We start from the raw sequence: 144,179 nt of genomic DNA on the forward strand, positions 1-144,179 counted from the left end.
TACTGGCACTTCCCCTGGATGACCAATCTAAATCCCTCACTACTTTCTGCACATTCCTGGGTCTGTTTCAGATCACCGTTTCAGGTGCACATGCTCCCTTCCAGCGGCTGATGGACTGGGTGTTACAAGGCTATGAGGACTACAGTGTGGCCTATCTAGGTTGTCTACGGCCAGACATGGACAGAGCATCTGGACCATCTGCGCAGGGTCCTGGGGAATATTCATGCTGCCAGTCTCGCTGTCAATCTACAAAAATGTGAGAGTACGAAAAGGAAAACCAGATACCTTGGCTACCATTTGGGACATGGAGAGGCACAAGCACAGGTGGACAATGTGGAAACGATGTGCAACAGCCCTCAACCTCGCACCAAGAAGGAAGTGAAACCCTTCCTGGAACTGGCAAGGTGGTATGCCAGCTTCATTCCCCAATTTGCCACTCCGGCCATACCTCTGCCTAATCTTACTGAGAAGCTTGTAGACATCCCAGTGACATGGACAAGTGAGTTGTGAAAATGCTTTTCAAGTCCTTGGGGCCCCCGTGTGTTCTTCACCTGTTCTTCAGAGCCCAGATGGTTCCTTGTCCAGGTGAATGCCTCAGGAGTAGGCATTGGAGCTGCACTGGCACAAGGAGAATGTGGATAAGAGTGGCCTGCCCTTTACCTGAGCCCAAAACAACTCCCAAGGGAAACCAGGTGTTCTACCTTTGGAAAGGAGAGTCTGACCGTTCAGTGGTCCATTGACAGCCTCCGGTACTACCTCCTTGGCAGGGAGTTTGACCTTGACACAGACCACAGAGCATTGACATGGATACAGACAATGAAGAACCGAAATGCCAAAATGACACAGTGGTACCTGGAGCTCAAACCCTTCAAATTCTGTGTCCACCATAAAGTAGGGCTATATCCTGTCTTGGCTGCTGAACATTGTCCCTGCAGAAGAGGGGAATGGTAATATGATGGAGTGCACTTGGCAAAATCATTCCTTACACATGTATGTTTACACACACACACAAGCATTGCCTTGCCATTCGACTGTCATAATGCTGAGTGCGTGCACCATTGTCTATCCCGGTATAATCACATTGTGGGCTCTAAACCAAGCTGATGTGCTCAGGTTGGCTTTATGGTGCCTTTCCTGCCAAACGTGCTGGAATATTCTATTCCTTTAGTAGTGGGGATTTATAGATATGTATATATTGTTGTTATCCTGTACTTAAGGTAGGTACTTCTGCTCACTTTGTAATATGATTGTAACTCTATTGTGGGTGTATCATATTCTAATTCATGTGTAGTTGTAAGTTAACTTTGTGCATAATTAACGTTGTATATCCTGGAGACTAATTAACAGGGCTCATTGCTCTCAGTGGGAGAGAGAGATCACAGCTGCCAAGAATTCACATTGGACAAAATATGGGGCTATTATTGTGTTTTCTGGTAGATGTCGTTTTGTAAGTATTGGTGATTTTCTTTTTGCTATTTTCACTAATTTTTTTGTAAGTTCGATATTTGACAACACTTTTAATAAATACCCTTGCCCTATAGTGCTAAGTGAATCCAGCCATATTTCTCTTTGGTTATAACCCATTTATCTAACAATCTCCAATCAAGCTTTACTTGTCTCATCCAACTGTGGCCTCACAATGCTGGCCCTCCTGTTTATACCACGTACAAGCCTAGTGTGGCTTGTTGATGTGGCATTTCTCTGTTATGAATGTCATTCGCACAGGAGTTATCTTTTCCCCAGTACAAGTTCTTATTTGGATATCTGCAGGCTTCAATTCAGTATCTTTGACACATCATTCAAACTCATTTTGTGAAATGACTGAAACAGCCGAGACAGTGTCCAATTCCATTTTAATTAATTTGTTGTTCACTTCTGGTGTAAGCCATATTGCTGATCTCTTGTTAGTTTTCACATCAAAAATCCTGAGGCTAGCCAGTCCTGTGTCACTCTCATCATTACAGATTTTTCATCAAGAGCATGCAGATTAGTGCACTTTTTGAAACTACAACTTGACTTTTTTATCTGTGCAGTTCATTTAATTTTATCTGGCTGACATGTTTTGTATGTGTCCTACTTTGTTGCATTTTCTGCAAGCTTCACCTTTAAGCCTTCATTGGCTCCTGCCACAATGGTAACAATTTGTTCAGCCAGGCCAGTTTCTGTTTAGATGTTGCATATTTGTTCATGCTCACTTTCATTCCTGACTGCAGCTTAATTGTGACTCTGACTACTGTTTCAATTGATACCGCAATTTCAACTGCTCTTTTAAATATGAGTTGTGTTTCAGTTAGGAAGTGTTTTTGAATGCTCTCTTGTAAGATTCCACAAACTAAATGAACTCTCAGTGCATCATTAAGCCCATTACTGAACTACAATGCTCAGATACTTTCTTCAATTCAGTCATATACACTGAAATGGATTCTCCTTCCTTTTGATTCTGCTTATTAAACCTAAAATGTTCTCCAATCAGCAGTGCTTTTGCTTCTAAATGTTCCTGCATTATGTTCATAATATCAGCAAGACTCATTTTGACTGGTTTGGTTCGAGCAATTAAACTTTGAAGCAAACTGTATGTTCTTCCACATATTACACTCAGTGACACTGACACTCACTTTTTATAGGCTATTCCATTTGCTTTAAAATACTGCTCAATTCGTTTGGTATACATAATCCAGTTATCTATTATGCAATCAAACACATCTACCTCTCTGATGCAGCCAGCCATTGCTGCTTTTTTGTTGTTATTTATAATTATTATCACCCAGTACTCACATTACCACAAGAATTTTGTCTGTTTTCTGCCTTTTTTTTTAAACTCAACCTTTGTGAAAAAAATGTGCTGTACTTTAACAGATAGGTAGTCATCTTGGGTTCATTTTAAAACTTATTCATCACCACTGTTATGTTTTGTAACTTCTAAACATAAAACTAATTGAAAGAAAAACACAGGAGCTGTGTTTCTCTTTAGTAAGGCATGCATATATGACATGGTGGCATAATGATGTATGTCTTTCACGTACTTTTACATTTAACATGTATTTAATTATGTAAGCAACAAAGAATGCTTAATCAGGCAATATATTTACAATATTACTCAAATATTACTGAATATTAGATACACAAAAACGTACACCCAAAGTTTCCTTATAGCAAATATTCTTGGGAGGCCCAGAATCCTTTCCAACAAGTCAGCTGCCATCTTCCTGATTATTTCTGAACTACTAATCTGCTGCCAAAGCAACCTCTCTCCCTACAAAATCATCTTTCCTTGATTGTTTCCTTCCTTCCATGAGCTCATGCTTCACGCAAAGTTTGTGCCATTGCACAAGCGATTGGCTTTGTGTATGACAAGATGAGGGCCTCTTACAGAGCCAACATTTCACCCCAGTATTGGACCCCTCACACCTGCATCATGCCACTTTAGATTACTCAGCTTACAACTTTTATTCTTCTAATATGCAATGCTCAAAAATAAAATTCTGTGCAAGCGGTGAAAACAAGTCACCATGGACAGCAAAGCATAAACGGCTAATTTCATCTAATTATTGAACAATGCCATTACCCAGTGAGAATCGCCTGAGGATATAATGCATTTACTAAGGCACTGCAAGCAGTCATCACAAAGCCATTAAGTTGTGCAAAGAATTTTCAAATCTTGGAACACAAAGGAGTCTTTTCAGTAATTTCAAAAGGCTATCCAATTTAATGTCATTTTATAAATCGGTTCTCATGAAATACATATCCAAATGCATTTTGAATGTTTATATGATATTGGGAGGGGGTGGGCTGTACTCCATTAGATTTTAAAATCCTAGTACATGTAAATAAACTTCTTTCACTTACATACATATATTCATATTATTTAAATCTGTGACTTATGATTACCACTTCATGTACTTGAGAAAACAGTTTCACCGCACTTTTCTGTCAAATCTTCCATAATATTAAAAATTATGATTCCTTTATCCTATTTTCTTCTTCTTTAACTCTATGTCCAGTTTGTGATTAGGCTAAAGGGTGTTCGGACACTTTACTAGATAAAACTCCAAAGTATCTGATGATTTATAAAATGGCAATGTCCATATACACACGATGAGTAAATGCATAACTGTAGTTAAAATGTTAACAAAGTACCCAAAGGGATAAATTTGCATATGTAAATAATCTACAACCTTTGCTCTTCTGAGAACGCACACTGAGCACCAGAGATTACTACCATTGTTTGAAATAAATACTATGTGAGAAGCAGTTTGAGATGAAGACATCAGGTACTAGGATGGAGCATAGCAATGATTTCAACTGTTAAAGGGCCTTATCCTGATAAGTTATTTAGCCAAATACATCAATAATGCCTGCTTTCAAATAGAAGCTGTTAATGTACAACATAGAACATAGAATAGTACAGCACAGTACAGGCCCTTCGGCCCACAATGTTGTGCCGACCCTCAAACCCTGCCTCCCATATAAGCCCCCACCTTAAATTCCTCCATATACCTGTCTAGTAGTCTCTTAAACTTCACTAGTGTATCTGCCTCCACCACTGACTCAGGTAGTGCATTCCATGCACCAACCACACACTGAGTAAAAAAACCTTCCTCTAATATCCCCCTTGAACTTCCCACCCCTTACCTTAAAGCCATGTCCTCTTGTATTGAGCAGTAGTGCCCTGGGGAAGAGGCGCTGGCTATCCACTCTATCTATTCCTCTTATTATCTTGTAGACCTCTATCATGTCTCCTCTCATCCTCCTTCTCTCCAAAGAGTAGAGCCCTAGCTCCCTTAATCTCTGATCATAATGCATTCTTTCTAAACCAGGCAACATCCTGGTAAATCTCCTCTGTACCCTTTCCAATGCTTCCATATCCTTCCTAAAGTGAGGTGACCAGAACTAGACACAGTACTCCAAGTGTGGCCTAACCAGAGTTTTATAGAGCTGTATCATTACATCGCGACTCTTAAACTCTATCCCTCGACTTATGAAAGCTAACACCCCATAAGCTTTCTTAACTACCCTATCCACCTGTGAGGCAACTTTCAGGGATCTGTGGACATGTACCTCGAGATCCCTCTGCTCCTCCACACTACCGAGTATCCTGCCATTTACTTTGTACTCTGCCTTGGAGTTTGTCCTTCCAAAGTGTACCACCTCACACTTCTCCGAGTTGAACTCTATCTGCCACTTCTCAGCCGACTTTTGCATCCTATCAATGTCTCTCTGCAATCTTTGACAATCCTCTACACTATCTACAACACCACCAACCTTTGTGTTGTCTGCAAACTTGCCAACCCACCCTTCTACCCCCACATCCAGGTCGTTAATAAAAATCACGAAAAGTAGAGGTCCCAGAACGGATCCTTGTGGGACACCACTAGTCACAACCCTCCAATCTGAATGTACTTCCTCCACCATGACACTCTGCCTTCTGCAGGCAAGCCAATTCCGAATCCACCTGGCCAAACTTCCCTGGATCCCATGCCTTCTGATTTTCAGAATAAGCCTACCGTGTGGAACCTTGTCAAATGCCTTATTAAAATCCATATAGATCACATCCACTGCACTACCCTCATCTATGTGCCTTGTCACCTCCTCAAAGAACTCTCTCAAGCTTGTTAGACATGATCTGCCCTTCACAAAGCTATGCTGACTGTCCCTGATCAGACCACGATTCTCTAAATGCCCATAGATCCTATCTCTAAGAATCTTTTCCAAGCTTTCCCACCACAGACGTAAGGCTCATTGGTCTATAATTACCCGGACTATCCCTACTACCTTTTTTGAACAAGGGAACAACATTCGCCTCCCTCCAATCCTGCGATACCATTCCCATGGACAACGAGGACATAAAGATCCTAGCCAGAGGCTCAGCAATCTCTTCCCTCGCCTCATGGAGCAGCCTGGGGAATATTCCGTCAGGCCCCGGGGACTTATCTGTCCTAATGTATTTTAACAACTCCAACACCTCCTCTCCATTGATAGCAACTTGCTCCAGAATATCAACTTCACTCATACTGTCCTCACCATCATCAAGTTCCCTCTCATTGGTGAATACCGAAGAGAAGTAAATGAAGAAAATATTCCATTTTCTATGAATATTTAATGTGATGTCATACTGATGATTCTGTTTATACTGCATGTACAAATAAAACATAATTTCATCCAAAAGCTAGTAATATGTCAAACTGTAAATAATTTTATTGAAAAGTGGTCATTTGCCTGAACCCAGTTGTTCCTGTGTTTCCTTGATATTACAGAATGCTTTTCTCCTGAGATGGCTGATAAGCAGTTAACATTAAGTCTTATCCTTGCATTAGGTAATAATGCCATGGAGAGATGGATAAATAGGATTTTATTTGTGTTATTCTATTTTAAACTTTCTCTCCATTTTGGGTGACTCAATATAACACATTTATTACACTTCTGCTCTGCTTGCTCAGCACATTGGCGCAGACAACTGCAAAACAAAGCATGAAATGTCTTTCTCCAGGTATGTTCTTTGGAGAAGTGAGCTCATTTCACCCTTCTGCCACCTTTTACAACAATGTTATAGAAACCTTGAGTAGCTGCTATGTCCAAGATGAAAGAATTCCACTTGTCTCTGATTATTTGAAGGATTCTTGGTGAAAGTAATGTATTGTAATGTACTTTTGGTATTCATCATTATTTTTTAAAGTCAGTTTTCTAAGGTCCATTTCTATAATCTGAAAATACATACACCGGCTGTCTATTAATGCCTCTCAGAATTGAACACATCTCTATCGTCTCAAATCTTCTGCCGCTTCAGAGAAAACAACCAGAGTTTATCCAGCCTCCCCTCCAGGTGTTTTGGCAATGCAGAAGCAAATGCACATATATAGTGGAAGATCATGGCAGAGCTGCATGTGAAGGGTGAAGGGACTGCAGGTTGGGAGGTGGGAGACAGGGTCAGTGAACTGGAGTGGTGCGGTAGCATTGTGGTTAATACAATGCTTTACAGTACCAACAACCCGTTTTCAATTCCAGACATTGTCTGTAAGGAGTTTGTTTATTCTCCCTATGACTGCGTGGATTTTCTCTGGGTGCTCCAATTTCCTCTCCCAGTTGGTACATTAATTAGTCATTGTAAATTGTCCCATGATTAGGCTAGGGTTGCTGGACAACATGGTTTGATGGGCCGGCAGGGCACATTCTGAGCAGTATCTCAATAAATTTAAAGGATGTAGCAATATAGTTAAAAAAGTTGCTGACTGGTGTTTAAAATCAGCAAATAACAATCATCTTCAGAGTTGCAAGTCATCAAAATGAAAGAAATCAATACTGATTAGTGTGACTATTGAACACTTTTTGGATCTGAATATTTGTTCCTTGGGCTCGGTTCTAACAACATGACACAGCTTCAGAAGAACTCCTGCACACCAGATGCTTTAAATTCCCATTAGCTTTTCTGAGTATTTAGTGTCAATTTGTATAGGTATATTATATCCGATTATTGTGTTGCTATGGAATGGTGGCCAATTTATTGCAGTGATGTTTAAATGGGAGTGTATGAATTGTTTATGAAAAAAATTATGTTTTTACTTTGTTTTACCTTTGAACTATAAAGCATGATGTAATACTGCATGGTGAATAGAAAGCAATAGAAAGGCTGCATTTATTTTTCGTTGCTGGGAGCACAGAGAAAGGGGCCATGAATCATACCATATGGAGATAAGTTACAATCAAAGGACAATTAATGATCTTAACAACATTTTAATCCATTCACTTCATGCATAAATCAGAATCTTGGGTCGGAGACTTTGTTCATGAGAATTTTTTATTAATGTGACCACAACATGGTGGTGGTGGTGGTGGGGGTAGGGGGGTGAAGAAAGCAAGTTTTGGGCTGTGGCTCAGTCTTTATCAAGAATCACTACACATTTGCTGAGACAGACAAAGGTTCTATCCTTTCCATTTTTTAATAAACTTATGCACCTATAAATGCTATCTGGATATTATTACATCATAGCAGATCATAAAAACTGAACACGTTTTATAGTAGCTTTATGAGAAAATCATACATAACATTTGACCCTTACAAATATCTCACTAAATGTTATGTTTGTAAGAATGCTTTCGCTTACCCCGGTAGCACTCTAAACTGGGCATTGGGCTGACTGCAGAGGCTTGCAACAGATCAGGATCTTCCTCAACACAGAATCTAGACAGACAATCTAATACTGTAACAAGCGATTTGTGGTTGACGTTATGAATTAGTTGTAGAAGCTATTTCTCAGATGAGAAACTAAACCAAAGACCCATGTGGATAACAAAAATCACGGAAGAACGTAAGACCTGGAAACAGTTAAAGTTCTCATGCCTAGTTCATCATTCAATCATGGCTGATCTATTACGAACTTTATCTTGCATTTTGAAATCTTGAAATAGTTCATAATCCCCTAAAAATCCAAAACTCCAAATTGAAGATAACCAGTCTAAGCAAAGAATTCCAAAGACTCATTACATTCTAAGTGAAGAAATTTCTCTTCTTAAAATTCCTGTGCAAAAATATTCATCTTTCCTCATTGTTTGCATATTATTTTAAATCTAGCTGCACAAAAAAAATTTGTTACCTTTTTTTTGGAAAGCTCTCCATAATTCAAAAATCCTGAATGGTCAACATTGCTCAGGTTATCGTAACCAGGGAAATCAAGACGTTTTGGAATTTTGTTTGATTCAATTAAATCTTTTCACGTTCTTCTAAACTCAAGAGAGCACAGGCGCATGGTAAAGGTCTCATGGACTAATTAAAAAAAGAAAGCAAGGCTATTTCCTCCAAATGTTGTGTTGAACATTTGGTGACCAATTTCATGATCATGATTATTACATGTCCCTACTGCCTGCCATAGGGAAAGTCACTCTGCAGGAACCCTCAACTGGCTCCTCCCATTGTTTGAGGCAGTTCTTCCAGAATCACATGAGTATTCCACAATGAGAGATTATGGAGTGGACAAACCAGACCATAAACCAACCCACCTTGTTGAGCACTAACTGTTCCAACTGAGGCAGCTTCTATATTTTCGGCCACTTCAGAACCCACACTAGAGGGTCTGCTAAAAATTAATTTACTTAGAAATTGATTGTACCCATTAATTGTAGAATTATGGAAAAACTATACCACAGTACAAATTTAAATCAATACAAAATAAGCTGTCCAATTCAATCCTAATTTCCAACACGAGGTCCCCATGCAAGTTCTTTCAGTACACATTCAGGTTCTTTTCGAAACAAGATAATGTTTTATGACTCTACTATTATACTTAGAAAGGTGAGGATTTGGGATGTGGAAAAAAATTATGTCAGAAAAGGGTTTACAAACTTGCAGATAATTAATTGGGAAAGTTTCATCATATTACATATTTGTAGTACAGATTAAGACCATTTCAGATCAGATTTAAAACAGAAGATCAGATGCTGGTATCAGAGAGAAATAATCAATTCCATTGCTTCTGGAAAAAAATATAGCTGCAGGATATATAGATTCAAATAACATTCTTGAAATGCCAATGAAAAATATTATCACTATTAAAATTTGAAATCGATTTTCTCTGCAAGAGTAGCTTTTATTGTTTGAAAGCAGCATATTTCTGTCCAAAATGATAATGCTCAACATGCAGTTGATAATTCCCAAGAACATATACTTCAGATCCAATATAAAGGAAAGAACAAGAAGCATGAATGAGGCAACATTCAGAAAATCATTATTTTAGCTTCCAGTGACCATTGCAGTCATTGTACTCCCAGTAACTGACCACTTTAAGGCAGATCAGGCAGAGTTCTTTTTGCTACAATGTCAGTTACAGATTCCGCTGGACAATTTAACCAAAAACACAAAAAGTTATATTTTCTGCAGGTTTCCCTCTTTAAAAACATTACAGTACTAGATTCTCAATACAGCATTAACTTTATTATTAACCTATAATACACATCATTTTAGGAAGACAGATGCAGTCAACTCGACCAAGGTACAACAATCTCAATATCTTAGCCAAAGGAAGTCAAAACAGACTTTCAATTAAATATGGACACTTGGTATTAAATCTAGAAACCAAAATAATTCAGATGGTTCAATTAAAAATTTAACAAGGTTACCAAACAACATAAAGACTAGCTTTAAAACTGGAATAATCAAACATCCTTTTAATTAGCTGATGTATCCTTCATGACATTTTTAAGTGAGACAAGTTGTTATGTGTGCATACACTACGAAATTCAGGGTCAGATTTAATATAGGCCATGTACATACACCAGCACTTAACTCCATTGGCCAGTATTTCTTCCAAGCACCTCCAGGACAGTTCATGAGAGTAGTGATGAGGTGTTCAGTTCTTCTATAGAAAGAAAACATCTTCTGATCTTAATCCTCGTTGAGTGATCTTGCAAAATATATCGTTCCATTCAGAGTCAAGGTCAACTTTGGACTGCTGGTGTTATTTAATAAACAGAACATAAACACCTGTGACAAGGCAAGAGAGTGCAACTGGTACATGAAGCCTTGTTCCTATTACTGCAGCTGTAACGAAACATAGATTAATTTAGTAATTCATGCAATGATACAAACTATTTTGTTTATATGCTGTTTACAAGCATGCAAATTTGAACAAACTACAATCACGTTCAGGAATATCTCAAAACCCATGTCCTATTGATGACTAGAACTTGATGTCCATGATATACCCACATTGCTGAGTTTGGGAGAAGTTTTAGTCTTTTATGATTGAGTAGCAGTTCATAAATTAACTTTGCCCATGGGTCTAAAGAATTGTGCAGAGTAATACTAGTCAAAGTTATCTGCTCTTTTTTCTTGATTGAGAACAATAGATGGCCTGAAGTCAGCAAAATCATAATATTGATGAAACAAAGAATAAATCAAATCCCCATCATTTCACTTAATCATTTAAAAATAAATTCTTCCTTCATTCAAAAGAAATGAAATAGAACTACAGTAAATATATCTAATATTCAATACAGACTTTCGCAAAAATGTTACTCAAAAACTTGCTTTATCATTTTTCTCTAAGGATAATACTCATTCTATATTTTTACTAACATGATATACCTATACGATCAAATTTGGTACACAAGTCAATTTACCTTTGTAAAATACACCCCACACCCCTTTCTTTTCAGAAAGTAACCATTTATTCAGACGTGGAACTTTCTTTAAATATGCACAAGTGCATATAAAAAGCAAGCCAAAAACCAGGAGCCCGTCGAAAGAATATACTGTAAAACACAAGAGGGTTAGTTAAAAATGAAGAATCATGCACTGCACAAGAGTATGACAGACATTTGAGTGAATTATACTAAGAATTCTCATATACAAGCAGACTGTCTACGTATTACACCACTTAACAGTGCCAAGAAAATACAAAGCCCACAGAAAATACTGTTAATCTTCTATTAATATTGTTGACTTATCATATGCCACAAACAGCACAAGGGTAGCCCATACTGCAGAAAAATAATCGATTTAAACTTAACAGGTGACATTGCTCCAAACTTCAGTGGAATGAAAATTGCAAATAAATGTGACAATTCATTAAGAACACAAATGATGGCAATGGAATATTTAACACATTCAAAGAAAGAATCTAGGAAGAAAAAAAAATCTTGGATTTACAATTAGATTTTTTGGTGTTTAAAAAGAAAACTTTGCTTTCAGTTTCATTTTTCTGTGATTTATGGGGAACAACTGCATGGTTTAAAAAATTAATGTGAATGTCAAACTTCCTTGTTCAGAAAATTTTTATAAAATTTGGCTTTAGTTTCCCATAATGGCCCAAGGAATATACAGGATATTGGAATAATTTGACATAATAATCCAACAAGCTGAAGATATTATCCATTATGTGTTGAAAAATTATTTTTAAGAAGATCAAATGATCAGACATGCTGGTCTGCATCATTTTTGTAGGTTTCAGAGGATTACCAAGCAATTTGGTGAATCTGTCTATGATTGTTTGGCTGACGTAATGTATGCAGGTGACCACCACGTTACTGGGGAGAGGGTGGGTGAGGATTGCATTGTGTTCTTATTTCTCTGCAAATGAATGCAGAAATTTGTCTTTTTCCATTTGTTGTATACAGTAACAGCATGCAAACCAGGATACTAACAACAGAATAAAACCCAGTGAAAATTGGTAATGAACAAGGCTCTACTTTGCACCAGTGTTTTTCTCAACAATTTCTCATTGTGGTGCAGCCCCTCCCTGCCAACAAACATCTGGCAGAAAAAGAACTAATCATCAGAATCGGGACTATTATCGCTAACATATATAATGAAATGTTTTTGTTTTTGAGACAGCAGTACAGTGCAAGACATAATAAATTACTCTGTTATAATAATGAAAATAATAAAATAGTGAATAAAGAGGAATAATGAGGTAGTCTTCATCGGTTAATGGAGCATTCACAAAAATTAAGGTAGGAGAGTGTAAGCTGTTCCTAAAACATGTGTGCATCTTAGACTGATCTTAGCTGGATCTTTGACGTCCTCACCGGAGACCACAATCTATGTGGATTGGAAATAACATCTCCTCCTCCTGTCAACACTGGTGCACCTGAAGGATGTGTGATTAGCACACTGTTCTACTCTCTCCTCACCCACAATTGTGTGGCTAGGCACAGCTTAAGCGCCATCTATAAACTTGCTCATGACACAACTATTGTTGACAGAATTTAAGATGATGACAAGGAGATGTTCGGAATGAGACGGATGATGTCGCAGCAACAGCCTTGCACTCAATCTCAATAAGACCATAGAACTGATTATGGACTTCAGGAAAGGGAAATCAAGGGAACACACACCAATCCTCGTCGACAGATCTGAAGTGGCAAGAGAGAGCAGTTACAAGTTCCTGGGTGTCAACGTCTCTTAAGATCTACCCTGGGCTCAAAATATTATGCATTTACAAAGAAAGCATGCCAGCAGCCATATTTCATTAGGAGTTTGAGGAGAATTGGTGTATCAACAAAGACACTCCCAAATTTCTAAAGATGTACCGTGGAGAACATTCTAAATGGTTGCATCACACTCTGGCAAGGGAGGGGCACTGCACAGGATTGGAAAAACCTGCAGAAAGATGTAAACTCAGCCAGGTTTATCTTGGGTAATAACCTTCCCAGCATCTAGGACACCTTCGAAAGGGAATGCCTCAAAAAGGTGGCATCCCACATTAAGGACCCTCATAACCCAGGACATCCGCTCTTCTGATTGCTACCATCAAGGTGGAGGTGCAGGAGCCTGAAGGTACACACTCAATGTTTCAGGAACAGCTTCTTCCCTTCCACCATGAGATTTCAGAATGGACAATGAACCCATGAACACCACCTCACTATTTCTGCACTACTTATTTAATTTTCTTATATATATATATATATATATATATATATATATATATATTTCTATTGTAATTTATAGTTATTGCAATGTACTGCTGCCACAAAGCAACAAAGTTTATGAAAAATGCTAGTGATATTAAATCTGATTCTGATTCTAGTGTAGACTAAAAAGTTGATACAACAATGTGGGCCAAAGGGCCCGTACTATGCTATACAGTTCTATGTAGCTGTGACATATGCGCATGCGTCAAGAGATGTGATATGAAAAGAAGTATTTGTTTACTTTCTTTCCCCACATAAATTCTGCTGCAGCAAATCTTATTCCAAATCTCAAATTTTGGGTGTTCGCAAATGGTATGTTTAATGGTCATAACTCAAATGTATATCACAGCACTAGAAAGTGTTGAACATAAAGTAGCAGCATTGCATTCAGAATTAATTATTATAGCAAAATGCACTGTTAAGCAAAAGTTTATTATAGTTATATTTAAGTACATATTTATGTTCTTGGTTATTTAGTAGTTTATCTTGCCAAGTACTATCTTGGGAGATGCTGGCAGAACAAAAATCTGATGAGGTGTTGAATTATATATTTTTTTAAAAATAGTGCATTAAATGTAATACACTGGCTCCCATCTATTCTCAGGATTCCAGATTGCAGGCTGAAATCCTGCCCTCCGCTCAATCACAAGATATTCCGGATAGACATGCTGTGGGTAATAAAATGAATGGGAAAAAATAATTTTGGTACTCATAAACATTCAATGTAATGGTAGCTCTGACTGCTTCCAAACATGGGGGTAGGGCAGCAGTTAAAGCCGTTCTACCGGACAGAAACTAAACACATGTTCAGAAAGGCTCAGCATAGTACACGGCTATCCAATCAGCTACGTGCTGGCACTCTGGTCTATGACAATGCACTATTAAAGCTGGACTGTCTTTTAAAAAGTCATGTCTACCATTATGTTTAATTGGTGGGCCAGCAACTTCTAGCACCTAAGCATGTAGATATAGCATACTAACAAAAGTTCAGTGTAGTATTTTTCAATACCACATGATACTTTCAGTTGTTGTATGAGAAAATACAGAGCATATTAATAGTGACACAAGTGATATTTATATGGTAGTCAAGGAAGAAAAATACAGAAAATCTCAAATGAATCCACAGCTGGCAAGTAGTATTTAATCAGAATCAGGTTAAGTATCACTGGCATATTTTGTGAAACTTGTTAAATTTGTGGCAGCAGTACAATGCAATACATGATAAATATAGAAAAAAACTGAGTTACAGTAAGTATATGTCTATTAAGTACTTAAAATAAGTAGTGCAAAATAAAAAAATAAAAAAGTAGTGAGGTAGTATTCGTGGGTTCAATATTCATTCAGAAATTGGATGGCAGAGGGAAAGAAGCTGATCCTGAAATGCTGAGTGTGTGCCTTCAAGCTTCTGTACCCCCTTCCTGATGGTAACAATGAGAAGAGGGCATGGCCTGGGTGATGGGGGTCCTTAATGATGAATGCTACCTTTCTTACCTTCTTTGTAGCTGCATATGTTAGTAATTTATGTAAATGTAACTGCATGTGTGGACATGACCGAAGTGCAAAAGACACCCAAGATACAGTATACAACTACAGACATTGTTCTAAACAGCCTTGATCAGTGCCAAGAAACAAAATAAATGACTGTTACTAAAGGGGATTCTGAGGGATAAGATATATGTACATCTGGAAGGCTAGGAGTTTATTAGTGGTAGATAGTATGGCTTTGGGAGAGCGCGTCTTAAGGACTTGATGAGGTGAAGAAAAAGCTTGATGAGGGCAGGGTGATAGATGGTTCATATGGATTTCAGTAAGGCATTTAAGGTTCCACATGGTTGGCTGTTCCGGAAGGCTAAATCACATAGAATCCAGGGAAAATTGGCTAACTGGATACACAATTGGGTTAACAGTAGAAAGGAGAGGGTGATGGTAGAAGACTATTTTTTGGACTGGAGACCTGTGCCCCAGGGCCCATTGTTGTTTGTCATCCATATCAATGATTTGGATGAGAATGTACAGGGTATAGTTAGACAGGTACAAAGATAGGAAAGGTTTAGAACAGGGGTCGGCAACCTTTTTGCCTCTGTGAGCTGGATAGCTTATTAATGAGCAGATGGTGGGTCAGATAAATGCCATAAAAAACTTGAAATATGGGAATTATCTATTTAAATACATCTAGTTATGTTTTGCCTCAAATTAATGAATAATGCATACTAGAAAATCATTTGTGCTTAAGGTTGCCTACCCCTGGTTTAGAAAGTTATGGGCCAAATGCTGGAAAATGGTGCTAACTTGGATGGGGCATCTTGATCAGCATGGGCCAGTGGGCATGTTTTGTGCTACGTGATTCTATGACTCCAAATGAACATGCATTGCCCAGAACAATGGTATATAAATAAAATATTTCTATAATGATTTGCTGTGGTTCCATTTGGTCCTCTTAAAATAGTGGGTGATGTAAAGGCCCTTAGAATGTACTAGTAATTTGACCGTAACTTTATAGATTCCTGAATAGTCCCCGTTGCTGCCTGTAAGGAGTTTGTACATTCTCCCTGTGACCATTTGGGTTGCCTTCAGTTTCCTCCTAAAGATGTACCATTTGGTAGGTTAATTAGATGCTACAAGTTGTCCCATTATTAGGCTAGGCTTAAATTGGGGGATTACTGGGCAGCAAGTCTCGAAGGGCTGGAAGGCCCTATTCTGCTGTGTATTTCCATAAATAAATAATTTGAAAATGGGCTTTGTGAACTTGTTCGAAGAATTGCACTAGACAATGAAAGAACAAAGAAATTATATGTGCAGATCATTAATGAATTATAAAAATAATCTTTCTGTCCCAGAAATAAAACCCACAAGGGCAAAAAAATTATGTATTTGTCACTATATATTTGGACTGCTTGAGGAGCATTAATGTCTCTGTCCCTGGACTCAATGGAGTTCAGAAGGAGGAGGGACATCTCATTGAAATCTACTGAAAAACCTAGATGTGGAAAGGAGGTTTCCTTTATCGGGCAGGATTGAACGGCAGAGAGATTCAATGGGCCAAATTGACCAATTCTGATCTATATATAATGCTCATATTTTGGTTAATACAAATCACTTTTCTTTAAACATTCCTTCTATGACCAACACAAAATACCATGGCCTATACTTAGTGTTCAGAGTAGTACTGACAGTAATGGTCAGCACAAAACCAACAATAGCATTAAAGTTATCTATGGTATTTTTTTTTAATAAAACGCCACATTTCTTGAGGGAATTATGAATTTAATGAATCCAACCACAACAGCAAGTCAATTCAGTGCAGCTTGATCTTTATAGGCATCCGTTAGTCTCATGAGACCATGGATTTGCGCCTTGGAAGGTTTCCAGGGCACAGGCCTGGGCAAGGTTGTATGGAAGACAGGCAGTTGCCCATGCTGCAAGTCTCCCCTCTCCACGGCACCAATGTTGTCCAAGGGAAGGGCATTAGGGCCGATACAGCTTGGCATATATATGGTAAAGTGCCTTGCTCAAGGACACAACACACTGCCTCAGCGAAAGCTCGAACTAGTGGCCTTCAAATCACTAGACGAACACCTTAACCACTTGGTCATGCGCCAACACTTGATCTAATAAGCAGGAAATGGAACACAAATACTCTTCTGATATAATCCCTAATAAGGTGCTTGATTGGCACTTACACAATGGTTACACCTTAAAGGATATCACAGGGGGTAAAATCAATGAAAAGAGTTTAAAGTGCCAGTTTTTTTGTAGACTTACAAATTTGGATTTTATAGAGCTTAACTAATTGCTAATAAAAAAAGGTTTTCTAAATACACATCAAGCAGTTTTTTCCTGATGGTAGGATGGGAAAGTGGATTGATATTTAAACCCGCCTTCCCAGCAATCTGGGCTACCATTGGCAAAAGAGAGCCAAGTTGAGAGGCAAGCCGCTCGTCTATTCGGCGACAGGGCCGCCACTCAGCCTACGCCACCACACACTCTTCCGCAATCAACTTCGGTTTACCATGCAACTCAGGCCAAAGCTAAAAGCCCAAGGCGGGAGGGGACGGTTCCTGTCGGGCGGCGGGTCCGTAGCAGAAGGAGGAATATCGGCGGCGGCTCAACTTGTAGCCCCGACCGTCCGCTTCCCGCGAAGGGGCCTAACTCTCTGTCGGGTGGCCACGTCCTCAGTCCCCCAGCTGGCCGACGCCTCACGGCAGCCACCTCAACCCCAGGCCAGGGGGACTGATAGGGGGTGAAGGGAGCGGAATTACCGTTGGTCATGCTGACAGTCCAGCCCGCCTCCGCGCACTCTCTTCTCGCCCTTTTATCACGCACTCATGATCCGGCTTGTTCCTCGGCTAGTCCGGAGTAAATACACAGGGAGAAGTAATCAAACCCGTCCACCAGGCTGCATCGATCCTGCGACGCTCGCTTATTCTGCGAAGGATTGCGCTTGTCTTTTAGAGATAATTAAAATACTGAACCAGGTTCAATGGAGGAGTTGCAAAAACTTTTAAACACAACAGAATGGGATGTCTCTTTAAAAATGAGATGCACAGTTTCTTCAGTAAGAGTGCGATGAATCTGTGGAATTGTTGCTGTGGAGTGTTGTCGAGTATTTGAGGCAGAGATTGATAGTTCCTTGATATATGGGATGTTGAAGGTTATGGAGAGAAAGTGGGTGAATGGGGTTGATAAAAAGTTAGCCGTAGATTGAATGATGAAACAGACACATAAGCCAAATGTCCTAGTTCCGATCCATTCCTTAACGTCTGTTCTGTTTTCTATTTGTGTCTTTTGCTTTGTTCTGTTTTGATTCTGGTAAATGTATAAGCACTTAATAAATTGAGTGGGAAAGGCAAAATGTGCAGAAGATATGGAGAGTCTGCAGAGAGATATAGATAGGTTAAGTGAGTGGACAAGGTTTCTGGGAGATGGAGTACAATGTTGGTAAATGCCAGGTCGTCCAATTTGAAAGGAAAAATGAAAGTGCAGATTATTATTTAAATGGTAAAAATTGCAACATGCTTTTGTGCAGAAGGACTTGGGAGTGCTTGTGCATGAATCTCAAAAGGTTGGTTTGCAGGTGCAGCAGGCTATCAAGGCAAATGGAATGTTGGCCTTCATTGCTAAACGAATTAAATTTAAGAGCAGAGAGGTTATGCTGCAACTGTACAGGGTACTGGTGAGGCTACACCTGGTGTACTACGTGCAGTTCTGGTCTCCTCACTTGAGAAAGGATATACTGGCTTTGGAGGCAGTGCAGAGGAGGTTCACCAGGTTGATTCCAGAGATGAAGGGGTTAGACTGTGAGGAGAGATTGAGTCACCTGGGACTGTACTCACTGGAATTCAGAAGAATGAGAGGAGATCTTATAGAAACATATAAGATTATGAAAGGGATAGATAAGGTAAGGGCAGGAAAGTTGATTCCACTGGTAGGTGAGACTAGAACTGGGGGACATAAGATTCAGGGAGAGTAGATTTAGGATGGAGATGAAGAGAAACTGCTTTACCCAAAGAGTAGTGATTATGTGGAATTCTCTGCCCAATGCAGCAATGGAGGCTACCTCAGTTAGTATATTTAAAACAAGGTTGGATAGATTTTTGCACAGTAGGGAATTTAAGGGTTATGAGGAAAAGGAAGGTAGGTGGAGATGAGTCTATGGCCAGATCAGCCAGGATCTTATTGAATGGCAGAGCAAGCTCGATGGGCCAGATGGCCTACTCCTGCTCCTATTTCTTGTGTTAACTTCTGGAAAAGATTATTAGATTGAGCAGCATAGAATTATGAAAGGGAAGCTATCTTTGGTTAATCTAGTAAGTTATTTGAGGATGGTACAAGTAGAATAGATAAGAGGAAACCAGTAGATGTGTATATAGATTCTTGATAAGATCCCATGAAAAAGGCTCTTCTATAAGGATAATGCATGGGTTGGATGTGATCTACTGCATGGATTGAGAATTGTCTAACAGACAGAAAACAGTGAGTATAAGGGAGTCTCTCTTAGGCTGGCAGAATAATGGGGTATCACAGAAATCAGGGCATGGAGTCAGGTTATTCAATTTCTGTATCAACAATTTTGGCTGAGTAGAACAAATCACATATTTTGTACAGGCTGGGAGAACATTTCGCTGAACACCTACACTCTGTCTGCCAGTGAAAGCAGGATCTCCCAGTGGCCACACATTTTAATTTCACGTCCCATTCCCATTCTGATATGTCTATCCATGGCCTCCTCTACTGTAAAGATGAAGCCACACTCAGGTTGGAGGAATAACACCTTTTAATCCATCTGGGTAGCCTCCAACCTGATGGCATGAACATTGACTTATCTAGCTTCGGTTAATGCCTGTCCTCCCCTTCTTACCTCATTCCTTCTTTATTTATTTTTTTCCCTTTTCTCTCTCTTTCTCTTTTCTCCCTCTGTCCCTCTCACTATAACTCCTTGCCTGCTCTCCATCTTCCTCTGGGCTCCCCTCCCCTAGGCTTCCCGTCCCATGATCTTCTCCCTTCTCCAGCCTCATATCCCTTTTGCCAATCAACTTTCCAGCTCTTAGCTCCGTCACTCCCCCTCCTGTCTTCTCCTATCATTTTGGATCTCCCCCTCCCACTTTCAACTCTCTTACTATCTCTTCTTTCAGTTAGTCCTGACGAAGGGTCTCGGCCTGAAACTGTACCTCTTCCAGAAGATGCTGCCTGGCCTGCTGCATTCACCAGCATTTTGTGTGTGTTACATATTTTGTTGATGGGATAAAGCCAGGTGCTCACCAACCCAACAGCAACCCCAGAGTGACTACCATGATCAGAACAATAGCAGGAGCTGAGGAAATTGACTCACCTTTTCGAGGATAATTAGTAATGAACAATATATTTGCATTGTAAGCCCACATGTGAAATAAAAAGAATGAAACAGAAAAATTGAAAGGAATTGCTGGAAAAGAGGAAGCAGATAGAGCTGAATGAACTACATGGCTAAAACAAAGCTCTGGGACAAGTACAGGAGGATGGATAACTTCAATCTATGCTGTGAAGTGTAACTGTATGTATAAATCAGTGAATCATTTTGCTCATGTTTAATATTAATTGTTCTGCTGTTCTCTGATTTCACAGCCTTGAGTTAATTCTTAGTAACTATGTACCTGTTTTATAAAAAGTAAAAAAAAGCAATATTTATTTTTGTAAACATGAGAAATTCTGCAAATGCTGGAAATCTGAAGCAACGCACATAAGATGCTGGAGGAACTCAGCAGGGCAGGCAGCATCTATAGTTGATGTTTCAGGCTGAGGTCCTTCTTCAGGACTGGAAAGAAAGGGGGAAGATGCCAGAATAAAAAGATGGGGAGAGGGGAAGGAGGATAGCTAAGTGATGTGTGAAGCCAGGTGGGTAGGAAAGGTACAGGGAGGAATGTGATAGGAGAGGAGAGTAGGAAGGAGGAGGGGACCCAGGGGCAGGTGAGAAGAGGTAAGAGGCCAGAATATGGAACAGAAGAAGGGGGAGAGGAAAAGAAAAAACTTAGCAGAATGAGAAATTGATATTCATGCCATCAAGTTGGAAACCAAATGGAATATAAGGTGCTGCTCTTGCACCCTAAGGATGGCACAAGAGGAGGCCATGGACTGATATGCCGGAATGGGAATGTTTGGCCACTGGGAAGTTCCACTTTTGGTGGATGGAGCGGAGGTGCTCAACAAAGCAGTCCCTCAATTTACGATGGGTCTCACCAATGTAGAGGAGGCTGCATTGGGAGCACTGGGCACAATAGACAACCCCAGCAAATTTGCAGATGAGGTATTGCCTCACCTGGAAGAACTGTTTGGGGCCCTGAGTGGAGGTGAATGGGAAGGTGTAGCACTTTAGCTGCTTGTTGGGATAAGTGCCAGGAGGGAGATTAGTGGGGAGAGACAAATGGACAAAGGAATCACGGAGGGAGCAATCCCTGTGGCAAATGGAGAATTGAGGATGTAAGTATATGTTTGGTGGTAGGATCTCTTTGGCGATGGTGGAAGTTGCAGAGAATGATGTGTTGGATGTGGAAACTCATGGGGTGGTAGGTAAAGACAAGAGGAACTCTATCACTGTTAAGGCGGCGGGAAGATAGGGTGAGTGTGGATGTTCGGGAAATGGAGATGTGGGTGAGGTCAGCATCAACGGTGAAGGAAGAGAAACCCCATTCTTTGATGAAGGAGATCATCTCTGATATCCTGGAAAGAAAATCTTCAGCCTGAGGATAGATGCAGTGGAGATGAAGGAACTGAGAAAAGGGAATAACATTTTTACAGGAGACAGGGTGGGAAGAGGTATAGTCAAGATAACCATGAGAGCCTTCAGGTTTATAAAAGATGTTGGTTGACAGTTTCTCCCCAGAGAAGGAAAATGCAAGATCAAGAAATGGGAAGGAGGTGGCAGAAATGGACCAAGTGGATTTAAGGGCAGGGTGGAAGTTGGAGGCAAAGTTGATAAAATTGAGGAGTCCAGCATGGGTGCATGAAGCACCAGCAATGCAGTTGTTAATGTAGCGGAGGAAGAACAGGGGAGCATTACAGAGGAAGGCTTGGAACATGGACTGTTATGTGTAACCAACAAAAAGACGGGCATAGCTGGAGCCCGCGTGGGTTCCCGTGGCTACCCCTCGAGTCTGGAGAAAGTGAGTGGTGCCAAAAGAGAAATTGTTGAGGCTGAGGACCAGTTCTCCCAAACAGAGGAGACTGATGGTGGAGGGGAACGGGTTGGTCTTTGAATTGAGAAAGAAGCAGAGGGCTTTCAGACCTTCTTGATGGGGGATAGAAGTGTACGGGTGAAAATGAGGCAGACAGGGCCAGGGAATTGAAAGTTAGTAAGGATATTGAGAGCTTGAGAAGTGTCATGGATGTAGGTGGGAAGGGACTGAACCAAGGGGGATCGAGTGGATTTGAGATCTGAGGACATGAATTCAGTGGGGCAGAAGCAGACAGAGACAATGGGCCTACCCAGACAGTCAGGTTTTATTGTGCTCTGGGCACCATTTCTCTCCATCAAAATTCTGCTACCTGCAGAAAATAATCAGCTGTTAATTTTATTTCATTTGATTTCCGTTCTTCTGATTTAGTGCTGCAATTGAACCAGCTGATTGTCACTAACCGTATTAAAAGGCTGACCATCCTGGCACAAAGCAGCTTATATAAACTGCTCATGTAATCCCAGCTCACAGCCCTGCAGTGGCTCTGCCAGGAGACGAGGGGCAAGCCTACTTAATTATGAAGTGACTCATTTCAAATGACATTTGTGGTTATGGATGTGAGCAAAGGAACTCTCAACCCAAATTTTACAAGTGGCTGAAAATGGAGACCGACTTCCTGTCGTATCGCCTTGAAAAATATTTCCCTCACTCTCAACTTGTGGTGCATCTAAATGCTGTAGTTAAGAGATCATTTTAACCTTATTCTTTGGGCAAAATGACCAACAATCACTTCTGTTCCGACAGAGCACACATTTAACCTGGCCTGAGTAGCTGAGACAGACATCCATTATTAATTGTTTCTCTAAATCCTACTTAAGGGGGGAAAATTCTCTGACCCTTGATGACAGTTCAAGCTTCCCCTGTGGAGATCGTATTGCTTCCTCATAATTACCCATAATTCCTGCAGCTGTTCCCCTTCTGTTTGACCGTGAAATCTATAGTCTCAAAACTCTCTGTACAAAGAAGCTTTTCTGACCTTTGTTTGAAATTCCTCATATTTAATCAATTGTACTTCATACTTGATACCCTACTTCCTGGAAACACGATTGTTCTATCAACCCTATTCTTTTCTTCGTTATTTTAAGTTCATAAATATAAATATTGCCTTGTTATCTGGTTCTCAAAAAGACTGTTCCCTTTAATTTCATATTCATATTTGTAATTATTCAATGAGTGAATTGAAACATTTTTGTTTACTTTGCTAATTTATCAGATGTTCAATCTTTTAGTTAAATTATATGCATCAGTTAACTTTAATCTGCAAACCTGTGCTACTAACAAGATCACATTGCTTTTATATTTCTGACATCTTCCATCTTTTCATTTATGGAATTAATTAGTTATAACATAAATATCTTGGGAGTGAAAAAGAGAAAAATGTAGATTTCCGTGAGGTTATTACTGGGTGTCCAATGAATAAATATTTGTATAGTTTTATCCTGAAACACTATGAATTGGTGTATGGCTTATGAGAGTCTTGCAGTTGATGATTTCTGTGCACCATGGTGATGACTTGTCCTGTCATGGACAATTAACATAATCCCAGTGTGTTTGTGCATCCACTGAATAGAACAGATGTACTGAAATGATGTGGCTGAGCTAATGCGATTACAGTCAATGCACACTGTCTAGCAATACATGTTGATCATACTGAGGGACCCGCTGACCCATATCGAAGTTAGGCTTCAGACATAACATACAAACCTACTCTGCATTGGATGAAGAAACAGTTTTCATACAAGTAATTGTTTATAGATAAAACTTTTTTTTTGCCTTCTCTAGTCAAGGTTGTTTACCAGATCATGGACAGCTAAATACTGGATAAGTATAAAAGAAACTGATGAATAAATCTTTTGATGGAAGGTTTAGTACCAAGGTAGAAGCAAAAATAACTCCAAGGCATGGGAGGATCCCAAGGCAAAAAGGTAAATTAGTGGAGGTTATTCAAAGCTGATTAATTTTACTGTTGTGTAGAATACTGTTTTAACTCGGTAAATGCTATAAGTTTATTATTTCCATTTAGTTATTTATTTACTTAACTGAGACATGGTTGGCATTATTTTTCATTCGTTTCTTATATTATTTATTGTGATAATATGAAAAAGAAGAGTTTATTTAGACAATTAGTCATTTTATATAAGTAAACAAAAGTCTGCATTCCATATCTGCTGCTTTTAATATTTTTATTCATCAGAGCTTCATCTTTATAGCTTTACTTCAACCATTCAATATAAAATCATGTAAGCTCACGGAAATAATGTGCAGAAGAAAACTTTATATAAAGTATTTGAGCAGAACTACCAATGCCAAATAAATTGCTGGCATGCTTGTCACATGGTTTTACCTGAGTATAGATATGTTATGAGAATCTGGTGAAATCTGGACAGATAAATCTTATAACTTGTCTTTATCAGTGTATTTCCAGCTGTATCTCACTTATATAATTATAACCAGATATTATTTAAACCATTGTTTACTAAACTGGATTTGCCATGAAAATATTATGGCAAATTATGGTCGTAAAGATATTATGGTTATAATGATGTTGCTATAAAAATCAATCTAATATTTTTGATGTGGACATTGCAGGGTCATCATTGAGAGAAGATCACAGCTGTGATTTTAACATCCAAGGACAGACATTGTATAGAAAAAACAGGTGGGGGGGGGAGGTTTGGCTTTGTCGGTGAAAAATTAAATCAAATCAAATTCTTGGAAAGAATTGACATAGAATCGGAAGATATAGAATCCTTGTGAGTAGAATTAAGAAACTGCAAGGGTAAAAAGACCCAGATGTGAGTTATATACAAGCCTTTGAATAGTAGCTGGAATGTGGGGTACAATTGACAAAAGGAGATAGAGAAGGCAGTGACGGTGATGGGGAACTTCAAGATGTATATAGATTCGGAAAGTCAGTTTGCCTACAAGACAGTTTTTTAGAGCGGCCTGTGGTCAAGCTCACCAGGGAAAAGGCAATTCTGGATGAGGTGTTGTATAATGAACCAGATTTAATTAGGGAGCTTAAGGCAAACTAACCCTTAGGAGGCAGTGATCATAATATGATAGAATTCACTCTGCAGTTTGAGAGAGAACAGCTAAAATCAGATGAATAGGTATCAGAATTGAGTAAAGGTGACTACAGAAACAGGAGAGAGGAGGTGGTCAAAGCTGATTTGAAGGGATGATGGTAGAGCAGTCAAGGCTGAAGTTTCTGAGAGTTGAAGCATCCTACTGGGAGATGAGGCAACCATAGCAGGCAAGGGAAGTCAACGACAGCGTGAAGGAAAAGAGAGGGCATGCAATATAGGAAAAATTAGTGGAAAGCTGGAGGATTGGGAAGCTTTTAAAAAGCAACAGAAGGCAACTAAAAAAGCAATAAGGAGAGAAAAGAAGGGATATAAAGGTAAGCTGGGCAATAATATACAAGAGTATACCAAAGGCCTATTTCAGATAAAGTCTAAAAAAAGAGACAAAAAGCAAGGGTGGACATTGGATTGTTGGAAAATGATGCTGGAGAGGTAGTAATGGGGAACAAGAAACTGAGCATTTTCTATCAGTCTTCATTGTACAAGACACTAGCAGCCTGCCTGGAACTTGAAAGTGTAAGGGCAGAAATGAACGTAGTCGCTCTTACTAAGGAGAAGTAATTCATAACAGTTGTTTGTTATACGTTATGTGGTATTTTGCAAATTTCAAACAAACTTTATTTGGAAAGGAAATATAAAAAGTAAGCAAACTGATATCAGGCAATATCTGTGTAGAAATATAAATCTGTTGTAGAAGTTGTATATGTGGAAGGCTGTCGAAGAGAAGAATTCCATTTGGCACATTCTACCTTATCCTTTTATCCTTTTACTCCTTTGCCCCTTCCCACTTTGGAATATATTTTATAACTATTCCACAGTTTTCATCTCATCTCATTTTTGTTTTAAGTAACCTTCGTTCTATTCCGTCTAGTTACCAACATCTTATCATTGGAAACAAATTCTCCTTATTTCAAGTATGAAACTCTTCCTTAGGAACCAGAGTCTGGAAGTAAAACCATCTCATTTTTAGAATTCTTATCTAATCTGCTGCTTTTTTAAAATGCTTTTTGTTTCAGGTTTTTAGCTCCAAAGTGTTTTGCTTCTTGTAAAACCACATCACTTAGAGGAGCTTTAATTGAACTAGTTCTGAATGTTGCACCATCAGCTCTAATCATTTGGTGGAATTAAAAAGCTGTGAGTTAGATATTGAATATTATGTAAGCAGTTCTATTTTGTTTTCCAGTCTTGAAGCCTGAGGCAAAGATAAATTCTTTCTCTGATCAATACTTCTATTTCACTCTTTTTAAACTATCCATTGCATCATGCTCTCTAGAGTACAAGATTTCCTGTATAAATGAAAAATTGTAATAATAAAGTGGTTGAAATAGAGAAATCCTCTCATTCTCTAAGTAATTTTACTGTATACTCCAATACATTGATTAAATAAGGAATTTGCTTGAAGGTAGCCATATTAATCTCAAGAAACATCTGGTGTTTTTCTTTTAAATTTATTCAAGCTAACAGAATCTACCCAATTAATTAATTGACTTTGAAAAAGGCTGACAAGTACAAAACGTAATCAGTTTTAAAATTCTCTTGAGGTAACATTGTGTTTAGCTGATTTTCAGGCAGGGAGACAATAAAGCTGCCACCATTGCAGCCTGCAATTTGTGTGTACACTCAGTGGCCACTTTATTAGGTACTTCTGGTTTGTGGTCTTCTGATGCTGTAGTCCATCCACTTCAAGATTACTATGAGTGTTCGGAGATAGTCTTCTGCATAGCAATGTTGTGTCGTGTGGTTATTTGAGTTTCTGTTGCCTTCCTGTCAGCTTGAACCAGTCTGGCCTTTTTCTCCTGACCTCTCTGATGAACAAGGTGTGTTTGCCCATCAAAGTGCTGCTCACTGGATGTTTCCTGTATCCTGTACCATTATCTGTAAACTCTAGAGACTCTTGTGTGTGAAAATCCCAGGAGATCAGCAGCTTCTGAGATACTAAAAGCACTTTGTCTGGGACCAACACACATTCCATGATCAAAGTCACTTAGATCACATTTTTTCCTCATTCTGATGTTTGGTCTGAACAAAAACTGAGCCTCTTGACTATGCCTGCATGCTTTTATGGATTGAGTTTCCATCACAAGATTGGTTGATTAGGTATTGATGAGCAGGTGCAAAGGTGTACCTAATAAAATGGCCACTGAGTATATCCTCAAGTAAATGCAAAGAGGTTTCTTGCATGCATTAAAGCCAAGGAGTATAACTTTGAAAAATGAGAAACCTATTCTAAAGACAATTTCACGTGGCTTCAGATGTGAAACAAGGATACACATGTGTGAAGTCATATTTTAAGAATTCTAATTTGGGGAATCAGGAATTTATTTTATAGCTGTATAGTCACAGTACATCAAAATATAAAAAAAATCTGGACAAAAACATGAGAAGGTTCACCTGGTTCTTCTACCTTTGAGTTAGCCATAGGATTCAAAGCTAATATAGTGGAAGACTAACCAAGTGAATTAATGTCTGTCAATTCATTTACAAGTGATCCAGTCATGAGGCAAAGAAATCTTATAGTGTGAACCGCAGGCTCATGTCACCTGCTCTTCTCAAATGCCAAATTGCTCACATACTCTTTATCTAAATATTATTTTCTGAAAGAAGATTTTTGAATTCATATTTAAATCCATCAACTCCCTCTGTTACCTTCATCTCCCAAGGAAGCTCAGGTTTACCATTTCCTCATTAAGATAGAACAAATCTGACTTCTATTTGGTCACAACAAATAGGAGTTGAGGAGGGAATTAGGACACTTCTTGAGAACACATTCAAAGTTCAAAGTAAATTTTATTATCTAAGCACGTAGATGTCACCATATATAGCCGTGAGAATCATTTTTCTGGTCATCATACTCAATAAGTGTATGGAATAATAACCATAACAGAACCAGTGAAAGACCACCCAGCTACAGTGTTCAAGCAGAGTGCAGAAGACAACAAACTGTGCAAATACAAAAAGAAGAAATATTAATATAAAATGAGCAAGCAATAAATATTGAGAACATGAGATGAACAGCCCTTGAAAATGAACTCATTGATTGTAGGAACATTTCAATGATAGGGCAAGTAACTTTGAAGGAAGTTATCCCTTTTGGTTCAAGACCCTGATTGCTGAGGGATAATAACTATTCCTGAACCTGGTGGTGTGAGTCCTGAGACTCCTGTACCTTTTTCCTGATGGCAGCAGAGAGAAGACCGCATGTCCTGGGAGGTGGGGGTCCCTGATGATAGGTGCTGCTTTCCCGTGTCAGCATTTCATGTAGTTGTGCTCAATTAGACACTGAATTGCAAACGCTTCTAAAGAACATAAAAGCAATGACATACCGCTGTAACTTTTTAGAGTGTTAAGCAGACTATATTTGGAATATTGTGAACAATTTTGGACCCTTTATCTAAAGTAAGGTGTGTGGGCTCCGTAGATGATCCAAAGGAGGTTCACAAGAACGATCCCAGGAATGGAAAGGCTTAACATATGAAGAGTGTTTGATGTCTCTCGACCTGTTCTAAATGGAATTCAGAAGGATATGAGGGGATCTCATTGAAACTATCGAATGTTGGAAGGCCTGGATAGAGTGGACATGAAGAGGATGTTTCCACCAAATGAAGAGTCTAGGATCTGAGGGCACAGCCTCAGAATAAAGGGACATTCCCTTAAAACAGAGCTGAGAAAGAATTACTTCAGCCGGAGGGTGATGATTGTGTGGAATTCATTGCCATAGAGGGCAGTGAAGGCCAAATCATTGGGTATATTTAAGGCAGCGAGTTCTTGATTGGTAAAGGGGTTAAGAGCTCTGGCAAAATGTAGTTGAAAAAACAATCAGTCATGATTGAATGGCGGAGCAGATTCAAATGGGCTGAATGGCCTAATTCTGCTCCTATCTTATGGACTTATATGTTCAAAGTTGAATGAACCATCATTTATCTTACTCCAATTTACCCAATCCATCCCTGCAGTTAAAATTCCTTTCAAAGTTCTCTGCAAATTAGTTTATCCCTTCAGGTATGGGCTGTGTCTTCATGTTCTACTCCACTGAACAAGGTGAAATAACTTGTCATGGTCTGCTCTATCTAATCTGTTCAGAATTGCAAGCACAATAATTTATTTTCAAGTGAGAACACTTCCATTTCACAAATTCTGCTCTCTATTTGATCCCAATTGAGTTTACGACTCCTTAATCTGCTAAACTGCGGAAATCGTATCCTTCTATCCTGTCTTAATGACTGCATTTACATCTAATTCTATCCATCAGTGCTGCTTAAACATTGTACTTGCAAACCCTAGAAGACATTTTTGCCAATTGCACAGGGTTTTATCTGTTGACACAGATAAAAGCATGCTTCACTTAAATCAGAATATGCCTCTAATCCAGCCCAGTATCTCTTTCACCAATCAACTCCCCAGCTCTTTACTTCATCCCTCTCCCCACTCCTGGTTTCACCTATCACCTTGTGTTTCTTTCTCCCCTCCACCCACCCTCCAAGTCCGACTCCTCATCTTTTTTTCTCCAGCCCTGATGAAGGGTCTCAGCCTGAAACATCGGCTATACTGTTTTCCATAGATGCTAACCGGCCTGCTGAGTTCCTCCAGCATTTTGTTTGCGCTGTTTGGATTTCCAGCATCCGCAGATTTTCTCTTGTATATGCGTCTAATGGTTTGTTCTGGTCCTAGAAGTACTGTCTAGCCTATAAATAGAACCAAGAACCAGCAATGCGATGCAATTTAGTACTAAAATTAATCAGAAAATCTGGAATTAGCGGTTTAAAGTTAAGTGGACCAAATCAGATATTATTTGAGAGTCATGGAGCACTATAGCACAGAAGCAGGCTCTTTGGGCCATCTCATCTGTGCCACACTGGTGGTGTGAGTCCTGAGGCTCCTGTGCCGCCTTTCAGCAGCGAGAAGAGAGCATGGTCTGGATGCTGGGAGTCCTTGATGATGGACACTGCTTTCATGTACATGTGCTCACTAGTGGGGGGGGGGGTCGGTCTTTACCCATTGGTCTAGGCCGTACGCACTACTTTTTGTCGGATTTTCTGTTCAAGGGCATTGGTGTTTCCATACCAGGCCATGATCCAACAGACAATATACTCTCCACTACACGTCTATAGAAGTTTGGCAAAGTTTTAGAAGTCATGCCAAATCTTCGCAAACGTCTAAGAAAGTGGAGGTGCTGACGTGCTTTCTTCATAATGGCACTTACATGCCGCTACTCAGGACAGAGCCTCCGGAATGATAGCACCAAGGAATTTAAAGATGCTGACCCTCTCCATCTCTGATCTCCTGATAAGAACTGGCTCATGGATCTCTGGCTGCCTCCTCCTAAAGTCAATAATCAGCTCCTTGGTTTACTGACACTGAGTAAGAGTTTGTTGTTGTGGCACCACTCAGCCAGATTTTCAATTTCCTTCCTATTTGCTAATTCATCACCACCTTTGATTTGACCGATGACGGTGGTGTTGTGCTTAGCCTTACAGTCATAAATATAAAGTGAGCAGAGCAAAGGGATCAAAGGGCGAAGCACACAACCTTGTGTTGCAGCCGTGCTGATGGAGACTGTGGAAGAGATGTTGTTGCCAATCTGAACTGAAGTTTGCCACTTTGCATGTGAGATTGTTTTTCTGAGATTGTAACTGGTCCTCTTGTATTTTACTTGGTTCCCAGACTTGAATACCTTTGATCTGGCCCTCAGTAGAATGCCAATATTATGGTTCCAATGCACAGCAGTCTGATGATCCAATTAACATTAGCAATTAATTTCCAAGCTTACTATATTATAAGTTTGAGACACATCATATGATTAGGAATAGTCAGCATAGCTTTGTTAAAGGCAGGTCATGCCTTATGAGGCTGATTTAATTTTTTGAGGATGTGACTAAACACATTAATGAAGGTAGAGCAGTAGATATAGTGTATATGGATTTCAACAAGGCATTTGATAAGGTACCCCATGCAAGGCTTATTGAGAAAGAAAGGAGGCATGGGATCCAAGGGGACCTTGCTTTGTGAATCAAGAATGGCTTGCTCACAGAAAACAAAGAGTGGTTGTAGCTGGGTCATATTCTGCATGGTGGTCGGTGACCAGTGATGTGCATCAGGGATCTGTTCTGGGACCCCTTCTCTTTGTGATTTTTATAAATGACCTGGATGAGGGAGTGGAGGGATGGGTTAGTAAATTTGCTGATGACACAAAAGTTGGGGGTGTTGTGGATAGTGTGGAGGGGACATCGATAGGATGCAAAACTGGGCTGAGAAGTGACAGATGGACCAACCCAGATAAGGGTGAGGTGGTTCATTTTGGTCAGTCAAATATGATGGCAGAATATAGTATTAATGGTAAGTCTCTTGGTGGTCTGGAGGATCAGAGGGATCTAAGGGTCTGAGTCCATAGGACACTAAAGCTCCTGCGCAGGTTGACTCTGTGGTTAAGAAGGCATATAGTGTATTGGCCTTCATCAACCATGGGACTGAGTTTAAGAGCTGAGAGGTAATGTTATAGCTGTATAGGACCCTGGTCAGATCAGACCCCACTTGGAGTACTGTGCTCAGTTCTGGTCGCCTCACTATAGGAAGGATGAGGAAACTATAGAAAGAGTTCAGAGGAGATTTACAAGGATGTTGCCTGGCTTGGGGAGCATACCTTATGAGAATAGGTTGAGTGAACACGGAATTTTGTTCTTGGAGTGGCAGAGGATGAGAGGTGACCTGATAGAGGTATATAAGATGATGAGAGGCATTGATCATGTGGATAGTCAGTGGCTTTTTCCCAGGGCTGAAATGGCTAACACGAGAGGACACAGGTTTAAGGTGCTAGGAAGTAGGTACAGAGGAGATGTCAGGGGTAAGTTTTTTATGCAGAGAGTGGTGAATGTATGGAATGGGCTGCCGAGGACAGTGGTGGAAGCGGATATGATAGGGTCTTTTAAGAGATTCCTGGATGGGTGCATGGAACTTAGAAAAATAGAGGGCTATGGGTAAGCCTAGGTAATTTCTAAAGTAAGTACATGTTCGGCACAGCATTGTGGGCCAAAGGGCCTGTATTGTGTTGTAGGTTTTCCATGTTTCAGTTAAAACTGACATGTAAAATTAGATTGCATATTAGGCTGGCCTAATGAAAATTAGATTGAAAATTATGCTGGCCTAATGAACTTGCAGTCAATGAGCCACAAAAGCTACTTGACCCTACCTTTCTGCCAGCATCCTCTTTACCAATAACTCCCTTCCCCATTCTCTTTCCAATCTTTTCTGTGTCTACTGTAACCTATCTTATGACTACTAACCACTGAATTATCTCCACTCTCCCATCCAGTTTGGCAATCTATCTTGTGACCAACGTCCAGCCCAGTCCTTTACTGAATCCTGGTCTACTCCATCTACTGAAGGAGTTGATCCACCCCTGGCCCCACCATTTCTGATACCCATCTACCCATGTCTACAGCCTTCTGTTCATTTGGTCTTGGGCTTCTTCCTCCCCTGGACCTTAGGTATGAATTTAGTCCAAATGTATTTTCTTTATAAATTTTGCGATTACAGTATGATGTATGTAGAGAAGAAATATGGCATGCTTACCTTTCATAGTCAAGATACTGATTGGATTCAGTTCTGGTCACCCTTTTATAGGAAGGATGTAGAGGCTTTGAAGAGGGTGCAGAAGTGGTTTACCAGGATGCTGAATAGATTAGAGGAGAAATTACAGTGTAAAGACAAGTTGGATAAACTAGTGTCAGTTTCTTTGGAGCCAGCAGAGGCTGAGGGGAGACCTGATAGAAGTGTATAAGATTATGAGTGGCATAGATAAGTGTAAGTAGACAGCCAGTTTATTTATTCCAGGGTTGAAATGTCTTAACAACAGACTGTGTGCATTTTAGGTGAGAAGGAGCAAGTCCAGAGTTGATGATGGACCAGTTTTATTTACAGAGGGAGTGATGGGGGCTGGAATACACTGTAATGCTGCTGCAGAATGACACATTTCACACCATGTCAGTGATACTAAACTTGATTCTGATGCTGTTGTACTGTCAGGGGTGGTGGAGGCTGATATGGTAAAGGCCTTTAAGAGGCTCTCAGATAGACACGCAAGGATGTAGAGAACAGAGGGACATGGATCATCGCAAGCAAAAGGAATTAGTTTAATTAGGCATCATTAGCATAATTAGTTTGGCACATCATCATAGGCTGACAGACCTGTTCCTGTGTTGTGCTGTTAGATGTTACGAATCGGTCTTTCCTTGTACAAGGCTTGTTCACTGTCATATTTTAACCTTTATTTCCGATTGTGCTTTCTCTCTTTGTGGCATCCCAGTGTTTTGTACTATTCTCTGTGTTTAGTGTTGTATTTGTGATTACTATGCATACTGTTTCCTCTGTGAGCTTCATGCAAGTAAGAATTAAATTGTACCCTGGTGTATAAGACAATAAATGAATCTAATTTTAACAAACAGTCTAAATTAAAAAGCTTGGCAGGCCCTCAAGGTATTTGTTGGTGATCCATGCTGGATTGACTAATGTTACAGATTAGATCTGTTGGCCAAGAATATTTTGTTTGTGTTCTTTTAATGCTCTGCATCTAAAAATAACTTTTTCCCAGTGGAAAGTGATTAGGGCTATTTGAGCCAGTCTGAACGCTAGACAGGCCTGTGACTAAATTGGAAACCAACGTACCCAGGTAAGAACTTTGTACTGTAACTTTCAGGATGCTTATTAAATTTTCAGTGATGATGTTGTTATTCATTCTCCTCAATAGGTGGTGATGCAAATAAATTTATAAATTCTCTGACCAAGTCCTTCACTGAATTGCTTAAGTTCCCTTTATAATAGCAATATTCATTCACAGATATCAGTAATCTACTGGTTACCAAGGTTGCAACATCGATGAAGCCCATGAGTGCAAGTTAATCAAGCATGCAGAATTAAGATCAGAGTGCAGAGACAGAGGATGGAAGGTCTCATGCTATCCATTTGAAGTAGGCTGCCATGGGTTTATTGTGTTCACTTTCCAGAAGTGGCTGCGTGACCTTGGCTTCACTAGAAGAGAGATCAATCAACTAGCAGGGCTGTAGCTGAGGCAGCAGAGAAAGGATCAGCATGGGTGTGGACCAAGTATGTCCAGAGGGGCAGATAGTCGGACAGTGTATACATCTTTGCAAGCCCTTCAGTAGTTGCATAGACAGCTGAAGAGTAGATTATCTGTTGGACGGAAGCGACCAACAACTCTGATAGAGGCAGATGCCAGGTTTTTAAGCCCACCAGTGGGAGGTGGTGCTTTAGCACTGCTGGCCCACCACCTCGAGGGAGTCTCATCATAAGCAGGCCAAAGCTCCTGAAGACAGGTGGCAGATCAACACATCTTTCCCTCCCCCCTCTCTCTGCATTCCGCAGGGATCGCTCCCTACACAACTCCCTTGTCCATTCGTCCCCCCCATCCCTCCCCACTGATCTCCCTCCTTGCACTTATCCGTGTAAGCGGAACAAGTGCTACACATGCCCTTACACTTCCTCCCTTACCACCATTCAGGGCCCCAAACAGTCCTTCCAGGTGAGGCATCATTTCACCTGTGAGTCGACTGGGGTGATATACTGCGTCCGGTGCTCCCGATGTGGCCATTTATATATTGGTGAGACCCGACGCAGACTGGGAGACCGCTTTGCTGAACATCTACGCTCTGTCCGCCAGAGAAAGCAGGATCTCCCAGTGGCCACACATTTTAATTCCACATCCCATTCCCATTCTGACATCTATCCACGGCCTCCTCTACTGTAAAGATGAAGCCACACTCAGGTTGGAGGAACAACACCTTATATTCCGTCTGGGTAGCCTCCAACCTGATGGCATGAACATTGACTTCTCTAACTTCCGCTAGGCCCCACCTCCCCCTCGTACCCCATCTGTTACTCATTTTTATGCACACATTCTTTCTCTCACTCTCCTTTTTCTCCCTCTGTCCCTCTGAATATACCTCTTGCCCATCCTCTGGGTCACCCCCCCCCCGTCTTTCTTCCTGGACCTCCTGTCCCATGATCCTCTCGTATCCCCTTTTACCTATCACCTGTCCAGCTCTCGGCTCTATCCCTCCCCCTCCTGTCTTCTCCTATCATTTTGCATCTCCCCCTCCCCCTCCAGCTTTCAAATCCCTTACTCACTCTTCCTTCAGTTAGTCCTGACGAAGGGTCTCGGCCTGAAACGTCAACTGCGCCTCTTCCTATAGATGCTGCTTGGCCTGCTGCGTTCACCAGCAACTTTGATGTGTGTTGATAAAGTAATAGAACTTAATTTTTTCTTGCTTTAGTCAATATGTATTTGTACATTTGCAAGTTGTAGTCTTATGCATTTTTGTTAAAATAGCCAAAATGGATTAACCACATATGATTTGTATTTTTAATAGGAATGTTAAGTCCATCAACTGTAAATAACTGAATTTTAAATACTGAAAATGAGTAAAAATCTGAACTGATTGTTTTATTAAATTTGTTACTGGGCATAAACCAATTTCACAGTAAATCAAGTATATTTTAATGTTTAAAAAACCTGCTCTGGGTGTCAATTTAAAAGAAATAGTTTCACTTAAAGAACTTACTGAAACAGATGCAGTCGGTTGAAACTTGTTATGTTCATTATACGGATTTGGGACCAACCAATTTTATAGGCAAGACTTGCTGTAAGCAAAGTGCTTTAAAGGCATAAATTTAAAAAGAAATATTCTGGGGGTAACTTGAGTTCAGCATTTCAAAAGCCTTTGAAAATTTGATAGTTTTGCAAAGGGTATCAGCAGCAATTAGAGCTAATGTTAGGAGTAATTCAAGCAGTCTAATTTTCCCTTTTCTGTTTGTTACCCACCACAGATTGGGTTCAAAAGCATGAGAGATGGGACAAAATCTGGTAAGCACTAAGTTATGTTTTCAAAAAAGGAGAGACACAAAATACAGCAAATGCTGGAATCAGTTGGTGGAACTCGGCAGGTTTAATAGCATCTTTTTGGGGATGGAGATGGAGGTGGGAAGGAATTATCAATGCTTTAGGTCAAGATCAAACCTTCAAAGGTTTAACTTGAATGCAAAAAAAATATTTTTTATCCTTTTATTAAAATCCAATTCCAAACAATAATCTCTTATTAATGTATTTCATGAGGAATCTTTATTTGTATTCAAATTCCAAGACTGGAATTATTCTCCTTCAAAAAAACTTGATGTGCAATCATTTTAAGTGGTTATATGTGATTAAAGTAAATGAGGATTTATATGCCAATCTTGATCTTTTTCTTTGCACTACATTGCAAAATCTCTTCAAGGGATGCCTACCCTGAAGAAGTTCAAATTTTCCTTTCGACGGGAGTTCTGTGATAGTCTCCCTCACTGTTCCCCCTCTGTGATCTCCCCAGCCCTCTGACTCTTCACCTTGTACTTCTTACTCCCCTCCCCCCACCTTCTTACTCTGACTTCTCATCCTCTTTTCCGAGTCCTGATGAAGGGTCTCGGCCTGAAACGTTGACTGTTTACTCTTTTCCATAGATGCTGCCTGGCCTGCCGAGCTCCTCCAGCATTTTGTGTGTGTTGCTGCTTCTTCTTTGTTGCCTGATTTTTCAAAAAGACCAACGCTTGTATGGTACAATAAGTGATCATCAGAAAGTACCTTTGAGAAAGATGGCAGTGAAATTTCTATAAACTATGACATGATCAGAGCTGGGGAGTCCATTTCCTAAAAGTTGTTCATGTTAAGGAGATTGGCACCAACGATGAATTTGAATGTGGATTCATGATGAATTCATAATGACTTGATTTGATTACTTGGCTTCTTCAAAAAAAGAGAAGAAATTGGTCACTGCCATTGGGTCTGGTTCTGGGAAGAAATCTGAAGTTAGATGAAGCAGCTCTTGTGTGTAACAGACGATGGCTTCCAAGTGTTCAGGGAGCCACTAAAACAGTTATTCATCTGTATGATTATGCTATAATCACATTTAGCTGTGTTAAGTTTGTGTGCTTCTCTCTCTGCTCTACTTGCTTTACACTTGATTATGTGGCTAAGTACAGCTCCAAAGCCGTATTTATATTTGCTAACAGCACCACTGTTATTTGCCAAATCAAATGTGGTGACAAATGGGCATAAAGGAGGGAAATAAAAATGTAGTTGAATGGTGTCACTGTGACAAACTCTAATTGAATGTGAACAAAACCAATGAGCTGATTATTGACTTCAGGAGGAAGAAGCAGAAGGTCCATGATCCGGTGCTCATTAGGGGAACAGAGGTGGAGACGGTCAGTAACTTTAAATTTCTTGGTGTTACCATATAAGAGTATCTGTCCTGGAACAAAGGCACAACAGCACCTCTACTTTCATAATAGTCTGTGCAGATTTGGCCTGCCACCTAAAACTTTGACAAACTTCTCTTGATACACAGTGGGGAATATCCTAACTGGTTGAAACACAACCTGGTATGGAAACACGAATGGCCAGGAATAGAAAGGTCTACAGAGTATAGTGAACACAGCCTAGTCCATCAGAGGTAAATGTTTCCACAGCATTGAGGGTATTTACAATGAGCACTGCCATTCAAAAGGACCCCACTATGCAGGTCATGCTGTCTTCTCACTGCTTTCATCGGGTAAGAGGTACAGAAGCCTTAGGTCCCACACCTCCAGGTTCAGGAAGAGTTATTACTCTACAACCATCAGACTCCTGAACCAGCATGGACAACTTCACTCTCCTCAACCCTCAACTGATTCCACAACCTACAGACTCACTTTTGAGGACTCTATAACTCATATTCTCAGTATTATGTTTTTCTATTTGCACAGTTTGTCTTTTTTTTTTGCACATTTTCATTCTTTGTTTATGTATAGATTTAAAAAATTCAATTGTATTTCTTTGTTTTCATATAAATGCCTGCTGGAAAATGAATCTCAACATTGTATATGGCAACATATATGTACTTTGATAATAAACTTAGTTCAAATTTCAAAAATCAAAGCAAATTTATTTCAGAGTACATATATGTCACCATATACAACCCTGAGATTCATTTCTTGAGGGCATTGACAATAAATACAAGAACCACAATAGATTCAATGAAAGACTGCAACCAACAGGAAGGTCAAACAACCAATGTGCAAAAGGCAACAAGCTGTGCAAATACTAAACAAATAATAATAACAAGTAATAGTAATAAATAAGCAATGAATATCAAGAACATGAAATGAAGAGTCCTTGAAAGTGAGTCTATAAGATGTGGAAACAGTTCAGTGATGGGGCGAGAGAAGTTATCCTCTCTGGTTTAAGAGCCTGACGGTTGAGAGGTAATAACTGATCCGAAACCTGGTGGTACGGGTCCAGAGGCTCCTGAACTATCTTCCTAATGGCAACAGAGAGAGGAGAGCGTGGCCTGGGGGTGTGGGTCCTTGATGATGGATGCTGCTTTGTTGCAGAAGCGTTCCATGTGGATGTGCTCAATGGTGGGGAGGGCTTTACCCGTGATGGACTGAGCCATATATGTACACCATACTTTGTAGGATTTTCCTTTCAAGGGCATTGGCATTCCCACACCAGGCTGTGATGCAGCCAATCAATATACTCTCCACTACACATCTATAGACATTTGTCAAAGTTTTAGATGTCATGCTGAATATTTGCAAACTTCTAAGAAAGTAGAGGCGCTGATGTGCTTGTTTCATAATGGCCCTTACATTCTGAACCCAGGACAATCCTCAGAAATGATAAATCTGAGGAATTTAAAGCTGCTGATCGTCTCCATCTCTGATACCACGATGGAGACTGGCCCATAGACTTCTAGTTTCCTCCTCCTGAAGTCAATAATTAGCTCCTTAGTCTGGCTGACATTGAATTAGAGGTCATTGGTGTGGCACCAGTTAGCTAGATTTTCAATCTCCCTCCTATATGCTGATTCATCACCACAATTGATTCAGCCAATGACAGTGGTGCTGTCAGCAAACGTAAATGGAGCTGTGCTTAGCCTCACAGTCATAACTAAGACACAGATTGAGCAGGTTGCTAAACACACAGCCTTGTGGTACATCTGTGTTAATGTTGATTGTGGAGGAGATGTTGTAGGATAATGTACATAATTCACAACCACCGTCACTTGAAGAGGCTGGTCTGACGCATTGACGTTGTTACTTAAGGATTATTAGCGCATTTTATTTGTGCTTAGGTTTTGGAGTTCAATAAAATGTGCTATGGGTTTCATTAAACATAAAACGCCTCACTTCAATATATTTGCAAAACCTACACTGGTGACGCCAATGCTCGAGGACGATTCCAGAGTTATTGAATATGTCGGCCAATGCAGTTGCTTTAAAACTACTGGAGTTTTGCGAGCAAGATGCCATCGCTTGGTTCGTATAAGACTTTTCGACAAGTTTAACCGGAAAGTTAATTTTTTTCCAAAGTCGATCTAGTAAGTGGCTGCCATCTGGTGCCTGTGTGCTCAGAGGACATTCCCAAAACAGCTGTGATAACCCCGTTTGGCCTTTCTGAGTTTCTGCACATGTCGTTTGGACTGAAGAATGCAACACAGACTTTACAGCAGCTGATCTTGAAAGACTTAGATTTTCTTTTTGTTTACCTGGATGACATGCTTGTCACCAGTGCACTGAATCTGAACACATATCTCATTGCATACTTTTCGAGCACTAAAGCTGATAGGGGTTGATTATTAATCCTGCTAACTGCCAATTTGGGTTGTCAACCATTAACTTTTTTGGGTGTCGCATCCCCGCAGACGGTGTGAAACCTCTCCCATCAAAATTATGGGTTTCCCACTGTCCCACACTACTAAAAAAACTACAGGAGTTTTTAGGTATGGCAAATTTCTATCACCACTTCATTTCACGAGCTGCTGAACTTACGCTCCCCCTGTATAGTGAGCTTAAAGACAATACCCCAAATCAGGTGATTGACTGATCAGCGGACATTTGATGATACCAAACAAGCTCTTCCTAATGTGACCCTTCTGGCCCACCTGCTCCCCAATGCACCCATAGCCATTACTACCGATACCTCAGACTTTGCTGTGGGTGCTGTTCATGAACAGTTGGTCGGAGGCATGTGGCAGCCACTCATCTTCTTCAGCCAGCACCTCCACACCTCCACACCCCTGAAAGGAAGTGCAGTACGTTTGACCATGAGCTTCCTGTTCTCTACTTGGCCATCCGCCATTTTCTTCTAGATGGTCGCCATTTCACAGAGTTCATTAACCGCAAACCCCTTGTGCAAGCGATGGCCCATAACCTCGGTGTTAGGCTACATCACATCGCAGTGCATCACCCACAGTCCAATGGCCTGTGTGAGCGGTTTTGCCGCTCTTTAAAGGCTGCTCTGAGAGCTTCGCTGACAATGCGTGTTGGCAGAAGCTTCTCTCGTGGGTCCTGTTGGGGCTCAGAACAGCTCCAAAAGAGGACCTGCAGGCATGCACAGCTGAGTCAGTATGCGGGCAGCCGTTACGAGAGCCAAGCGATTTCATTCCTGGCACCACAACCACCTGGTTAGCCTCTCAACAGTGTTCCACCCTCCTCAGTAAATTCAATTCCTTTTCACCTGTTCCTACCTCCCATGCTCTTGGGTCCCTGTGGTCCTACATTCCGCCTCGTTTCCTTTTGTCCGCCATGACGCACACCAACATTCCCTTGGGGCCCCCTTATGATGGCCTGTTCTGCATTTTGGAACAGGGAGAAAAGACTTTTATCAAAAATAAGAGGGGTAAACCTGAATGTTTTTTTGGTACATATCCTTAGACTGGCCCACCAAGACTGGGAGGAATCCACTGCCATGCCCCTGGCGTCACAACATGACCATCAGAGTGTCTACACACCTTTGGACGAGCTAGAGGCACCTGCGGCTCCTTCACCTCGGGACACAGGACCCGAGCAGGGCAGCTAGTCCGAGCTCCAGACAGGTTCACAATGCTAGTTTTAGTGAATTCTGTGGAGGGTTGGGGGAGGCACCTGTGTAAGGTAACGTAATTAGGAGAAATGTACATAATTCACAACCACCGACACTGAGTTGGAGTGTCACTGAATTTGGATATGGCCCAAGTGCAGAGCAGGAGACATCGAAGCGGGATCACAGACTTTAACTCAAAAAGAGTTAGAGGGAAACGAAAACAATAAACCACTGGGCCAAACAGGGCTATTAACTAAAACTCTCAAATGGAAAACAAAGCCAACACAGCAGCTGAAAGGAATAACTAAGTATAAAATGAATACCGCTAGTCTTCAGAGTCAGTTGACTCGACAGTCCAATTTTCTCAGGCAAGGCTGAATGCAAGTAGGCCACAAAATGTTGCTGTGCTTTGCTCAAGTCTCGACAAGCACAATGACGAAAAGAATGGAGTTAAATGCCATCACAATGAAATAGCAATTAGCTGACACGTGTATATTCACGAGTGCAACTGCCATATCTGCTGCGCTGCTGAATCCGTGGTTGTGACATGGGGTTTCACTTTAACAGGCTGGTCTGACGTGTTGACGTTGTTACGTTAAGGATTTTAGTGCATTTTTTGTGTTTAGATTTTGAAATTCAATAAAATGTGTTGGGGGTTTCATTAAACGTAAAACACCTCACTTCAATTTATTTGTGAAAACCTATAGTTATGCCAAACCAAACTTACTGGGGTCTGCGAGTGAGGAAGGGATTTTTATCTCTTTGCACTTTACTGCTGTCAAAGCAACAAATTTCATGTCATATTTCAGACTAATCAGGGGCTCGTATCTGTTTGCTTCGTGATTTGAACCATGTTACTCATGCGCTATAAATGCTCCACTTCACTTTACCAGATCTCTCGTGACTTAAACTTGATAGAAGAGAGAAGCTCCCCCCAGTTTGTTTCAGCCACATCCACTGTTTCCCTCATTCCTACCACAATCCTTCATGGAACAACCCTAATCAGTGTGGTGAAACTTCCTTTCACTCCTGTCCCCAAGGCAGAAAGGCCAGATCTAAGTGCAGAAATCAGTCTCAGAATCAGATCTATTATCTTCATCGTATGGCATGAAACTTGTTTCTTTGTGGCAGCAGTACAGTGCAAAAGCTAAAAACCTACAAATGACAAAAAATAGTAAATAGTGCAAAAATGAATAATGGGTTGTTCATTGGTTCCATAACTGTTCAGAAATCTGATGGTGGGTGGGAATAAGCTGTCTCTGATTCATTAATAATTAATAAATAAATTACTATTTAATTATTTATGGTACAACTGTAACAAAAACCAATTTCCCCCAGGATCAATAAAGTATGACTATGACTATTAAGTATGCATGTGGGTCTTCTCCCTGATGAGTGAGGGTGCTTAATGGTGGATGTCAGATTTTGAGGCACACCTCTTGAAGATCTCCTCAATACTGGGGAGAATTTTGTCTGTGATGGAGCTGGCTGACTCTACAGCCCTTTCCAGTCTTTTGCGATCCTGTGCATTGGAAGCCCCAAATCAGGCTGTGATACAACCACTCAAAATGCTCTTCACATCTATAGAAGTATGTAAGAATCTTTGGTGACAATTTCCCCAAACTCCTGATGAAATAGATCCATTGTGATGACGTTCTTTGTGATTGCATTAATGTTTTAGGCCCTGTGTGGTTCTTACATGATGTTGATGACTAGGAACTTGAAGTTGCTCACCATTTCCACCTCTGACCCATCAATAAGGACTTGGGGCTTGTCCTCCTAACTTTCCCTTCCTCAAATCCACAATCAATACCTTGGTCTTGCTGATGCTGAGTGTGAAGACACCACTCAAAAGGCAGATTTATCTCACTCCTGTAAGCACTCTCAACACTGTCTGAGACTCCACCAACAAAAGCGTGTCTTTGGTGAGTTTATAAATGGCGTTTGAGCTGTGGTTAGCTTCACATGATGAGTGTAGAGAGAGTAGAGAAGTGGGCTAAGCATGCGTCTGTGAAGTCTGCCTGTATTGATGATCAGTGAGCAAGAGATGTTATTACTGATCTGCACTGACTTAGGTCTTCCAATATTCCAGGTATGGACTGACCATATAAATGTCATAAGATCTCTTTATACGGGGAGTCGCATTGTCCTGCCATCATAGCAAATCTACCATCTATCTTCCTAATTCCTTGCTGCACCTAACAAACCATCAGCGATTCATGTTAAGTGAATCAAGGTTCACCTGAATGCAACATACTTCAGTCTTTCAACATTTAAACACAAAAAAAAATACTCTTTGTATTTTTTCTGTCACTTTATTTTTAACAATTTACATGGACTTTTTACATCTTTTGAAGCCTACATCCTTCTCATAAGCTCTGCCCCCCAGCTCGGTTTCATTAGAACTAAGCTATTTAAAACAAAGATATATTGTTTTTGGTTCCTCATTCATATCATTTGAAATGCATTCTGAACAAATGTGGCCATAATACTGAACACTGAAGCAAGTCACAGCCTCTCAGCCTGACAAAGGCCCATTAATTGTAATGTTATTTTGACCGATCCTCAATCCACCCCAGTATGTCACCTAGTCCTGCATTTTTAAATTTTGTTCAGCAATCTCTTGCATGGCATTTTATTGAAAGGCTTCTGAAAGTCCAAATACACCATATCAGCTAGTTTAACCATACCTACTGCACTAGCCACACCCTCAAAAAATTCCTTCAGATTTGCCCAAAATGATTTCCCTTTCAGAAACCAATGTCCCCTCTGCAGTCTAATTGTTATTTTCTAAAGTTCCTTTTGCTATTTCCTTAATAGCTTCCAACATTTTCCCAAATACTGATGTCAGGATAAACTGGTCAGTAGTTCCTAATTTTCTCTCTCCCTTTGCTAGCTGGTGATTTTTTGGGGAACCATTCTAGGTTCTGTTGGGTCTTGGTAGATGAGAACCAGTGAGTCCACTATATTTGCAGTCATCCCTTTTCAAAGCCTTTGATCATTAGATCCAGGGAGTAATTCAGTTCCAATTATTTCTCCAATATTTCTTTTTCACAAACTAACTTCTCATTCCTCATTTACTCTAGACATGCAGTTTTCTGCTATCCCTGAATAGTTGTTCAATATCTGCACCATATCCTTATTCCCTGAAATAACTTATCCTGCCTCACTCAGAATTAGAATCAGGTTTAATATGGCCGGCATAGATTGTGACAGCAGCAGCAGCAGTCCAAAGCAATACATGACAAATATAGAGAAAAAATAAATGAATTACAGTAAATATATATATATGTATATTAAATAAATACATTTTAAAATAGTAGTGCAAAAACAGAAACAATTAAAAAAGTGAGGGAGTGTTCATGGGTTCAGAGTCCATTTTGAAATCGGATGGCAGAGGGGAAGAAGCTATTCCTGAATCACTGAGTGTGTGCCTTCAGGCTTCTGAACCTCCTACCTGATGGTAACAATGAGAAGAGGGCTTGTCCTGGGCGGTGGGGGTCTCGCCGCTTCGAGTTCGCTGTTGAAGTAGTTAAAACCCACATTAACCTTTTTATTTACCTTTTCTCATATCTAGAGATTTTCCAGTTTGCAAGGTTATTACTTTATTCTGCTTTCCATTTCCTTATCAATTTATTAGTCCTCCATTGTGGTGAAAAATCTTTAAGGAGCTGAGAGAGATGAAGAAGCAGAGGGAATTAATTTACAGTGTGTGAAGTCTCCTGCACTTGAAGCCCAACCACCAGCAGGTGGAGCTAAAGTGCTTGAGTAGATGTGAAGAGGAAGAGGCAGAGTTTATATTTGGAGGGGAATTTTAAATTGAAAGCACCAGGGGATCAGAATTCAAAGTCAAGCAGAAAAGCTAAGTGATATACTGAGGGTGCTGATGAAGTGGAGTAAACCAGGAATATAGGAAACTAAGGGTTTTAGTTTAAATGGGCAGTTCAAACAGCTCCCATTGTTCTCCAGCCAAATTTTACAAAGGTTGGCTGAAACACTTAAGCAAAAAGTAGTATGTTTTGGAGCAGGAGTCCAATTTATTTTTAATACTGTTCCAAAGCTAAATTAAGTTAAAATATGAAAGTCAATCTCTTGCTGTCGCAAATCATACTTGTGCAGATCAAATATTTTATGTGAAAGATGCATACTCAATGACATCTTTACTTATACAAAGTAGGTCATTATATGTTGGTAACCAAGCTTGGTGGTAATGGTGATGTAACGTGAAGTTATGTCCATATGTGAGCACAGTTACCCCATAATACTGAGGCCAACCTTCATTTCTCTTCTAACAAAGACAAATATGAAGTCCTGTAGATTACTAGGTTAGAAACATACATTTATTTCAATTTAAACATTCTAGAGTTTCTGCATGAGATAATCATCCCACTTCGGCTGACAACATAGAGTACAATACTCAGAACTTCTCGTCCATTCTAATCCTTGGACATTATTTTCTGTAAATAATATTACAGCAAAAACCTAGCATCACTTCATTAAATTTCTTATGAACTGAAAAATGCATCGTTATATTTTCACTGTGTTATTGCGTGCAGATTTATTAAGATGATAATACATATCTCACCTCATAACCTCAGAAAATAACACATGACCAAACCAATTTCTTTTGAAATAACACCCCGAAGGAAGTAGAAAAGATAGTTTATATGTTTGGTTTATTGTGCTGCACTACCTGAAAGCAAATTTTAAAAAATTTAATCATTTCATTTTTTCTTCAATAAGTTCTGACAGCCATTGAAGGGTTTTCAATTCTTAGTCACATTTCACGTGAATGGAAATGGAATACAAAATGGTCACAGGATTCCCATTGAATTACACATCCATATTGTCTTAAAAATGAAGAAAATTTTAAAAAATGGTTACTGAAAGACCTAACTGTAAGTCAAATTTTGCTAATTTGTGAATCAGGTTTTTACTCAGTGGCATTAACACGTCCTCTGTTTTAAGGAAAATAATAGGGAAAATTCCATTTTATATTCATTATATATCCTGTGCAGAAATCTGTGCAAAAAGAGTTCTGCTGTGATCTGGTGAAGTACATTTGCAAATCAAATACAGAGGGAAATTGTTTCCTAGCTGAGGGACATCAGCTAGTTTTGCAAGCTAGTGTGTTAGAACTAGATCAAGACTCTTTTTCATTACACTGATTTAATCCACTCCTAGATGAATTTATAATTATGCTCTGTTGATATCAATCTTTATTTCTAATTTATGCAACTACTACCTCATAATATTTTTATGTACAGTTTTACAGGCAAATGATATATCCCAAAGTGGAACACCCTATTCCTTTCTGGTTTTCCTAGGGCAAATATTTTTCGCGATGAATGAGCTCATGTCTCCTGTGAGACATATATTATTCTAATAAACAAAGTGTCCTTAAAAGCAGAGAAAAATTGGTCATTTCCAATTTAGGATTAATGAATAAATACCAATCTGACAGAGAATATTTGCGAAACTACTGTCATGTCATGAATTGCTAAGAAGTAAATACAGCAAATGCAAAAGTTAATTGAATATATAGCGTTGATATACTTAGTATAAAATATCTGACATAATGAAACATAGTTCAGCAGAGTTGAATTTTCATCTCTCAGGGACAACATCCCTTCCTGCCATAACCTTCCTCCTGCTCCCTCTTTTTCCATCCTCCCCTTCATTTCCCTTTTCCTCTAGAATGACATTTCAATCAACTTATGGCTTAAGTAGAAAAGGCACAATAATGTACCCAAAAGCAATTCAATATGAAAGGACTCAAAGACCCTGCAAAAAAAAGCTATTCAATTAATGCCTCATAATCAACTTGGCAACATCTAATCAACAAGATTGTCCCCAGTGCCTGGTCTACCATGGACTTCACCATAAATACCATCTAAGGACTTTCATCTTCATAGGATGAGATTCATTTTCCAGTTTTAATGAAGGATCTTCAGCTTTAAGCTCTGCTCTTCTTTCCATGAATGCTGCCTCACCTGCTGACCTTTCCCAGAATTTTCTATTTTTATTTCAAATTTTCACTATCAGCAGTTTATCCCTAGATTTCTTTAATTGATGAGATGTTATCATTGAATAACATTTAAAGTAAAGTCAATTCAATCCAAGAAAAGGAGGAGAGAAAAACACAAGCTGCAAAACAAACTCAGTTTATTAAATACCTTATTACATTTATTTCCGTGATATATATATATAAAATGTTTAATAATATCACTTCTGCTTTCAGACTATTTCCTGGTTATAATTAAAGCAATAGACGACAGCTATATCTCTTTCTCCTGCTCCGTGCGTGTCTCTGTGCGTTTAGTTTTGTATGTGAAGCATGTATGTGTGCGTAAGTGCATGCTTGCACTTGTATCATTTTTCCTTCCTTTCTTCTGAAATATATTCAGAAATTATCTTTCAAATAAGAGCTTTCAGCTCTCATGTGGTTGAGTCAAAAGTTTTGATGTATATATTTTGAGGGTGTATCTTGGGTGGACTTAGGCAGACAGAAGAGCAAAAGGTAACTTTTGAAATGTCTCATCTGCATGCTCCAATGGACGTGAAGAAGCTATGACACAATTTGAATAAGAGTCAACTTGTTCTCCTTCTGCCCCAACCAGTATCGATTCCTCATCCAGCAGCTCTGCCAACAGATAATAAACACTAGAGATTCTGCAGATGCTGGAAATCCAGAGCAGCACACACAAAATGCTGGAGGAACTCAGCTGGTCAGGCAGCATCTATGGAGAGGAATAAACAGTCAATATTTCAGGCTGAGACCCTATTTATTCCTCTCCATAGCTGCCGCCAGATCTGCTGAATTCTGCCAACAGATTATCAGGTCTTAACTTAGTTGGAGACTTTGCACAACTTGCAGCAACACTTGTCTATGTGACTATGTTTTCCCTTTAAAAGTAATGCACTGCTAGAGAACACAAAAAGCAAGGTAAATGTTTGACATACTGCATTTCCCGGCTCCTTCATTTGGGGTCGACAGGAATCAAGACTGGCTTGGGAGGTCTTGCAGTGAATAACACTGGGTCACACCAATATTTTATATTTACACTTTGTTTCAATAAATTAATATTAATTCTTAGTTATTAGTGATGTTAATTAAATGCAAGTTAAACAACTTTCATAAACAGAATTGAGCTAATGTGATTAAAGTTATTACTAAATCTTCCATCTATATAAATTATTTTAACTAATTCAAGATTCAAAAAACTTCATTGTCATTCTAACCATACATCAGCTCTGCAGGGCAGAATGAGACAGCATTTCCCAGAAGCAGTGCAATCTATAGTAACCAACGTTCAGTGGTAACATGTGGGTAACAAAGGTTCCCTATCTCTGCTTAACACTAGTTCTTCATACAGGATACGCCTGGAGTGGTAACAGGGAAGCAGAATTGGGGTTCAAGAAAGCTAATGTAACTCAGCCTGATGGAAAGACTGAGCTCATTAGACCCCAGAAGCTCAATAATCCTGTGAAGGATTCCAAGAGTTATCGCGCTCTGCATCGTGAACTGGTGTTAAGTCACAAGAGGTGAGTCCTGCTTCCTAGATGATTTTGAAAATAATTTCATAGGAAGTTTATTTCTGTTCTGTGATTGTCTTCCTGTTAAGCAAAGTAATTGCCTTTGGTCCTTGCCACAGTTTGCACAAGTGCCTCAGATACGGTTATCAGTAGATTTGACACTGTTGTGTGAACAAAGTCACTGGAGAAACACAGTTGGTAGGTATGAAAAGTAGTCTTTTATTTGATACAGACACTCACAAATAAACTGACAGCCTTTTGGAGTCACGAGAGAGAGTGTGTGTGACAGAGAGAGACCCCTTTCAGAGCAAGAGGTCTGCTTGACCCAACACTACAGCACATTTTATATGCTAATTGTCAAAGTTCAGGACAATTCCAAATTTACAATGTTTCCTTTGAACTACATACCACCTTTACACTTCCCTCTTCGCACCCATACAATAGACACAAATAGCAAATTTAAATTTGCGATGTCTGGTCTTTCAATTATCTGCGGTGTTTTCCATTAACTTGGATCACAGTTTTTAGGAGCCTATTGTTCTTAGCTGCATTTTAGATTTAATCCACAGTTATTTGCTATATGTGCTAATCCCCAAAAAACCTCCAATAAATGATAAATCAGGCAATACTATTAACAGTGAGAAGAAGAGGACTTCACACAAGAAGTAAGTAAAAAATTCAGAATTTGAATTTCATTGGCAAACAAATTTTCATGAAGCAAACTTCAAAATGTGTAGAAGAAGGATAAATACTAAATTCATCTGGGTGGGGGTGCAAAGGGGACATTCATAAGTCACTTAATGTGGAGATGTAGGCTATACAATCGTAGGGAAGGAAAACTAACCACTATTTGAAGAAGCGAACGGCTATCGTTGTAGCGGCCATTGTCGGAGTGGACTGAGTCAGAGTGGAACGGCTTTGGCTCAACAGGCTTCAGCATAAACAGGCAGAGGCGAGGGTAGGTTCTGAATTTTAGTCCTGAGTATGACTCTAAACTGCAACCGTTGATGAGGCTCTGACTGGGGACTTTCAGAGCTTTGGGGAAAGTGGCCCTTAGTCATTCATTGCTCCCAGGGCCGCTCTGACCCAGAATGGTAGCACCTGCAAGGGTTCCTGCTCAGGATACGAGCGAAGGCCAACGGCAGATCCGGCAGGTTCAGTAACTGAACTTATGATGGAGAAGGTGGATGAGCTATGACTTCAAATGTTAACGGCTATAGTATAGGTGGATGAACATTTGGGAAAAGAAATGGCGATTTCTTTAGTTCGCCCAATGGTAGGCAATAGCAAACCACCATTGCTATTTGCTAAGAAAACCATGGTCAAACTCACAAAATGTATCACACAACAACAGTGTCAGGAGGATCTTCAAGACAACTCCGAGGATGCTTCGCTCGGTAGGGTTGATTCTGGCCAGCAGGGGATCCCTGACCGTCATCAAGCTACTGGTCATAAAACTCATGTAACCCACGAAAAAAATTATTGCCACTTGGAATGTAAGAACCCTATATCAAGCAAGAAGATTGGACAATGTGACAAATGAAATGGAAAGACTAAAGATTAACATCATAGGAATTAGCGAAGTTCATTGGATAGGTGCTGGAACATGTCAGATTAGGAATAAAACACTAGTTTATTCTTGTGGAACATCCCATACTAATGGAATAGGAGTTCTAATGGATGAAAACATGGCAAAAAGTGTTTTAGGACATTGGGCAATATCGGAAAAAGTGCTCCTTGTTAGATTCAGAGGACAACCATTTGACTTAGCAATTATACAGATATATGCACCAAAAACAGATGGAACAAATGAAGATATAGATAAATTCTATGAAGAGCTTGAAAAAGCAAAGAATGGATGCAAATCTCAAGATATTATTATTGTCATGGGAGATCTAATTACTAAAGTAGGACAAGGTGCTGATGGAAATAGCATAGGAAAATTTGGACTAGGGGAAAGAAATGAAAGAGGTGAGAAATGGGTAGAATGGTGCAAGATGAATAATCAGGTCATTATGAATACCTACTTTAAAAACCATCCAAGTCGCTTGTGGACCTGCAAAAAGTGCAGGTGATAACACTAGAAATCAAATTGACTTTATTACTATAAACCAAAGATTTAGAAACTCAGTGACTCAAAGCAAAACATATCCATGTGCAGACTGTAATAGTGACCATAATCCAGTAGTATGTCATGTAAAAGTAAAACTTAAAAAAGTAAAGAAGCAAAAACCAGAACAATCCCTTGACTACTTGAAATTAATTAAAAAAGAAAACTTAAGACAAAAATTTACATTTGAAGTAAGGAATAGATTTCAAAGTCGAGAAATAGCATCTGTTGAAGGTGCTAGCAATCATGTAGAAATGAAATTTAACTCTCTAAAGGATGCCTTGGTAGAATCAGCAAAGTTAGTGATTCCTAAAAAGGAAAAAAGCACAAAGAATAAATGGATGATAGATGAAATCAAAAATCTAATGGAAGAAAGGAGACAGAAGAAAGCAAATCCTATAGAATATAAATCCTTAGATTAAAATGTTAAAAGTTTATGTCAAAAAGCCAAAGAAGAATGGTTAAACTAGGAATGTGAGCAAATAGAAAGAATCCCTATTACTGATCCAAAAAGGTCACATCAACAAATCAAGAATATCACTGGTAAAAAGCTCCTCTGTTCTTCAGTTGGATGTTTAAAAGCAAAGGATGGTACCATTATCATGGAAAAAGATGAGATTATGAACAGATGGACTGAGTATATTCAAGAATTGTTTGAAGATGATCGAGGCGAAAAACGAGAAATTAAGAAAAACATTGAAGGTCCAAGTATTTTAAAATCTGAAGTTCGTAATGCAATAAATAAGATGAAGAAAAGAAAGGCAGCAGATCCTGATGAATTAGCGATAGAACAAATTATTGCCCTTGAAGATTATGGAATTGAAAAACTTACTGATTTAATCAATGAAATTTATGGGACTGGAATAATACTAGAAGAGGTGAAAAAACCAGTATTTATCACTCTTCCTAAGAAAGCTGGAACAATAGAATGTGAATTACATAGGACCATAAGTTTAATGAGCCATATCACCAAGATTCTTCTAAGAATTTTGATGACAAAAGCTAAAAGTAAGGCACAAGCTGATATAGGCAAAGAACAATGTGGTTTTGTGAAAGACAAAGGTACAAGAAATGCAATATTGATGTTAAGGATACTATCAGAACGAGCTATTCAAGTGCAAAAGATTTGTTTATTTTATCGACTACACAAAAGCATTTGATAAAGTGAACCACAATAAGTTATTTGAACTATTACAGGAAACTAGATCTAGATTCGAAAGACCTCCGCCTAATCAGAAATCTGTACTGGAAACAAACTGCCGCTATAAGAATAGATTTTCAGTTTACAAAAATAAAGAGAGGCGTTAGACAAGGGTGTGTTTTCTCCCCTGATTTATTTAATGTGTACAGTGAAACAATATTACAAAAAATAAGAGACATCTTGGGAATCAAAGTTGGTGGTGAAAACATCAATAATTTCAGATATGCATTTTTGCAAGTACGGAGGAAGAACTGAAAAACTTAATTGATATAATTGTTGAAGAAAGTGCAAAAATGGGACTATCTATCAATTGCAAAAAGACAGAATGTATGGTGATATCCAAAAAGAAGGAGGATCCTATATGCAGGCTGAGAATAAATTGGGAAGACATAAAACAAGTACAGAACTATTGCTACTTAGGAAGCTGGGTGACATCAGATGGCAGATGTGACTTGGACATCAAAAGAAAAATAGAGATGGCAAAAGACACCTTTACAAGAATGAAGAGTATACTGACCAATACTAAACTAGGTATGACAACCCACCTCAGAGTACTGAAATGTTACGTTTATCCAGTTATGTTATATGGCTCAGAATGTTGGACAATAGCTAGTAACATGTGGAAACGAATTGTAGCAGCAGAGATGTGGTTTTTGAGGAGGATGCAAAGAATATCATGGACGAAATGAATATCTAATGAGGATGTCATGAACAGAGCAAACACAAAAAGAGAAATAATGTATGAGATCATGAAAAGGCAATGTAACTTCATTGGACATGTGATTAGGAAAGAGGAGTTAGAATGCACGGTAATTATGGGAAAGATTGAAGGGAAGAAAGCAAGAGGAAGACAAAGACAAATGATGATGGAAACAGCAGCCAGAGAACTGGAAATGAATACCAATGAATTGATCCACTTGACCCGAAACAGGAGTATGTGGGCCATGGCAGTCAAAGCTCAAACTAGGCATGGCACCTGATCATGATGATGATGATGATGATGATGTTGATTTGCAGAAAATAAAACTAGGAAATTTGTGTTAAATTTGGCTGGGTCAGTGATGCAGTTCTGTGAAAGGGTTCTAACTTGTACATTATAAAAAGTATAGAAAGTCAATAAATACAGACATCTGAGAGATTAGAAACATTGGAAAGATTGAAGAGGTCTTATACTTTCTTTTGAAAGGAACTGGTTGAGGAGTGATGTAACAAAAAGCCTTTTATGATGCGGAACCTGGAAGTAATATTTCCATCTGTGGTGTGGGCTAAAACCAGAGGCTATAAATATTTATGAATAAATTATGTGGAGAATTGAGAAAAAGTTTCTGATCAAAGAATGGTCGGAATATACAATAAAAACACCAATCTCCTTACTTGGTATTGACACTAAAATCCTATCCAAAGTTTTGGCTCGTAGGATTGAAAATATTTTACCATCTATCATTTCTGACGATCAGACTGGATTTATTAAAAATCGATATTCCCACTTTAATATTAGTCACTTATTAAATGTTATTTATTCTCTTTCTAAAGAGATATGGAATGCATGATATCCTTAGGTGCTAAGAAAGCTTTTGATTAGGTTGAATGGAATTATTTATTTAAAACCTTAGAAAAATTTAATTTTGGGCCAATTTTATTCAATGGATTAAATTACTTTATTTATCTCCCTCTACTCGGGTTCTTACTAACTCTCAGAATTCCAAGCCATTTAAACTTCAACGTGGAACTAGACAAGGTTGTCCTTTGAGCCCTTTGCTTTTTGATCTGGCCTTAGAACCCTTAGCTATTGCTTTTCGAGGATCTAATGATATCACTGGTATTTTAAGGAGGGGTATTATTCACAAAGTTTCGCATTATGCTGATGACATATTGCTTTATGTTTCTAATGTTGAGACTTCATTACCTTCCGTACTTTCCTTACTCTCCTGTTTTGGTCAGTTCTCAGGACATAAAAAAAAATTTCATAAGAGTGAACTTTTTCCTTTGAATAATTTGGTATCAATTAATACTAACCTTCCTTTTAAAATTGTAAGAAATCAATTTACTTATTTGGGTGTAACAATTACTAAGAATTATAAATATTTAATTAAAGCAAATTTTTTTACCCTACTGAATTATGTAAAAAGGGCGCTATCAAAGTGGTTGCCCCCTTTCATTATTGTTGATTGGCCGAATTAATTCTATTAAAATGAATATCTTGCCTAAATTTTTATACCCTTTTCAGGCCTTACACGTTTTTATTCCTAAATCCTTTTTTGATTCTCTTGATTCTATCATATCTTCATATATATGAAGAAATGAACTTTCTTGACCAAATAAAGTTTGTCTTCAAAAAGCTAAAAAGAATGGAGGTTTAGCTTTACCAGATTTTAGGTTTTATTCCTGGGCAGTCAATATACGGAGCCTCACATTTTGGTCATATTATATTAACCGAGAGGACTGTCCGGTTTGGGTTTCTTTAGAAGCTAACTCTGTTAATAAATTTTTCTATCATCTCACTTCTCAGATCCTCAATTCCTTTAATTTTAAGTAAACTAACTGATAGTTTTGTAGTTAAACATACTTTGAGGATTTGGGTACAATTTAGAAAATATTTTGGTTTATTGAGATTTTCTCTTTGAAATCCATTTTTTCTAACTATTTTTTAAACCTTCTATGACTGATTTAGTTTTCAAAGATTAGGATAGACTGGGTATTAAATGCTTCCAGGATTTGTTTATTGGAGGAAGTCTCTTTTCATTTGAGCAGTAGTCAACTAAATATAGCTTACCAAAACCCACTTTTTTCAATATTTACAAATTAGAGACTTTCTGCAATCTCAATTACATACATTTCCTAACAGTCCCGATAAGAATTTATTAGATGTAATTTTTAATTTAAAACTTTTTCATAATGGATCAATATCTAATATTTATGGTATGTTGTTGGGAATGAGAAACACTCCTTTAGACAAAATTAAAAATCTCTGGGAACAAGACTTACAGACTTCAATTTCTGAGGAAACTTGGAATGAAATTTTTAAATTGGTTAATACCTCATCATTATGTGCCTGTCATTCCCTCTTACAATTTAAAGTGGTCCATGGGGCCCACATGACTAAAGATAAGCTGTCTCGTTTTTATTCGGATATATCTCCCTGTTGTTACAGATGTGATAATGGAGAAGCTTCATTAATTCATATGTTCTAGACATGCCCAAGTCTTGAAAAATATTGGAAGGAAGTATTCCAAACTTTTTCTGTACTTTTCAAAGTAAATTTTAAACCTAACCCTTTGACTGCTTTATTCGGTATTGTTGGAGGAAAAGATATTATCTTGGAGACACCTGATTTGCACATTTTGGCTTTTATTTCTCTTATAGCTAGGAGGACATTGTTGCTTAAGTGGAAGGATGTTGCTCCGCCTATTCATGCTCAATGGTTAAAGGATGTTATGTCATGCTTAAATTTAGGGAAGATTCGTTGTTCAATTTCTGAATCTAGACAAGACTTTCTAATTTTGTGGGGACCATTTTTGAATTATTTTCAAAATTTTTGATTTGTTATTATGTACAGATGTTGGCTAATAATACGTTTTACTACATGATAAGGATTTTTTTCCTTTTTTCTTTCTTTACCAAACAGCTTTTCTTGGTAGTGGGTTTAGATTTTTTTTGTATGAATAAGATTATTACTTTTCAATACTACGATTCAATTTAATGAGACAATAAGTGTGATTTAAATATATTGTAATTGATATATACTATATATCCTCCTGTACTCTGTATTCTTTTATTAAGAAATCAATAAAAATATTGAAAAGAAAAGGAATATACAATAAAAACAGAAAATGCTAGAGATTCTTCGCAGGTTGGGCTGTAACTGGAAAGCAAAAGAGTTAACATTTTAAGTTCAAGGCACTTTATGAGTCATGAAACATTAATTGTTTCTTCTGCTTTTGCTGCTTGTTGTGTATTTAATAGTTCAATAATAGCTGAGTTATCTTATATACATTTTGGTTTCACAGCCACAAGTTTCACTTGCCAAGCAGAGTGATCCTCCTTGTCAGGAAAAACGTTATTCCACAGGAATAAGACATCTTCCACAGCGATTAAATTTTTAGACCTGAATGCAACAATTGAAAATGTGCTCTGCTGTGACCTGCTGAGGCTTTTCCAGCACTCTTGTTTTTATTTCAGATTTCCAGAATCTGCAGCATGAGTTTCGTTTACTGTAGTGGGGTCCGAAAGGCATGTTCTGCTGTTGTACTGGCCTAATATACAATGTGCAAAGTTGAGGCAAAATGTATGGATGCTTTGAATAGAAAGTCAGAAAAGAACAAGCAGGAGAAAGTATTTGCTGATAAGGTTGGTTGTAGAGAGGATACAGTAGGCAGGTGTGGAGCATAAACACAAAGAGGACTAATTGGTGCCGAAATGGAGAGATCAATTGGATTAATGTGACAGTTAGAAACAGATTTTCTGCTCCTTCGTCTCTGTTATGTATTGTGAATAGCAGGGCTGTGGGACGTGCTCGTTAGGTGAGGATATACAAGAAGAAGGAATGGTACTGAGTCAAAATCACAAATAGGTAACTGGCAGAAAGAAAGAGCAAGTTACTGTAATATTGGGGAATACAGTACTATGTCTGGAAGTCTGTAATGTGCTCAGACAAAAGACGAGGTGCCGTCTCTCAGGCTAGTGTGTTGTGCCTCTTTGTGACGTTGCAGGTGGCTGCTGGCACAAAGGTGAGAGTGGGGGCGGGATGGAGAATTAAAGTGCCAGGCTTAGAGCGACTCCAGCAGACTAAATTCAGGTGCTCTGCAAAGTTATCAGCCAAGCTGCATTTTGTTTTTCCGCTCCAGAGGAGACCACATTGTCAACAGGAAATGCAGTACTCTGGATTGAAAGAAGCACAGGTGAATCTCTGCTTCACCTGGAATGATCTGGATGGTGGGAAGGGAAGAAGTGAAAGGACAGGTGTAGCATTTCCTGGCTCCCATGGGAACGTATGGTAAGGTGAGGAGTCGCTGGTGGGAACTGAAGAGCCAACAACAGAGCAGTGAAAGGAAGGGGTAGAGGAATATATGTCTGGTGGGTGGAGTTTTGTTGGAGCTGGCAGGCATTGTGAAAGATGTCTTGGTTAGATATTTGTTAATCCTCGTTCTTGGCGAGAAGATGCACTAGGAGCCTCTTATAAATAATGGAGTAGATTTTCCACAACCCTGAGAATCTTGGCCACCTGCCTATGGATTTAACGTTTGATTTTCATTTAATAGCTAAAGAATAAGGACCAAAGAAATTCAAAAAGCACTCTTCTTGAATGGCCCCACATGTACCCTTCTGCTGGGAGCTGGCTCCCAGACCCAGTGCGGCATAGGGCAACGCAGGGCTTCTACTGGAGGAAGTGGCCAGCTGCGCCCACAGATGGCAATACTCTACGCGAGGCTTACTCACTGTGAAACTGAATGTTACTGTCCTTGATTCCTGAGAAACAGAGAAAAATAATGGTAGAGTGTGGTTTTGTTACTGATGGAATAAACAATCTATGGACTTTATGTTATTGTTCAACGTTTAAATGTCCTTTAAATATAGAAGTATGCAATGTTACCGTGTAACTTAATGTTCACCTGAGAAAAACTGAACTTAGACTTAAAGAGTCCACTGAAGCAAAGCACTTTGGAAGTTTCTATATAAAACAGATTAACATTTTTATACTCCTCCTCAGAGGCTTTGCACTTCCGAGAAAACCTGAACTCCAACGGGTAATGGAACAAAGAAAATATAATTTATTAAGGGAACAGGAAAAAGCCCAGAGACCCAAAACAGACTTTGAACAAGAACTTAATAAGTGGCACCAGAAACTAGAGCAGGTATGTTTGGACCCTTTGTATCATTTTGCTAAATTTAATATCAATAATCTAGTATCAATTATTCAAAATTTCGAGAGTAATGCATTCAAGTACAATTACTGATAAAGCACAGGTGTGCTGTAGCTACATATGTCTATACATTTATAGAGATTTGGTAAAAAATTGGCAGCATTCCCAACCACACAGTAAAATAAATGTGTTTCTCAAGTGTATGCTTAACCATCTGAATCTTTCACTAAGCAATTATTAAATAATCAAAGGAAATCTATTTGCATGTGTATTGCATTGCTTTTTACCAACAAGCGTACAAAATAAACACAAAGAAACAAGTTTCCACTTGTTTCCATAGTATTAATACCATTTAATGGAAGTGTCCAAATCAACAACAACAATCATTCAATCTCAGTGAACTGCAACAAAGATTTCTTCAAGCTCATGTTTTGTGTGTCCATTTAACATTGGCCCTTTATTACTCTTCCCTACATTTTAATCCCTTGATCCCAGGCTTGCCATATTCAAAGGGGCAATCTACGTTTAGATTGATAATAATCTGCCCTGTATTAAATCTGTATTCGGCAAAAATATTTCTATGCATACAGGAAGATCAAGAATTGCCGAGGGCCTGCAAATGTAAATGAGTGGTTCTAATTATTTTTGTCAACAACTGGGTGGTGGGGGTTGGGAGAGGAAGGGTGGAGTAAAGTTCTAAGAAAACTGTCTTTTATTTTTGAAATGTTGTATGTCAATGATCCGCCCCTCACAAAATGGATGCCCCAGACCAAAATCATGGGATATAGCAGTTGTACTGAACCAGGAAGGCTCCTCAAATTCAATTCATTTTCTTTGCCATGTGAAGTTACTGTTAAGAAAAGTAATTCTGTAGAAATCTGAGATGCAGTGATAATCTAATATATATAATGTGTGCCCAAAATGAAAACCTTACCTCTGATTTTTGTATTAAGCTTTAAAATAATGTCTCCAATAGCAGGGCTTACTTTTTTTTATTAAGAGAACTGCTCTGGAGAGATCAGGATTCCCAAGGAACCAAACATGCCCAGTACCTAGTACATTGAGCAATCCAATTAACAAGGTACCTTTTGATTAAACGCTCTTTTTATAAATGCGTAATTTTCATACATCTTCTGTACTGTTCACCAAACCATGATCTGAGATCATCATAAAAGCATTGAATCTACTCTACCATTCAAGTCATCTCTTTTTTTCTCAAGTTCTTATTTTAATTTTCATATTTCATGTATTCTCCCAAAATAGGCAAAGGCTATTTGGCTTATGTGATCTGTATCAGCTCTCAGCCCAGATCCATTCAAACTATTCTCCCTGTAAATTGGTCTGCATTCTTTGGGTGCTTTTCGCACACCTCTCCGAGAAGGCTTGAACTATGTTCATCCTGCCTTCACCTGCTTTACTTTTCAGCCAAATCCAAATAACCTTTCACACCCACCTGTATTTAGGAGCATTGACTAGGAAATTGGAACATAGCCGCAACATTCTGGCACTTGGCTGGACAGTTCAGAGTTCAGAGTTGAGGGCTGAGAGTCAAAAATCATTTTCTGGCATTCCTTGCACTAGTACTTGCTTGGGAGATCAGCAGAAAGTGTTCAGGTGAGCTTTATTCTATTCAGAAAGATGTGAAGATGTGGATATCAGAGCTCTTTATTTGTTAAGGACAATTGAGCAGGCAATGGGGGACAGTGAATTGTAGTGAGTTGAGGTTGAAGACAGTGAGTCATGGGAATGGAAAAGGGAGGCGGTGGAATTGTAGAAAGATCTGTGCTCCAGGTAGAGGTGTGGGGATTGAAAGAAGAAGAAGAAATTGAAATTGGTTCATTATCGTCACAAGTACCAAGATATTGCACACCATACATACAGATCAATTCATTACAATAGTGCAGTGAGGTAGTACAAAGGAAAACAGTAACAGAATGCAGAATATTGTGGTACAGTTACAGAGAAAGTGCAGTGCAGGTAGACAATAAGATTTAAGGTTATGATATGATAGGTGGTGATATCAAAAGTCCACTTTTAAGCTCTTTTCTTCGCTCTGGTGATGAACAGGTCTTTTAATGTCTGTAGCGGACAGCCAAAGATTTTCTCTGCTATACAAGAAGTCAATTTTAAGGGTGAAAAAAAAACATTTCTGATTGAGGTTAGAGTTCGAATTGGATGCATGTCAGCTCTGGCAGTGTTTGTAGGCCATTACTTCCTACAAAGCGAAACCTAACATCATGAGTGTCTGTGATGCTTCACTCCCAGATGACGACTCATCCCTCGTAAGACGTCAAACCCTGCTGGTGTACCTGGTGTGGCTCTGAAAACCTGTGCCAACCAACTGACGGGAGTGTTCGAGGGCATCTTCAATCTCTCACTGCTGCAGTCGGGGATTCCCATCTGTTTCATATCAGTGTCCAAGAAGAGCATGGTGAGCTGCCTTAATGACTATCACCCAGTGGCACTCACATCTATTGTGATGAAGTGCTCTAAGAGGTTGATCATGGCCAGAATCATCATCTCCTGCAAGGATCTGCTGCAATTTGCCTATTGTCAAGTAGGTCTACAGCAGATGCAATCTTACTGGCTCTTCCCTTGGATCACCTGGCCAATACCAATACCTGCGTCCGTCTGCTGCTTATTGACTGCAGCTTAGCATTCAATGCAATCATGCACTCAGCTCTAATCAACAAGCTCCTAAACCTGGGCCTCTGTACCTGCCTCTGCAAATGGATTCTGTGGTCTCCTCACCAGGAGACCACAGTCCAAGCGGATCATAAGTAACATCTCCTCCTCGCTGACAATCAACACTGGCATACCTCATGGATCTGTGATTAGCCCACTGCTCTACTCTCTCTACACCCACGGTTGTGTGGCTAGGCACAGCTCATCCATCATCTATAAATCTGCTGACAACACAACTACTGTTGGCAAAATTTAAGATGGTGATGAAGAGGTGTGCAGGAACAAGATAGAAGAGCTAGTTGAGTGATGTGGCGGGAACAACCTTGTCCTTAATGTTACTAAGACGAAGGAATTGATTGTGGATTTCAGGAGAGGGAAGTCGAGGGAGCTCACACCAGTCTTCAGTGGGAGATCAGATGTGAAAAGGGTGAACAGTTTTAAGTTTCTGGATGTTAACGTCTCTGAGGAGCTATCCTTGGCCTAACATATTCAGACAATTAAGGAAGGCACAACAGTGGCTATATTTCATTAAGAGTTTGAGGAGAATTGGTATGTCACTAAAGTCACTCACAAATTTCTTTAGGTGTACCATGGAGAGCATTCTAACTGGTTGCATCAGTGTCTTGTAAGGGTTGGGAGGGGGGTGTCACTGCACAGGATCAGAAAAACCTGCAGAAAGTTGTAAACTCTGCCAGCTCCATCATGAACTACATCTTCAAGGAGCAATGCCTCAGAAAGGCGGCATCCATTATTAAGGACCCCCATCACCGAGGGCATGCCCTCTTCTTATTGCTCCCATCAAAGAGGGGACACAGGAGCTTGAAGACACACAGTCAACATTCTAGAAACAGCTTCTTCCCCTCTGACATCAGATTTCTGAATGGATAATGAACCTATGGACACTTCCCCAGTATTTTTCCCTCTCTTTTTGCACTATTTATTTTGATTTATAGTTTTTAATATTATGTATTGCCATGTACTGCCAATGCAAAACAACAAATTTCACAACATATTCCACTGATGTTAAGTCTGATTCTGATTTTGATTCAGATTCAGTGGAAGTCTTATCGATGAAGCCCTCAGCTTCTAACAATTTGCAAATGCGCATCACGCTCCAGATTATAGCAAGTCCGGAGACCTAACTCTTAAACAGTTGCACCTCTCTTCAAATCCCACCTCCTTCTAAAGGAAACAAGCTGCACTTAATGCCTCCATGACTGGCCTTCTGAAGCACTTCATGATGATGGATGTTAATAGTTATTAAGGCATATTACTTTGTTTCTCTTAGTTACCGCCGTGATAGCTGTCTTCTTAAAGCAGATAGGAACCATGGATTGAAGCAGGGGGAGGTGAAAAATGTCTGCAGAGTACCCTACCTACTAATCTCTGTAAATTGCCGCACAGGGAGCAGTTTGTGGTAAAACCAAGCCTTTCATTGGCCAGAGATGCGCTGATTGCTTGTTGCTGATCTTGAACTGAACACAAAACTTTGCATTTTGGTTCCACAGTAGAAACGTGGTGGAGGCTTGGCATTCATATGCAAATTCAGAGAGTCATTTCCTCTGGAAGGTTCTGCTTAAAAATCACCTGGATTTAGGCTACGTCCACAGTAGACCGGATAAACCGTAACCGAAGCTTTTTCTCTTCGTTTTGACCCTCCGTCCACACTGAAACAGTGTTTTCCTCCCCTGAAAACGGAGCTTTTCTAAAACACTCTCCAGAGTGTTGAAATCTGAAAACGCTGGTTGGCCATTGTAGTGTGTACAGGGTAAATGGCTAATTTTAAAAACGCTGTCATGACGTGCCGGAACAAATGTTGGCGGCAGCGCGGCATTTCATTGTTTTCTTGAACGCACCCAACACCACAACAACAATATCTGACAATAGATGTGTAACAGCCTAATGTAACGTTGTATGGAAATACAAGATAACACTGATGCAGACATGTTTTATACACTTAACATGGTGCTTTATTAATGTATTGTTTGTGCAAACATTCAGTAGATGCAATTGTCACTTTTGCCCAGTAACTCGTTTTATTGCACATGTTAAATACAGCAAAATAATACTCAAAGACATGGCAAAAGTAAAGGCAAACAAATGAGGTATCAGCAAATTTCACTTTTGCCCAGTAACAAGCCTTATTGCATTTAGTTGTAGTTGTCGTCCCTTTCATCAGTGAAGAGACTGTGGCTGTAGGAAATGTTTCTGGACAAACGCGAACCAAGTCTTTCGTTTGGCAATTTTTAAAATGTTTTTCTAGTCTGTAACTGGACAAACGCGCACCAAGTCTTTCGTTTGGCAATTTCCTTTTAAATTTTTCTAGTCTGTAACTGGACAAACGTGCACCAAGTATACCATTTCCTCCTCGCTTGTTTTCTGTGTGTCCTGTGCATACCCAGTAGGAGGAGATTCGCCCAAGTACCCATTTTAAAGTGGATAGAGGTATTTTCAAAAACGCCTGGTGTGGACGCCTATCGTTTTTACGCGAAACCAGCGTTTTCAAAATGATCCGGTCTAGTGTGAACGTAGCCTTATTCTGAAACAAGAGAAAATCTGCAGATGCTGGAAATCCAAGCAACACACTCCTTTCCATAAATGCTGCCTGGCCTGCTGAGTTCCTCCAGCATCTTGTGTCTGTTACCTGGATTTATTGATCTATCTGCAGTGTGTTGGTCGAACTAATCTGTAAAATATTTTTCTATGCTTATACAATAACAATCAGTATTTATATTTCATGTTTAAGGTGGAAAATTATCTGAAAATATTTTGTAGAAATAACTTACCAAAATGAGAGGTAGCGACAATCAGAACAATATTTGGTTACAGTGACACAAAGGAAATTAAAGAGAAGGAGGGGATTCTAAGCCAGTTGATGAAGACAAGAAGTCTTTAGGGAAATCCAGCAATTTGAGAAGTTGGGTGACCTGACGGAGATTTATATGAAGAAATCAGGAAAAGTTTTGTAGACATGAATGAGAATAGCAATGCTTGAGTCAAAGTGCACTCAAACGACAGGTGAACAGATTTCGATCAGAGTTAGGTTAAGCTCAGCAAGAATTTTAGTTGTTCAGCTTTACAGAGAGGTTATTGTAACTTATGTAAAGTAGTATGTTTAAACTGTTTAAATTTTATATTTATCTTACTATGGAATCACATTACTTCTGAAAATTACTTCACTTTTCATTGACAGTATGAACAGGAACAACAAAGGTTGGAAGAACATGAAAATGTCCCAGAGTTTGTCAAGATCAAAGAAACTTTGAGGACAACAAAGAAAGCAGCTACAGTGAATGGCTAGATTAACTAGTCGAGAATAAAATAGTGATTAACTTACGCTGTGCCTCTTGGTATCCTAGCCCATGAAGTGATGGGAAAGATGGAACTTGTAGCTTTCAACAATGAACTGAATTATTTCTGGTAAAATTTGGCTCATTTTTCACTTAAAGCACAACAGTTCTCAAATCTGAGCAATGATTTTTATCGTATTATCAGTGGGTCATTTCACTCATTTGGTTATTCTCAGTTTTGGAAACATCTGTTTGTCCACAGTAGCCGATTACTTTGTATTTTCTTTTGGTCATTTTAAACAGGTATGAACCAAGTTCCTCTAAAGATGTAATCTACTATGGTCAGAAATTACTGATATTAAACAATTGTATGTCATATTGTCTACAGTATAGCTAATTACAAAGATAGTTTACTGAATGAAATGGTTTACAAAGTGTGTTTATTGGAACAACATTAGCTTTGTTAGCATTGTGGACTTCAGGACGGAGCAGACGAACCATCCTCCTCTGTGAATACATGGCTCCTCCATAGCGAGAGTTAAGTACACCAAGTTCCTGGGAGTTCACATCATGGATGACCTCCCCTGATCCCTCAATATCACCTCCCTGAACAAGAAGGCATAGCAGTGCCTCCACTTCCTAAGAAAGTTGAGGCAAGCAAGGCTCCCTCCCATCTTAACCGTGTTTTACAGGAGCACTATTGAGAGTATCCTGATAAGTTGCATCTCCATCTGTAATGGGAACAGTTGAACATTGGACCAAACGTCCCCACAAAGGACTGTGAGAACAGATGAGAAGTTCATAGGGGTCCTCTCTGCCATCCACCAAGGACATTTATCAGGAACACTGCATACACAAGGCCCTTGCTATTATTAAGGATCCCACTCATCCATCCAGCATCACCTTTGACTTTCTACCATCAGGCAAGAGACTACAATGCATAACAATAAGAATGGTCGGGATGAGAAACAGTTCCTTCACCCCAGGCTATTAGGCTTCTGAACTCCCTGCTGCATCACTTTCAAAGTGTCACTGGTTAATCTGTTCCATACTTTCCAACATTTAATACTAATGCACTTTAGTTTGTTATTTATGTGTAATTCATCTGTAGATTTTGTCCTTACCTTCATGAGTTATCATGTTTCATGTGTGTTATGTGTACTTCTTTGCTTTACTCCCTGGTTCAGAGAAATGTTGTCTTTTTTCTATATACATTATATGGTTATAGGTATACATTATATACATGTATATAGTTAAATGACAATAAACTTGACTTTGAGCAAGTCAAAAATAAATAATTAACGTTTTGTACACTTCCTTTAACAAATCAAAATAGTTCACTTTATTAGATTCTTTTCAGTGTCTTGCATTCCAGCTACATGAGAATTACATTAAGGACAAACAGGTGAAGAGCTGGCAGAAATAATAGTATACTAGAAATGTAGAATTGACAGGAAAAAGAATGTCTCTTCTGAAAAGGTATTTACGTACAATATAAATATACTAGTTTCAATTTAGCATTTAGTGAAACACAACAATTGACTCAGTTGAATGATAGTACTATCCAGTGGATTCTGGCTAATTGAGCCATTGGTTAATTGGGGAAGCCACTTATTTGGGACAATTCTTAAAGAACAAAAACTATTCAAGAAAATAGCCGGGATTCCCTTCACTTATTTGGGATACTATGCCATTTAATTGGGACAGGAGACTGTTGCTGAACAGTTCCTAACTAGCGTCAGTCACATGCAAACAACAGGAATACTGCAGATGCTGGAAATTCAAGCACCACACATCAAAGTTGCTGGTTCACCAGCAACTTTGATGTGTGTTGCATCAGTCACATGCACTTGTGTTAGCCGTTAGACGCTACACCGTGCTTAGAGCAAACAGTTTTTAAATAGCATCAGTTGCATGTGTTTGTGTTCAAAAAGCAACGATCTTTGTCACTGACAGTTGGCAAAAAAACAAGCAGTAAGACAATTCAGAACTGCTCATTGCAGTTTCAAGCATTCAGGCTTGGAGAAGCCAGAAATGGCTGGATTGAAAATGGAACAATTCCACTACTTCAACAAGTTAGGTACTGCGAAGAAATTGAAGGTATCAACAATCATCTTGAACGTTGCAATGAAGATTTGAAGGGTGCAATCATCAAAAACATTGTATGAAAGAGGTCTGCACCGATTTTGTTCATTTGCGGTCAATTAAAAGAACAAAGCAACGTTCACTGGATGAATTCCTCCATCGATAAGTATTGGGAACTAAAATAAAATTTTATAGTACTGTAATAGTATTTGCAGTGTTGTAATTTCTTTAAGTATATAATTTATTACTCTCAAGCAACACACATCAAAGTTGCTGGTGAACGCAGCAAGCCAGGCAGCATCTGTAGGAAGAGGTGCAGTCGACGTTTCAGGCCGAGACCCTTCGTCAGAACTAACTGAAGGAAGAGTGAGTAAGAGATTTGAAAGTTGGAGGGGGAGGGGGAGATCCAAAATGATAGGAGAAGACAGGAGAGGGAGGGATAGAGCCGAGAGCTGGACAGGTGATTGGCGGAAGGGATACGAGAGGATCATGGGACAGGAGGTCCGGGAAGAAAGACAAGCGGGGGAGGACCCAGAGGATGGGCAAGTGGTATATTCAGAGGGACAGAGGGAGAAAAAGGAGAGTGAGAGAAAGAATGTGTGCATAAAAATAAGTAACAGATGGGGTACAAGGGGGAGGTGGGGCCTTAGCGGGTTAGAGAAGTCGATGTTCATGCCATCAGGTTGGAGGCTACCCAGACGGAATATAAGGTGTTGTTCCTCCAACCTGAGTGTGGCTTCATCTTTACAGTAGAGGAGGCCGTGGATAGACATGTCAGAATGGGAATGGGATGTGGAATTAAAATGTGTGGCCACTGGGAGATCCTGCTTTCTCTGGCGGACAGAGCGTAGATGTTCAGCAAAGCGGTCTCCCAGTCTGCGTCGGATCTCGCCAATATATAAAAGGCCACATCGGGAGCACCGGACGCAGTATATCACCCCAGTCGACTCACAGGTGAAGTGTTGCCTCACCTGGAAGGACTGTTTGGGGCCCTGAATGGTGGTAAGGGAGGAAATGTAAGGGCATGTGTAGCACTTGTTCCGCTTATACGGATAAGTGCCAGGAGGGAGATCAGTGGGGAGGGATGGGGGGGCGAATGGACAAGGGAGTTGCATAGGGAGTGATCCCTGCGGAATGCAGAGAGAGGGGGGGAGGGAAAGATGTGCTTAGTGGTGGGATCCCTTTGGAGGTGGCGGAAGTTACCGAGAATAATATGTTGGACCTGGAGGCTGGTGGGGTGGTAGGTGAGGACCAGGGGAAACTTATTCCTAGTGGGGTGGCGGGAGGATGGAGTGAGAGCAGATGTACGTGAAATGGGGGAGATGCGTTTAAGAGCAGAGTTGATAGTGGAGGAAGGGAAGCCCCTTTCTTTAAAAAATGAAGACATCTCCCTCGTCCTAGAATGAAAAGCCTCATCCTGAGAGCAGATGCGGCGGAGATGGAGGAATTGCGAGAAGGGGATGGCGTTTTTGCAAGAGATAAGGTGAGAAGAGGAATAGTCCAGATAGCTGTGAGAGTCAGTAGGCTTATAGTAGACATCAGTGGATAAGCTATCTCCAGAGACAGAGACAGAAAGATCTAGAAAGGGGAGGGAGGTGTCGGAAATGGACCAGGTAAACTTGAGGACAGGGTGAAAGTTGGAGGCAAAGTTAATAAAGTCAACGAGTTCTGCATGCGTGCAGGAAGCAGCGCCAATGCAGTCGTCGATGTAGCGAAGGAAAAGTGGGGCACAGACACCAGAATAGGCACGGAACATAGATTGTTCCACAAATCTAACAAAAAGGCAGGCATAGCTAGGACCCATACGGGTGCCCATAGCTACACCTTTAGTTTGGAGGAAGTGGGAGGAGCCAAAGGAGAAATTATTAAGAGTAAGGACTAATTCCGCTAGACGGAGCAGAGTGGTGGTAGAGGGGAACTGATTAGGTCTGGAATTTATTATTCTGTTGTGCTTGCATGGAACTTCAGCTAATTGGGGCAGCTGCTGAAACAATTACGACAAAAGAGACTACGTATTATAATTTTTTAGGAAATTATTGGTGTAATTGAACTTGGCTGTACCCATATTCACTACAGTTTAAGTGTAACAAAGAAGTAATGTTTTCTTTCAAAACTGCTTATATTTCTCATATTCCCTTAAAATTATTTTCCTATTATGTACTACTAACTAGGCAACAAGCATTAATGATCATAAATATGAAGATGGAGGAGACAAAAAGGAGGAGAAAGAAGAGATGAAGCAACCCAGAGAGCCACTTGTTGATTGAAATTCCCATGAAAAATTCATACAAATGCCATTCAAATTACTATAATCCAATTTTCCCACTTACTAGTGATCCTGCACCATAAATTCTATCTGAAACTGACCACAAAGTCCATTTGATGACAACGCAAAAATAAAAGCCAGCAGAAAATAACTATTCCTAATTTCAAACATGCCAGTCGAAATTTATGAATAAGACTATTTCAAATGCACAAAGAAGTTTTCTAAATATATATGTACATTACGTTGACAGCTATCCCTTCTGTGCATTTCCTGTTCTTTCACTCCAAAGTAGTATTTTGTCAGTTGTTGCAGACTGTGTGATGGAGACCACAGATGATCTTGGAGATTAATTTTTAACACCTCAGGTTCAACAAAATTTAGTCAAGATTGCATGCTTCATCTTGAACAGGAGCAGACTGGGCTGGCTGACTGGTTGGCAAGGACGCTGGTGAAGAGAGAGTGGTAGGAGAGTGAATATGTTCTTCCGGACTGAGGACAATGGAACAATCTATGAAATCTCCTGGAGGACATGCTCCAGACTATCATTGTCACAATGGTAACAAATGGACTTTGCATGGCAAAAATTTAAGGTTTTCATTGGCATTAATGTGTGGCTACCATTTGTGCTGCAGTAGGACCATGTCATTGGCTATGAAATTGTGCATTGTTTTGGATTCAAATCACTAGCTGTATTGCTCCTGGAACTTGTATGGCTTGTGAAAACAATGCAAAGTCATAGTTACCTGACTATAGAAAACAAATCTTCAGAAAATTCTCCAGTTACACAGAGCTGGGTAAGCATGGGTGCAGATCTTTGCACAGCAGCATTCTTAGTTAACTTCTTCACCTCTAAAGCAAAATAAAGCAAGTGGAATGAGCGTTGTGCAAAGCAAGATGCCTATCTTCAGAATTGTGGTTTTCAAGCTTAAAACACAGTTCTGTTGCTAACTGTTTTTCAGTTAGCCTCAGAACACAGGGGACTGAAAAAAATCAAAACAACACAAGTGAGACAGGACCAAAACCAGTCAGAGGTGCAAACACCCAAAGTGATCGCAAACATCATAGCAAAGTAAGTTTCCCAGAAGTGGTGCATCTCTTACAAAAGTACAATTTGCTGACATGAATATTCTGTTTTTTGATCCCATCTCTTCTATTTGTCCCCTTAAAAAAGGGATTAGTGATATTCACCAGTTTCTCACCCATAATAGTTGTGTTAAAGTCTACTCTCCAATAAGGGGCAAACATGCCAAATAACTGAGAAACTTTTAACCTTTCTTCATTCAATCCAATTTGAACTCCCAAGTTACGTGTTCAAAATTGCCATCTTTTCTACAGCCTGCATTGTACATGTCAGGTTTAACATCCATGTAAACATCACAGAGGAAACCTAGTTATAGCTTTGGAAGTAGCAGGTAGTCTCGATGCATTGAGTACATAATGGGATTCTCACAAATTTCAAACTGACACAACATTTTTTATGGGTTCTTTTTTTAAGGGCACGATGTGGTTTTTGTTCTCTGCATATTGAGTGTCAGATCGTCTTCTTTATATGTAGAAGTTCTTCTTTGGGTGCCTTTGTTTTGTAGCTGCCTATTAGGAGATGAACCTCAAGGTTGATAATGAATATACTTTGAAGTTGAACATCGCTCCACAAATGTCTTCCTCTATACAGAGGGTAGTACTGTCCATCATCTCCTTTCTTTTTCAATCTTTTTATTAATTTCAACATCATAAACATTACAAAAAATAAGTACGGAGCAATTGGGATTACATTGATAATAATTAGTTTATACAAGTATAAACTCAAATGGCACATACTTAATAAGCCTCCCAAAATCTTGGAAAATTACAATAAAATATAGAAAAAATATACATGAAAATACAAAAATATCATAAAAAAGAAAAAATATATATCCCATTAGAAAAAAAAACTAATCTAACCAAACTAGAAGAAAACTAAAGAGAAAAAAAAGAGGAAAAGAAAGGGCTATTATGATATCTCAGATAAAACCAATAGTGTTGCTACTTCCACTCCTCTCCCCGTATGTTGAAGTAACAAAATAGAATTGGAAAGGGTCAAATTACATCATGTGAAAATATTGAATAAATGGTCTCCAAATCTCACCAAATTTAATAGATGGGTCATAAATGACACTTCTAATTTTTTCTAAATTTAAACAAGACATAGTTTGAGAAAACCAATGAAATGTAGTAGGAGGATTAATCTCTTTCCAATTCAATAGTATAGATCTTCTAGCCATTAGAGTAACAAAAGCAATCATCCAACAAACTGAGGGGTCAGATGACGTTGTTCTATCACTGGTAAACCAAAGATGGCAGTAATAGGATGAGGTTATAGATCAATATTCAAAACAGTTGAAATAATATCAAAGATATCGTCCCAATATTTCTTCAACAAAGGGCATGACCAAAACATATGAATTAATGAGGCTATCTCAGAACGACACCGATCACATACAGGGTTTATATGAGAGTAATAACAAGCTAGTTGATCCTTAGACATATGAGCCCTATGTACAACTTTAAACTGTATCAACGCATGTTTAGCACATATAGAGGAAGAATGAACTAGTTGGAAAATTTTTTGCCATTTCTCAGTAGGTAAAGTGAGCTTAAGTACCCTTTCCCAATCGTTCTTAATTGTATTCGAAACATCTGGATTTATTTTCATTATCATATTATAAGTAATTGCTATTGAACCTTTCTGAAAGGGATTTAAATCTAAAATGTTTTCCATTATATCCCCTACTGTATTTCCTGACCAACCACCGCTACTGGATCGTGTTCACAGAATCCCATCATACTCGTCTAGGTCAGATAGACCTAGGCATGTTATTTTACGTTTTCATTATTTTCAAGACAAGGAGAGACTGTTTCGATTCGCTCGATCTAAAGGTTTCATTGATTTTTCGGATCTTAAGTTCCGATTCGTGGAAGATTTCAGTAAACCAATCTGGGACCAACGGGTCCGTTACAGATCCGTGATGTCGGAATTCTATAAGATGGATTTAAGACCAGCGCTGCTGTACCCTGCCCGTCTAAGGATTCGCATGTTAGATGGAGCCCTTCGTTTTTTTGATTCTCCATCGGATGCCCAGAGTTATCTGGATCAACTTTCATCTTCAACATCTTAATTGCCTTTTTTTAATTATCTCCGTTGATCAGAGGCTGTGAATTGGTTGGTTTTAACTTTTCTGTGCCCTATTTGGGCAGAAAAGTTTCCTTTTGATTTCTTAATATGGCTGCTAAACTTTCTTTTTAACTGCGTCATTTCTTTCTTTTCCCAGGGGATTCTGGGTGGTTACTTCCCTTTTGTCATCTTACGTATTTCCTGTGCGGCCTTAAATTTTGTAGTTTTTTTTAAATTTTATTCTGTTTTGCTTTTTATAATCACTTTATGTTAATAATTCTATTTTTTTTGTTGCTGTGTCTATTCATGAGTTTGAGGTTTATTGTGGTTTTTTTTTAATATATATTTTCCGGCTTTTGTTCTGTTCTGTATGTATCTTAATTGAGCTAACTTTTTTTTACTTATTTTTTTACTGTTTTACAATTAGCTGATCTTTTTCATATTTATACCTTTTTTTTAGGGAGCGTATACCGGAAGTCATGGGGGTAGTTTTAGCGCTTGCTTCTTTCTGGCGGGTCTGCTTTAGATTTTGCCTTGGGGTCTTGGGGTGGTGGGTGGTGGGAGGGGCTTCACGTTTTAGTTTGTTTCTCTTTGGGCTATATACATTATTGAAGTACTGGTTGCGTCCTTTTCCCCGGTATCTTTTGTATGTTCTGTTTCCTCTCCGGGTTTGTGGGTCGCGCCTATTGTCAATCCTCCTTGTTGTGGGTTGACTTTAGGATTTATGGAGTCTATTATTAATTTTGTCTCCTGGAATACTAATGGTCTTAATCATCCTATTAAAAGGAAAAAAGTTTTTAAAGTGTTCCGGAGACTTAAAGCACAAATTTTATTTTTACAAGAGACCCATGTACGGAGGGGGGACAGACTACGTTTTTTCAAATTCTGGAAGGGACAACAATTTCATTCGAACTCTAATGCTAAGATTCGAGGCGTCTCTATTTTTATAGATTCCTCAGTTACTTTTATACAACAGGATATTATCTCTGATCCGAATGGTAGATTTTTATTGGTTAGTGGTTTACTATTTAATAAAAAAGTAGTTTTGGTTAATGTTTATGCTCCTAATATGGATTGTCCGGAATTTTATAAATCATTGTTTGATCAGTTTCCGAATTTGAACGAGTTTTCATTGATTTGGGGCAGAGATCTTAATACCTGTTTATCTCCAGCTTTGGACCGTTCGGCTCCTTTACGGACTTTACCTAATAAATCTGCAAATTTGATTAATTTTTTCCTTTCTGATTCTGGGTCGACGGACATTTGGCGTTTTCTGCATCCTCAGGAAAAAGATTTTTCCTTCTTTTCACATGTTCATCATTCCTATTCAAGAATTGATTATTTTTTCATTGATTCTCGTCTCATTCCTTCAGTGATTAAATGTGATTATGATTCTATAACCATTTCGGATCATGCTCCACTTAAGCTTTCTATTAAAATTATGGCCAATATACCAAACAATAGACAATGGCGTTTTAATTCGCAGTTGCTTCAGGACTCGGACTTTGTTAATTTTATGAATGAACAGATTGAGCTTTTTTTTACAATTAACTATACAGAAGATATTTCGGTTAACACTCTTTGGGACACTTTTAAAGCCTATATTCGGGGTCAGATTATTTCGTATTCCGTTGCTTTGAGGAAGAAACAGAAGCAGGAGGAGATGGCAATTGTGGACAAGATTAAAGAAATTGATAAGAAATATGTTATGGCTCCTTCTGAGGAGCTATACAAACAAAGAACTGAACTTCAAATGGAACACAGTTTACTACTCTCGTCCTCGATTGTAAACCAATTAAAGAAAACAAGAAGTGATTTTTATGTTCACAGTGATAAAATTGGCAAGCTGCTGGCTAATCAATTGAAATCTAATTATGTTAAATCTCAAATCAATCAGATTTATAACCAAAATGATCGATTGATATTGGATCATGTGGGGATTAATCAAACCTTTTGTGATTTTTATTCTTCTTTATATCAATCAGAGTCTCCTCGAGATTCTAAATATATGAATGATTTTTTAGATAACTTAGACTTCCCTCAGATTTCACGGGATATGTCTTCTTTATTAGATACTTCCATTACAATGGATGAGATTAAGAATGTTATTTTTTCTATGAATCTGGGGAAAGCTCCTGGCCCTGATGGGTTTACCGTTGAATTTTATAAATGTTTTGCTTCTTTATTGATTCCTTGGCTCTATAAGGTTTTTGAGGCTTCTTTGAAACTTGGTAAACTTCCGGAATCTTTTAATAGAGCATCAATTTCTTTAATACTAAAGAAGGATAAAGACCCTGCTCAATGTGCATCTTATAGACCAATATCTTTATTAAATGTTGATTCTAAAGTTTTTTCTAAGTTATTAGCAAATAGACTAGAAAAAGTACTTCCTTCTATTATTTCGGAAGACCAAACGGGTTTTATTAAAGGTCGTTACTCTTTTTATAATATTCGTACATTGTTAAATATCGTTTATACTCCCTCACAAAATGTTCCTGAGTGTGTTATTTCTTTAGATGCCGAGAAAGCTTTTGATAGAGTAGAATGGCCTTATTTATTTAAGGTGCTTGAAATGTTTAATTTTAGCTTGAAATTTATATCCTGGATTAAACTGTTATATTACTCCCCTGTAGCCTCGGTTCGTACTAACTCTTTAAACTCACCTTTTTTTCCTCTCTTTCGTGGTACTCGACAAGGCTGTCCTCTTAGTCCCCTATTATTTGATATTGCATTAGAACCTCTTGCAATTGCTATTCGAGAATCTTCAAATATTACTGGGATAACTCGGGGATTAAAGTCCCATAAATTATCACTCTATGCTGATGATTTACTTTTATATATTTCTAATCCTGAGAGATCCATTGCTGCTGTTTTAGAGTTATTAGCACAATTTGGTCTTTTCTCAGGTTATAAATTAAATCTTAGTAAGAGTGAACTTTTTCCGATTAATAAACATCTTCCCTTATATTATAAATTTCCATTTAAATTGATTAATAATTACTTTTCATATCTTGGGATTAAAATTACTTGTAAACATAAAGATTTATTTAAGACTAACTTTTTACCATTAATAGACCATATTACTCAACTTTCATCTAAATGGTTTCCCTTATATTTAACTTTGATTGGTCGTATTAATGCAGTTAAGATGTTTTTTTTGCCAAAATTTTTATATGTGTTTCAGGCATTACCAATTTTCGTTCCTAAATCTTTTTTTGATAAAGTTGACTCTAAAATTTCTTCATTTATTTGGCAGAATAAGAATCCGAGACTGGGTAAAATACATTTACAGAAAGCTAAGAGAGATGGAGGTTTAGCATTACCTAATTTTAGATTTTATTATTGGGCTATTAATATTCGACATATGAAATTTTGGTTACTTGACCGGGACATACTATCTATTCCTAAATGGGTAGCATTGGAATTACAATCTGTTCAGGGTTATACACTTGGTTCTATTTTAGGTTCCTCTCTTCCTTTTGATTCGAAACGCCTTAAGCAGGTCTCTAACCCGATAGTTAAATATGCTTTGCGCATTTGGTTTCAATTCAGAAAATTTTTTGATCTTAATCAATTCGGGTTAGCGATTCCTATTTTAGGTAACATATTTTTTCCTCCCTCTTTTACGGATCGCGCTTTTCAAACTTGGAAGACTAAGGGTATTTTACGGTTTTTGGATTTATTTTTAGATGGTTCCCTTATGTCTTTTGAACAATTATCTAATAAATATAACTTATCAAGAATACATTTTTTTAGATATTTACAAGTTAGAAATTTCCTAAGTACTATACTTTCTTCCTTTCCAATGCTTCCTCCTATATATATTTTAGATTCGATAATTAACCATTATATCAGTAGAATATGAAATCGGAAAGGTAGTAAGAGCAGTATTTAAACAGTTTCTGATCAGTAAATATATGAAAAAGTGGGATCTAGGTAAATTATACTTATTAAATAATTGTTCAAAAGACATAAAACAATTATCCAAAAATAAATCAGAAAATCGTATTATACCTTTCGTTTTCCAGACTAGATAGGCTTGGTCCAAAAACGAAGGATGAAAAAGAAAATTGGATGCAATAGGGCTTGCTAAAATAAATTGATTCAGTCCAAAAAATTTTCAAAACTGAAACCATATTATTGGGTTATCCATTTATTTGTCCAATTTAGAAAAATCAAAAGGGAGCAGGGTCCCTAAAATAGAACCGAATGAAAATCCTGAAACAGGATTACGTTCAAGATTAACCCATTGTGGACTAGAAACTGTGTCCCAATTCCATGTCCAAAATTTTAAATAATGAATATTAATTGCCCAGTAGTGAAATCTAAAGTTCAGCAATACGAAACCGCCCTCCTTATTGGGCTTCTGTAAGTATCTTTCATCTAGTCTAGGATTTTTATTCTGCCATATGTGTGAGGAAATTTTTGAATCGTGGTACTAGGCAGGGTTGCCCTCTAAGTCCTTTATTATTTATTTTTGCTTTAGAACCTTTAGCAATTGCTATTCAAGATTCACTAAATATTTTCGGTATTACTTGTGGGAAAGAGATACATAAGTTATCATTATATGCAGATGATTTATTGTTGTATATTTCTGACCCAGAGAAATCTATTCCTGCAATTTTATTCTTGTTGGCTTAAGTTTAGTAAATTTTCTGGCTGCAAACTGAATCTTAATAAGAGTAAACTTTTTCCGTTAAATATGTAGGTTCCAAATTACAAACGTTTACCATTTAGGTAAGTTACTGATCACTTTACCTATTTAGGAGTAAAAATCACCAAGGAGCATAAGGATTTATTAAAGGTTAATTTTTTACCTTTATTTGATCAGATTAAAGGTTTGTTTACTAAATGGTCACCAATGTCTTTGTCATTAATTGGTCGGATCAACACTATTAAGATGATTATTTTACCTAAGTTTCTATATTTATTTCAAGCACTGCCAATCTTCATTCCGAAATCTTTTTTTGATAATGTTGATTCAAAAATTTCCTCATACAGATGGCAGAATAAAAATCCTAGACTAGGTAAAACATCATCTCCATATAGTTTTAAAAAAAACTTTCTCATCATACTGTGGAAACAACATTGCTTGCAAAATGTCCAAGCTGAGGAGAAAGGGGATCTACTTATCAAAAAAGAACTGCAGATGCTGGAAATTTAAAACAAAACATCACTGGAGAGGGAAACAGAACTATCATTTCATGTCAAAGACCATTGTTCAAACAGAATCACTTGCATGCCTAATATTTTTTTTATTGCTACCAAAATTGCTGACTGCGTTGTGCTTAGGGAAAATAGACTTTGCATTACCATAAAGTAACCAAACAAAAAGAAGAATTCTGAAACTAGCTGTTCAATGACCAAGAAGAATGTGTAAGCATAGACAAATGGCGTCAAATTAGATTTCTGTTCTATAAGAAAAAATAAGGAGCAGAAAGATGGGTTAAAAGTAAAAGTAAAATAATAAAAAAATTATGTACAACAATTATTTTCCTACAATACTTCACATACATTTGTTAATTAGCAATACTAAGGAGGCTTATTGCCAATAACACTGGACAACAAAGATTGTACTTCCTGAATATTTCCGGGTGTATCTTGTGGATATTGGGCTGCTTATCATGAAAATCACTGTGAAACTTCCGATGATTACACCTTTTTTAAGAAATCACCTATTTTGTTATTTCTATTTATAGTTCAATTAAAATGTTGCCCACAATGTAAGCTGAAACCATGATGTGTAACAGGTCACTAAATATTAATTTTCTGCATTCCCATTTAGACCTCTTCCCTGTAAACCTTGGTGCAGTCAATTGCAGGCATGGTGAGAGGTTTCACCAGGACATTGTGATCATGGAGAAACGATATCAGGACAACTGGAATCCATCAGTGTTGGCTGATTATTGTTGGACACTGTAAGCAAGAAGCCTCAGACACTGAGTACAAATGGAAATCATCAGTAAAACATTTTAGCTTAGTTGAACTATTGCAAAGTATCATCACTGTTGCACAATTAAACACATTATATTCAATAAAATTTGATTTCTTGTTTCTCCAAATTCTACATGATACAAGTAGCCTGAAGTTATATTTGTGTTCAGCTTCAAGTGGTCTATCATAAAGAAAAAAAATTCTGAGGCAACAAAAGGAAAGAGAAAGGATCTAGCATATCTGACAAATAAACTCTTGGGCTTGCAGCTGGGTACAGGTATCCATTTTAACTGATGTTTCAATGACAAACACTGCCATCTTCATCAGGGATGATGCCTGAGCATGCCTAGTTTAGTGGTATATATACCCCTGTCATCTGACCCTCCTGATTGGTTAGTCCTCACTGTCCCACCTTGCTGACTCTTGAATTCCAGTTCTTTCTTAGAGAGAGACCTTCGTCTTTGTTAAAATCCTTATTCTGTAGTCTTACTTCAATGACTTCCTTTACCAGGCGGTCCCAAAAGCCTTTGGCATGGCACAATAGTTTTGTGCTGTCGACTTCAATCCTCTGGTCATTATGCATGCAATGTTCCACTGCCGCTGATTTCTCCGTGTAATCTAAATGGATGCACATCCTGTGCTTCTTGATGCAGGTTTCCACCGTGCACCCTGTCTGGCTGATATACGCTGCTCCGCGTTCACAGGGAATCCTGTAAGCACCATCCATCCTGAGTCCCAAGCCACCTTTGACCTGATGAGGCTGGGATTTGAGCTTCCTTGAGGGTTTGTGGATGGTACTAATCCAGTATTTCTTCAGGATCCCGACGATTCTTCCAGAAACCGTGGAGCTGTTCTTCCTACTTTGATTTAGGATGTGAATATTCTCCATGAGGAAATAAGATGATTATGCACAATGTTCCTACAGAATGGCTACAAGACGAAGGAAATCAAACAAGGCTGGCCGAAAAACCAGCAAACCTAACAGCAAGGAGGAACCTATTGCTACCACCTGTCTTCCGTATATTTCCACGGTTTCTGGAAGGATCATAAAAAGGATCATCTGTCCTCAGCTAACAAGACTTAACTTTTTGGCCTGTTTCATTTGTATCTACACTGTATAATCAGTGATTCAGTATATTCACAGGTGAGATATGGTTGAACATTTAGCATTGAATCATTACACTTTGCGCAGCAAGATTGGATATCGACATTTATCTGAGTTTTTGCTGAGGTTCCATCAGCAACTTCATATCAGTAACAAACAAAGCAGGGCATCGGAGTTCAGAGTTCAATTCCGACATTATCTGTAAGGAGTTGATGTTATGTCCTCCCCTTGGAATACATGGGTTTTCCTTGGTGCCCTGGTTTCCTCCCACAGTCCAAAGACATACCAGGTTGGTTGATTGGTCATTGGAAGTTGTCCCGTGATTCAGTTAGGTTTAATCGAGGTTGTCAGGAGTTGCTGGGATGGCATGGCTCAGAAAGGCAGGAGGGCCTTCTCTATGCTGTATCGCTAAATAAATAAGTCAGAATCAGAATCAGGTGTAATATTACTGGTCCATGTTGTGAAATTTGTTGTTTTGTGTCACCAGTACAGTGCAAAACATAATTAAAAACTATAAATTACAGTAAGATATACACTGTAACTCCGTATCATTCATTATGGTCTTTCCTGCTCTTCTTGTTCTGTTGCAAATGATTGAATCTGTTCATGTGTTCAAATTTATATGTTTGATTATTGATGTTTGCACATGTGACAGTACTACTAATTTCCGATTGCTCACAGCTGTTTGCACTGTTGTCTTGTCTGTTATGGCACTGTCCTGTGTTTTATGCTTGGCACCAAACTACAATCAATTCTGGTATGTTTCACATACTGGCAATAGAGTGATTCTAACAAGTATACATATAAATTAAAAAGTAGTGCAAAAAGAGAGAAAAAAAAGAAAATAGTGAGGTTCATTGTCTGTTCAGAAATCTGATGATGGAGGGAAAATGTTGACTGTGTGTCTTCAGGTTCCTGTATCTTCTCTTTGATGGTGGCAATGAGAAAAGGGCATGTCCTGGGTTATAGATGGATGGCAATTTTGAGGCATTACTTTTTGAAGATGTTCTCGATGGCTGGGAGGCAAGTGCCCATGTTTGATCTTGCAGAGTTTACAACACTCTGCAGTCCTTTGCAGTGGCCCCTTCATACGAGATGGAAATGCAAGCGGTTAGAATGCTCTTCATGGTACGTCAGCAGAAATTTGCCCGTCTTTGGTGACATACCAAATCTCCTCAAACTCCGAATGAAATATTACCGCTTTGTAATTGCATCAATACATTGAGCCCAGAATGAATCTTCAAAGATGTTGACACCCACGAACTTGAAACTGCTCACTATTTCCACTTTTGATCCCCCCACTCCCACTCAATGAGGACTGTTGTGTGTTCCCTCAGCTTCCCCTTCCTGAAGTCCACAATCAATTCCTTGGTTTTACCGAAGTTGAATGCGAGGTTGTTGTTGCGAAGCCACTTAACCAGCTAATCTATCTCACATCATCTGAAATTGAGTTGCTATTTATAATAGCCCACTCCTTCACTACTAACCTCAACACTGTCCTTGTGCTTATGAGGAAGAATTAGATTTTTATCCCATCCTCTTTCTTCCTTTGAACCCTCATTACTCCCTGAGTCCCCTCTCTCCTTACACCTCACATCCATCATTCCTCTCCTTGGTCTTTTCCTTTATCTATCTCATTATCTTTGCTATCCTTTCCTGATTGTCAGTTTTCTCTCTGCTCAGGGGAAATCACATCTTCTTTATAATTTCTGGTGCGATGTGCTTTAAATAAGTCCCCTAGGAGATGGAACTTATTTTTGTGAGTTGTTACTCTTTTTTTTAAATTGGTTTACACCAATTTGGCTTTTGGATGTTCCATAACTCCGTCTAGTCTGATTCTCAAAGTTCAAAGTACATTTATTATCAAAGTCTGCATAAATTATACAACTTTGAGATTTGTCTGCTTACAGGCAGCCACAAAGCAATAAGCCCAAAAGGACCTATTTTAAAAAAAAGACCAACACCCAACGTACAGAGAGGAAAAAAACAGATCATGCAAACAATAAAACAAGTGTCAATATTCAGAAGGAAATTGAGTCCATAAAGCCAAAGCCCAGAGCAGACTGAGCAGGCCCATATCCTCAGTCTCAGTTCATCAAATGGGCAAATCGCCACGAGGCTCACAGACACTAAACCCGGAGCAGCCGGGGCATGACACAGCCTTAGCCTCAGGGCCAAGGAGAGTGGAGTAAAACATAATGTCACGGAGCAGAGCCGGTCCCAACACCCCTCAATTTGAATCTATCTGGACCAGTGTTTAAAATGCCCAAACCCCAGTCACCCCTTGTACTCAGGCCCAGGCCTCGCCACATCAATACTCTCAGCACCTCCTGGACCCTGCATTCCGGTCTGCACTTGTCGTTTCCAAATTAGTCTGATGTTTAGATGGATCCAAGCTTGCTCCTGTTCTGGGGTAGGGGCTCCAAAACTCTCCCCAACTCCTCCTCAAATGTGCCTTGATCGCACTCTGACTCCATCTTGCACCGGCTCACCTCAACCCTTGGACTGGCCTCGCTTTCGCTCATTCCCTCACTGTGGTGATCGCTTACCAAAATTTTCCACATAAAAAGTGTTACTAATAATTTAGTCGTATTTCTCGCTTTGAAAACCACACGTAAGCTGTCACCCACCTCAGTAGCACCATCTTATAGACAATAGACAATAGGTGCAGGAGTAGGCCATTCAGCCCTTTGAGCTAGCACCACCATTCACTGTGATCATGGCTGATCATCCACAATCCGTACCCTGTTCCTGCCTTCTCCCCATATCTCTTGACTCCAATATCTTTAAGAGCTCTATCTAACTCTTTCTTGAAAGCATCCAGAGAATTGGCCTCCACTGCCTTCTGAGGCAGAGTGTTCCACATATCCACAACTCTCTGAGTGAAAAAGTTTTTCCTCAACTCTGTTCTAAATGGCCCACCCCTTATTCTTAAACTGTGGCCTCTGGTTCTTAAACCAGAATTTCAGTCCTTGTGAATAACCCTAACATCTATGGGTTTCTTTATTGTGTGCTTTCCCCTAATTTTTCATTTCATTCTGTCAATGAAATGAAAAATTAGTGTGGCATTCTCAAGACAGTTTATAAAGTTACTCCACTTGCTTCTCTTGCATCTACATCTGACTTCAAACGTGGTTCTGCTGCTGTTGGAGCCTGCCATCTGCGTTCTGGTGGTTTGTTTTTGGGCCGATTGGGCAATCTGGTGCTTCACTGTCTCCATGAGGCTTTGAGCCAAGCGTGCAGCACGGAGGCTATGGAGCCTGCAGATGGAGCACGGGCCATTTCTCACTGATTGAAGCGCCAAGGAAGATCGAAGCCATTGAGGTGGGCGTGGAGGGCGAGCAAGTGTTCAGTGCTGTCTACCAGCCTCTGGCTCATTGCTGCCGGAGGACGGTGCCTGCATGTGACAACCCTCCTCTCCTTCCTGCTCACTGCTCCCAAGGGCAGGTCCTTGCGTTCAAATGATCTCCCCATCTCCCTCGATGCTGTTGGAGGATGGTTCCAGAGCAAGATCCAATCAACGTGGTATGTGGATTGGACTCTAATTTACGTATGAAGTGTTCCTAGTTTTTCTGATTGCTCCTTTATTTTGGTGCTATTTTGGGCAATTTTGTAGATAAGGAACACTGAACTGAATTGAAATATGCCTTTTGATTTTGTGTTTTATATTCTGTGTTTTTTCTCCCTTTTTTGTTGCTGTTTGCATGTGGGGGTGGGGGGAGCTCTGATGTTCTTTTTCTTTGAACGGGTTCCATGGTTCTACTTTGTTTCGTGGCTGTCTGTGGAGAAGATGGATCTCAGGGTTGTATGCTACATACATACTTTGATAATAAATGTACTTTGAATCCCTTTGAATCAACTTGTGCCTTAATTTAGAAATAACTTTTAATCTTATCTACCTCTTCTTTCAGGAAATTACTTTTGTTTGCAAATGGCAGTTCTGCATATGAAAAATTAATGCATGCTCTCCCTCCAAAGAATGAGTGAAGGTTTGGACAAGAGTAATTGTCGGCCTCTGGCGTATGTCCTGTGATTCAACACAGAACTTCTCAGCAGAGCTTTTGTGAGGGATATTTTGTTATTTAGATAGGTAACCTTACAAGACTTGTTGCGCAGGGGAAAATAAACACCACAGATTTTTTTGATATTAAGTCAGTAATGATGATTACAAACCAAGATAAGATTTGAATTGATTCAAAGGAAGAAAATGCTCACCCCTTCTTTAGGCAACTCTGCCACAGTTTTTAAAAAACTGGTTCTTTAACCTGCCTCTTTATTCATTAAAGCAGCACATACAAAGTGGCGGAGGAACTCGGGTGACCAGGCAGCATCTATTGTAAAGAGTAAACAGTTGGCACTTCCGGCTGATCCTGATGAAGGGACTCGACCCAAAGTGTCAATTATTTACTCTTTTCCTGGCCTGCTGAGTTCCTCCAGCATTTCGTATGTGCTGCTTGGATTTCCAGCATCTGCAGATTTTCTCCCGTCCTTTTTCTTTAGTTTGCTTACCAATTTTTAATGTGAATTTCAAAGTTCAAAGTAAGTTTAATATTAAAGTACATATATGTCACCACATACAACCCTGAGATTTGTTTTCTTACAGGCATACTCAGTAAATCCAAGGACCATAATAGAATTAATGAAAGACCACACCCAACAGGGTGTACAAACAACTAATATGCAAAAGACCACAAACTGTACAAATACAAATACCAAAAGAATAAAGAAGCAATAAATATTGAGAACATGAGATGAAGAGTCCTTGAAAGTGAGTCCATAGGTTGTGGTAAATTGGATCAGCAAATTTGCTGATGATACAAAGATTGGAGGTGTAGTAGACAGTGAGGAAGGTTTTCAGAGCCTGCAGAGGGACTTGGACCAGCTGGAAAAATGGGCTAAAAAATGGCAGATGGAGTTTAATACTGACAAGTGTGAGGTATTGCACTTTGGAAGGACAAACCAAGGTAGAACATACAGGGTTAATGGTAAGGCACTGAGGAGCGCAGTGGAACAGAGGGATCTGGGAATACAGATACAAAATTCCCTAAAAGTGGCGTCACAGGTAGATAGGGTCGTAAAGAGAGCTTTTGGTACATTGGCCTTTATTAATCAAAGTATTGAGTATAAGAGCTGGAATGATATGATGAGGTTGTATAAGGCATTGGTGAGGCCGAATCTGGAGTATTGTGTTCAGTTTTGATCACCAAATTACAGGAAGGATATAAATAAGGTTGAAAGAGTGCAGAGAAGGTTTACAAGGATGTTGCCGGGACTTGAGAAACTCAGTTGCAGAGAAGGGTTGAATAGGTTGGGACTTTATTCCCTGGAGCGTAGAAGAATGAGGGGAGATTTGATAGAGGTATATAAAATTATGATGGGTATAGATAGAGTGAATGCAAGGAGGCTTTTTCCACTGAGGCAAGGGGAGAAAAAAACCAGAGGACATGGGTTTAGGGTGAGGGGGGAAAAGTTTAAAGGGAACATTACGGGGGGCTTCTTACGGAGTGGTGGGAGTATGGAATGAGCTGCCAGACGAGGTGGTAAATGCGGGTTCCTTTTTAACATTTAAGAATGAATTGGACAGATACATGGATGGGAGGTGTATGGAGGGATATGGTCCGTGTGCAGGTCAGTGGGACTAGGCAGAAAATGGTTCGGCACAGCCAAGAAGGGCCAAAAGGCCTGTTTCTGTGCTGTAGTTTCTATGGTTTCTATGGTTTCTATGGAACCATTCATAGAAAACATAGAAAACATAGAAAATAGGTGCAGGAGTAGGCCATTTGGCCCTTCGAGCCTGCACCACCATTTATTATGATCATGGCTGATCATCCAACTCAGAACCCTGCACCAGCCTTCCCTCCATACACCCTGATCCCCGTAGCAACAAGGGCCATATCTAACTCCCTCTTAAATATAGCCAATGAACTGGCCTCAACTGTTTCCTGTGGCAGAGAATTCCACAGATTCACCACTCTCTGTGTGAAGAAGTTTTTCCTAATCTCGGTCCTAAAAGGCTTCCCCTTTATCCTCAAACTGTGACCCCTCGTTCTGAACTTCCCCAACATCGGGAACAATCTTCCTGCATCTAGCCTGTCCAATCCCTTTAGGATTTTATACTTTTCAATCAGATCCCCCCTCAATCTTCTAAATTCCAATGAGTACAAGCCCAGTTCAACCAGTCTTTCTTCATATGAAAGTCCTGCCATCCCAGGAATCAATCTAGTGAACCTTCTTTGTACTCCCTCTATGGCAAGGATGTCTTTCCTCAGATTAGGGGACCAAAACTGCACACAATACTCCAGGTGTGGTCTCACCAAGACCTTGTACAACTGCAGTAGTACCTCCCTGCTCCTGTACTCGAATCCTCTCGCTATAAATGCCAGCATACCATTTGCCTTTTTCACTGCCTGCTGTACCTGCATGCCCACTTTCAATGACTGGTGTATAATGACACCCAGGTCTCGTTGCACCTCCCCTTTTCCTAATCGGCCACCATTCAGATAATAATCTGTTTTCCTATTTTTGCCACCAAAGTGGATAACTTCACATTTATCCACATTAAATTGCATCTGCCATGAATTTGCCCACTCACCCAACCTATCCAAATCACCCTGCATCCTCTTAGCATCCTCCTCACAGCTAACACTGCCGCCCCGCTTCGTGTCATCCGCAAACTTGGAGACGCTGCATTTAATTCCCTCATCCAAGTCATTAATATATATTGTAAACAACTGGGGTCCCAGCACTGAGCCTTGCGGTACCCCACTAGTCACTGCCTGCCATTCTGAAAAGGTCCCGTTTATTCCCACTCTTTGCTTCCTGTCTGCTAACCAATTCTCTATCCACATCAATACCTTACCCCCAATACCATGTGCTTTAAGTTTGCACACTAATCTCCTGTGTGGGACCTTGTCAAAAGCCTTTTGAAAATCCAAATATACCACATCCACTGGTTCTCCCCTATCAACTCTACTAGTTACATCCTCAAAAAATTCTATGAGATTCATCAGACATGATTTTCCTTTCACAAATCCATGCTGACTTTGTCCAATGATTTCACAGCTTTCCAAATGTGCTGTTATCACATCTTTGATAACTGACTCCAGCAGTTTCCCCACCACCGACGTTAGGCTAACCGGTCTATAATTCCCCGGTTTCTCTCTCCCTCCTTTTTCAAAAAGTGGGGTTACATTAGCCACCCTCCAATCCTCAGGAACTGGTCCAGAATCTAACGAGTTTTGAAAAATGTTCACTAATGCATCCTCTATTTCTTGGGCTACTTCCTTAAGCACTCTGGGATGCAGACCATCTGGCCCTGGGGATTTATCTGCCTTCAATCCCTTCAATTTACCTAACACCACTTCCCTACTAACATGTATTTCGCTCAGTTCCTCCATCTCACTGGACCCTCTGTCCCCTACTATTTCTGGAAGATTATTTATATCCTCCTTAGTGAAGACAGAACCAAAGTAATTATTCAATTGGTCTGCCATGTCCTTGCTCCCCATAATCAATTCACCTGTTTCTGTCTGTAGGGGACCTACATTTGTCTTTACCAGTCTTTTCCTTTTTACATATCTATAAAAGCTTTTACAGTCAGTTTTTATGTTCCCTGCCAGTTTTCTCTCATAATCTTTTTTCCCCTTCCTAATTAAGCCCTTTGTCCTCCTCTGCTGAACTCTGAATTTCTCCCAGTCCTCAGGTGAGCCACTTTTTCTGGCTAATTTGTATGCTTCTTCTTTGGAATTGATACTATCCCTAATTTCTCTTGTCAGCCACGGGTGCACTACCTTCCTTGATTTATTCTTTTGCCAAACTGGGATGAACAATTGTTGTAGTTCATCCATGCAATCCTTAAATGCTTGCCATTGCATATCCACCGTCAATCCTTTATGTGTCATTTGCCAGTCTATCTTAGCTAATTCACGTCTCATACCTTCAAAGTTACCCCTCTTTAAGTTCAGAACCTTTGTTTCTGAATTAACTATGTCACTCTCCATCTTAATGAAGAATTCCACCATATTATGGTCACTCTTACCCAAGGGGCCTCTCACGACAAGATTGCTAATTAACCCTTCCTCATTGCTCAAAACCCAGTCTAGAATAGCCTGCTCTCTAGTTGGTTCCTCGACATGTTGGTTCAAAAAACCATCCCGCATACATTCCAAGAAATCCTCTTCCTCAGCACCTTTACCAATTTGGTTTACCAATTCAGTGATGGGACAAGTGAAGTTGAATGAAGTTATCCCCACTAGTTCAAGAGCCTGATGATTGAGGGGTAATAATTGTTTCTGAACCTGGTGGTGTGAGTCCTGAGGCTCCTGTACCCTCTTCCAGTGGCAGCAATGAGAAGAGATCATGAGCTGGGTGGTGGGTGTCCCCGTTGATGGATGCTACTTTCCTGCGACAACACTCCATGAAGATGTGCTAAATAGAGGGGAGGGCTCAACTCGTGATGGACTGGGCCATAACCACAACTTTGTGGAGGATTTTCCATTCAAGGGCGTTGGCGTTTCCCTACCAGTCAATATATTCTTCACCACACATCTATAGAAGTTTCTCAAAGTATGAGATGTCAAGACAAATCTTCTCAAACATCTAAGGAAGTAGAGGCACTGCGTGCTTTCTTCATGATTGCACCTATGTGTTTGGACCAGGACAGGTCCTCTGAAATTATTAACCTCAAGGAATTTAAAGTTGCTGACCCTCTCCACCTTTGATCCCCAGCTGAGGTCTGGTTCATGGACCTCCTTGGTCTTATTGACATTGAGTGAAAGGTTGTTGTTGTGACATCACTCAGCCAGATTTTCAATTCCCTTCCTACATGCTGATTTGTGACTGTCTTTAACTTGGCTTGATCACCTTTAAATTCATCTGACAATTTATAATTGAACTTTACTGGAATCCTCAATGATTCAATGCTTCCTCAGTCAGTTGCCCACAGGGTGTTTGCATTGACTTTATTTCTTACATCCTTCATATACATGAGGAGTAAAAGCCTTTACGTTACCTTTCTGTCTAAATGTGCAATGTGCAATTTATAGTAATTGATAATAAATATTATGTACAACAGGACAGTCAATATAACATAGAAGTACAATTGTATCAGTGAGAATTAATCAGTCTAATGGCCTGGTGGAAGATGCTGTCCCGGAGCCTGTTGGTCCTGGCTTTTATGCTGCGGTACCGTTTCCCAGATGGTAGCAGATGGAACAGTTCGTGGTTGGGATGACTCGGGTCCCCAATGATTCTTCATGCCCTTTTTACACACCTGTCTTTGTTATTGTCCTGAATAGTGGGAAGTTCACATCTACAGATGCGCTGGGCTGTCTGCACCACTCTCGGTAGAGAACGGCAATTGAGGAAAGTACAGTTCCCATACCAGGGAGTGATGCAGCCAGTCAGGATGCTCTCAGTTGTGCTCCTGTAGAAAGTTCTTAGGATTTGGGGGCCCATACCAAACTTTTTCAACCGTCTCAGGTGAAAGAGGTGCTGTTGTGCTTTTTTCATCACACAGCCGCTATGTACAGACCACATGAGATCCTTGGTGATGTGTATACCAAGGAACTTGAAGCTGTTCACCTTCTCAACCGCAGATCCATTGATGTCAATAGGGGTTAGCCTGTCTCCATTCCTCCTGCAATCCACAACCAGCTCCTTTGTTTTTGTGACATTGAGGGACAGGTTGTTTTTTTGATACCTCTGTGTCAGGGTGATGACTTCTCTGCAGGCTGCCTCATTATTATTTGAGGTTAAGCCAATCAATTAGCAGATTGACGCTATGGGTGGTGACACCGTCATGGCTATACAGAGAGTAAAACAATAACTGAGAACAGCAAACCCACCATTACCAGGGAACGTTGTTTCAGTGGTCACATAACCAAAGAACCACAGTCAATATTGAAATTGATGGACAGCCAAAGAAGAAGAGAAGAAGAACCAAAGAACTGAGTAAAAGCAAATTGTGAAGAGGCTGATTATTGATCTCTAATTTTTTAACAATTATCCTTGGCTAATGATGCAAATAAAAAAAAATTAAGATATTTTAATCAACTTAGTAAAATCACAAAGTTATAGACATTAACTATAATTTTGCATTCCATTTGATGTATGTGATTATATGAATTTCTTTATTAGATTTTTAAAAGTCTTTAGAATTTTAGTTATTAATTCATTCTTCTTTGTTTTACACACCAGCCAAGGACATTTCACTGTTTCTTGCTGCAGGATGTAATTCTGGGTAGTTCATGTCAACTCTTTCTGAATGCTCTCGTTTATTTTCTATCTGAGAATTTTCAGATAATTTCTAAGGAATCTTTAAGTATGATGCTTGAATTTATACATACTGAACATTTTAGTACGATTAGGATTTTGCTTGTGCTGAGAGATAATTGTATCAATTTTTTTTAAACTTGGCGAAGGGAAGAGAGTTGGTTTGCTATCGAGGGATCTTGTCATCCTAGAATTTAAATTAGATCTTTAGGATTCTTAAGAAATCTTCAAATAAATAGAGTGAAGCTGGTGCATAAAAAGTGAGCTTCTAACATGTCTACCAAGACCGAAGAAGGATGAACTGAAGTAACAGTAAAGAAACTTAAAGAAAACCATAATGAAAATGAGAGGATTTAGCTGATGAAGTCCAAGACTCTTACAACAAGAATATGATTGAAAATTCCTCTGTGATTGTGGAGGTTGAAATCGAGACCTTGATAAGTCACGGAGGATTTAGATTAAAAGAACAATTTACAGAGTTCCATGAAAAGAACAAGAGAAGGAAAGTAATTTTGAAACAAACTCTGCTTGAATGCAGAAAATGCACAAGTTTAGGTACAAATTCGGTACTAAGAATTTGAAGTTTTTGGCACCTCAGATTTTTTATGTGGTATCTATTACTCTTGCACCTTTTTTAAATATTAAAATTTTAAAATTTGCAATATTTAGTCTTTTTCTATAGTTTTTAGTAATTTGAATCTTAATTGCTTTATTTAAGTTTTGAATATCTGGTGCAATAATTGTACTGCTTGGAAACAATTTAATTCATGGTCTAAGTACGCTTATAAATTAATAATCTACTATTTTATTAGTGGGAAGGATATAGATTACGCAGAGATCTGAGGACCATAGAAAAATGATTTTCGGGAACCAATTATCATAATGTAAACTGGGATAATAACAATGTTGAAGGCACAGAAGGAAAATACTTTTTGCAAATGTGTTTTCTTAATTAGCATCTTCTTGTCCTGTTAGAGAAGGAGGAACTATCAGATCTAGTTGTGGAAAAGGAGACTGATCACTGGAGGAGGTGGGCTTGTTGTTAAGGGAACAATGATCACATCGTCATTGAATTCAGATTAGCTATAGAAAGTAAAAGAAGAGTTTACTATAAAACTCCTTAAGTGTAGAGGACTAACATTTGGTAGGTTAACATGGAATCTGACCAGGGTAATTCACATCAAGGACAGGGAGGCAAAAGCTGAAGATAATGAATAGGTTAATATTAGGGTCCCATAATAGGTTAAGATTACGTTAACCTTTGAGCTGCCGAACAACAGGAAGACAACTACACCCAGACTTTCACACTATAGATTTGTTATAGCACTGCCTCCTCACTATTAACACAGGCACACCTTAAGGATGCTTGCTTATCCTATTGCTCCACACTCATGACTGTATGGCTAAGCACAACTAAATTGCCATCTATAAATTCCCTAATGACACTATTGTTGCTGGTAGAATTTCAGATGGGAACAAGGAGGCTTAAAGCCTCCTTCGAGGTCGGTTGTTTGAGTGATGTGGCAACAACAACCGCAGCCTCAATGTCAGCAAGACCAAGGAACAAATTATGGATGCCAAGAAGGGAAAGTCAGGAGAATGCACACCAGACCTCATTGAGAGAATCAGGAGTAGAAAAGGAGAGCAGTTTCAGGTTCCTGGGCATCAACATCGCAGTGGATCTATCCTGAGATCAACACATCCGTACGGCATGCCAATAACTCAACTTTGTTAGGTGTTTGAAGAGATTTGGTATGTCACCATAGACTCTTACAACTATCTATAGATAGAGTGGAGAGCATTTTGACTGACTGCATCACAGCCTGGTATGAAGGCTCCAATGCAAAGGGTAACAAAAGGCTGCAGGGGGCTACAGTGACTTCGTCAGCTCCAACCTGGTCACAAACTTCCCACCATGGAGGACATCTTCAAAAAGTGTCAAGCATCCACCTTCAAAGACCATAGGACATAGGAGCTGAATTAGTCCATCTGGCCCATCCAGTCTGACCCTAACGATCAAGGAAATAACTTCTCGTTGCTACTATCAGGGAGGAGGTACAGGAACCTGAAGACCCACATACAATGATTCAGGAACCGCTTCTTCCCCTCTGCCATCAGGCTTTGGAATGGTCCATGGACGATTACTATTTTTATGTCTTTGCACTGTACTGCTTTTTTTTTGTGTATACAAAGGTTTATTCAAATGATTGCAGCATCACAGCAAAACACTTATAAAATATACAGAACTTCATAAAACACAATTAACAGTATCAAATTAAAATATGATTATCACTGTCCGGAGCACATTTGAGCCCACGAAGACTCCAGCACAGTACTGCCGCTGCAGAACAACACATTTCACATCAAATGTCAGTGATGGTAAACCTCATTTGGATTCAGAGTAAGATTAGGCAGAGACAAAAAAATGTCTGGCGCTTGATAGAAATAAAGCTGAAAACTTTTGAAAAGCAGGTCGAATAAAGGAAACAAAGTGAAAAGCGAAATAAAAGCATATTTGCAGATCATCTGAAATGCGGCTTAAAAGGTTTCTGTTGACATTTAAATAGTCAATGGTGGGTAAAGGATGGAAGGAGCCACTTAGAGGGCAGAGGCATGTCTGAAATACTAAATTTTATCTTCATTCTTTGTTTTTTTTTAAATCAGGAAGAGAGATGCTACCAGGGTTACACTTAGAAACTGAATAGACTAAAAATTGATAACGGGGAATCAGAATAAAAGTCACCGGTGCTTAATTAGTCAATAAATCTGCATGGGATGTATTCTAAAAGATGCACCAGTGCAAGTTGCAAAGTTTGTAACTTTATCAAGTGATTGGATGGGCAAAAAGTGCGAGAGTGTTGGAAAACTGTTAATGTTTTAAAAAAAAAGTGTAAGCCAAACTCTACAACTCCAGGTTAGTCAGTTTAACCTAGTGGCAAGAAAGCTTTTAGTCATATTAATTCAAGAGAAAATTAATTGTCACTTAGAAGCCAGCAGAGATTTTTAAATCCTGTTGTGTTAAGTTTATCGAGTATTTAAGTGAATGGATTAAGGAGAGCAATAATATTAATGTGTTGTACATAGACTTCCAAATGAGATTTTATGTGGTGTCACATTGTAGCTTTATCAGCAGTTTTGAAATATGAGGAAAAGAAGCAATAGAAGTATGGAAAGTAAATTACCAGCGTCAGAAAATAATGGTGTGAAGTTCAGTGGAAAATACTGCATTTACACCTTGAAATGATGGCCTTAACTCTTGCTATTATTTGCAAATTCCAAGATTTGGCAGGAGTTTCTGGAATTCTCAGTATATAACCTTCCACTTATATCTTCTTTCTGAAGTTTGGTGCCCAAAATTTTGACTCAGTTCTTCACATCATGACCAACCAAGGCTCTCTGATCTTAAATCGTTTCCTTGCTTTTCTATCTAAACCCTTAAGATAAAAATAACATTCGTTACCTTTTCTAATTACATTTTTTTAGCATGTGAGTCAGTTCTTAGCGAGCTTTTGTATACTTCACTTCACTTTACACTTAAATTATTTTGCTCCTCTATGAATTTTATAGTTTCTTTCATTTTTGTTTTCCTCATATAAATCCATTTTTAATTTGCATGTTGATATAGAAATATTAAACTTGGCTTTAATTTATTTGATTTTTATTAATAAGAACTCAGATCAAACATCAATTTTATAAAATGTGTCGAAAGAAGTATTTGCCAACATCATTTTATGAAAAGGCAAAGATAAACAGATGTAACCAATATACTTATAAGGAAATTTCTGCCTAATGAACAAAACAATTTGCCAGCAAGTTAAGAGCTGAAATGCTGCATTGCACAAATATGTCAATGTTTGTATCAAATTGAGGTTGCACTTGTGGCCACAGAGAATTGCATCTTGGTTCCTGACACTTTGAAGAATTACGTGCTACCTAAGCTGTGGTTATGAGGTTTCATTCTGCCACTTTCTGGCATTGTAAGTAACTAAAATACTACTGCACAGTGTTTGGTCTTGCTTCTTTATAATCTTGAGAATTGCAGATTTAGTATAATCATGCCAACTCCACCATGGATGGTCCCAAGTCTGGCTGGCCATGGGGTTAGCAGCCCCATCCCATGAAAAACCCAGTGCTACAAGAATACCAGCAGAAGCTCTAAAGAGCTCATCCCTGGGAGAGGAAGGATCTTCAAAGTTGAGCTAATCCGGGGATAACTTGAAAGACTGCTCAAGACAGAGGATTCCAGCGATGTATTGCCGGTGCCCTATGCCTGATGTCATTGTGCAGATTACAAGACTATTCAACCAACCAACCATGCCTACACTTTGTAAACACTATTTATTCCTATCTATTTTGATTCTACCCCCCCACGTTTATAAACTAACTCCATTTTAATTATTAATAAGTTCCCTTTATGAAATTATTGTTGAGTCTCCTTTTCTAAACTATTTGAGAAGGTACAGTTGGGATCATTACATCTGTAGTGTAAAACGTAAGTCCTCATCTGCCACAGTTTTATTGGTGATTGTCTAAAATCTGCATGCTTTCATTCCACTCCCCTTCCTCCAAACAAAATTAGTTTCTCCTTAACACAAGAAATTGGAAATCTTGAGCACGAAATACATAATTCTGGAGGAACTCAGAAAATCAGGCAGCATGGAGGGGTGTAAAGAGTCCTCTTTTATCAGAGACCTTTTTCCACAGCCCTTTACTTCTTCCCCCTATACCTTCCCAGCTTATTTCATCAAGCCTCCCCCATCCACCTACCTTCCCCTCACCTGGTCTTATCTATCACCTGCCCCATTGACTCCTCTCCCTACTCCCCATCCCATACCCAACTTCTTATTCTGGCTTCTGCCCCCTTCCTTTCCAGTCCTGAAGAAGGGTCTTGGTCTGAAATGTCGACTGTTTATAAGTAGCTAGATAGGTACTTTATTGATCCCAAAGGAAATTACAGTGGCACAGTTGCATTACGAGTGCACAGATATACAAATATTAGAAGAGAAGTAAGAAAGGATAAAAAAAAATAAGCTCCCTCAAACAGTCTAGTAGGAAGGGGGTCATCACTTCCCCGTCTATAGGCTGACTCATTATGGAACCTAACTGCGGAGGGTAAAGATAATCTCTTCGGAGCAGCGCAGTTGTCTTAGTCTATTACTAAAAGTGCTCTTCTGTTCAGCCAAGGTGGCATGCAGAGGGTGAGAAAAATTGTCCAGAATTGCCAGGATTTTCCGTAGAGTCCTTTGTTCTGCTACCACGTCCAGTGTGTCCAGTTTGACTCCTATAACAGAGCCAACCTTTCTAATCAGTTTTGCTGGCGTTCCCCTCCATAGATAATTTCTCCCTATTTACTTTCTGACACATTTCCTAATAAATTCTGAACAGCAATTTGTCAAATCTCGCTGCATAATTGAAATTTTTGTTCTGTGAAGTAGGTAAATATCAGTTGAATTAGATAATGCAACTATAGTATAACATTGTCCTTTAGTTACTACTTAAATAAGATCTTCTAAACATTCACATTGGGGCTTCTTGGATTGTTTTCATTTGATAAATGCTCATTAGAAATATCATCAAAGCAATGAAAGTCTAGCCAGTATAACTTTCTAAATTAATTATCATTTAAATATTTTTAGTAATACACAAGAAGTTAAATTATTGGAATATTGGTAAACATTCCTTGTCAACATGATGATGCAAAATGATAGGCTGGGTGGTGCTGGAGTGGGATATCTTGTGAATTAAGATGTATCGTTACTTTTCCCCTCACCCTTCAGTTTGAAATCTTTCTGTGCTGTAATCGGACAATGGCTTAGAGAGAGTTTACTGAACCAGTGGTCTGTCTTCTTTAACAGTAAGATTTAAAATCTGGGAAAAGCACATCAATGAAGGTGAAGGGAGATCAATAATACTCAAATCCATTATGTAAGTCAAGGGCAAGAATAAGCAGAATATGAAAGAGACAAAAGAAGACAATCACACCAAAACCAAAAGCAATATGAAATTTTGCATTTTTTAAAAATCTATAGTACAAATTCATACTAGCCAGAATTATTTAACTCAGGGGTGGCCAACCTTTTACATTCGATGAGTCAATTGTTTCATGCACGAGTTCTATATTAGCATATTTTTACAAGAATTGAATGGGTGTACAAGAGCTGTATGGTGCATCTGAACTCGTGAGTGAAAAAATTGACGCATGGAATGTAAAAAGTTGGCCACCCCTGATTTAACTGGAATGCTTAATAAGATTGTTTGGTATTGCATTAAAGATTATTAAGTTGCTTCAAAATCATGATGAGGGTGTTTAATTCCACAGCTTTCATTTCAAGGTAAACGGACATATCAATTTTCAAGTTGTAAAGTCCCTGCAGATTCTACTTGATAGAATAACAGGTCTGCTTAGTTTGAGATATTACTGACTGAAAACCAATTGTGCTGAAACTGACTAACCAGAGATTTCACACAATAAATAACAAAAGTAGGAGAAACGATAAAATTCAGAGAAACAAAAGAATCAAATCCTGAACCTTTCAGTAACTTTGTGTGTTGCTAACCTTACAGGTAATTAGTACATTTTATAATTTCTATGACAAAGTCTGAAGCATAATATTTTCTTTCAGCTCATTCTCTGATTTTCATAGAATATTTAGCTCCACATTTTGTCCCGATTAAACACTTGCTTAGCAACTGTTCACTTTTGAGTGGCAGTGACAGAGGTTAGTGTGATTGAAGTGTTTATCTCAATTAACTGCTTGCTTTGTCTCTTCTCATTTTTTTTTTGACTGACACATCCTGTATCACCAAATCTGACACATCTGACATAAACAGCACCACATTGGTTAGATTGAAATGAGTTTAAAAGACAGCTGCATACTCTAGTTTCTTACTTTTCTGCTCAAGATCAGCCTGCCTTGGTTTTCCTGAGCAAATCACACCTCTTCAGGTCTTCAGAAGACACCTGTGGGACTACAAAACAAAGGAAATAGCGAAGGCTCTTCTTTCATCAGTACGTCGGATTTAAAGTAAGAGCAGAATTACGACAAATTGAGTGAAAATGTCCAGCGAAGAAGAATACTTTAACGTGACTGATAATTATCCAGCTTCTGAATTTATGACTGATTATTTTGTCGATGACACAAATGGCGACATCTGTTACTATGAGAATTTACCTTGGGCAAACATTTCAGTCTCAGTCCTCTACTATCTGATCTTCCTTATTGGATCTCTGGGTAATATCTTGGTCATTATAAACATGGTCTTCAAAGAGAAGAGAAGGAGGAGACTGGTGGATACATTTGTGATCAACTTAGCAATTGCAGACCTGATTTTTGTCTTCAGCTTGCCTTTATGGGCATCTACAGCTGGCAACAATCACCGCTGGGTCTTTGGCAATAAACTCTGCAAAATTAGCAGCTACATCATTGCTGTCAACAGATACTCAAGCATCTTTTTCCTCACCTGCATGAGCATTGACCGCTATTTGGCCATTGTTAAACTTCTCGACTTCAAGCATATCAGGACGCAGAAATATGCTGTGACAATCAGTTTCGTGGTCTGGTTTGTATCCATGCTTCTAGCCATTCCATCTGCCTACTTCAAAAAACTTGTACAACATGATGTAATCCAATGCAGAGATGACCCAGATTCTTATTTTTACCGAGGTTTCAATTTGTTTGCTATTTGCCTGACCTTCGTCCTGCCTGTCATTGTTATATCGTTCTGCTACTGCTCTATTCTTAATAGGCTAAGGGTTCATTATGAATACAACAGAAAGCTTCTCCACAGAAGAGAAAACTCTGTAAAAATCATCTTTGCCATTGTGTCTGGGTTTGTTTTGTCTTGGTTGCCCTTTAATATTTTCAGGACTATCATTCTGTGCTTGGAATTCAACAATGTTAACTTGTCTTGCTGGAGTACTGTCAACCATTCCTTTGCCATTGCTACTTGCCTGGCTTTCGTTAATAGCTGCATGAACCCAATCATTTACGTCTTCTTAGATCGGAATTTCAGACTGAGAGCTCATCGATTCTTATGTTGTACCTTTGGCAACTTCAGAAGGAGAAGAAACAGCGTTGGCTCTGCGTCAATGGCCACTGAGAGCAGCTTGTTTGCTGAACTTTCAAAATCAAACCTCTAGCAATTGGTACAATGTAGAAGTACAGATGTTTGTTCGAGAGGATACAGACAATCCAATGGTGACAAATAAAGGTCTGTACTTGATGATTACACCTTCAGTGCTTTGAGTCAAACAGTGACTTTTGTAGAATCCTCATGCAAATGTATTGAAGGCTCGGTGAGTCTGAGCGATAATACGAATTCCTTAATGCTCATGGGTTGTATTCTGACATATAAATGCAAGCAATTCTGCTATTTCATTCAAATGTAAAATTGTGATGCCTTTCACACCATGTATTCAGGCTGCTTTATATGTTTTATGCTGAATTAAATAAAAGTACTTTTTGCATCAGTTATCCGTTTTTCTTGTCTTGTTTCCACTTCTGAGGTGATCTTTTAACTTTATCAGATAAACTTGTGAAGAGAGGCATCTCAGGGGGGTGTAGACAAATAGATGAGCTGAGTAGATTGTGGCAAATGAAACATGGTGGAGAGGATCATGAGACCATCCCCCTTGGGAAAAAGGCAGAATATTCCTTAATTCTAGATGAAATTGGATATTTTTGTGCATGAATCAGTGAGGGCTGATATGCAGGTTTGGTGGATAAGCGGCGGGGGGGGGGGAACAGACTGTAGGTTGCAGGATGTGTGAAGACTCTTGCTCCAGTTGTACCTAAACACAACACTTGAGATGTAGTGTGCATATCCTGTGTAAAGAGGGAGATTAACTGGAAATTGCACTGTGCGAGTTAACCGCATTGATTGCCGGGGTGATGGGCTTGTCCTTTAATCATCTGAGCCTGTAATTCCTCAAATTAACTGTATTCGGTAAATTAGAATTTATGGCAAATTTCTAAGACAAAGAAAAGTAAAATCTTATCTGCCAGTTTATTTCACTTCAGCTATGAAACCAAAAATAAGTAATATATATTTAATACTAAGATATTTTTATTGAAAATGTAGTAGCACCAAAGGTATTTCTTCATTCAAGTTCGTCCCTCACCAAAGTCCGTCCTCTGTAAATATTACAAACAGCAGATTCTACGCACCACACTGAAACATATACAACTGATCAGCTTTCAGCTGTGTGATTGAGTCAAGTCAGGTCAAGCTTATTGTCATTTCGACCATAAGCTGCTGGTAGAGTACACAGTAAAAACGAAACAACTTTCCTCCAGGACCCTGGAGGATGAATATGGATAAAGCTGTCAAAGGAATTGGATCTAAGGCAGATAAATGGGTTGATTACAAATGTTTTCTTGTAACAAAGGACATAATTTTACGGGCTTAATTCTCAATGATTGCTAATCAATTTTGAAGTGACACATAGTGCCTTACAATGTGTACAATATGGCTCTGACATAAAATTACACTTACAAACATGTGAAAATGGGAAAGGTTGCCCAAAGACAAGCAAATTAGATCAGTAATGTGCAGACCATGTTTGAGAGCCTGAATGATCTTTTGAAGTGATCAAATTAAGGAACCCAAGGATGTCAATGAACGTAATATATAGCTATTCTGGGAAGACACATAATAAAAGTCTTTCATAAGATAGAACAGGTAAAGATTAAGCAAATTGATACATGAACATGAATATAGGAAATCAATGCCAGAATAGACATTGATCTCTTGTGACTGCTTTACAATAAGATCATGGTTGATGTTTTATGGTCTGGTAACTGTCCTTCATTTATTCCACACCCTCTGATTCACATGATATCTAAAAGTCAGTCAATCTTTTGAATATACTTAGGGACTGAGCTACTACTGGGTAGAGAGTTCCCAAGTTTCACTATCATTTGGTTGGGGAAATGTCTACTTACCTCTTTGCTGAATAGCCATCTGCTGATTTTGTGACTATGACTCCTAATTACCTAATTGGCAATTATTTATTGTCACGGTACCAAGGTACAGTAAAAACTGTTTTGCCTGCCTTCCATACAGATCACTTCATCACATAATTACACTGAGGTAGTACAAGAGAAAAGCTATAACAGAATGCAGAATGTGGTGTAAGAATGTTCTTTACTATAAAAGATCGCCTCTCAGGTTTTCTAACTCAAGAGACTACATCCCCAGTCAGGTTCACCTTTCCTCATTTGACAAACCAAGAATCACAGTGATAAACCTCAAGTTAATTTCCTCAATCACTAGTATATGCTTCCTCTGGCTGTTAATCATCATGTGCATAATATTCCACATACACTCACATCATGACACAATATAATCAGAGTGGACATCTAAACATTTGTACTCAAAATCTCTTGCAATAAATGCCAACTATTTACCTTCCTAATTGCTTGCTGAATCTGAACATTAGCTTTCATCTACAAGGACAGGTTAGTGCCTCTGAATATCAATGGCATTCAAACACCTCACTATTGAAAAGTTACTCTACTTTTCTACCTTGCTTTTTTTCCTCCACATTATGCAATCAGTGGCCACTTTATTAAGTACACCTGCTCATTAATGCAAATATCTAATTAGCCATTCATGTGGCAACTGTTGTAGTGTGGATGAAATCACTGGAGAGACAGAGTCACTGGTAGATACAAAGCAGCTTCTTTATTCGACACAACAAGGTACAGCAGGCATCAAACGGACAGAGACGCTTTCGGTAAAAAGGTCTGCTAGCCCAGTGTGGGCTCGATATTTATATGCTAAACACAAAGGGCAATTCCTATTTACAAAGTTACAGACAATGCATAGACAATGCTTTCTTTTGAAGTTACATACAAAACATCACACCTTCTGACTTCATCCTCTCCTCCTGATGCCCGTATGTCTGGGTTGGTACTCACAGCCTTTAGGAGTTCAAGTTAAATCCACAATACACTTATTTGGTAGTTTACTTGCTTACATAGAGGACAATTCATATTTATAAAGTATAGATAATACTGTCTTCGAAACTACCTGTAAACTTCACACTCCCATCCGCAGTGGCTGGCTAGTATTCCGATATTCACAGCTTTTAGGAAATGCATTGTTGTGAATTCAATCCACAGTACTTTGTCAAACAGAAGACTGGTAGCCAGAGTCATTTAAGTGTAAATGAATCATCTACCCAAAAACTCACTCTAACAGTCCCTCCTCTTGGCCCTCCCGGACAAAAATTAAATTTGTACCAGGAGAGGCCAACCTAGGAGGATCTGCTCAAATAGTGCAACAAAAATGCCTTGTCTTGAAATTCCCCCCAATTTTGTGTGCCTCGATATCTATCCTAGCATTCCTTAATCGCTACCTACCAAATGTTAAGCAGAGAGGCTGTCCAAGTCTTTAAGAATGCGGCTCCTTTCATGTGCCGGTTGGCTCTTTCCCTGCAGGCTGACTGCAGCTTAATTATATTCCTTTGTCTTCAGCCCTTCATCCTCTGGTCTCTGAAACTCTCCTTCCAGGAGCACCCACAGGCTCTCATCGAGGTACAGGAAGGGGTTGGGGTGGCCTCTACGTAAATGTCTGCAAGGACCTCTCCCCGGTGGCACCCCCTTCCAAACTGTCCGGTCGATCACTGGCCCAACTGCTGAAAAGGGTCCAGCTCCTCAGACTGGGGGTGACTGCTTCCAGATGCCGTGTGCAGTCTGAAATGCCATCGAAGTGGTGGAACTTGCCATCTCTGCTTTAACTTAAAAATCCCTCCCCATCTATTTTCCAATAATTTTCTATTCTATGCTGTAAAATTAATCATCTACCTTCAGCAACCAGCCTTCTTTACAGAGTACCATCATCATCACTTTAGCAGGCTATTCATGGTTTTCCAACACGCTCTCAGCGTCTGCTGCCATGCCTTCGTCATTTTCTGCCTTTGCGTTTCTTCCGGGTATGTTTTCATCAGCTGTGGTCAGGTCTGGCATGGCTGGCTGATGTTCCTCTCTTAGGTTCTCTGTAACTACATGGTTACTGGGTACACTTGGTCCCCCGCTCTGTCTGTGGGAGCAACAAGAGGGTGAGTTGTATGCTCAACTACTGCACAGAGTCTTGTCATCTTCAGAAGTTTTCGGATGACTCTGCCATAGTTGGATGCATCAGCAAGGGAGATGAGGCTGAGTACAGGGCTACTGTAGGATGCTTTGTCACATGGTATGAGCAGAATTATCTGCAACTTAACATGAAAAAGACTAAGGAGCTGGGTAGACCTGAGGAGAGCTAAGGTACCGGTGACCCCTGTTTCCATCCAGGGGGTCAGTGTGGACATGGTGGAGGATTACAAATACCTGGGGATACGAATTGACAATAAACTGGACTGGTCAAAGAATGCTGAGGCTGTCTACAAGAAGGGTCAGAGCCGTCTTTATTTCCTGAGGAGACTGAGGTCCTTCAACATCTGCCGGACGATGCTGAGGATGTTCTACGAGTCTGTGGTGGCCAGTGCTATCATGTTTCCTGTTGTGTGCTGTGGCAGCAGGCTGAGGGTAGCAGACACCAACAGAATCAACAAACTCATTCGTAAGGCCAGTGATGTTGTGGGGATGGAACTGGACTCTCTCACGGTGGTGTCTGAAAAGAGGATGCTGTCTAAGTTGCATGCCATCTTGGTCAATGTCTCCCATCCACTACATAATGTACCGGGTGGGCACGGGAGTACATTCAGCCAGAGTCTCATTCCTCCAAGATGCAGCACAGAGTGTCATAGGATGTCATTCCTGCCTGTGGCTTTCAAACTTTACAACTCCTCCCTTGGAAGGTCAGACACTCTGTGCCGATAGGCTGGTTCTGGACTTATTTCATAATTTATTGGCATAATTTACATATTACTATTTAACTACTTATGGTTCTATTACTATTTATTATTTATGGTGCAACTGTAACGAAAACCAATTTCCCCCTGGGGTCAATAAAGTATGACTATGACTATGACTACTAACCTGAGTCCAGTGTTTCCACTGGCTGCCTTGACAAGTCTTTGCACAGACACATGTATCATTGGTTAAGAGTACCATCTGTGGTCCTATCCACCTGGGGGCAAACCCTGACCTTTCCGGCAGCACCCTCACCATAAGTTGCTCGCCGGGCTGTGGAAGGACTATCCCTTTCCGTCTGGCTCTCTCTGATCAGCAATTCGCTGCTGTTGTTTTGCTTGGTCCTTCAACACTTTAAGTTGGTTACAAAAGTCTTTCACATATTGTGTCATTCTATCCCTGTAAGCCCCAGGCTCCCGCAACCTGTAATTACCCCATAAGGGAGTCGCATTGCTCGCCCCATCAATAATTTGTAGGGGCTGAGACCCAAAGTGCGGTTCGGGGTTGTGCTCAGTCTCATCAGGATTCCTGGTAATATGTCAACCCATGTCTTTCTTGTCTCAGCTATAGCTTTGGCTAACGCATTCTTGATTGTTCGGTTCATCTTTTCTACCATCCCTGAACTCTGGGGGTGGTGGGGTACGTGGAACCATTGTCGAATCCCTAGCAGTCGGCACATTTCCTTCATCACTTTCCCCGTGAAATGTGCTCCCTGATCTGAATCCACCTGAACTGGGGTTCCCCACCTTGGGAGGATTTCCTGAACTAGGATCCATGCAGCGGTGTGGGCGGTGCAGTCCCTTGTTGGGAAAGCCTCTACCCACCGGGTGAAGTGATCCATAATTACTAGACAGTAGCTTTTCCTCCTGCTTTTTGGCAGGGGCCCTGTGAAGTCTATCTGGATGTTTTCCCAGGGTCCCCTCGGCAGAGGCTGATTTGCCAGCTGTAGCTTTCTGCTGTTATCAGGGGTTATGCTGGGCACAAATGATACAACAGCAGCAGAATTTCTCAACATCCCCGCCCATCCCTGGCCACGACCAGTCCTGCCAGAGGGTTGTGATCATGCTCTGCCTTCCCTGATGCATCACCCCATGATATAACTTCAGTAGTATCTGTCTAATACAGGGTGGGGCCACCACAACTCTTTCCTCCCCATATGTCCAGCACCCATCTGATCTCTCTTTTCTCCTTTTTTCCTCCATTTTTCCTTCTCTTCTGTCTCTACCTCTTCATATAATTTCACTGAGCTGGCTTCTGTCGTTTCCTCCTGCACACTTGCAATTTCAATTGCCTCTTGTTCCCCTGCTTCCTTATTTGCAGTAATGTTACCGTCGGAGGAACTGGGAAAACTTTATGTTCTGGAATGGCCGCAGTCTCTCTGAGTATCCCCTGGTGTTTTTGTTCCTTCACTATATCCTGAACAGTGGTCAGTGTGTCATTTTGTACAGGGTCCTGCTTAGGGAGTTTGTAGAGACCCTCCTCTATTTTAACTGGGTCTATCTTTACTCGATCACAATCTTGCTTGTGTGTAGCCCACGCTGCTGGGCACTGCTGACAAGATAACCCATAGACCCCATCCAGGCTGCAGTCTCTAATGATCAGGGTGGCTGCGACTGTGTTAGGCAGGTTGTGTATTCTGTTGTTTGTATGTGTTCGCTGCCCCTGACTTGTCCATATTATTTCTCCCTTTCCCGAATCTATAACAGCTCCTGCTTCCCTTAGGATGTCTATTTCAAGGATCGTGCCCTTATTATTTGGACATACCCAGAAATACACTGGAAGCTGCACTCCCCTGATTTCTAGTATTTGCTTCTCGCTTCTTTCTGCTTTTACTGTTTTTCCTCCTACACCCTCAATATAACTGACCTGTCCAGTTGTTGGTAAGGGCAAGTCTGTTATCGATACCGATGCCCCTGTGTCCACAAACGTATTGCATTGCCGTCCCCTTAACAATGCCATTATGTACATCCACGGGTCACCAGCGCTGGCAGTGGATCCCGCTGCCACACCTTTTTCTGCCTTAAGAGGCGCCGTTACTAGCTCCTTGGTCTGATCTACAGTCAGACTGGTTGCTAATGGGGTGAGTGACTGGGTGTCTGCCGTGACCTTCGCCTGGGTTTTCCCCGTCCCTTTTGGACACTGTCTCCAGCCATGTCCCGATAGGCCACAGCTGCAGCATGTCAACTCCTTCACTGTCTCATACCTGGTCCAACAGTCCTTTGCTAGGTACCCTGGCTGCCGACAAGCAAAGCAAACTCTCTGGGACATCACAGCAGCTGCATCCACTATACCCACTTTATGATTTCTCTTGCCTTTTCTTTGGTCTATCTCACTGACCCACCGAAACTATTGCAGAGTAGTTGGACCCTATGATTATGCCTAAATGCAGCTCCCTGAACAAGTATATACACCCTTCTCTGGCGTCTCGAACCGTACTGTCGGTTACCACCTGTCGCAACTGATGGTCCAAGTCTCACCAAGTTAACATGCAAAGATTTCCCACTTACATAAACACTCATGCACACGCATACACTACTGTTACATCTACCAGTTCAGCTCTCCACGTTCGTGATACAGTACCTCGTGTCCTGTGCACCACCGACCGAACAGATCCAATTGTGAGTGTTATTTTAGAAAAATACTCCCCAACTTAGACTGCTAGGAACGCTGGCCACACGACGGGTCACGAAGTATCCCACTTCTGACACCAAATGTTGTAGTGTGGATGAAATCACTGAAGAGACAGAGTCACTGGTAGATACAAAGCAGCTTCTTTATTCGACACAACAAGGTACAGCAGGCACCATACGGCCAGAGACACTTTCAGTAGAAAGGTCTGCTAGCCCAATGTGGGCTCGATATTTATATGCTAAACACAAAGGGCAATTCCTATTTACAAAGTTATAGACAATGCATAGACAATGCTTTCTTTTGAAGCTACATACAAAACATCACACCTTCTGACTTCATCCTCTCCTCCTGATGCCCGTATGTCTGGGTTGGTACTCACAGCCTTTAGGAGTGCAAGTTAAATCCACAGTACATTTAGTTGGTATTTTACATAGATGACAATTCATATTTATAAAGTATAGATAATACTGTCTTCGAAACTACCTATTAACTTCACACTTCCATCCGCAGTGTCTGGCTAGTATTCCGATATTCACAGCTTTTAGGAAATGCATTATTGTGAACTCAATCCTCAGTACTTTGTCAAACAGAAGGCTGGTAGCCATAGTCATTTAAGTGTAAGTGAATCATCTACCCAAAAACTCACTCTAACAGCAACAACTCATTGCATAAAAGCATGCAGACATGATCAGAAGGTTCAGTTCTTCTTCAGACCAAACATAAGAATGGGGGAGAAAATGCGATCTAAGTGACTTTGACCGTGGAATGATTGTTGGTGCCAGATGGAGAGGTTTGAGTATCTCAGAACCTGCTGATCTCCTGGGATTTTCACGCACAACAATCTCTAGAATTTACAGCAAATGGAGCAATAAACATGTTTCTGAGTCAGATGACTCTGTGTTTAAATCGTACACTGAGACTAGTGCAACACATGGCTGACTCTCCAACACAATATAAAGGGAGTGTTATGCTGATAGACATGTTAAAATGAAGCCCAGTCTCCCAAATCGGGTGACCACAAATGATATTATTTTGAATATGAGTGTAGGCTGGTACCTTTGTTGCCCTAGCTAGTGCTTAAACCTCCTTCATTCAGTGTCTTGTTTTGTGCAAAACAGTCACAATGTTTCACACATTACAGATGAGTTGCACTTCAAAGGCATTCTGTTGGCTGTGAAGTACTTTGGGAAAGCCTGATGTCAGAAGTAATTTGAGTGCTATTCTGATTCGGATTTCATTTTTGTTTATCACACATACAGTGAAATGTGTCATCTGTGTTAACAACTAACACACCTAAGGATGTGCTGGCAAACAGACCACAAGTGTTGTCACACATTCTGGGGCCAATATAGCATGCCCACAGTGCTCGACGGTAGAAAACATGCAACGGAAACAAAACAAGATCCTTTCCTCCATCCCAGCCTCCCACGTACATGAACTGTCCTCCAACTCCTGGCCTCCAGTCTCCAGTATCCAGTCAGAAGACAAATTTCAAGGTTTGGCCATTGAGCTTCAACTTCCCCATTCATTTGAAGCAAGACTTTGTTTTCATAAGGAATGGATGTACCTTAATATAGTGCTTTTCACATCTACATAACATTCACAATGAATAATACCATAGCAAATGTAACCACGAGAGGTTCAGCAGATGCCAGAAATCTAGAGTAACATACACAAAATGCTGGGGCAACTCAGCAGGTCAGGCAGCATCTATGGAGAGGAATAAAGAACCAACTTTTCAGGCTGAGACCCTTTATCAGGGTGTGTGTGTATAACCAGTTGTGAGCAAATACTGAATTAATTTTTTCAATTGATAGAAGCAAAATTGAAATTATAGGGCATTCGTAGAGCAAGGGGATTAGTGAGGTTGGGGGATAGAAAAGAGAGGGAATTTAGGCTAGAATGTAAATTTTCTAAAAGAAAATAAAAATGAGCATCAGAATAGAATTAAAAGCCTAAAGTGAGAAGAATTTATCAGTGTGTCAAATCAAGTGCAAGGTTGAACGGTTAGAATGATATAGGAAACCAAAGGATCCAAGGCAAAAATAAATGACTCATTCCACAAGTTCAGAAGTTCGCATAAAGGCGTAGAGGTAAGTTTTTGAAAACCTGTAGAGCTGAGATGACTAATCCTCACTGTGAGGCAGTGAGAATCAAGATCTGTGATTTGGGGAAAAACAGTGACAAATAATTACTTTTACAAGGAATGATTTTTATTTACAGAATTACTGAGAGAAAATGAACAACTCTTCATTCCTTTTCAGTGAGGAAGTAAATATGTCCAGCTTGAACTACAAAGGGAAAGTACGAATCAAAATTTAAAAAAAACAAATTATCATTAACTGCATTAAGTTTCCTGCAGTCAAAGTACACTAATGAAAAAAAACATCCAAATCACTAATTTTTGAAATATTCAATTAGTGTACGTCGGTTTTTTTGAAACTATCTGAAAGTGTTCTTTCCCTACCATTGTTTGTCTAATCTTTGCAGACATTGGGGCTTTTCTCTTTAAAATTATGGATCGTGGCTGATGGGTTAGGAGAGCAAAAATTTAAAGTCAATGTTTCTTCTCCCTCATTCAGGGAATATTGAAGCCAGGTATCTCACCACTGGCGCTACCATCAATTGTTTTGGGTTGGGACCAGCTGCAGGGATGTTCCTTGATACCTCTCAGTGCTTCCTCTTAATCACTGGGAGATATCACATTCTTTCTACCCCGATAGTTTCCACGAAACAGAAGAAAAAACACAACATTTTCAAAGCTGTTTCTGTAAATCTCTAAAGCAAGAGTAGTACTTATCTCGCAACAACAATTATTTCACGGTGGGGATGTGCCATTAATGAAACATTGTATTGTATTGCACAGAAATTTACTTTCCACCACATTTCTCCTTTTACTTTGTTTAGTAAATCTTATCTCAGCTTTGAATAACCACTAAAATACCCTGCCAATATTTGAATTTGTATTTGTTCTGCATTTTTAATAAATAATGCACTTACGTACAGTTTTTATGACTAATTTATACAAAGTTTGTGTATTTCCATTAATGAATTAAATAATTGGCTATGAAGATCACGTTGGAAAAGGTCTGGTGGCATTTGTAGTATTTCTAAAACTGAAGTGACATGCAATTAATTCAGAAAAATGGTTCATCAGTTATGCTTTTAAAACTGAATTTAGTCACAGTAAGTTCTGAAATATCAAAAGCAAAGCTGAACACCTTAAAATAATTAATTACAGTAAAAGCTGATTTCTACTGTCTTAAAAATTAAGTTGAAAGCAAAGACACACATAGTGCAGACTGAGAGACTGTACAGACTGCACCCAAAACATTAAGTAGGTCTGCTTCCTTGTGGATAGAATTCTCATTAAAAAAATTCCTTGATTCCCCTGAATTAATCAAATTATTGAAAACATCAAGGGGGATGAATTTTGTAAGTTACTGTACATGTATGGCATTTCTCATGAAAAAATTCTTCAATGCTGGTTTCAACCATGGACACTAATGAAATTTTATTTTTACTCAATAAGAGAAGCAAGAGCAAAAGTTAATGAATTTATTTTAAAAAGTTGAGAGTATGCTAAATTAATTCCTGTGGAAAATCTGTGCAGTTAGAAGGCAAAATGTTGGTGAAATTTGTTTTTTCAGTTAGGTTTCAGATCACGCTTTCTGAATTGAGAATCTCAGACGAGCTGTCACCCAGCCACAAATTCTGATGACTGAAAAGCTCCATTTTTACAAAGCAGTGCTTATACTTAACAGAAGTTGGTTTACAATGGAAACATCGCTGCTTATGTGGTTTACATAATTCTGGAATTAACACTGTTTCTGCTATGAGTACAGAAGCAAAAGTATAGAAAGCTGATCTTTGATTTGTTTTTAAAGTCCATGCATTTAAAGGAATGGGAAAATGATACATGAAACTGATTAATTAATGTTGAACACAACATCTTATTTTTAATCCATAATATTCCAAAGTACCTTTTCAGTGTGAACTTCTTCAGCAAAACTTCTTAGGTAAATTCAAAATACCCCATGATATCAATTCAAAAAGGAATAGGGGAGTTTCACCAGTATGTTAAAATTGATCTATATCACAAATAACAGCACCAAAATGAACATTTTGCATACTGAGCATTTTACTGTGCATGCAGATTTGTATCTTAAAATCAATCAAAACTAATTAATGCGATAAGAAGATAAGTACAGCCAAAAAAAAGTATTTGAAATGTGATTTATTTCAAAATATATAGTTTCCTATGTTGCAAAATAACTACTTTTCAAAATGCTTTATTGCCTGTTAGACACTTTGGGCATTTGAGGTTGTAAATGTTGTTCTCTAATGCCAAACTTTCTTTTAAAACCTTGAATAATTGAGAGCTCATTTAAAAATCAACACAGAACGCATTACTTTGAGTGATATACTTTCAAAGCCTTAAACCAACATTGAAGGCAACAAAATAAATGCTCAAAACATGGAAATTGTCAGTAATATTGACAGATTCCTTGTTCAGAATAAAAGTAAAACACTCCCACTTTAAAATCTCTTACTAGCTCTTCCTTCAGTTAGTCCTGACAAAGGGTCTCGGCCTGAAACGTCAACTGTACCTCTTCCTAGATATGCTGCCTGGCCTGCTGCGTTCACCAGCAACTTTGATGTGTGTTGCTTGAATTTCCAGCATCTGTAGAATTTCTCGTGTTTGCGTTCTGGAAACACTTAGCAGGTTAGGCCGCATCTGTCAACAGATGGACAGTCAATATTTCAGGTCAAGGATCTTCTTTAGAAATGGGAAAGAACATTAAAAAAAAGTTGGTTTTAAGTTGCAGGGAGGGGGGAAGTAGGAAGGCCAAAGGTAACATTTCGGCTGGGGTGGTGTCATGTTTGCCCAGCAGAAAGATTGAAGATAATGAGGGCATTTAGAAAGGGCTGTGTAAAGCAGGTCAGAGCTATTGCTGGAGTACTGTCTGAAACCAAATGACAAATGCTGGAAATAGCTAGCAGATCAAGCAGCAACCCTCTGTTATCTACTTTTATCACTTTCACAATTCTGACTTAAGGGTTTTTGACTTGAACCGTTAACTCTGTATCTTTTTTCATAGTTGTTGCCTGACCTACTGAACGTGTCCTAATTTTTCTGTTTTTACTTACAAATTCAAAATAAGTTTATTATCAAAGTACACATATGTCACCCATGTGCAACCGTAAGATATGTTATCTTGTGGGCATACTGAATAAATCCAATAGCTATATACTTGTTGCAAGAGTGCCAGATGGCGCCGGTAAACCACGCTGATGTTTGAATTCAGATCTCCAGTCGCTGGGGTGTCTTGATTTGTAATCTTTGGCCAGAATGCCCTTTTCATTTATTCATGAAGAAATGTTGGATGATATTAATGCCTATTTTATTACAAAGTGCGTAGCACTGTCTAAATTCAAAAGCAACACTATAGCCCTTCGCATAGAGCATGCATTGATAGTTGTTATTGTACTCTGGTTATTTTGAGGCTAAGATTAAATTCTCCGTGGGTGCTGTTAAACTTTACTGCACTTTGTTCAATCAAGATGATTTCAAAATTCATATGTCCCAAAGCAATACACATGAAATGCTTTACTTGAAAGTATCGTACAAGGATAAAAATAATATCCGAAGTAGCTGGTTATACAGACATCAGATATGTTATAGAAAATTCACACCCGAAATTTGCAGCTGATTTTTTCAAAGGAGTCACCTTTTTAAATTTTATTTTTGCTTTATGTCATTTTTCTCTATGTCTTATGGTCTTATTTTTCAGAAGTGTGACTAAACAATGAATCCTCTTGTCTGACTACATTTATTATAAGATATTAACTGTGTTGCACTTCTTAAAATTGAATCCTTCCACACCAATCTGTTTTCCAGCCCCAACTTCTCCATCTCCCCAAGGCCTTGTCAAGCCCCCACCAATTCCACTGGCATCCCTATCCTAATTTGCTTGACTCCCTTAGCTCCTACTTCATCTTCTCCCGGTCTTCCATTTCCTTGGGTCCCTTCCCTTCACAATCTCCACATATTATCTTATTTTGTGTTACTGGCTGGATACTCTTACACTGTCTTTGTGCTTCAAAAGTCATCTCCCAGCTCCCCCTCCACACTGGTACCAACCCCCTCAGGGGAAGTTCTTTCTTCTTTCCACCCCATTTTCTTCCCAGTCAGCCTTTCACCCCATGAGCTTTTCTCTGTACTCCTCTCCCACTCTATTATTATTAAAGTCACCTGGCACTAAAATCAACCCATTGACCCATTAAATTCATGCCAGCATTAACCACTTTTACACTCATCCTACACCAATCCCATGTTCCCTTCTACCCATATTCCACCATTTGCCCACACACTAAGGGCAACTTACAGTGGCTAATTAACCTAGCAAGCAACACCTTTAGGGTGTTGGGGGAAATTGGACACCCAGGAAAATCCATGGGTCCACAGGGAGAATGGGCAAACTCCGCACAGTTAGTGTCCGAGGTCCACATCGAGTCAGGATCACTGGATCTGCGAGTTAATAGCTCTATCATCTGTTCCACTCTGCCACCATCTTCATCTTCACACAGCACCACCTCCCCCCACCACCAAGATGGCCCTGTTGCACCCAGTCAGCAGGGCAGTTCGAGGGCAAGTATTTAGTTCCTGATGCCTGCAGTCTGGTCACCTCCCAAGCTCGCTGCAGCAGTGGTGCAGGCTGCCAAGCAATGGTTTCATGGGGCTGACACGGACAGTCACTATGCCACAAAGGCAAAGGTTAGCCTTGTATAGTTTTTGAGCTTTGAAGTTTTAAGACATCTTGGTCTAAATTGACATACATCAAAGTTGCTGGTGGACGCAGCAGGCCAAGCAGCATCTATAGGAAGAGGCGCAATCGACGTTTCAGGCTGAGACCCTTTGTCAGGACTTGGTCTAAATTGTCTGGCTTTTTATGGATCGGCTGCTTACGACCGCCACCTGGTGGTTAGGACCATGAAAAGCAATGCCAATCAGCTAAATAAATGGCCTTTAATTAGCACTCTACTAACTCATTGCACAAGCCTTTTTCTCACACATCTAAAGAAAACTTTAACAAACTTGCTAAAACACCCAAGACTCATGAAACCAAAGAATATTGATCCCTTTTAGCACAAGATGTATTCATCAAAGCATGAAAATGAAAATGTACAATAACATTCATTGGAGACAATTCTACCACATTACACATGGAGGCATCATTATAGCAATGTTGTTGAAAAAGCTCATTAATAGATTAACATGTCTGATCAATTCAAACTATTATACTTAAGCACGTTGCAGCATGGAGCAATCTAGTTATACAAGGGTGTTGTGACTGACCGATTTGTACTGTACTCTAGACCAAACCACCCCTGGGTATTTTAGTCTGTTCAGTATTAATCACCGAAATGAAAAGGAACTTGCTGAAGTACATAACAGACAGCAGAGGGCAACCATCACTCTAGGAAACTGGAAGAGGGTGAAGAATATTTCATGGGAGGGGTGAATGGACCAAGATTACCTACCACTCACACCTTCTGCCATCCACTCAACTCTTACTGCCCTTTGAGATTGGACAACTCATGGTCAGATTTTCCTCTGCCATCTAGTAACATTTCTATCTTCTCCCTAGATCCCTTTTTCCCTTTGGAACCCACTAAGCACGATTTCCCACCTGCATCGATCTGTCACCTCCAACTGTCGTTCAATATTAAGAACTTCTCTTTGTGTCTCCCTTCTGATTTGCTCCTAAAGTTCCCCCTCATTTAACCCCTGATGTGTCCCTTCCTCCACCCAAAGTTTCCTCCCCAGGCACTACATTTAATCTTCTCTCATTTCTGTCATCAAGTCCCACTGGTATCTCCTCAGCTCTCTCTGCCTCCACCTCACCAAGTCTCCCCTGTCCAAGACCTCACATTAGCATTCCATCCACATCTCCCCAGATTCCCCTTTCCTAAGTTCCTCTGTGGATGTTCCCTCAGCACTCTTCCCCTCTAACCTTCTCCACAGCTCCCTGAGCACACTATCTCCAACCTCTCTTCATGTTTTCTCCCTGCCCTGTACATGGCCATCCCCAGCCAGTCTCTACTCCAGTTAACTTCTCTCTGCACCACCCTCCTGATCTTCTCTCAGTGTGATCCCACACATCTCACAGCCACTCATCTCCCCAATGAGCCAACTTGCAGTGTTTTCCCCAACTTCCATCCCTCTGACCTTCCTGCCCACCCCTTTGACACTCTCACAACAGGTTCCTCACATCTTCTTGCTGTCCTGCGGTCTCCCTGCAACCCTTTCCTCATCTGCTGATCTTCTGCATGATCATCGCACTATTTGACATCAACAACAATGTTTCAGTATCACAACAAGGAATGTACCAGGTCATGAAAACCTACCCCAGGACTGAATCAAGTGAACGTTTCTTGCAAGTGTATCTTTCCTTAGGTAGGGCATCCAGGCTTATGCACGATAATTTCAGTTGCTGGATCACCGGAGACCAAAGTAAATGAAGCAAGTTGACTCCTCCTCAATTCAAATCCTCTCACAATAAATGTCAGCATACAATTTTCTATCCTGGTTCCAAGTTGTACCTCTTGTAAAACTTCATATACTTGTGCACAAGAAAACCCAAGTTCCTCTAAAGTTCCTTTCAAATTCTCAGCACTCAAAAAAAATCAGTTTTCTATTTTTGCTACTAAATTTGAATGACCTTACTTTTTTTTAACTTTAAATTCCACCTGCCTTGTCCTTGCCCATTTATTTATCTCCGAAACTCACAGTCCAGACTGGCACCAAACAAGTTAAGATATTTTATATGTATATCGATGACCTCATCTTAGACATTGACATAGATTTTTGACAGTTGGGCTCACAGCACCCTATAGAATTCATGCGAAAGTTACCCATTTATTCCTATCCTGCATTTTAATCAGTTAATTAATCTTCTATCCATACAAGTATATTACCCCTAAATCCATGCACTCTAGTTCTGAGTTATTTCACATTATCAAACGCTTTCTGAAAATCTAAATTCACACTCATCTAGTATCAATTGTTTGGCGACAAAAAAGTATAAAGTATAAAGTATCAATTAGAGGAGAAAGTCTGTGAAGCACAGAAGGGAAAATAATGAAGAGTAGTGTGTGGGCAGTACGGTGGTGTAGGGGTTAGCACAACCTGTTTTGCAGAGTCAGCAATCAGTAATTGGGATTCGATTCTCGCGGCGGTCTGTAAGAAGGTTGTATATTCCGAACCCGTGACCATGTGAGTTTCCTTCAGGCGCTCTGATTTCCACCCACATTCCAAAGACATATGCTTAGGATTAGTGGGCTGTGGACACACCATGTTGTTGCTGGAACATGGCGACACTTGCTGCCTGTTCCTAGCACAACTTCGCTGATTTGGTTTGATGCAAATGATGCGTTTCACTGCACGTTTTGATGTTTCAATGTACATGTGACAAATAAAGCCAATCAAATGAAATTACTTCAAAACTTGAGCCATTTTGTAGTTTTTGATATTAATACCATAAACTATTACTGGGATTAAAGTTTAGCATTTTTTTAAAAAATGATGTATTCATTACTAACAGGGTGCTGTAACTGATGGCATTTGATGATTGGATATTTTCAGAAGTGAGACTTTCATTCTGACTACACTAGCCTGCTATGTGCCAGCTTCTAGGCAAGCTTTCTGAGCACTTTTCCTCATTCTATTTTAATATATATCTTTCATGCAGAAAACCATTTCAATCTATACCTTTATTCATTTACCATCTAAATCCTTTTTGAGCATTTCTCTAAGAGAGCATGGAGGGAGTGGGTGGCAGCAAAATGATGTTGATTGCAATGATATGAACAACACTTTAACCGCTTTATAAAAGGAAAACCATCATAGCAAATGATTATTGACTTTAATCGATGCAGTAATAGTGTAATCAGTTATTTCACTGGGAATGCGGAAGCTTATTTAACCTTTAACCCTCATATTTATTTATTTGCTCTTTGTTTGTTTGTTTCGAGTTATAAAGTGGAACAGGCACTTCCTGCTCAACGAGCTGCACCACCCAGCACCCAACGACTTAACCCTAGCCTGATCGCAGGACCAATTTACAATGAATAAGTAACCCACTAACTGGTATGTCTGTGGAATGTGGCAAGAAACCGGAGTCATCAGAGGAAATGATCATGCTGATGGGAAGGAATGTACAAACTTCTTACAGACTGTGTCAGAATTGAACTCTGAACTCTGATGACCAGATCTGCACTAGCGTCTCGCTAACTGCTTTGTTAACGCTGTGCCCCTAATCAAATTTGGTCTATTAAAAGCTTGTGTGTTAATGAACTCTTTGGTATGATACTGCATTCTGTAGATCTTTATTAAACCATGATTGGTGCCTGGACCCAATTAAATCACCTGGTGATAGAGTGGCAGTTAGCAAATGCCATTGGCCTCTGTATCCTTTGGTATGGTACTGCATTCTGCAGACAATGATCGGTGTCTGGTCCCAGTTATGTTGGCTGTTGATAGTCAGAGTGGTGGTTAGGAAATGCAATTGGCCTTTGTGTTGGCAAAACCCCCAAGCTAAAAGGAGAGAAGCTAATCATTGCTTCCAAGCTAAATCTTGGCAATACTGGCCATTATACCTGCACATTAGTCAGGAGGTGGTGAGATACTGGCTTGTGAATTGGCAGAATGCTGCCGACTGGCACATTCTCGGCTGCAGGAATACGTGCTGAGGGATGCACTGAAACTTGGTGCAGCCACCACAAGGGCCCGGTGGGGAAGGGCCACAGTTTAGGGTTCTTCTCCCACTGGAATGGGAGGGGTCAGGTGGTGGGGAGTATACCCCTCAACAATGGTGTGGGAAGGTAAACCAATGGAGTGCCATGTGGGTGGCCAAAAGTATGGATGTGTAGAGACCATAATGGGAACATATGTAAACGATTAAGAGTCATTGAATGGTTTATTGTACATAATTTTATTTTTGAATAAAGTATATTTTGAAATTTTAAAAAATCACTGGAGGTGGTGGTTAAAACTGCTTTAATGATGCTACTGCAAATTCACAAGTCAAAACTTCAGAGCTAGCAGCTTTGTTACAGGAGTTCTGAGAAATGTACTGAGAACAGTGTCTGACAAGCTCCATTTCACATCTAAATCAGCACTCTTAATAATGGTAAATTTTCATAGTGGAAATAAATGGTTCTGTTTTTCTAGCAGTGTGACCAATATGACAATAGATGTCAATAAAAGGTGAGAGGAGGTCTTTTAAGAGACTCTGATAGGTACATAGAGCTTAGAAAAATAGAGGGCTATATCTAGAATAGGTTGCATGGTCAGCACAACACTGTGGGATTGAAGGGCCTGTAATGTGCTGTCGATTTCTGTGCTCTATGTTCTATGTTCTATGAGGGGAAGGAGTACAAGCTGAAAGGTGTTACATCAAATCAGATGAGATGGAAGGGAGGTGGATGGGGGAGAGGAGATGAAATGAGAAGATGCGAGGTGAAAGATAGAAAAGGTAAAGGGCTGAGGAAGCAATCTGATAGGAGAAGAGAATGGACCAATGGGAGAAAGGGAAGGGAGATCATGGGCAGTGAAGAGAAGGGAAGGGGTGAGAGAGGATTCAGAATGAGGAATTGAAAAAGAGAAAAGGGGGACTGGGGAAAAATACCAGAGCTTAAAGAAATCAATGTTCATGCCCTCAATTGAGAGGCTGTCTAGACTGAATATAAGGTGTTGCTCCTTCAACCTGAGATTAGCCTCATCATGGCATTAGGGGAGGCCATTGACTAACATTTCAGAATGGGAATGGGAAGTGGAATTAATGTGGCTGGTCACCAGGAGATCCTTTTCGTTGCAGATGGAGCGAAGATGTGTACTTCTAAGGATTTCCAGCATCAGCTGTTACGTCAGGTCAAAATTGTCCCAGTGCCTATCATGAGGAGAATGTGTGAATTTGCCTTCAATTACAAAGAAGTGAAAAGCTGACAATGGTTCGGTGTTCAGGCAAACTACATGTAGGTGGGAAGTGTTTAACAGGAAGTTGTCCGGCAAGCCCATCCTGGTCAGTACTGGACTCATTGAGTTGAGCTGATCTCATCCAGAAGAGCAATGGAATCATTTAATGGTGGGTGGTGGTGCACCAGATGGTGGTGCGGCAAATTATAAACACAAGAGATTCTGCAGATGCTGGAAATCCAGAGCAACAGCACACAACATACTAGAGGAACTTAGCAGGTCAGCCAACATCTCTGGAGAGAAATAAGCAGTTACCGTTTTGGGCCGAGACCCTTGGAGCTACTGCCTGACAGTTCCGGGGATCAGGGTTCAACCTTAATCTGGGTGTGGCCTGTGTAGGTCTTGAATGTGTTCAGCCTGTGTAGGGTTTGAACGTGTTTGGCCTGTGTAGGGCTTGAACGCGTTCGGCCTGTGTAGGCTTGAACGTGTTCGGCCTGTGTAGGGCTTGAATGAGTTCGGCATGTGTAGGGCTTGAACGTATTCGGCCTATGTAGGGCTTGAATGTGTTTGGCATGTCGGGTGTGGGATTCTTTCAGGTCCTTGGGATTCTTCCCACATCCGAAAGTAGCTTTGACAGGTTAACTTGTTCCTTAGTGTAGGAAAGTGGCAAAAAAAAGATCAATGTGAGGTTGAGGGACACATGAGGGGGAATAAAATGAAGGTGTTTGCAGTGATATAGAGAGAGGGAGAACAGTTTGATAGGATTTTGATTCCCATTCCCATTTTGACATGGCCTCTTCTACTGCCAAACTCAGGCTAGATAAGCAAAACCTCATATCATCCAGGTATCCTCCAACCTAATGGCATGAAAATTAATTTCTCTAACTTATGGTAATTTCTTCCCCCCCCCCCCCCCACCACCCACCTTCCCTCGTTTCCCATTCCCCATTCAGGTTCTCATCTCACCCCTTCTTTTTTTCTCGAATGTCCCTCTGGTGGTCTCTCTTCCTTCCCTTTCGCCCATGATCCACTATCCTCTCCTATTAGAATCCTTCTTTAGCAGTCTCTTATCTCTTCCATCCATTACCATCCAGCCTCTTACTTCATCCCCTTCCCCCACCCAACTTGTTTTCCTGCTCACCTGGTTTCAACTATCACCTGCCAGCTTGTGCTCCTTCCCCTTCCCTCATCTTTTTATTTTGGCTTCTTCCCCATTCCTTTCCCGTTCTGATGAAGGGGCTTGGTCCAAAACATTGACTGTTTACCTCCCTCCATAGATGCTGGCTGACTTGCTGAGTTCCTCCAACATTTTGTGGGTGTTGCTCAAGAATTTCAGCATCTGCAGAATCCCTCATGTTTATGAGACTGATAGGATTGCTCAGTTGGGAGTTGGCAACAATTTGCTGGGATGACTGGCCTCTCTCTACTTTGTAATATGTAACTTCTTGCTCCTGATAACTATCTCATTACACTACTGAAAACTCCTTGCATACAGGAGAACAATAATGGATTAACCTACATACTCAGTATCACCCAGTAGCACTTTCATCCATAGTGAAGAATTGCTTGAGAGGTTGGTGATGAAAAATATCAACTCCTGCCTGGGAAGCAACTTAGATCCACACTAATTTGCCTACCGGTGCAACAGGTCCACAGCAGATGCCATTTCATTGGCTCATCACCAAAACCTGGAACATCTGGGCAGTGAAGGTACATACCTCAGGATGCTCTACATTGACAACAGCTCAGCATTCAATGCTACCATCCCCTCAAAACTAATCAATAAGTTTCAAGACCTTGGCCTCAATGCTTCCTTGTTCAATTGGATTCTCAATTTCCTCACTTGCAGACCCCAGTCAGTTCAGATTGGCATCATCATCTCCGCAATCTCCATCAGCACTGGTGCACCACAAGACTGTGTGCTTTGTCTTCTGCTCTACTCACTTTACACTTATAACTGTGTGACTAAGCACAACTCCAATGCCAAATTCAGTGTCCTGATGACACCACTGTCATAGGCCAAATCAAAGGTGGCAAAGAATCAACATGTAGGAGTGAAATTGAAAATCTGGCTGAGTCGTGCCATAACAACAACCTCTTACTCAGTGTCAGTCAGACCAAAGAGCTGGTTATTGATTTCAGGAGAAGGAAACCAGAGGTCCATGAGCCAGTCCTCATTGGGGGAATCAGAGGTGGAGAGCATTAGTAACTTTAAATTCCTTGGTGTATTATTTTACTGAACCTGTCCTGGGCCCAACACATTAGTGCAATTATGAAGAAAGCACAACAGTGCCTCTACTTCCTAAGGAATTTGTGGAGATTGGGCATGACATCTAAAATTTTGGTCAACTTCTATAAATATGTAGTGGAGAGTATATTGACTGGCTGCATCACAGTCTGGTATGGAAATACCAATGCCCTTGAATGGAAAATCGTACAAAAAGTAGTGGATATGTCTCAGTCCATCGCACATAATGCCCCAGTCCATCACCGGTAAAGCCCTTCACCCCATGGAGCTCATCTACATGAAACGCTGTGGCAGAAATGTAGCTTCCATCATCAGGGATCCCCGCCACCCAGGACATGCTCTCCTCTCGCTAATGCCATCAGGAAGAAGGTACAGGAGCCTCAGGACTTGCTCCACCAGGATCAGGGCCAATTACTACCCCTCAACCATCAGGCTCTCGAAACAAATGGGATGATTTCATTCCACTTCACTTGCCCACCATTGAAATGTTCCCATAACCTAGGGACTCACTTTCAAAGATGCTTCATCTTAAGTTCTCAATATTTTTGCTTCTTTCTTTCTTTTTTATTATTATTATTATTATTATTTTGCATTTGCACAATTTGTTGTCTTCTGCACTATGGATGAACACCCTAACTGGGCAGTCTTTTATTGATTCGGTTATGGTTATTATTCTATAGGTTTATTGAGTATGCCCCAAGAAAATGATCTCAAGGTTGCGTATGGTGAGACATATGCATATTGCTAATAAATTGACTTTGAACTTTGACCTTTGAACCTGATTTTATTTCACTGTTAATGTTTGAGCCATGAAGGTTAACAAGTTGGTTGAATGACTGGAGGATATTGACACAGGTAAAACACAAGCCTCATTGTTTTCAAAGCAGACAGAAAGGAAAATAGAACACAAGAACCCAAGAAAATAGGAGCAAGAATCAGCCATGACCCCTCACTATAATCATGGCTGATTTGCCCCAGTCCTCAACTTCCCTTCTGTGCCAATTCCACATGGCCCACTATTTCTCTGTCTTTCAAAAAATTATCTGCTTCCTCTTTAAATAGCCTAACAAAATGTCTCTGCCATCTAGAGAGATAAGATTCCAAATACTTACCACCTGCCTTGAGAAACAATTCCTACACCCCTCAGTTTTAAATAATAGCTCCATATCTTCTAACTCAGCCACCCCCCCCCCCCAAAAATGGCTTTCAGTTGTACAGGTGTCTATAATTTGGTTTTATCCATAAATACACAAAAAAAATCACTTGATATGGTAACCATATCTCAGCAGTTTTGTAATGAATGGCATTAGATGCACAGAAAACAATTAAGAAAGAACAATTGCAAAATGTGGAGAGAGGGAGGAGACTAGTTCTGCTGTTTCACACACAAAATGCTGGAGGAATTCAGCAAGCCATGCAGCATCTAAACAGTCGATGTGATTTCTAGGATCTGCAGAATCTCTGTGTTTGCAAGAAGGAATATCTGTATGTGCAGCAGACTTTGAATTTAATAAGATTATGGGAGCTCACTCACCGATAGGGTGCCCATAGGTCAAGTGTTCTTAACTAGACGATTGCCTGTACATTCCTTCATTAGACTAGTTGAATCATCTACCTATCAACCTATAGAAACATCTCAACATCGACCCTGTCGTGTCTCTTTAGAATCTTTTACATTTCAGTCGGGTCATCCTTCATCTTCTAAACTCCAAAGAATTCAGATCAAACTTTATCAGATATTCATGATAGGACAACCTATCGTATGAAGAAATGGCTGAGTTAATCTCTTCTACACTGCCCCCGATGCTCATATAGTCTTTTCTTAAGAAAGGAGAATATAACTGTATGCTGGGCAGCCTCATCAAAACCTGGCACAATTGTGACCATACATTACTATTTTTAAATTTCACACTTTACAATAATGACCTTTATAGGTCTTTTTAATTACAGAGTGCAGTATCATTGCCTTACCTTTTTGTGCTTCAGGTATAGAAAAACCACGTTCCATTTGTACTCAACTCATTTCCAATTTCCTTCTAATTTTTTTCTGCCTAAGTGCTTGGCCTAACACTTTCCTACACTAAACTCCATTTTTCATTTATTAACGCATTTAATAAAGAGACGTATTTTCCGGAAGTATACACTCCCAGACAGTGCAGATCAACCAGACAGAACAAGCAGCAGTTTGGAAAAATAATTCCTCAAAATCTTCCAAAGAAACATAAGGTCTTACCTTTTAACAGCATTGATGTTACACTTGCGTATTGATGCAAATATTGAACTGGAACATACTGTTCTACATTAATTATTATTTAAAAATGATACAATAGAGAAGAGACTGGCATTAAAAGACGGGCATGACAAGTGCCCGTCAATGGGATGGCACAGCTGGAGCGAGAGCCAATTAAAATTGTATATTTTAAATTTGCTTCTTTTGTGCACAATGGATGTTTTTTAAATATAAAAGTCTGTTTCTATGGTAACAGAGCATTCGTCATCCAATCACGATCCCTTTAGAAAAATTTCTCCTTTTCTGTACACCTTTTACTTAAGATACTCCAGAGACTAATGAACTCTTGAACTTTTTGATTTCTGTCTGTCTCAGTGAAACAAACTGATTGGCAAACAGTCATTTCAGCTCTAACCTGTGCTGTTCACTAGAAGGTTCCCACACATTTGCACCATCGTCCAAGGGCAGTACTTAATCAGCACAGGAAGTGGTATAAACCTTTGCAGAGGCCACAAACCATTCCCTTCAAAGACTGAATATGTTCAAGATGTTCCCACACCATGAAGTGAAACGAGAAAATTGCGTGCAACTGTCTGCTATCTGCAATCAATGTGAAACATCAGCTTAGCAGTTACTGGAGGCATCTGTCTGTTGAATATAGAAAGCACCGTAATACTTTTTATGCACATTTTTAATACATTTGTTTCAGCTGCTGCAAGAAAAAATACTTTACAATATGGGGAAAAGCATGTAACGATGAATTAAATACTTGAAAATTTGTAAATACTCAGCAAGTCAGACAGCATCCACAGAGAGTGAAACTGATAAGGCTTCATTTCTGTTTGAATAAAAGTTGCATGTTAAATCTCCACAAAATATTTCTCAAACCACAGATGCTGTGTGATCTGCAGCTCTTTCCAGCCATTAAAAAAAAATTTCCAGATATCCAGGATCCACAGTATTTTATTTTCAAAGGAAGGCTTACTTAGAAGATAGAGCAACAATAAATGGGATTTCTGGATTGACAAGCCCAGCTCTTCACAATGCTTAGCAATGGCTTAGATAGACAGATAAACTTGCTAGAGAGGAAAGTAAGGTGTGAGGAGAACGCAAATTTGATTGCAAACTAATATGGAGAGGTTAAGTGAGCAGGCAAGCGTTTGTGAGATGGGTACAATGTGGGAAAATATGAGATTACCCACTTTGCAGAAGAAAGCTTGCAAAAACAGTAGGATATTGTTTAAACGGATGAGACCAAGAATGCTGCAGGATACAAGAACCTGGCTGTTCTAATACGTGACACACAGAGAGTTAATATGCAGTTACAACAAGTAATTAGGAAGGCAAATGGAATTTTAGCCCTTATTGAGAAGGGCTATTGCATATTGCAAAATATGAAAGTTGACTAGAATTGTTGTAACTGAACAGGTTGTTGGTAAGACTGCATGTAGTGGTTTCAGTTACTATATTTAACCTGAGGGATATTCACATTGGAAAGAGCTTGGTAAAGGTTCATGACATTCATTTCTGGTTTAAGGCATTGAGTAGGCAGGACTGACACAATGGAGTTTAGAACAATGAGAGAAACACATTCAGTACTTACCTTTGGAATATGCATGATTCAGAAGGGACTTGGCAAGGTAGATGTTGAGATGATATTTCCCCTATGGGGGTCTCCAGAACAAGAGGATAACATGTTACCCACTCGAGATGGAGACAGGGAGCAAGTTAATCTCCTACATGATTGTGAATCTCTGAAATTTCTAACCTGAAGGATGAGACATTGAGCACACCGAAGGCTGATCAGAAGACATGCTGTAGAAGAGTCGATAATTACAGAAAAAAATGGAACAGAGGCCAATATCACATTGCTCTGATGTTATTGAACGGCAAAGCTGGCTGAGGAGTTAATTTGACTCCTTCTGCTCATCTTTATTATGTTCTTATGTTCTAAAAGTGACCATAGTTATTACTTTAGTAGAAGGGAAAGAAAAAGAGTATTTTTCCCCATCAGCAAGCAACTAGTAGGTATCGGTATCGAGAGTTACGTAGATATAAAATAGGACAAAGGTAGGACAAAGTCAGCATGGTTTCCTTAAGGGAAAATCTTACCTGACGAAACCGTTGGAATTCTTTGAGGAGATTACAAGTAGGATAGATAAAGGGGATGTAGTGGATGTTATATATTTGGACTTCCAGAAGGCCTTTGACATGGTGCCACACATGAGGCTGCTTACCAAGTTAAGAGCCAATGGTATTACAGGAAAGTTATTAACATGTTTAGAGCATTGGCTGATTGGTAGAAAGCAGTGAGTGGGAATAAAAGGATCCTTGTCTGGTTAGCAGCCAGTGACTAGTGGTGTTCTGCAGGGGTTAGTATTGGGGCCGCTTCTTTTCCGCTGTATATCAATGATTAGATGATAGAATAGATGGTTTTGTTGCCAAGTTTGCTGATGTAACGAAGATTGGTGGAGGGGCAGGTAGTGTTGAGGAAACAGGTAGACTGCAGAAGAACATAGATAGATTAAGAGAGTGGGCATGAAAGTGGCAAATCAAACACAGTGTTGGAAAATGCATGGTCATGCTCTTTGGTTGTAGAAATAAATGTGCGGACTATTTTCTAAATGGGGAGAAAATCCAAAAATCTGAGATGCAAAGGGACTTGGGAGTCCTTGTGCAGAGCATCCCAAAGGTTAACTTGCAGGTTGAGTCGGTGGTGAGGAGGCAAATGCTATGTTAGCATTCATTTCAAGAGGTCTAGAATACAAGAGCAGGGATGCAATGCTGAGGCTTTATAAGGCACTGGTGAGGCCTCACCTTGAGTATTGTGAACAGTTTTGGGCTCCTCATATAAGAAAAGAGGAAGATATCCTGAGGCTGGTCTTGGAAAGGATTCAGAGGTGGGTCACAAGGATGATTCCGGGAATGAAAGGCTTATCATACGAGGAACGTTTGATGGCTCTGCATCTGTACTTGCTGGAATTCAGAAGGATGAGGGGGGAGATCTCATTGAAACTTTTTGAATGTTGAAAGGCCTAGACAGAGTAGATGTGGAAAGGATGTTTCTCATGGTGGGGGAGTCTAGGACAAGAGAGCACAGCCTTAGGATAGAGGGGTGTCCATTTAAAACAGAAATGTGGAGAAATTTCTTTCACCAGAGGGTGGTGAATTTGTGGAATTTGTTACCACAGGCAGCTGTGGAGGCCAGGTCATTGGGTATATTTAAGGCGGAGATTGATAGGTTCTTGACTGGACATGGCATCAAAGGTTACGGGGAGAAGGCTTGGGAATGGGGTTGAGGAGGGGAAGAAAGGATCAGCCATGATTGAATGGTGGAGCAGACTTGATGGGCCAAATGGTTTCATTCTGCTCCTACGTATTATGGTCGTATGCTCTTATATGCTGGTTCATGAAATGCAACAAATATGCAGGTACAGCGTATAATGGAGAAGGCAAGATACGTGTTAGCTCTTATTACAAGGAGATTGGAGTACAAATGCAAAGAAGACAGACCGGAATAGCATAAGGTTTTAGATAGATAGATATACTTTATTAATCCCGGGGGAAATTTGGTTTCGTTACAGCCACACCAACCAAGAATAGAGCGTAAATATAGCAATACAAAATCCCCAACAATCAAACACCAAAATACAAACTATGCCAGATGGAAAATAAGTCCAGGACCAGTCTATTGGCTCAGGGTGTTTGACCCTCCACAGGAAGAGCTGCATGTTCGATGGCCACAGACAGGAACGACCGCCCAGTGTTGTATCACGGTCGAATATGGCCGAAGTCCAACAGTAAGAAGTTCAGTATCCAGTCTGCAAACATGTTCCTTGATCGTAATATACCCCGGATTGCACCATCCGTTGTTAGCCAGAACAGTAAGCACCCAATTCCTTTACGCTTACCGCTCTCAGTGCACTTCCGGTCAGCCGGAACGTTATTACCCATTGAACTCCTCTTCTCCAAAAGTCTCTGTTGTCTTGACCCGGTCCTCTTTCCTCGATGCGATACAAAGCCAATGAAATGCATTTAGCATCTGACCAGAAATGCAAAGGATAGTGTTATTTACAAAATAACTGCAAATAAAAAAAGTGCTACAGCACACAAATATAAAAGTACTGAGACAGTACAATACAGATGCAATACTGCTTAGCGCTGTGATGAGAGGTTCAGCAGTGTCACAGCCTCAGGGAAGAAGCTCTTCCTGTGCCTGCTGGTGCGGGATCGGAGGCTCCTGTAGCGCCTACCGGATGGGAGGAGAGTAAAAAGTCCATGGTTGGGGTGTGATGCATCCCTAATAATGCTTTTCCCCTGATAATGCTTTTCGTCCTGCCCAGGCAGCATTTATGGTAGATGTTCTCAATGGTGGGCAATTGGGTGCCGATAATCTGCTGGGGAGTTTTCACCACACGCTGGAGTGCTTTGCGGTCCGATACAGGCAACTGCCATACCACACTGAGATGCAGTTGGTGAGTATGCTCTCAATGGTACAGCGGTAAAAGTCCGTCAGTATCCTGGGACAGAGGTGAGCTTTCTTGATGCTCCGCAGGAAATAAAGGCGCTGTTGCACCTTTTTGATCAGGATGGAGGAGCTCAGGGACCAGGTGAGATTCTCGGAAATGTGGACACCAAGGAATTTGAAGCTGACATGGCAGTGGGGGCAGAAGAATGCTGCAACAGTGAAGGGTCTCCAGTCATACTGCATATCATGCCATTGCTCCCTGTGACCTATGAAGAACCTTGTGGTGGTTGCCTGTGAATCAGCCTCCCCTCGTTAAACAGACGCATTCTCCTCAGGAGGATATCATACCCACCTTAAGTGATTACTCTATTATTACTAGTACACTTTGTTACGTACCCCATAACTGGGTTGCCAAACCAGCAGAAATGGATCATTCAGTTGGAGTCTGGATTACTAGAACTAAGAAAGTTTTATAAAGAAACAAGCAACACAGCACTCTAATCAAAAGGATAATAAATGCAACAGTTCAGCAATGATAAACACACATGTACACAGAATTAAGATAACAGAATCAATCAAGCTCTATCGTTGTCTAAGGGTAAATGACCAGTTTCAAAGTGACGCAAAGTTCAGTTCAGTTCGCAGTAATCGCTGCCGTGGCAATGGACAGTGGGGGGGAAGGGGAGAGAGAGCAAAACGAATGAATATTCAAGGCTTCCACACAGACCTTCGACATTCTTCTCAGTCAGCTTTCGTGCGAGCCTTTTGTGATGTCATCTGAGGTCACCGACCGTGACCCCTCCGTTTCCAGATACGATCGTTTCTCTGCGGTGAACCTGGCACCCAGGCAAGGGTGGACACACACCAGGTTCCCGCCGATCGTGCCTTTCCACCCTGTGTGTCTATGGCTTGTCCCGCGGCCAGCCGTCCAAGACTTCCCACCGACTTGTGGGAGACGCATCGCTTCCAGGGTCTCGTTACCTTGGGGTGTCGTGTGTGTCTTGCCTTAGCGAACCTGTCCCTTTTTATCCCCCTGCTGGGGTATCGCCTGTCCATCACTTCAAACAGTTCAGGGTTCAAAAGGGGAGCTGATCTTGACAGCTCTCCTTCCGTTAAACTCTCCCGTCCCTTCATTAACATCTCCAAATGCTGCTCCATTGTTTTCCTTATCTCTCTCTCTCCTGAAGACAGGTGGCAGACCAACTGCTGATCCCACTGGTGCCAGCCCAGGCCAGCTAACATCTTAATCTATGTGTATTCTCGTCACAACTTGAAGGCTGATTAGAAAGAATCTGAGATGTAATTTCTTCAAGGTGGGAAGTGTGTGCATTAGTGCTGGGGGTAGGACAAAAAGAGAAGAAAATACCTTACGCAGAAAATATTGTAAATCTTTGGAAACAGTCTTCTGGAGGGCTGGAGATGCTCATTCACAGGGCACAATCAAGGTTGAGATCAATCATGTTTCATTTGTTACTGAGGAAATCAAGGGCCATGATGATTAGGAAGGAAGTTGACTTGAGTTAGATTGGTGATGTACGACTTACTGGGTAGCGTCAGACTGGCAATATGAAACACTTCCTATGACCACTCATAGAAGCAAATTTTATTCTAACCATCCGTAACCAGATACTGATAAATTTAGTTACATCTATGCAGCAACAAAATTCACAGGTTATAAAGTCATAGAGCCATAGAAAAGTACAGCACAGAAATATGCCCTTTGGCCCATCTAGTCTGTGCTGAATCATTGCCTAGTTGCTTCGACCTGCACCCAGACCACAGCCATCCATATCCCTCGTATCCATGCACCTATCTAAACTTCTCTTAAACATTGAAGTCAAGCTTGCATGCATCACTTGCACTGGCAGCTCATTTCACACTCTCATGACCCTCAGTGAAGAAGTTTCATCTCATGTTCCCTTTAAACCTTTCACCTTTCACCCTTTACTCATAATCTCTCATTGTAGTCCCCATCAACCTCATTGGAAAAAACCTGCTTGCATTTACCCTATCTATACCCCTCATATTTTATATATCTCTATTAAATCTCCCCTCAATCTTCTACGTTCCAAGGAACAAACTGCTAACCTAATCAATCTTTCCATATAGCTCAGGTCCCCCAGACCCAGCAACTCTTTCAACCTTATTTACATCTTTACTGTAGGTAGGTGACCAAAACTGCATACAATACTCTAAATTAGGTCACAACGTCTTATACAACATAACATCCCATCTCCTGTACTCAGTGCTTTGATTTATGATGGCTAATGTACCAAAAGCTTTCTTTATGACCCTATCTACCTGTGCTGCCACTTTCAATGACTTTTGGACCTGTATTCCCAGATCCCTTTGTTCTACCACTCTCTTCAGTGTCCTTCCATTCACTGTATAAGACCTACTGAAATAAAACACCCCACACTTGTCTGCATTAATTTCCATCTGCCATTTTTCAGCCCATTTTTACAGCTGGTCCAGATCCCACTGCAAGTTTTGATAATCTTCCTCACTGTCCACTACACCCCCAATCTTGGTGTCATTCACAAATTTGTTGAGCCAGTTTACGTACAATTTGTGAATTTTAAAGTGTTCAGTACTTTACAAATTAAGTTACATTTTAATTATTAGAATGCTAAAATACTAGATATCTTGTATTCTCTGCTCTCCTCAATAACAGTTCCCCTTATCGAGTCTCTGCCACTCGTTCCATCTCCCTACGGCCATTCACAAATTAACAATGGAAACCTTTAACATCCTTGTTGTTGTGTGAATGAAATCACCGGAGAGAGAGTTACTGGTAGATACAAAGCAGCTACCTTATTCAACAAGACAAGGTAGAGCAGGCATACGGAGACCCTTTCAGTGGAAAGGTCTGCTGGCCTAGTGTGGATGCTAAACACAAAGGGCAATTCATATTTACAAAGTATAGACAATACTTTCTTTTGAAGCAACATACAAAACTTCATACCTTCTGATTACATTCATCCCACCAGTGCCAGCAGCATCTGGACTGGTATTCAGGAATCCCTTGTTCCAAACTGAATCCACAATACACTTATTTGGTATTTTACATGCTAAACATGAAGGACGTTATCTATATTACAAAGTATAGATAATGCTGTCTTTGAAACTGCATGCAAACCTTACAGCTGGTTTACATCCATCCCACAGGCACCAGCAGCATTTGGACTGGTATTCCGGTATTCACAGCTTTTAGGAAATGCATTGTTACAAATGGACTGGGATTCTGAAATTCACAGCTTTTAGGAAATGCATTGTCAAGGAACAGAAGACTGGCGGCTGAAGCCATTTGCTAAACGTTAATGACCTAAACCCAAAGATTATTCTAACAGCCCCTCCTCTTGGCCTTCCTGGACAAAAATAAATTTGTACCAGGAAAGGCCAACCTAGGAGGATCTACTGAAATAGGGCTGCAAAAATGCCCTGCCTCGAAATACACCCCCCCCCCAATATTTTATATCTACCCTAGCATTCCCTAATCGCTACCTACCAAATATTAAGCAGAGAGGCTGTTCCAGAAATTTGAACAAGTCTTTAGAAATGCGGCTTCTTTCGTGTGCCTGTTGGCTTTTTCACTGCAGGCTGATTGCAGCTTAATCACATTCCTTTATCTTCACTCCTTCATTCTCTAGCCACTGAAACTCTCTTTCCAGGAGCACCCACAGGTTCTCTCATTGATGTATAGGAAGGGGTTGGGGTGGCCTCTACGTAAGTGTCTGCAAGGACCTCTCCCCAGTGGCACCACCTTCCGAACTGTCCTGGTGATCACTGGCCCAACTGCTGAAAGGACCCAGCTCCTCAGACTGTGGGTGACTGCTTTCAGATGCCGTGTGCCGCATGCCATCGAAATTGTGGAACTTGCCGTCTCTGCTTTAACTTAAAAATCCCTCCCCATCTTTTTTCCAATATTTTTCTATTCTATGCTATTAAACTAATCATCTACCTTCAGCTGCCAGCCTTCTTTACAGAGTACCATCATCATCACACTTTAGCAGGCTATTCATGGTTTTCCAACACGTTCTCAGTGTCTTCTGCCATGGTCTCAGTATTTTCTGCCTTTGCGTTTTCTCCGGGTATGTTTTCATCAGCTGTGGTCAGGTCTGGCATGGCCCGCTGGTGTTCCTTAGGTTCTCTGTAATTACATGGCTACTGGGTACACTTGGTTCCCCGCCCTGTCTGTGGGAGCAACAAGAGGGTGAGTTGTGTGCTTTAACCTGAGTCCAGTGTTTCCACTGGCTGCCTCGTCGAGTCTGTACACAGACACACGTATCATTGGTTAAGAGTACCGTCTGTGGTCCTATCCACTTGGGGGCAAACCCTGGCCTTTCCGGCAGCACCCTCACCATGACTTGGTTGCCGGGCTGTGGAAGGACTATCCCTTTCCCTCTGGCTCTCTCTGATCAGCGATTCGCTGCTGTTGTTTCGCTCAGTCCTTCAACACTTTAAGTTGGTTACAAAGGTCTTACACATATTGTGTCATTCTATCCCTGTAAGCCCCCGGTTCCCCGCAACCTGTAATTACCCCATAAGGGAGTCGCATTGCTCGCCCCATCAATAATTCGTAGGGGCTGAGACCCAACGTGCGGTTCGAGGTTGCGCGCAATCTCATCAGGATTCTTGGTAATACATCAACCCATGTCTTTCCTGTCTCAGCTATAGCTTTGGCTAATGCACTCTTGATTGTTCGGTTCATCCTTTCTACCATCCCTGAACTCTGGGGGTGGTGGAGTACATGGAACCGTTGTTGAATCCTTCGCAGTCGACACATTTCCTTCATCACTTTCCCTGTGAAATGTGCTCCCTGATCTGAATCCACCTGAACTGGGGTTCCCCACCTTGGGAGGATTTCCTGAACTAGGATCCATGCAGCGGTGCTGGCAGCGCAGTCCCTTGTTGGGAAAACCCCTGCACACCAGGTGAAGTGATCCATAATTACTAGACAGTAGCTTTTCCCTGTGCTTTTTGGCAGGGGCCCTGTGAAGTCTATCTGGATGTTTTCTCAGCATCCCCTCGGCCGAGGTTGATTTGCCAGCTGTAGCTTTCTGCCCTTACCAGGGTTATGCTGGGCACAAATGATACAACGGTGGCAGAATTTCTCAACATCCCCCGCCCAGCCCCTGGCCACCACCAGTCCTGCCAGTGGGTTGTGATCATGCTCTGCCTTCCCTGATGCATCACCCCATGATATAACTTTAGTAGTTTCTGTCTAATACAGGGTGGGGCCACCGTGACTCTTTCCTCCCCCATGTGTCCAGCACCCATCTGGTCCCTCCTTTGCTCCTTTTCTCCTCCATTTTTCCTTCTCTTCTGTCTCCACCTCTTCATATAATTTTACTAAACTGGCTTCTCTCCTCCCTTCCTGCATACTTGCAATTTCAATTGCCTCTTGTTCCTCTGCTGCCTTCCTCGCAGCGACATCTGCCCACTCACTTCCCTTCCATTTCATGCTCTCACCTTTCAGGTATTTTTGTTCCTTCGCTATACCCTGAAACGGTGGTCAGTGTGTCAGTTTGTATAGGGTACTGCTTCTGGGCTTTTAACAGACCGTCCTCTATTTTAACTGGGCCTATCTTTACTCGACCACAATCTTGCTTGTGTGTAGCCCACACTGCTGGGAACTGCTGACAAGGTAACCCATAGACCCCATCCGGGCTGCAGTCTCTGGTGATTGTGGCGGCTGCGACCAGGTTGTGTATTCTGTTGTTTGTATGTGTTCACTGCCCCTGACTTGTCCACATTATTTCTCCCTTTCCCAAATCTATAACAGCTCCTACTTCCTTTAGGATGTCTATTCCAAGGATAGTACCCTCAATATTTGGACATACCCAGAAATACGCTGGAAGCTGCACTCCCCCAATTTCTAGTATTTGCGACTCGCTTCTTTCTGCTTTTACTGTTTTCCTTCCTACACCCCTAATATAAATGGCCTGTCCAGTTGCTGGCAAGGGTAAGTCTGTTATCAATACCGTTGCCCCTGTGTCCATTAACATATTGCATTGCCGTCCCCCTAACGTTGCTGTTGTGTATATCCGCGGGTCACCAGTGCTGGCAGTGAAGCCCGCTGCCACATCTTTTTCTGATCTAGGAGCCGTCTTTACTCGCACTTTGATCTGATCAACAGTCAGATTGGTCAGACTGGGCACTGGTGGCGTGAGAGATTGCGTGTCTGCTGTGATGTTCAGCTGTTTTCCGTTCCTCTGTTTTGGACACTGCCTCCAACCATGTCCCAAATGGCCATGCCTGTAGCATATCAACTCCTTTACCCTCCCACGTCTATTCCAGCAATTCCTTGTTGCATGCCCTGGCTGCTGGCAAGCAAAACAAACCCTCTGGGACATCACAGCAACTGCATCCACTATACCCACTTTACAATCTCTCTTGCACTTTCTTTGGTCTATCTCACTGGCCCAGGAAACTATCGCAGAGCAGTTTGCCCCACCGTTATGCCTAAATCTAAAACTTCCTGGTGGGCTGAGCTCAGGCCTTCCTTCAGCACTTTCAGGAAAACTGGGCCATCCCTCCCTGGATTATCCAACCCTGAATACTCCTCATATGCTCGATATTTACGTTCTGCATAATCCATGGCCGTCTCATCAGCTATTTGAATTACTGCCATTATCGTTCCCCAGTTACTCTCACCTCCCCTCAGTCGCTGCCTCACTTCCCCTTTAAAAAAGTGATATATTTCTTCATTGCTGGCATTCCCGATAGTTGCCCAGGTACCATCCTGCACCCCTTAGGCCATCCTGTCCCACATATTCCTTGGGCACTTGGCTTTTACCAACACGTGTATATCTTTAGGGTGCATCTGGTGAATTTCAACCATTTCCTCAAGCTTACGCCAGAATTCTGAATTCCGACATGCAACTTTAAGTGAGGACAAATCAAACAAAATGCTCTGTTTCTCCCTTGGGGTGAAGGGCTTATGAATGGTCGTAATCAAGGTCAAGGGCTGGCTCGGATCATCAAGGTTCTCAACCTGACGTTGTCTGGCCTCAATAGGTGCCATCCTGGCAGATATATCTGGATAAAACCCCTCCCTGAGATATCCCCACACTAATTCCCACACTACACAAAACATAAAAGACAGGTACCACTTAAACAGCACATACTTAAAAGCGCAGAGCATGTATTCCACATTCTGCCACTTTTGAGTACCTGAACTCATGATGCTTGCTGTATTCCTTTGCATCATACTTGCAAATGTATACACTAAAATGCAGCTCCCTGAACCAGTATACACGCCCCTATTTTGGTGTCTTGAACCGTCGGTAACCACCTTTCGCAACTAGTGGCTCCATCTCACCAAGTTAACACGCAAAGATTCCTCACTTACATAAACACACATGCACACGCACACACTACTTTAATATCTATCAGTTCAGCTCTCCGCATTCGTGATACCTTGTGTTCCTGTGTATCACTGTCTCGAACAGATCCAAGTGTGAGTGCTATTTTAGAAAAATACTCACCAACTTAGACTGCTAGGATCACTGGCCACACGATGGGTCACGAAAGTATCCCAGTCCTGACACCAAATGTTGTTACGTGAATGAAATCACTGGAGAGAGAGTTACTGGTAGATACAAAGCAGCTACTTTATTCAACAAAACAAGGTACAGCAGGCATACGGAGACCCTTTCGGTGGAAAGGTCTGCTGGCCTAGTGCAGATGCGAAACACAAAGGGCAATTCATATTTACAAAGTATAGACAATGCTTTCTTTTGAAGCTACATACAAAACTTCACGCCTTCTGATTACATTCATCCCACTGGTGCAAGCAGCATCTGGACTGGTATTCAGGAATCCCTTGTTCCAAACTGAATCCACAATACACTTATTTGGTATTTTACGTGCTAAACGTAAAGGACAATCCATATTTACAAAGTATAGATAATGCTGTCTTTGAAACTGCATGCAAACATCACACCTTCTGGTTTACATCCATCCCACAGGCACCAGCAGCGTCCGGACTGATATTCTGGTATCCACAGCTTTTAGGAAATGCATTGTTACAAATGGACTGGGATTCTGATATTCAGAGCTTTTAGGAATTGTATTGTCAAGGAACAGAAGACTGGTGGCTAAAGTCATTTACTAAGTGTTAATGATCTAAACCCAAAAATTATTCTAACAGTCCCTCCTCTTGGTCCTCCTGGACAAAAATAAATTTGTACCAGGAAAGGCTAACCTAGGAGGATATACTGAAATAGGCCAGCAAAAATGCCCTTTACTAAGTGTTAATGACCTAAACCCAAAAATTACTCTTATGGTCTAACAGAACTCTTTGAGGTTGACCAAGGTGTGTGTGTCATATTTTCACTATACCTGAGCCTTCAGTTAACTGGACCACTCAAATAAAAATTTCTGACCTGACAAAGACCTCATGCAGTTGTGTATTCAGGTGATCAAGACACAAGCAAACTTGGCAGAGTGGAATGAGCATGAGCTGGCACAGATGTAGAGCACTAGCCATGAGTTAGAATGGCAGATTACGGCTTAGAGGGCCTTGTATATCATGTCAGCTTCTGTTTTATTCTAATACTCTTCTTTCTAATTTAGGGGGCAAGTGTTTCCTGAACTCATACATCTTTCATTGTTCGCTTAACACAGCAAAGGTAAATTGCTTAAAGGTTGTTATTACAAACAATTCAAGTGGTAGAGGTTTGAACTGTGATCACACATGTTTAGATCAAAATGAAGTGTTCCCCATGTCAAACCCATTTCCCATTGAACCTCTTGGCCCTTTGCCATCTCAACAACTACTTTCCTCTGTCTTTGCTACACTGCCTGAGGCAATTCTTCTAATATTGATTAGATAAATGCCAACTCAAATTGGATGCAATATCTGTGATACTGTTCATTATAAGAAGATGGGAACAAAACCTGCTTACAGAGCTTTTTGATAGAGAATTTTCTTTGATTTAGTTTGCACATAAAAATGACTTCATTATCCTATGATATGACTGTTTTTCTCAAGGTGAAAGTGGCTCATACAAGGGGGCATAATGTTAAAGTGTTTAGAGTAAAGTATAGGACTGATGTCAGAGGTATTTTTTTTTACACAGCGAGTGGTAAGTACATGGAATGTATAGCCAGGGGTGGTGGTAGAGGCAGGTACATTAGAGACATCTAGAAAGCTCTTCAATAGTTTATACTTTATACTTTACTGTCGCCAAACAATTGGTACTGGAACATACAATCATCACAGTGATATTTGATTCTGTGCTTCACACTCCCTGGATTACAAATATTAAATATTAAAAATATTAAAAATAGTTAAAATTAGTAAATATTAAAAAGTTAAATTTTAAATCATAAATAGAAAATAGAAAAATGGGAAATAAGGTAGTGCAAAAAAAACCGAGAGACAGGTCTGTATATTTGGAGGGTATGGCCCAGATCCGGGTCAGGATCCGTTCAGCAGTCTTAATCACAGTTGGAAAGAAGCTGTTCCCATATCTGGTCGTACGAGTCTTCAAGCTCCTGAACCTTCTCCCGGAGAAGGTACATGGATGAAAGAAAAATGGAGAGCTATATAGGAAGGAAGGATTAGATTAATTTTAGAGTAGGTTAAAAGGTCAGCACAATATTGTGGACTGAAGGGCCTGTAGTGTTTTCTGTTTCTGGCTTCATCTTTGATGTAGAACATCTGCTCCCATGACTTTCTAGTTAGGAGATATGTATCATAGAGTTATAGGTTATGCAGCAGCACAACACAGAATTGGCCCTTTGGCCTACAAAGCTCATGTTAATTTTTCTGTCCATCTACAACAGTTGTTCCCAAACCCTATTGGGTTACTGCCCCCTTGGCTCCCAGACCACATCCCCACCTCTCCCTTTCTGGTCATTCCATAATAACTGTAAAAAAAATTACTTATGATGCACAGTGGAACTGCAAATTCAAATCGGTGAAAATAATTGCAAAAACTATTCAAATCTATTCAAAGCTACAAATAAAATTATTTTTCTATTTAATTGTAGTAAAAACCATTTTCATCAACAATTTTAGAATGCACATTAATAGTCCAAATATTCACTACTTCATTGCTTTTTCACCTTTCAATGAGATGGATGGGCTTGGTACAGTGATATGTGAGTTAGGGCATATTCTGGACTTAGGGTGTATTCCAGAATATTACCTTCAGCAACTAACTTCTGCAACCAATACGTAGACCTGAACATGGACTGTAGATGAACTTTAAAATGCAGCTCTGGACAATAGGTTCCTAAAGCTGTGAACAGCAGTTAATTGAAAAAAGAAACATAAAATGTTAATTAATATTCATTTTGGGTGTCTGGAATGTGGGTGCAAAGAAGGAGGTGAAAAGGTTATATGTATTTCAAAGAAAGCATTGTAGATACATTGTAAACATAGAATTGTCCTTTGACCTTTAGCATTTAAGATGCCATGTAATATTGGTTCAAACAGACCTTTTCCTTCAGAGTGTATCTCATTTTATTGAATAAAAGAGTTCTTTACATCTACCAGCTATGTCTCTCCAGTGACTTCATTCACATTACAACAATGAGCTGAATGTCACTCAGAAGGAGTCTCAGTTCACCACATTCAGTAACTTGCAACCTGTTTATTTGCTTTGAAGGAACTTGGGTGACTGCACTGAAACATTGCTCCACTAAATACGATGTTGGAAAGGGAATAAAGAACATCTTGACCTTTTCCAATAGTGCAGGATAGTGTTCAGAGATTTCTTTCTGCAACCAAACATCTGATATGATTTTTTTGATCCTCAGCTTCAGCTCAAAGTCAATTTGTAGCAAAATGATTTCTTCCTTCGTCCTTCATGTTAATTCTTCATTACAAGTGTTCAGCAATGGATTTATTATCCAATCTGGAATTTGGGTCGAGAGAAGATCATGAAATACTCTGACGTCTTTATGCAGCTCACCCAGGTGGGCACAGTATACTTGAACATCATCATCTGGTATTCTTTTCTTTCTCTTCCAACTCTGAGAGGCTTAGAAATTGGAAAAGATCATGACAGCCAATGGTACAATTAAATTGAGTTAACTTGGACAGAAATGTGGAGAGGACTGATTTGAATTTGATAATATTCACATCATTCCCTTGCAATTGATTTGATTACACTTTGCAAATAATTCTGACAAATAAGCCATGCCGTTCCTAATATTCTTGGGTTGATTACTGAAAGAAACATTTGAGTTTTCAAATAATTTTGTCACAGTTTCAAAAAATGCATGAAAGCATCTCAGACAGTTTCCTTTTGAGAACTGATAATTGCATATGGGCAGTATTTACACACCATTCACTCAAATAGAGGTTTCTTTAATTAGAACATCATGATGCTCCTGTCTGGTTGAACCCCAAATCATAACAACCCTAGACGTATATTGTTTATGAAAGGTGGCCTTCTCACGGCAGACTCACATGACGGTTCGCAGAGACAGCTAATGCATACAAGTTCGGTTGGCAAAATCAGTTCTTCTCCAGTTTTATGGGGTTTTCCAGATTTAGCAATGAGCAATTAACTGTTGTATGAAGCATGCAAACCATTTCTGTTTTGTTGTGAAATATGTTTTGAAATTTTCCATTTCTGAAAGCTTTCACGAAGTGATTGGAAATAAGTCAAGTTCTTATTTGCTTTATCAGAGTGTATTCTCTTCAAATGGTCGAGGAGCCTGGACGATTTCATTGTCTCATTTGGAAAAAAATCTTTTTCACACAACAGACACATTGGTTGCTGTTGATTGCTTGGTGCTGGTAGAAATCCATATTTCAGATACTTCATACTGGACTGTCTACACTTCCTTTTTGTTTGGTCTGTTTCTGCCATTTTTGTTACAGATCAATAATCATTGTCAATCACCTATTGTTAAAGCCCAACCTCAAGTGCTGCAATCAATAAAGGGGAAAGTTATGATGGCATCGTAGCTCAAGCGAAACCTGACTCTCTGCCTGAAGAGGGGCAGTGATATCTCAGTTGGGCTATGAGCTAGAGAAATGTAGTCAAGACCATTTGAAAGGGAAGATTCTGAACTTTACCCCATTGAATGGAATTGCATCACTGAGTGATAAAGGTATGGGAATTGTGAAAGCTAGTACTGTACTGCGGTAGTGAATGGTAATAATGTGCAGGCCGGGATTTCTTCAGTCCAGATTTCTCATGATAAGCCAAGTACAAAAATGTCACCTTGCTTTTCAACAACATTAACATGCCTCAAACAAAGGCTAAGCGAACGCTGGGTTTGCAAGAGATGAGCTGATTACATGTACCTTGTAATCAACTATGAGGTACTAAGGATCAAATTCTTACAATAGTAATTAATTTCTTAAATTAAGCTGTAACGCCTCAGCTATGGATGTCCCACCCCCTGCTATTGAACACTCCCCACCACCCTCTTTATCTTCATCGCCCAGCTGGAGACTTGGAAATGGATATTGTCCATTTTGAGATCCATTGATCTACACTAATCCCAATTGCACATATTAGGATCACATCCTTCTAATCCTTAAAGCTGTATTGTTTGTGAAGCTAAATTGATAATGGCCTGATCAGCCATGATCTTATTGAAAGGCGGAGCAGGCTTTACAGACCAGAAGGCCTATTCTGCTTCTTGTTCTTCCGATAGATGGGGAAGGGCTGGCATGATTTTATATTCTCCTCATTTGAGGTAATGACCCAGTTTATGTGCTTCAAACCTTTGGAATAGGGATGAATTCAAAACTGGTTGAAGGGCAAGACTGCAATCATTCAAGCAAGCCTAAACCTTTCAGTTCAGTGAACATCAAAAGTTCAAATGAGCTAAAGGTTGGAGCTGATGAAAGGAAATTTCTCTATCATTCATAGAATGACCACTAGAAGAATCAGCCTACAGCCAGAGGCAATAGAGGTAGAGGTCAAATAATTTACAGCTTTGTAATTGAAGTAACTAGATTAACTCACAATAGTTGAGCTGAGGTGAACCAAATTATTCTTCAGCCATATTTTGTGACTTTAATAGAAAGTCTGTTTTACGCAGTTGGCCAAGTTGTGATGGAGGGTAGCTCTCAATGGTAGCTCTCAATTTCCTATTTCTGTGTGAAACTAGCCTTATGCAATTGGTACTTCCCAATCCCGAAGGAGAGATTTCTCTGTTATTCTGCTTGATGTACTGTTTGCTATGGGTGTTCGTCGATCACGATGTTAATGAGGACCTTAACACCATTATGATGGTGTCGAGACTAGCGTGTGATTTGGATTTAAGTGAGGGAGAGTTGCGCAGTGTCAGCCTCACTCTCTCTTCCTAATTCCCATCTGGATCCAGTGGCAAGACAAAGTCGAGACGGCTGGAGATGGGACTAGGCGCGGTGGATGACCAGGACGTCTTCTGTGTCTTGTCATGCTCTACACGTTCCACAACGCTTGCAGAGACTGCCTTCTTGACCGTTGGACCTTCCATAGGTCTCGACCGCTCAATCCGCTGGAGTCTGTCTTCACACGCTGGGATAGACAACTCCCTATCTCACCGAGGGTTTGAGACCCGTCGGCTACCCTCACCTGGTTTAGCCGGCTTGTCGAAGTCGTTGCCCGGGGTGTGGCCGCTGTTGCATGCAAACAGTTACGGGGAGCCACAGGTGAGAGCTGAGTGCCAGGTGGGGACCAAAGTTGGACTGACTGCCTTGAAAAGGACGCGGCATGTTCCCCCACCAGAGGTGCTACCCCTCCCTGACACCCCATACACCCCATGCTATGAGAATAGCATAGTGAAGACAATTAAACTGGGAAGATAAACTCCATCAGAATACCCAAACTGATTTTACCATTTATTGAACTTTAATAAACTAAATTAATTGCAATGTTTTGAACTCTCTAACCTGTTTCTTTTTAACTTTGGTCTTTTTTTTTGCAAAACTATAACATTTATTCAAATGAATCAAAATGTGCTTTTGAAATCTGGCTCAACTCTGCATAATTCCATGTCAGATGGGGTTCTGATTAAACTGAACTGTCAATTTATTCATTCAACTTCAGCACCAACCTCCAAAGAACTACACAATTCATCCTTACTTCCAATCCTTATCAAAAACCGTAAAGCAACACTTGATTTCACATTGCGTCAGGATACTGTTCATTGACTATAGCTTAGAGTTTCACACCATCATTCCCACAGTCCTGATCGATAAGCTCCAGAACCTGGGTCTCTGTACCTTCCTCTGCAACTAGATCCTCAACTTCTTAACTGGAGCTGTCGCATGCAAACGGGGCCTCTGTGAGGATTGGTAATCGTGCAGATTGGTAATCGTCAATGACAACACTGGCGTACCTCAGGGATGTGTACTTAGCCCACTGCTCTACTCTCTCTACACTTATGGCTGCATGGCTAGGTATTGCTCAATTGCAATCTATAAATTTGCTAATTATATGATCATTGTTGGTAGAATCTCAGATGGAAACAAGAGAGCGTACAGGAGCGAAACATACCAGCTAGTTGAGTGGTGTTGCAGCAATAACCTTGTACTCAACGTCAGCAAGACCAAAGAGCTGATTGTGGACTTCAGGAAGGGTAATTGAGGGAACATGAATCAATCCTCATAGAGGGATCAGAAGTGAAGAGAGCAAGCAATTTCAAGTTCCTGGGTGTCAAGATCTCTGAGGATCTAACCTGGACCCAACATATTCATACAGCTATAAAGAAAGGCAGCAGCTGTATTGCATTAGGATTTTGTCACCTAAAACACTCAAAAACTTCTACAGATATACCACGGATAGCATTCTGACAGGCTGCATCACTGTCTGGTATTGGGGGCTGGGGAGGGGGGTTACTGCACAGGATCAAAAGAAGCTAGAGAAAGTTGAGAAATTAGTCAGCTCCATCTTGTGTACTTGCCTCTGTAGTACCCAAGACACCTTCAAGTAGAGGTGCCTCAGAAAGGTGCTGTCCATTATCAAGGACCCCCATCACTCAAGACATGCCCTCTTCTCATTGTTACTGTTAGGAAGGAGGTACAGAAGCCTGAAGGCACACACTCAATGATTTGAGGAACAGCTTCTTTCCTTCTGCCATCCAATTCCTAAATGGACATTGAACCCGTGAACACTACCTTACTTATTAAAATATTAATTCTGTTTCTGCACTATTTTTAAGTGAAATAGTTAATATACATATACATACTGTAATTGATTTATTAATTTTTCTATATTATCATATTCTGCATTGTACTCCTGCCGCTAAGTTGACAAGTTTCACGACACATGCCAATGATATTAAACCTGATTCCGATTCTGATGGCACCTCACTGAGGATAGTGATATGAAGCCCTCGTTGGTCAGGGTTGACCATGGATATTGTGTCCCAGCTGACTACATGATACACAAGCCAAGGCAGGATGATATGGGAGAGCAAGCTGTTTCTCATGTCGCAGGCTCCCCTCTCCATGCAGCTGATGAATCCAACTGAGTGGCAGTGACCGATACAGTTTGGCGCCAGTGGCTTTGTAGCAGTTGCCAGTCAGCATTGAAGTCAATGTAAGACTGGCTTAAGGACTCCAGCTCTGGATTTTTCCCTTGCTGTTTACTCTTGAAGCCTTCTCCGTGAGTGGCTATAGTTGCAAGGCTGATCAGAGTTTTCCTTCTTGAAGACAAGCTGTCAACCAAAGCTAACAAGACCCCTCTGCCAAAGGTGACTGGTCTTAAGGTGCCAGTAAATCTGCCCTTTCTCCTGTCAGTAGAAACTGTTCTGCCGGGCTTAGTAGCTAAGCCACACGTGAAGGCCAGGAGCTGGACTTAGATGTTAAAGGTTACTTTGAGACGCATGCCATTGGGAGGATTTAATAGGTAGTGAGAGCTTGTTAGATAGTTGGGTTGCTGGGCAGTGAGGCTCACCGAGCTGGAAGGGCCTGTTTTGCGATGTATCCCTAAATAAATAAACTACAACAGCATCCTGATTTTCAGAGCTAGCTCTACTTTCTTAGGAGTTTGCGGAGACTCTAAAACGTTGAGGAACTTCTATAAATATGTAGTGGAGAGTATATTGACCGGCTGCATCACAGCCTGGTAAGGAAACATCAATGCCCTTGAATGGATGGAAACAGTAGTGAATACGGCCCAGTCCATCAAGGGTAAAGCTCTCCCAACCATTGAGCACATTGACATGAAACACTGTCGCAGGAAAGCAGCATCCATCATCAGGGACCCCCACCACCCAGGTTATGCTCTCTTCTTACTACTACTATCAGGAAGAAGATACAAGAGCCTCAGGACTCACACCACCATGTTCAGGAACAGTTACTATCCCTCAACCGCCAAGCTCTTGAACCAACAGGGATAACTTCACTCAACTTCACCTGCCCCATCATTGAAATCCTCTCATGATCAATGGACTCACTTCCAAGGATTTTTCATCTGAAGTTCTTGATATTCATTGTTTTGCCTATTTATTATTATTATTATTATTATTTCTTCTTCTTCTTTTTGTATTTGCACAGGTTGTTGCCTCCTGCACTCTGGTTGAATCCTAATTGGGCAGTCTTTCATTGATTCTGTTAATGGCTATTATTCTATAGATTTATTGAGTATGCCCACAAGAAAAATGAATCTCAGGGTTGCATATGGTGACATATATGTACTTTGATAATAAATTTACCTCGAACTTTGAACTTTGAAGAGGTCACTTGGATGACTTAAATCACCCCAATCAATACAGCACCAGGTACAATTCTGGCTTAGTTCAGGACAGGCAGATTAACATTGCTTCATGACAGCCTAACACTGACTTTACTTAAAGAAGAATGAATGATTTGATTTGAATTCCTGCCCCAATGATTCATGCTTGGGCACATTTCTTAATACTGTGCTTTATCTTATCCAAGTAGTTAATCCTCATATGCAAATAAGCAGAACATTTTAGCAAGCCAATCTACAAAAAAAAGTATTCTCATCAATATTTATTTTTAAATAACAGTCTTAAACTTTTCAGTTTGATTTTTTCTTTTGCTTCTCTGCTGCAATGAGATTTCTGTGTTAACTGAAGCATAATTGTTGGTTTTCAGTTTAACAGCATTGGGTCAGTCCTCCCTAATGCATTCACCCTGCAATAATCAAAATGGCAGGTCGAGTGATTTAAGGTGTGACCTATTTACCATTTATTTTTACTAGAGCAGCTGTCACAGTAAGACAGACATTGCCACAAGATCTATGACTTACATCACTAAGAATAAAAGGACAATGCTTTAACTCTTGCATCACAGTTCTGTTCTTTCTAAAAACAAAGGCCTCATTAAATTTACTGTTCTCAGTCTATATCATTCAGAAACGGTGCAGACCAAAGAGTACGTATACGTAAGAGGTCTCTCTTAATAACCGTCCTTGAAATGCTAATTTTCACAGACAGCTGACTGAAAGTTTAGCAAGAAGGGGGGGGGAAGGATCTTTAAATCTTTACAAACCGTTGACAAAGGAAAGGAAACAGAGCCATCTGTTCTCAAAGTTTAAAGAAAGTTGGCAACAGACACATGGGACCATGATCCAGCTTTCAGAATAGGCTAATCAGAATAACTAAATGCTACAAAGATTGCAAAATAAAATTAAATCATCAAGCAAAAAAATGAATTGTACTTATATAGCAGCATTAACTTGGAGGCATCCCAAGGTGTTTTACAGGAGGGTTACCAAATTTATTTTAGCATCAAGTCACAAGGGAGGAAATATAAGCACAGGTGACCAGAAGTTTGAACAAAGAGTGCCTTAAAAGAGGTAAGAAAGTTGGATAGGTTTGGGGATAAGTTTCTTGAATCAGAGTTAGAATCAGGCTGCTGATAGCTGAAGCAAAACAGTTAATGCTAGAATGTTTCTGTATGACCCAATTATGTCCTGATAAAATGTAGCCTCTGACATAGTGTGAGAAATGCTGGATAATGTATGTAATGTGATCAAGGCAGATACTCTAAAATGTGGAAGTGAAGGGATGGGTTAGTAAATTTGCTGATGACACAAAGGTTGGAGGTAGTGTGGGTAGTGTGGTGAGCTGTCAGAGGTTACAACAGGGCATTGATAGGACACAAAACTGGGCTGAAAAGTGGCAGATGGAGTTCAACCCAGATAAGTGTGAGGTGGTTCATTTTGGTAGGTCAAATATGATGGCAGAGTATAGTATTAATGGTAAGACTCTTGGCAGTGTGGAGGATCAGAGGGATCTTGGGGTCCGAGTCCATAGGACCCTCAAAGCAGCTGTGCAGGTTGACTCTGTTGTTAAGAAGGCATATGGTGCATTGGCCTTCATCAACTGTGGGATTGAATTTAAGAGCTGAGAGGTAATGTTGCAGCTATATAGGATCCTGGTCAGACCCCACTTGGAGTACCGTGCTCAGTTCTGGTTGCCTCACTACAGAAAGGATGTGGAAACTATAGAAAGGGTGCAGATGAGATTTACAAGGATGTTCCCTGGATTGGGGAGCATGCCTTATGAGAATAGGTTGAGTGAACTCGGCCTTTTCTCCTTGGAGCGATGGAGGATGAGAGGTGACCTGATAGAGGTCTATAAGATAGACATAGACATAGACATACTTTATTGATCCCGGGGGAAATTGAGTTTCGTTACAGCTGCACCAACCAAGAATAGAGCATAAATATAGAAATACAAAAACCACAAACAATCAAAGAACAATATGCAAACTATGCCAGATGGAAATAAGTCCAGGACCAGCCTATTGGCTCAGGGTGTCTGACCCTCCAGGGGAGGAGCTGCAAAGTTCGATGGCCACAGGTAGGAACAACCTCCAGTGACGCCCAGTGTTGCATCTCGGTGGAATATGGCCAGTGTCCAACAGCAAAAAGTTCAATATCCGGGCTACAAACATGTTCCTCGATCGTAATATGACATGGATTGCACCATCCGTTGTTAACCAGAACAGCAAGCCCCCAACTCCTTTACGCTTACCGCTCTCAGTGCACTTCCAGTCAACCTGAACGGTCTGGAAGCTCTCCATGGAAAAGTTTTGGTTGGGTATGCCCACGTGCAGTCCAAGTGGAGAACTCCTCTTCTCCATAAGTCTCTGTTGTCTCGACCCGGTCCTCTTTCCTCGCCTTTTTGATCCCCCTCTGCATCCTCTGTGTGTTTTCCTCCAGATTTCAGCCGGGGTGTCCGCTGCTCTGTTCACTAAACCGGCCGGCATAAACGCAATCAGCTGGTCCCTGGAATAAACAATGGGAC

The 144,179-nt window shown here is 40.1% G+C and overlaps 3 protein-coding genes across 5 annotated transcripts; 2 read left to right on the forward strand and 1 right to left on the reverse strand.

Annotated features, from left to right (window-relative positions):
- Positions 1 to 9,900: 9,900 nt before the first annotated feature.
- On the reverse strand, positions 9,901 to 17,815 carry tmem167b (transmembrane protein 167B). The gene is made up of 3 exons (XM_063065520.1): positions 17,661 to 17,815; positions 11,110 to 11,241; positions 9,901 to 10,528 (listed from the first exon to the last, which is right to left on the reverse strand). Exons 1-3 carry the CDS (start codon positions 17,668 to 17,670, stop codon positions 10,446 to 10,448), a joined length of 225 nt encoding a protein of 74 aa, XP_062921590.1. The 5' UTR covers positions 17,671 to 17,815; the 3' UTR covers positions 9,901 to 10,445.
- Positions 17,816 to 23,929: 6,114 nt separating this feature from the next.
- Positions 23,930 to 77,266, forward strand: LOC134355933 (protein FAM107B-like). 3 transcript variants are annotated; one of them, XM_063066469.1, is made up of 5 exons: positions 23,930 to 24,034; positions 36,032 to 36,068; positions 48,458 to 48,626; positions 57,636 to 57,780; positions 77,052 to 77,266. In XM_063066469.1, the coding sequence occupies exons 1-5, from the start codon at positions 24,011 to 24,013 to the stop codon at positions 77,064 to 77,066; spliced, it is 390 nt and encodes a 129-aa protein (XP_062922539.1). In that variant the 5' UTR covers positions 23,930 to 24,010; the 3' UTR covers positions 77,067 to 77,266. The 3 variants fall into 3 exon arrangements, with proteins under 3 accessions (XP_062922539.1, XP_062922537.1, XP_062922538.1); XM_063066467.1 differs by lacking the exon at positions 77,052 to 77,266 and adding an exon at positions 63,668 to 64,947 and having other exon boundaries at positions 23,933 to 24,034; XM_063066468.1 differs by lacking the exons at positions 23,930 to 24,034; positions 77,052 to 77,266 and adding exons at positions 33,747 to 33,857; positions 63,668 to 64,947.
- Positions 77,267 to 95,491: 18,225 nt separating this feature from the next.
- Positions 95,492 to 97,035, forward strand: gpr25 (G protein-coupled receptor 25). Its single transcript, XM_063066470.1, has one exon. The coding sequence runs from the start codon at positions 95,635 to 95,637 to the stop codon at positions 96,715 to 96,717; it is 1,083 nt and encodes a 360-aa protein (XP_062922540.1). The 5' UTR covers positions 95,492 to 95,634; the 3' UTR covers positions 96,718 to 97,035.
- Positions 97,036 to 144,179: the final 47,144 nt, after the last annotated feature.

The sequence above is a fragment of the Mobula hypostoma genome, chromosome 13 (genome assembly GCF_963921235.1).
Source record: "Mobula hypostoma chromosome 13, sMobHyp1.1, whole genome shotgun sequence".
Lineage (NCBI taxonomy): Eukaryota > Metazoa > Chordata > Chondrichthyes > Myliobatiformes > Myliobatidae > Mobula > Mobula hypostoma.

Coding starts and splice junctions, on each gene's coding strand:
- gpr25 (XM_063066470.1), top strand. CDS start 95,635: ATGTCCAGCGAAGAAGAATACTTTAACGTGACTGATAATTATCCAGCT.
- tmem167b (XM_063065520.1), bottom strand. Junction 10,529..11,109: donor GTGGGGTGTATTTTACAAAG/GTAAATTGACTT, acceptor GTTTCGTTACAG/CTGCAGTAATAGGAACAAGG.
- LOC134355933 (XM_063066467.1), top strand. CDS start 24,011: ATGGGAGGATCCCAAGGCAAAAAG. Junction 48,627..57,635: donor CTGGTGTTAAGTCACAAGAG/GTGAGTCCTGCT, acceptor ACTCCTCCTCAG/AGGCTTTGCACTTCCGAGAA. Junction 57,781..63,667: donor GGCACCAGAAACTAGAGCAG/GTATGTTTGGAC, acceptor TTTCATTGACAG/TATGAACAGGAACAACAAAG.